The sequence below is a fragment of the Lactuca saligna genome, chromosome 4, assembly GCF_052625555.1.
Source record: "Lactuca saligna cultivar CGN05327 chromosome 4, ASM5262555v1, whole genome shotgun sequence".
In the NCBI taxonomy this organism is placed as follows: Eukaryota; Viridiplantae; Streptophyta; class Magnoliopsida; order Asterales; family Asteraceae; genus Lactuca; species Lactuca saligna.
In genome coordinates this window covers 58,175,033-58,317,977 of record NC_136420.1, presented here as the reverse complement: position 1 = coordinate 58,317,977, position 142,945 = coordinate 58,175,033, and the positions used below count along the sequence as shown (strand labels likewise).

General features: G+C 36.7%; 9 protein-coding genes, 1 long non-coding RNA gene and 1 other non-coding gene across 14 annotated transcripts; 6 read left to right on the top strand and 5 right to left on the bottom strand.

The window, feature by feature from the left end:
- Positions 1 to 337: 337 nt before the first annotated feature.
- On the bottom strand, positions 338 to 1,841 carry LOC145041952 (uncharacterized). Its single transcript, XM_078990207.1, has one exon. It carries the CDS (start codon positions 1,724 to 1,726, stop codon positions 629 to 631), a length of 1,098 nt encoding a protein of 365 aa, XP_078846333.1. The 5' UTR covers positions 1,727 to 1,841; the 3' UTR covers positions 338 to 628.
- A 10,598-nt stretch (positions 1,842 to 12,439) lies between these two features.
- Positions 12,440 to 12,901, top strand: LOC145039643 (S-protein homolog 29-like). Its single transcript, XM_078987673.1, has 2 exons — positions 12,440 to 12,840; positions 12,895 to 12,901. The coding sequence occupies exons 1-2, from the start codon at positions 12,440 to 12,442 to the stop codon at positions 12,899 to 12,901; spliced, it is 408 nt and encodes a 135-aa protein (XP_078843799.1).
- A 64-nt stretch (positions 12,902 to 12,965) lies between these two features.
- LOC145041951 (FACT complex subunit SSRP1-like) lies at positions 12,966 to 17,488 on the bottom strand. Of its 3 annotated transcripts, XM_078990205.1 has the most exons (17): positions 17,331 to 17,473; positions 16,891 to 17,132; positions 16,660 to 16,793; positions 16,248 to 16,433; positions 16,055 to 16,160; positions 15,774 to 15,910; positions 15,491 to 15,669; positions 15,269 to 15,377; positions 14,996 to 15,082; positions 14,801 to 14,893; positions 14,351 to 14,548; positions 14,129 to 14,274; positions 13,901 to 14,051; positions 13,687 to 13,791; positions 13,426 to 13,614; positions 13,269 to 13,347; positions 12,966 to 13,199 (listed from the first exon to the last, which is right to left on the bottom strand). In XM_078990205.1, exons 3-17 carry the CDS (start codon positions 16,711 to 16,713, stop codon positions 13,087 to 13,089), a joined length of 1,932 nt encoding a protein of 643 aa, XP_078846331.1. In that variant the 5' UTR covers positions 16,714 to 16,793; positions 16,891 to 17,132; positions 17,331 to 17,473; the 3' UTR covers positions 12,966 to 13,086. The 3 variants fall into 3 exon arrangements, with proteins under 3 accessions (XP_078846331.1, XP_078846332.1, XP_078846330.1); XM_078990206.1 differs by lacking the exon at positions 16,891 to 17,132 and having other exon boundaries at positions 13,426 to 13,602; positions 17,331 to 17,488; XM_078990204.1 differs by lacking the exon at positions 16,891 to 17,132 and having other exon boundaries at positions 17,331 to 17,487.
- Positions 17,489 to 45,263: 27,775 nt separating this feature from the next.
- HS1 (heat stable protein 1) lies at positions 45,264 to 46,241 on the top strand. Its single transcript, XM_078990203.1, has 2 exons — positions 45,264 to 45,458; positions 45,875 to 46,241. Exons 1-2 carry the CDS (start codon positions 45,331 to 45,333, stop codon positions 46,062 to 46,064), a joined length of 318 nt encoding a protein of 105 aa, XP_078846329.1. The 5' UTR covers positions 45,264 to 45,330; the 3' UTR covers positions 46,065 to 46,241.
- Positions 46,242 to 46,883: 642 nt separating this feature from the next.
- On the top strand, positions 46,884 to 46,986 carry LOC145044396 (U6 spliceosomal RNA). Its single transcript, XR_013681350.1, has one exon. It is a non-coding gene; the product is annotated as a U6 spliceosomal RNA (small nuclear RNA).
- Positions 46,987 to 66,825: 19,839 nt separating this feature from the next.
- On the top strand, positions 66,826 to 71,450 carry LOC145041949 (uncharacterized). The gene is made up of 3 exons (XR_013680492.1): positions 66,826 to 67,988; positions 70,112 to 70,604; positions 71,285 to 71,450. It is a non-coding gene; the product is annotated as an uncharacterized LOC145041949 (long non-coding RNA).
- A 3,339-nt stretch (positions 71,451 to 74,789) lies between these two features.
- On the top strand, positions 74,790 to 77,461 carry LOC145041948 (transcription factor bHLH130-like). The gene is made up of 6 exons (XM_078990202.1): positions 74,790 to 75,750; positions 76,017 to 76,213; positions 76,310 to 76,489; positions 76,581 to 76,646; positions 76,730 to 76,798; positions 77,171 to 77,461. Exons 1-6 carry the CDS (start codon positions 75,117 to 75,119, stop codon positions 77,237 to 77,239), a joined length of 1,215 nt encoding a protein of 404 aa, XP_078846328.1. The 5' UTR covers positions 74,790 to 75,116; the 3' UTR covers positions 77,240 to 77,461.
- A 17,072-nt stretch (positions 77,462 to 94,533) lies between these two features.
- Positions 94,534 to 95,235, bottom strand: LOC145041947 (uncharacterized). The gene is made up of 2 exons (XM_078990201.1): positions 94,882 to 95,235; positions 94,534 to 94,784 (listed from the first exon to the last, which is right to left on the bottom strand). The coding sequence occupies exons 1-2, from the start codon at positions 95,174 to 95,176 to the stop codon at positions 94,759 to 94,761; spliced, it is 321 nt and encodes a 106-aa protein (XP_078846327.1). The 5' UTR covers positions 95,177 to 95,235; the 3' UTR covers positions 94,534 to 94,758.
- Positions 95,236 to 96,251: 1,016 nt separating this feature from the next.
- Positions 96,252 to 101,030, bottom strand: LOC145041946 (chaperone protein dnaJ GFA2, mitochondrial-like). Of its 2 annotated transcripts, XM_078990198.1 has the most exons (19): positions 100,982 to 101,030; positions 100,798 to 100,870; positions 100,563 to 100,656; positions 100,359 to 100,436; positions 98,872 to 98,960; positions 98,660 to 98,743; positions 98,501 to 98,539; positions 98,326 to 98,415; positions 98,149 to 98,199; positions 97,960 to 98,047; positions 97,786 to 97,850; positions 97,627 to 97,701; positions 97,457 to 97,529; positions 97,263 to 97,354; positions 97,065 to 97,136; positions 96,889 to 96,945; positions 96,732 to 96,780; positions 96,573 to 96,639; positions 96,252 to 96,491 (listed from the first exon to the last, which is right to left on the bottom strand). In XM_078990198.1, the coding sequence occupies exons 2-19, from the start codon at positions 100,861 to 100,863 to the stop codon at positions 96,383 to 96,385; spliced, it is 1,338 nt and encodes a 445-aa protein (XP_078846324.1). In that variant the 5' UTR covers positions 100,864 to 100,870; positions 100,982 to 101,030; the 3' UTR covers positions 96,252 to 96,382. The 2 variants fall into 2 exon arrangements, with proteins under 2 accessions (XP_078846324.1, XP_078846325.1); XM_078990199.1 differs by lacking the exons at positions 100,563 to 100,656; positions 100,798 to 100,870; positions 100,982 to 101,030 and having other exon boundaries at positions 98,872 to 98,995; positions 100,359 to 100,437.
- Positions 101,031 to 116,898: 15,868 nt separating this feature from the next.
- LOC145041944 (multiple C2 domain and transmembrane region protein 2-like) lies at positions 116,899 to 119,393 on the top strand. Its single transcript, XM_078990196.1, has one exon. The coding sequence runs from the start codon at positions 116,964 to 116,966 to the stop codon at positions 119,271 to 119,273; it is 2,310 nt and encodes a 769-aa protein (XP_078846322.1). The 5' UTR covers positions 116,899 to 116,963; the 3' UTR covers positions 119,274 to 119,393.
- Positions 119,394 to 119,508: 115 nt separating this feature from the next.
- Positions 119,509 to 121,353, bottom strand: LOC145041945 (large ribosomal subunit protein eL6). Its single transcript, XM_078990197.1, has 5 exons — positions 121,231 to 121,353; positions 120,399 to 120,665; positions 120,169 to 120,275; positions 119,905 to 120,086; positions 119,509 to 119,802 (listed from the first exon to the last, which is right to left on the bottom strand). The coding sequence occupies exons 2-5, from the start codon at positions 120,653 to 120,655 to the stop codon at positions 119,647 to 119,649; spliced, it is 702 nt and encodes a 233-aa protein (XP_078846323.1). The 5' UTR covers positions 120,656 to 120,665; positions 121,231 to 121,353; the 3' UTR covers positions 119,509 to 119,646.
- Between the last annotated feature and the right edge of the window lie 21,592 nt (positions 121,354 to 142,945).

Genomic DNA, 142,945 nt, shown 5'->3' with positions numbered 1-142,945 from the left:
AAAATCTATACATATAAATAAAAAGGAAACCAATATTTAAATCTAAAAACTCTAAACAAAAAGAAAACAACTTAAACGCATGCATAACAAACACATGTTAATCAAAGTATCTTTTGACAATACTTTGGAGTTCCTTCGATACCTATCTGGCTAACTCCACTACATCGCCAAGTGGAATATCCTCTAGTTTTGTTATGGTAATCCGTATAGTCGTTAATAACACAATATCCTCGTTTAATTTTTGTTGTTTTGGGAACACAAACGAGAATTCGTTATCAAACGTGATCTGTAAACATTCGTTAATGATAAAGAGAAATGCAAGGGGAATTCCATTAATTAATCGATATCATATCATCTTTTATAAATCACAAGTTATTAAATACATGTCTACGCTGCTAAAAAAAACTATATATAAATTAGTATCAATATATTATTATGACTAAATAATTAAATAAATAGTATTGTTTAGTAATTTATTTGTTACTAACTAGTCTATACAAATCTATGAATATTCATGTAATTTTATGATTTTATGTGAATAACGCGTATCAGTGTATCACGCATTCGGAGTGTATCAAATACCAATACACAAACCGTGACCAACCAAACGGAGCCTGAAACGACGTCGTTAACAAACTCGTGTGAGAGGCGTCCCGCAGAGGCAATCATTGCCGGAGAACGACGACGCTTCCAATTGTTCGAACGGTGATCCCGCTGGAATTGCGCCACAGAAATGGTTGTTACTGAGGTCCAAATGTCCGATGTACTTAGCCGAAGTCAAAGATGCCGGTATAGATCCTTTTAATTCGTTGTGCGATAAATCTATCATAGAGAAGTACGTCGTCGGAGTAAAAACATCCGGCAAGTAGCCGACGAGACTGTTACTGCTCAGATTCACGATGTTTAAGCCAGTGTTTCTTAGTATACTCACCGGAATTTCGCCGTAGAGCTGGTTGTTATCCAAGTAGAGTGTAGAGAGGACCGGCATTGATCCGAGTTCAGCAGGAATCGTGCCAGAGATCTGATTCATTGACAGATCCAAATCGGCCAAACGGTAGATTTTGGTGATTGAAGTCGGAATTTTCCCGGTGAGTTGGTTTTGTTTCAGTAAAACTCTGCTCATCATCGAGAGCTTGCCTATATCCGCCGGAATTTCACCAGAGATTCGGTTGCTGCTGAGATCCAGATGCATGAGATTCCTAAGGTTTACAATAGACGGTGGAATGTTTCCGGTGATATTATTGTCAGCAATATTGAGAACCGCGAGTTTCCCGAGTTTTCCGATGTCAACGGGGATTTCGCCCGTGATCTGGTTACCGGTGAGATCCAGGATGCGGAGGTGAGAAAATGAAGTGATACACGCCGGAATTTCGCCGGATATACCCTTCCAGTCGGAAACGATTAGAGTAGTGAGCCGGTCCAGGGAACACAGAGAAGGTGAAAGTGAACCGGACATGAAACTTATTTGGCCGGTTTTATCGATCATGAGCTTGTCTTCCGATTCGCCGCGTAGGATAACGTGGATGACATGGCTGTCAGTTGGGTCGCAGCTGACGCCGTACCAGTTGGTGCAGCAGTCGGTGCCGGTCCATGTGTTAAAGATGCCCAAGTATGGTTCGGTGAGGGCGGACTTGAAGGCCAACAATGCTGACAAGTCCGCCGGGGGGCAGCAGTTGACGACGGCGGCGAATAGTGCCGTCGTCACCACCAGGTATGTAGTTTCCATTCTCTGATTCTCTCTCAAGTTAATTTGGGCGTTGGAAGTTTCAAATATGAGTGTTTTTGTTTAAGCAGTCGGGGTGCTATATATCCAACGGTTAATCATAAATGGGAAATGGTAAATTACCAAATAACCAGAGAAACTATATATAAAAAGAAAAAATTATGAATGGTTCTTGTTATGAAAATTGATTTTCTGAAAGCTATTTTAATTTACAAAATTATTTTATGAATGTTTCTTGTTATAACATTATTTTATTTTCTATTTATTTCTTTAAAAAATATATATTTCTCAAAATATGAATCATTTTGTAATCTGAAAAAAAGAGGTAGTTTCACAAACATTATTTATGAATAAATTGATATTTTGTGATTGATCGTAGGGGTGTGTATGGGGCGGTTTGGTTCGGTTATTGGTCAAAACCGAACCATAACCATTATGACTGGTTAATGTATTTTGGTAGCCATTGGGTATGTTTAATATTGGTTATCGTTAATGGTTTTTGTTGGTTAACGGTTTTGTTTAATGGTTAATAATGGTTAACCATAATGTTCAAAATAACATAAATGGCGAAAGTATAGTGGCATAAAAATGAAAAGAGAATATAAAAAATCCTCTGCACCAATGTTTGTAACCTAGCTTATAGTAATAGAATAAAATGTGTACATTTTATATTCAGAGTGAAATAACACATAGTCACATTCAATAAAAGTATAACAAATTAAAAAAACCTTGACATTAATAACTTTGTATATTGATAATTGATATTAACATTAAAATAAAGCCAAACGTTCATACATTTTCAATGCGATTAAATCAAAAAGTATAAATAAAATAGTTAAACATTTATATTACGTGTTATCTGTATAAAAAAAAAACCAATCATTCATATACATTCAATGTGATTAAGTAAAAACAGTAAATAAAAAGCAATTTTTTTAGAAAAAAATACATTCTTAATATATCATAAAGTGAAGAAGAACTAAAAACTTAACTTACCTAGAAGTTTTGATTATAAATTTAAAAAAATCCTTCAAATAGAACTATAAAGTTAAAACAATCTTTGATTAGGATTAACGGTGTGAGAAGCATCCGATTGGGATTATGAGTGTGAAGATAAAATTAATTGAGAATAATATTTACAAATTATAGAATTAGCCGATTATGAATCACAACATTAATCAATAATATAACTCAATGCATGATTGGAAAATTGTGTGTGTCTGCATATGTAACGCCTGTGTTTCCAGGCTTGCCATTTTTAGCAATATAATGATCTAGGTTAACCTTTGTAACCCGTTTTGAAATAATAAGATTGTATTATTTGAGTATTATGTGTTTTGTGATTAATTGCTTAATTATGTGGTTTGATTAATTAAGAATAAAAATAAGTGTCAAAATTTAAGTGTAAATTAAACTTGATATCTTTAGATAATGTTGTAGTAGTTGAAACAAGGTTTCCGGAGATATAAAGAATGCCGAAATCCGAGTTATAACGAGGAAGTTATGACCTGTCGAAGTTTCGCGACAGAACCGGCAACGCTGGATAACGTAAAAAGTGAAATTTAAGTTAAAGCGATATTTAGCCTTAGTGATCTAAACGAGAATCGAAGATCTCGTTGTTAGTATCAAAGCGATAAAAAGTTAGGCGAGAACGGACGTCGGACGAAGAAGTTATGAATTTATAACGAAATTTTCTGTCACAGCCTATTAAAAATAAATAATAAAAATAAAGTTAAAATTAGCCGACGGAGTCTACACGAAAGTTGTAGAGCGTAGTCTCACCTTTCCGTGGATATAAAGAACGTCGAAAACGGAGTTCGTATGAAGAAGATATGAATTTCCGAAGTTTATTAATTAGTTTGTATTTATTTTTAAATCAAAATTCGGAAGCATTATCCGAAGGCAAGTCACAGGTCTGATCCGACTTACGCGCCGCGTAAGTGAGTACGCCCCGCGTACTCCGAAAGTGTCGACATCGCAGCAAGTGGCTTCGGATACGTAAGCGATGACGTTTCTCGGACCAGTACGCCCCGCATACTGGCGTACACCCCGCGTACGAGGGGCTTCCAGCCTCCTATAAATAGGATGCGAGGGTTCCGGGTTCCATTGCTATTTTCCTCTCGTTTTTGTGCCGAAGCTCTGCGTTTTTACCCCCGAAGCCATCCCGAAGTCCCGGTAATATTCCCGAGTCCCGAAGCGAGTCCCGAGATCCCGAAGATCCTAAGAAGTGCGGTTTCCAAGCCGAAGCTCTGCCCGCGAGAAGTTCGATTTTCGTAGAGATCTTCCAGATCTGCTGAGGATTACGACTTCTGCAAGCCGTAGTCCTGTCCGATCATCTTCTAATCAAGTGAGTGTATACTACCTTTCATAAACGCAATAATAATACAAGTATGGTTTGAGTGTATTAAGTTTATTGTCGTTTATACGTGTGAATGCGTTGTTACTTTCTCCTAACGTATAACTATGAAGTATTTTATACGAGATACGTGTTATGTGTATATTTTGTTGTTATGTGTGTGAATGTATATTCACTTTCTTCTATCTTACAGATCTGATTATTTCTATATGAAATACGTGTTATGTGTGTGTGCCTCATCTGTTATATGGAAAATGTATTGATCAAGCATGCTATACAGGTTTTGAAAATATGTATAAAAATGTATGTTTTTATCTACTAATATGTTGGGTAGAACATGGGTAGATAGTTGGTGTTTAATAAACAGATGAGAGGCCGCGTTGTTGTTTTGATCCAGTCATCTAGCGGAATTTAGATGACGACCACGGACTTTCCTAGACAGTCCAGTGGAACGCTAGCAGGCTCATAACCTGTAGGTGTTAATGAACTTGGGTGTTCATTCGCTGTATTTCATCCCCCTCATGGTTGCCTTATTTGACTTATATTGCTGAGGAAACCCCGCAGCATGGGGTGACGTGTTGTCACCCCGATGAAAATATTCTTAGATTAGGTCCCTTGTGTTAGTTATTTTAGGGACATAAAGTGAGAATAACGGGAATGGGTAACTGGGTTATTATTGGTTGATAATAATTAATTTAATTATTTATTGTGGGTTGAAAACCCTATATGCTCAACAGGCTTCCAAGCCTGACCCACTCAGTTTTATTTGTATTACAGGAAGTGACGCAGGGGCGTAAGATGGATGAACCATCAAGTTGTTTTGTTTACAAGTCTGCATATGTTTATATTGTTATATGACTTGTAATGTATTCGTTTATGCTTATTGGTCTGTATCGGAACATGACACCCCGAGTTTTGATTATAATGAAAATACATTTCTTTTATGAAATGCTTCGGTAAACATTGTTTTATCGTGTTTTGTTTTTGGGAACAAATTCCGCAACTCTTTCAAATCAAAAGGATTTACTCTGAAAATATTTAAAAGCATAAATGAAAATCGGTCTTTTCTGGCCGAGATTTTGGGGATGTCACAGCATAATCTACGTGATCATCCTTTTATGGTTTGATTGCATGTTCATCTCCTAATAAATGAGGATTACTGAATTATATTTTGAAAATTTAATGGGTCTTAAATAAGTTTGACTATATTATTTTATATATAATCTATAATTTTTATGCATTAAAATATATAGTTAGCGGTTCGGTTAACCTATAAAACCATAACCGAACCGTTTGTTATCGGTTAACAAAAATTAGAAACTGAACCAACGGTTTTTAAAACGGTTCGGTTATTATGGTTCGGTTATATCGGTTAATTTGGTTATGGTTCGGTTTTTCGGTTATTATGCTCACCCCTAATTGATCGTATAGCGGAGTATTTTATAACAATTAGAAGCTGAAAAAGCTTTTGAAGGTTAAAGGGATGTTAGTTTAATGAAAGATTTTATTATTAAAAAGTAGAACACTTTTAACAAGATTCAGTGTTGTTCTCCTTCTTTGAAGTCGAGGATTCAAATCATGTTAGAGACATAGGTGGATTTAGAAGAATAGTTTTAGGAGTGGAGTAGATTTTTTGTTCTAAAAAAAAGGATGAACAAAAAAATACGAGAATACTAAAAGTAGAAAAAAAACACATTCTTTCTAGAATTATTGAAAAATTAAAGTGATTATTAAAACACACACAAGCGTTAATCATAAGTGCAAAACAGCTAATAAACGGATCTAGTCTTATATAATTTTATAAAAAATAAAAAATTCTTTTTAAAGGTATTTATCGATATATATATATATGATCTGAAGGTTTTTTTTTTTTTTTTTTATTGAGGTATAAGGCAAACATGCAATTAAATGCACTACTAATAATTTTTGGATAACCGTTAATTTTTTTAAAAACAACATATATAGATTTTAAAATTATAATAATATAGTTAATGATCCATTGAACAATGTTGATAAAGCTTCCAAACCTCTATTGCAAAAAACCAAAAGTATCAAAAACGAATAGCGTAAGCATGCATTAATTTTGCTATGCATATTTTCTTGCCTTATGTTGCTTTTCATGAGATAAGTTTTAAAATAGTTTGTTCCACAGTAAAAAACTAAAACCCCCACTCTTCAGGCTTACGAGGAAAGAAGCTCCTGTTAAATCCGAACATTCATGTTTCTTTTTTTTTATTCATCCAAAAACTAAAATGTTAGTTGGTGAATGTTGATCTTTTTTCCAACGCGTGAAGCAAAAAGTTTACTAATGTTTCTTTCTTGGCAGAAACCCCGACATAGCTAAAAACGTCAAAGAAAACATCCATAACCATATTATGTTGATACTTGAAACCTGGGTGTTCTCTACAATATACATCTTTCCCAAACGAGTCCAACCATGTTTGGAACAAACTAAACATATTTCATCAATCGAAGTTCTCTACAAATCTGGTATATTAACTTTGAGATGCTTTTTTGGAGAATATATTCTTGTTAATGTAACTAAAATCGACCTTGACCTAGATCAAATGACTTTAGGCAAAAGTAGAGCTCGATTGTAAAGTCATAAGTTTTCTTGAGAAAGGCTCCAACTCGAATAGGAAAAAAAAAATTCAATTCAATTCAAGCGTTTCAATAACTTGAGATATTTATTAAAAGTATGTTTAATAATACAAACTTGATTCAAATTTAATAAAAGTATACATACTTTCTTTACTTTCATATTAAGCATAGAGCTTTCCAAACATTCAAATCATGTTTTGTCAAACTTATTTGTTTAATGTTTGAAATATAGCTTTATATCCAAACTTAAACCTGAATCATTTCTCCAAATTTTATATAAAAGGTACGAACCTTATTGTTAGGTACTAGTCATGATACATGTTTTCTTCATCAGGTGTAGTGTTTTTAGATCTTAAAACATGAAAATTGTGGGTTGTCTTTACATTTACTTAAACAGATGCATATGAAGTAAAATAAACAAGCCACCCACGACGACGGTCTATGTAGAAACAAGCCAACACTCATGTGCCTTAAGCCACGATGATGGTTTCCTTTGGAAAAATTAGTGCACGTTTAAAATAATATATTCAACAAATTATATATATATATATATATATATATATATATATATATATATATATATATATATATATATATATATATATATATATACTAGCCGTTACCCGCGCACAGCGGCGGGGACAAATAGCTTCTTTCAACGATATTTTTTTAAAGAAAAATGTTATGTTCCAAAAGAAAGTTCATGTCGTGGGTGAGAGGAAGGGCGGTAGTCGTGATAGTGGTTGATTGAAGGCGAAAGGAGGCAGAGCGGCTGTGGTGGTGGTGGTTATACTGTCTTGGTTACTGGTTAGGGTTCTTCGAGAGAGTGTGCGTATATTTCTTACTTTGAAGGGATTACGAAGATAGATATTAGGAGATTGTTTGTTACCAATGTGAGAGAAGAGATCCTCCATAAATTGTTGACATTGACCGCTTCAAATGGTTGAAGTGTTGAGATTGACGGGTTCAATTTGCAAATGAATTCTTCTATTAATTTGATATGAGATTTTTAATGGATAAAGGATATGGTTAAAGTTTTAATATTATTATATTATAAATGGGTTGTACTTCAAGCTTAATAGTTTGGACGTCTTAAAAAAATAATATTATTATATTCAATCTATTTATAGAAATAGTTAGATTTCTTTCATAAGTAGTATATATATATATATATATATATATATATATATATATATATATATATATATATATATATATATATATATATATATATATATATATAGTTTGATATTAATGGAAACATGATAAAAAGTTATGAATTTTAGATATTTTTTTCGATAAAAAATAAATTCTAAAACTTGAAAATATAATGGTTCATTGGTTCTAAGGTTTAAAATGGTTCTTTGTTTCACACACACACACACACACACACACACACACACATATATATATATATATATATATATATATATATATATATATATATATATATATATATATATATATGGGGATAGAGAATATACATTACAGCCCCACCTAAGCTTAGGTACTAAACCTCTAAAATATGTCGTTTTAACATGCTAAATATATCCGGTTTGGTTTCCCTTGTTAAATATATCATTCTCCATAACATTTCTTCCTTTCATTATCGTTTTATCATCTCCGTTTTCTTTCCTCAATTATCGTTTATTACTTCATCCAAGTGAGCAATACTAAACCCTAAACCTAAACCTAAACCCTAAATTTAAACCCTAAACACTAAAGCTAAACCCTAAACCCTAAATCTAAACACTAAATCCTAAACCCTAAACCCTAACCCTAAACCCTAAACCCTAAACCTTAACCCTAAACCCTAAACATAAACCTAAACCCTAAACTCTAAATCCTAAACCCTATTGTGTTGATCTTGAATTTACATCTTGAAGTATTAATTGAATCCATTAACCGTAATCTTTATATAGTAAAACAATGTATTTTTAAGAGGTTTAGTACCTAAGCTTAGGTGGGGCTGTAATGTATATTTCCTTTTCCCTATATATATATATATATATATATATATATATATATATATATATATATATATATATATATATATATATATATATATATATAGAGAGAGAGAGAGAGAGAGAGAGAACGAACAACGGTTCAAATTAGAACATTTATCGGATTTAAGAATAAATTTTAACCACTAATTTTACAAGATAGCAAACTTGTATATACATGAAAGTTCAAATCCAAATATGAAAACAATAAAACTGACGGGAGTATTATTGTCAATTAATTCCATAACCACGATCAAATGTTTTAGTAATGATCATTCTCTCTCATTTTCTAATACATCTACTTCCCTCGATCACTTTTCTCTACCATGTCGTCACTAAAATCCTTGAAAACCCCTAACAAATTGTCTGCATTCCATCGTTCCTTACATATTTGAATACGAAATACTTCACATCATCACAAATGTTTGTGCAAACATGTTTGCGACAACGAATCCATTGTCAAAAGTAAATATTGACATACCAAATGATTTTTTTGAACTAAACACAATTGTATTTGGAATGTCTGCATCTATTTTAGAAAAACGAACTACTTGTTGAACGTTTTGAGTTCGATGATACTCGATTTTCATGATTATCAGAGTTTTTTTTTTTTTTTTTTTTTTTTTTTTTTTTTTTTTTTTTTTTTTTTCATTTAAGAGTATTTGTTTTACTTGATTTTATTCTTAACCTCCATTGTAAGTGTATTTGTTAGCATCTACTAACTATGAAACTAATATACGTGACTTATACTTGTGGAAAAGAGTAAAATGTTTGAACAAACATATTCTAGAAAACAATAATGAACAAAAAAAACAGGAAAGACTTTAAATAAATATGTTTTATACTTCATTCATTTAATAATTAGTTGTGATTCATCTATTTTATGATAAAAACAATAATAACTACAAGAGAAGTTAGTCTATTTAACAAAACATTGCTTTAAACATATGTGATTGTCTCAATGTATTGTAATCATACATTTTATAATACAACGTTTTAAATCATGTATTATTAACATAACACTATAATCATAAATCTTTTAGTCATATATGATTAGAATCATATTTGATTAGTAACACAAGTTATTAATCATAAAATTGTATAATTACTTATGTTTTAATCACATTTTTATATATCTAACACATATGACTAGACACATAAACAACCCACGCTTTGCTTTAATTGCATGCGATTACAATCTATTGTATACATAAAGAGATTTAATCGTGTGTGATTAGCATTTGTTATTTTCTAATTTTATATGATTATTTATCATGATTTTGTTCAATCACATGTGATTTTCTAATTATATATATACACATACACACATCTTAGTCAATCCTAAACCAAAAGCAAAAAATGTAAATGAAGAAGAAGCTATACCAACAAAAATGACAAAAGCAACAACAAAAAGGGTCCTTGAAAAAGATATACTTCAAATTTATATGATTAGCATTTGTTATGAACATTGTATGGTTATTTATTATAATAACATAACATTGTTTTAGTCATAAGAGAAATGTTTCTATTTAACAAAATATTATTTTAAACATATGTGATTGTCATCTGTTATAAACTCAAAATATTTTAATCATACATTTTATAATACAATGTTTCATATATGATTGTTATGTGTTATAATTATAAATGTTTTAGTCGTTGATTAGAATCATATGTTATTAGTAAGACAACTTATTAATCATAAAATTGTCTTTATAGTTACTAATGTTTTAATCACATCTTTATACATCAAACGCATGTATTTAGACACATAAACAACCCACACCTCTTTAACCATATATTGTTATTGTCTGTTATATATCCAAAAAAGATTTAATTATATGTGATTAACATATGTTATGAATATTATATGGTTATTTACCATGATTTGGTTTAATCATATCTGAGTCAAATTTATGAAAATATACTTATAAATATGAGGGTGTAACCTATATTAATTAGAAAACAAAACAAATATATTTGATATATTTGTAGGTGTTATGGATACATGTAAGTTGGAAATGAATTATTATTTAAGAAAAACAAAAGTTATGTTATTTTTATAGAAAAAAGGACATGCTAAGATAAGATAACGAAGTTTAAATTTCTATTAGAATTTCTAGAAATCTTATAAAATACTAGGCTTGATAATGTTAATAAGATTTTCGTAATTATTTATTTTGTTTTGTTTTATTTTTATTTTTGTTTTTGTTTTTGTTTTTTTATTTTTTTTATTGAATAATTAACCATATATCATTTATCTATCAAATTAAGTTTAGTGTTTGTGTAAAACATTTAATGCCAAATTCATCAACACCAACTAAAAAAGACAAAATTATATAAATGGTCTCGATAGTCTTTTACATCTCACAACTTTAGTCCTTGTTGCTAATAAATTTTACAACATAGTCCTTATGGTTTTGAAAACTTATATGATTGGTCCCTGAGCCATATGAAACAACTTCTTTGCCTTTTTATTCTTTATTTTTTTGACATCTTTTTTATTTAACTTTAGTTTTACAAAAATAAAGAAAATCTCTCTCTCTCTCTCCCTCTCTCTCTCTCTGTGTGTGTGTGGAAAGGTTTTACTTGAAAAAAAAATCACAATCCAAAACAAGCACATCACGGAAGCACAAAATCTAGTTGATTTACCTTTTTTATAGTTGGCACAAAATCTAAAGATTTCTCTCACTAGTATCTGACTAACATTAGTATCTGCTGAACTATACTCGATTTCAAGATCAATCAGAATCATTTATAATTTGCTCACAAGTATTGAACCTATTTCACATGATTGTCCATTCTTCTTGTATGAAATTAGTTGGTGATTGTCCATTCTTCTTGTATAAATTAGTTGGTGAGTGTAGATTCAGTTGCATCTCTCATGGACTCGGATTCATGTGCCATTTTAAAACACGATTTCCAGTGTACATCAACAACCATAACCACAACCTTGTTTTGTATTCATGGCTTTCTATCTCCTTCCAGAACTAGAATAAATGAAAATGAGAAATCTGAATTATAAGAAACCAACTTCTGGAAGTCTTAGAACTAATACAAATAGAGATTACTAGATGGAAGAGGTGGAGAACCCAATGAGGTTTCCAAAGTCGTAGTTGAGAGTTTGTTGGCATGGAAGGAGGAAAAGAGGAGTCCGGTAGGGTTTTATTTTGGAGGGGTGTGGGGGGAGGGGTTATGTTTTATTAAATTTTTTTTAGCAAATTAGATAAACAGTATAAAAGAAAAGATAAAAGAAATTAAAAATGACAAAGAAACCATTTCATATAGCTCACAAGACCAATCATGTAAGTATTAGAAACCACAAGGACCATGTATATAAAAAAAATTTAGTAGGGATTAAAGTTTTGATCTTTGGTAAACCATTAGGACCATTCATATAACTGTCTTAAAAAATGATGTACGTTTTTCAGTATGGTTAGATTTTGTTGTGGTGTATTGATTCATACGTGGTTTGCCAGCTTAAGAAATATATGATTTGTTACTCATTGCTTATGATTTCATCTTAATACGTTATGGAAAATGTAAAAATCGAACCACTGAAACCTATCCAAATTCCAATATGGTAAAACTTACAAAGGAATAATGATAAGAAATTTATGAAAACTAATGACAATTTAATTCCTCAAATCTCCATTAATGAAAATGGGAATATATAAAGTTATAAACCAAGAGACAAAGAGGGCAAACCTTAAAAGTTAAAACACATCCATTTCTTCCAAGATGAAGCTGACCATGGCGGCCGGTGGTGGTTCAATGGCGGTGGCTATGGCAGCAATGTTAATAATAAGCACCTCAATTTGTGTATCTAGTGGTAAAAAAATCACAGTACAGATTACAGATTTGATTAGATACGACAATGTAATGGTTATTGATTGTCGATCGTCAGATGATGATTTAGGACAACAGACACTGTTATATGGCCAATCTATGGAGTGGAGATTCAATCCCAATTTTTCAAAAACAACATTGTATTATTGCAATGCTATGTGGGAGGCGAAGCAAATTCATTTTCATGCATATGAATACATGAGGGATAATTATGGTTGTGGATTAGACTGTCGCTGGTTGTTTACTGTTGATGGTTTGTATGCATACAACTCCAAGAATGAGTCTTGGGATTTTCGGTTTTCTTGGTATGTATAACTTATAATATTTCTTTTCTCATCGTATCATGTTTCAAATTTTAGTTTGTGAATTTCAACTTCTTAGTTTGGTTTGGTGAGTCAACTAGTAAAAGTACAATGTAGAAAATCAAGAATTGGGAAACAAAATTTTTGATTACCTTTTTGGTTGTGGTTTCGTTATTTTGTCTTTTATTACAATACCTTTAATGGAAGCTTAAATTCAAAACAAAAATTCAAAAACGAGTTTAGGCAGTGTCACTCAGAATTGTTGGGTGAATTTGTTGGTTGTGGTTTGTAGCTGCTGAGTTCATCTAGGTATCGTTTTTTGTCTGCCAAAGCCTTTGCTTCATACGGTTCCTTCTCCTCAACTACAAAACAAAAGATACATACATCAGAAAAATATATAGTTATTATTTAAAAAAAAAAAAAAAAAAAACCTGTTAATTTGTTCCATCGTTCGCCGAGAACCCTTCCAATCTCTTGAAATGAGATACCAGGGATGTCCTTTTTGACATTCTGAAATTGGAGTTATGTGAGTTGAGTGAGTAATCATAAGGGGCGTTATGGTAAATTCATATAATCTATGGAACGGACCTCTCTTTCGATCTGTGAGAAGAACATGAAACCACTCATAGCTCTCTTGGGGGCATTTGGGTCTTTCTTCTTCTTTGGTTTTCTCTTCTTTGATCCGTCATCTTCATTGGCTTTAGGTCTCTTCTTACTTGAAGACGGCTTAGAAGAAGTAGGAGCAGCTTCTTTCTTGGTTTCCTTCTTCACAGGTTTCTGAAGATAAAACCAAAATTCAATTGCTTTTAAACAAAGTAATAGTAATAGTAGAAAGGAAGAAATTAAAACCTCCTTTTCCTTTTCTCCTCCACTTTGACTACCATCAGAATCATCTCCCCCAGAATCATCAGTAGGCGATCCTCCATCATCTTTGTCAACAACAAAATCTTCATCCTGCATAATTTACTAACCAAATTCAACTTTCATTTTCTTATTAGGACTTTAAAGTAAGATAAGATGGTATAAATAAAGAATTGTTGAATGAAAAAACTTGGGTTGTGACCTCCTCATCACTATCATCTACACCAGCTTCATTCTTGATGCGCTCAAGATGCGGGTCAACATTATCATCTTCCTCATCCTGCAGCACAGCAGCAACACCATCTTTTGTGGTTTTTGCAGCACCCAGATTCATGATTTTAAGACCTTTTGAACTGCAGTATTTATATCATCATCAGAATGCCACTCATGCTATGCTTAATTAAAATTTTAAAACAATAGTTATACTGACTTGATGAAATCAAAGAGATTGTGATATTCGTTTCTCTGAATGTTCCTGAAAAGATGTTCTTGTTCTGTCTTCAGTCTAATAAGGAGATCAAAATAATGCATATTTGATCCTCCCGCAGCATGTCTTTCAAATTCCACATAATCAATCTGAATTGAAATCAAAACTAAATCAAGTCAAGTCAAGGGAATATTTAATTAAAAGAATCAAATTGTTGTCTAATACCTCGTCATATAGGATAAGAGTAGGAGGTTTTGGTAGAAAAAAGAAGCTCTTTTCAAGTGGATAAAGAACACCATCTTCTGCTTTTAAAGATGACTTCACAGCATATCCATCTTGACAACTTCTGAATTTCCCTGGTCTTGTGAGTTTTGTGCCAGATAAGCCTCTTAATACCATTGTGAACACTTCATGAATCAGTCCCTGACAATTTAAAAGGTTAAATATGCAACAAATAGTAATGTACTTTCATTATATTTTCAGTTTTTCTTTTCTTATCAAGGCATTGTATACATTTTGAAAATTCTACTCAATAGCAGCATTCTGCTTTTGAATTTTCATTTAATTAAGATATGGTTGTTTGAAAAATCTACCAAATTATAGTAATGAAAATAGTTTTGTATTTGAATGACATTGCTATGTATTGCATTTAACACTATTTCAGAAGTAGTTTACCTTATAAGATGGTTCTAGTTTGTCCTTGTATTTAGTAGCAAATAGATCTTCATTTATTGACAAGGTGCTTTCCACCACATAATCCGTTTCAAACTTTGTCAACCAATAAACACATACAATAAATACATTTCTGATTTCTTCACAAAAGATTATATATATAAATATAATTATATATAAAGCACTACAACAACAAACCTGCAACACGATATGTGGATACATGGTTTGCCCTTTACGAATAGGTGGATCGAGAGTAACAACCACAAATGTATGTGGTTGGTTTGACTGCATTATAACAACAAAAATATGAATTATAAATGACAATGGCTGATATAGCAATGTACATTGTCTTTAGAAATTTGTGGGAAATACTAAAAGATATAGGCCACATGCTTTAGTTTTTACCCATGGGTAGCAATGTGGTTGCATTTTTCTAGCAATTAAGGTAACATGCAACCTAAATAGACAAACCTTGGGTAGTACAAACACGCGAACTACACTGCTGAACTGGATTTTGAAATCATTGGCTTGCCCTTGAAGTCTCAAAAAGGATAAGTGAAGTTCAACATTGTATCGACCCCTGCAAGGGAAAGAGACTTGAGTAATTTTAAGAAGGAGGAAATGCAAGGAATTCAATTCCATACTCAAGATTGGAATGGAATTGAATGCATGGAATCTGGAAAAAGAAGTAACCTTGGAGTAAGAATTGCAATGCCCTCAAATGTAACAACTGCTTCCTCACCTCCAGCACCAACATCTGCCATTGACATTATTTTCTCACGGAATACCTGTGCAGGTGGGCGGTTTTCATCACCAACAAACTGTGTGTTGTTGGTGGGAATATGAAAACTTATCTCCATCAAAGAATCTTTCTGTATCAAATTAAAAAGAAAAAAGATAGTTAAAGTCACAGACTTCAAGCATTGTATACCATATACCATAAGGAAGAAATGAAAATTGATTAACAAACAGGAACCTCATTTGCACCAGTTGTGTCATCCACATGGAATTCCAATATGACATCATTCTTTCCTTGTAGCTGTGTTTGGGAGACATCAGCTAAGGAGACTTCAAATGCTTGCTTTGAACCAACAAGAAAAGACAACATATTGCCTGAAAAGTTTCAGAAAGGAAGATACTGGTATGAATAACATGTTAACTAGTTTCATTGACATCTCAATATTACTAAATGTGTGTTGCTCCACAATATACTAATTTGGAGATGTTACAAAACAAGATAAGGATAAAGGTCTCAACCATTTAAATCAACTTCTCCCCAGTTTTTCCCACTAATAGAAAGCTGTTTCTCTTCTGTTGTTAACCCACAGGAGTTCTGGAAAAAGTTGGTCAGGCTAATAACATCCTGAAACATAAAATAGAACACTATGATAAGGACAAAGATGTTTGATATGTAATAAAGATACTTGCATGAATCACCATGAAAAGCTACCTGATCACGAAAACCAGTGAACTTGTACTTCAAACCATCTTTGATTCTAACAGCAAGCTGATTAGTCCGAGGAACTTTCATCCATGTAAGACCAGAAATATCAGACTTATCAACTTCAATAGCCTTACCACCTCCTTGTTTCTTCCATAATATACCACCCGGATGAACTTTAAGCTGACCTGGATTCTGGATTGTTCAGAAAGCATGTTAGAAAGTTGTAGGGAGATGGAGTAAAGGAATGAGAAGATTAGATTGGAAAATAAATTACCAGTTTCAATATGAATTGGTTATAAACATTTCAGTTTTCATAACATGGTATGTATCAATTTGCAAAGATTAGTTACAATCTGAACAGCAATAAAAGATAGATGAAAAGAAAAAACATAAGAAGGCTTGACTTGAGAAAACTCACGGCGCCCCCACGACCTCCGAGAGATATATTGTTGAATAAGTGGCCATCTGCCATTGTTTCAATTCAAGATGCGAAGAACTGCCTCAGCTGCGGATTGTTTGATAATCAACTGGTGCTTCGAGTCATCAAGATGCCTACAAATCACTCGATCAATCAATTAATGTTTATCTATAATGCCGTTGAAATGAAAAATAAACCTGATAAGCAATAACGCAGGAAAGAAATCATTACGGTTTAAATCTACGACCAATGTATTGATGACATACGTCCCTAGTGTATTCAACACAAACTCAAAATCCATTCTAATTTTCGGGCGAATACATCAGATTTCGGAAACTAGAGAACATCACAATTTCATTCAGAACGAAAACCAAAAACGAGGGGTTGTGTAAATCGTATCAGTAGCAAATGTAAGTCAAGCTAGGAATAGTATTAATGATATCAAAACATCATCCCTTCATTGAGCTACTTTCCTGTGAAAAAAACGAGTAGATTCGATGATCCTATATTAGTTTCTACGAGTTGCTTTCCTATATCGGATCAATTCGAAAACAGGTCAATAACAATAAACCAGATTTTTTGTTCAGTAAAAAACAGAGATTCACAGAATCTATAGACAAAAGTGACAGTCAAGTTAACAGATTGATTTAGATTGATAATACGTTACTTACTGGGATTCGAATTACACGATTAATTGTTATTGATTGAGAGGAGCCATGAATGGTATGATTTGATTTGATTTGATTTGATTTGATTTGATTTTGTGTGTGTGAGAGAGAGAAGGGGGGAGGCGGGGAGGGCAAAACTATGAACAAAGTTTACAAACAAGTCCCTGGTCAATTTTGTATGGGGTCAAGATTTGTTAGGTTTTCGCTCACAAAAGTTAAGGAATAACGTAAACTTCGTATATACTTTTAAATTTATAATATTTCATCATAAAAGCACAACTTTTTACGTCATACGAATTTTGAATTTGTGTTATTTCATACGGATCTTAAATGTGATAATAACCATGTATGTAGTGAAACAAATAATTATTGAAATCTTAAATGTGATAATAACCATGTATGTAATAAAACAAATAATTAGTTCAATCTTAAATGTGATAATAAATGTGATAATAGCCATGTATGTAATAAAACAAATAATTAGTTCTCGAAGCAAAGTCCTCGTGATATATAGAGAAACTTAGTCTAGCTTGATGGATAACTACTTCAATCTATGTTAATTTATGGGATACTACCTAGTCCTCGTGATATACCACCCAGGGTGCATGGTGGTGTGATGTGGCATTGGTGGTAGCGTGACAACACCTTCCCATTTGGTGCTCGGTGCATGGTGGTGTGATGTGGCATTGGTGGTAGCGTGACAACACCACCCCATTTGGTGCTCGGTGCTTACGCTTCAACACTTCACTATTAGAACTTGTTCAATTTGTATTAGAACTTCTAGTGAAAGGGTATGATGGTGTAGTGGTGCTATGTCCTATAAAATAAAAAGGTGTGGAAGATTGTGGGGTTGATGTGTAGTGTGGTGGTGGTATTGCCATATATATATATATATATATATATATATATATATATATATATATATATATATATATATATATATATATATATATATATATATATATATATATATATATATATATAAAGAGAGAGAGAACTAGTCCATATATAAATGCAAGAACTATATAGTATATCCATGGAATACTAATATAAAAGTCAAGATTAATATATCATTAAAAGGTTGTTTGGTTTAATGGTGTTGGTTTTCTTTTGAGAATTTTGGAATTAAAAATCTATCAAATTGGTTGTTGGTTAAAAATATAAAATTTTATAAATTCATCGATCTTTAGAATATCTTATAGGTTTTTATAATCCTTTCAATTATCCTAAGGATATTCCAAGCTTTTTTGAACCTTCCAAAAAACACTATAAAATTTATATTAATCGTATAATTATGTCCCAAACAATGCATGATTTTTAAGGAATAGAGAAAGACTATAATTATGTCTCAAACATGAATATAATGCATGATTTTTAAGAGAGAGAGAGAGAGAGAGAGAGAGAGAGAGAGAGAGAGAGAGAGAGAGAGAGAGAGAGAGAGAGAGAGAGAGAGATGGTTTTGTCTTGCATTCATAAGTGATATTGCATTACTCCGTTTAGGTCAACCCTTATTGAAACCCCCAAGATTTGTGCCTAGTTCCCGAGTCTAACAAAAAAATAAAAGGAGATAAAAGAAAGTCAGGAGAGAAAAAAAAGAGAGAAATGTAAGGAAAGCAAAAAAAATTCTTTTGTATTCCTGAGTTAGAGAGAAATGAAAGGAAAATTAATCATTTTGTTCTTTCTTTTAAAAGCCTCCCAATTCGGAAGAAAATATAGGAGGGAAAGTGATCATTCTATTTTCCCCAACTTCCTTCCTTTAATGAAACTTGGAAATACCAATTTCTTTTATTTTCTTCTCATTTCTACTAATTTCCTTTCTTTTCTCTCGTTAAGTTGAACTCGGGAATGGGGTATTGAACTTGAGACCTCCCTATGGAGATCCCAAGCCTTATCCGGTGAGCCATCAATGTGATGGTTCCATAAACTAAACATAAAATGCAATGTAAATCTATGAAATAAATGTGTCAAATGATGTATAAAATACATTCAACCTCTAACATCACATAATAACCTAAACGATGTTTGGGATTGCCTCTTTAAAAACTTGTTTATTATTATTATTGTTTATTAGCTTATCTGGTGTTAAAATCGAGTTTTAGAAAAAAAAAACGTTTTAATTAGCTTATCCGGTACCAAAATATTAGAAGTTGTTAAGTTGTTTTTTAGTGTTCGACAAATCTATGTATACATGTAAAATGAACGAAAATGACATCTTACATATTATTGTTTCTACAAATTAAAGGTAAACGTGTAATTTAGTTTCCACCCTTAATAAGAAGTTTCCAATAAGTTAAAACAAAACAACTTATCAACAAGGATTTATTACCGCTACCACACCATTTATTTTTCAAGCCAAATACTTAAAATGTTTATTACCGGTGCCAAACCGAAATAAGTTAATAAATATATTGAATAAGCAATCCCAAGCACCCCTAAAAATGGAAATTGTCTTTAAATGTCATGAACAATTAGTATGAATAATTTTCACGAGACGATCATGCCATCTTAATTTGAATCTTGTCTTTATATTTTATTGAGAAAGTGTTGATGAAATGTAAGTGCTATGTTAATGTGTACTAACTGAAGACTTGGTGTGTGAGACCTATAATGAATACCCTAAATTGGATGATGATGAATCGATTTGACAATTGTGAAGTTTAGGTTTAAAGTGTAGTGTTGTATGAATAATGAATACATGATGTGAGAAATGAAAATGTTTACAAAGGCCTTTATATTTTTTTAATATTAAAAAATGGAAATTTGGGTAGCCGTTGAATGAAACGATCAAGAAGTCATACGGGACACCATGTTGATCTAGCTTTTTTCAAGGTTTTAATAAAGAGATAAGTCAAATCTTGGAGATTGATTTTGAGTATTCGATGGGTGATATTTTCAGTACTGTTTTACATCTTTAAGAACGATAATAAAGTTAAGGGGATGTTTGGTTAAGTTTATTTAAGGAGCTTATTGGTTTATTAGCATTCCACGCCACTATAAACTAAAAATATGTTTGGATAAAAATAACTTATAGCGGTCGGAAACAACTAATAATCAATTTTTTCATAAGTCACTTCACTCTAAGTTATTAGTTTATAAGTCAATAAGACATAAGCTAGTATGTAACACCTGGATCATAGAGGTACTTAATTTCTTGAATTTTAGCTTTGGAATAAGGTCACAACGTGAGACATGGTGGTCACGTTGTGGGTGACCATTGACTAGTTGACCCGTGTTTTTAAGTCTCACAATGTGAGACTTTGAATGCTCACGATGTGAGAACGGCCTGATGACCAAAACCTTCTTATTTCGGGTATTTAATGGAATGAGAGGGCTAGGGTTGCCCATCCTTAGCATCCTTCACTCTCTTGCCTCCTGAAAACCCTAATCTCGACCTGCTTGAGGTCCTTAGCCATTTTGGTGACATTGAAGCACTAATTTGGTGGTCTTTGGCTCATTAAAGTGGAAGACAACTTTTGTGGAACATTCTCTTGGAAATCCAACTTCTACATCACCTTTTTGCAGAGCTTTTGGACCATTGCACATCATAATGCTCTAGCCTTTTTACCTCTTACATGCTAGATCTAGATTTTAAGCTCTTTATAGCATGGTTGTGTGGGATTGCATGCATGGGATCCATAAAGTTGGCAACTTTATGGATCATTGAGACATCTTCTGTATTATAATCCTTGGATCCGAGTTTTAGAGTAGTTTTAGACTCCAAGCATGAGTCTTGATCCTATTTTCCCTCTTTTGACCTAGTGAGTGTTTGAGTCATGCATTGGACATGCATGACTAAAAATATATGATTTTTATCATCCTTTGGGTGAGGGAAGACCCTCTGAAAAGTCCCAAATAGTGGCTAAAAGAAATAAGAGCTTAATGCTTAATGTTGGCCAAGGTAGTACTCACAACGTGAGGAATGAACCTGTCACGTCGTGAGAATGCATGCCATCCTGACTGTTTTTTCCAAGTTAGGTTACGACATGACCAAGAGTAACCACAATGTGATGATGACTAGAATTGAGATTGGGCGAGTTGATGGGCTGAGTTAACTCGCTCAGTTGGGACCAGGTCGAGTTGATACTCACAGCGTGACCATGAGCTAGTCATGATGTGAGGGTCAGCTGTTGGAGCTTAGACCGTTGACTTTGGGCCATTTTGGGCCTATGTTGGGCCTTAGGGTTCTCTAGTTTGGCATGGGCCATTAGTGGTCCTAGTTTGGGTTTGGGCATTATAAGGCCTTAAGACCTATGGGCTCAACCTTAGATAGTAACTAGGGTTGGTATTGATTATGTTCAGTGTGAGGAGCCGTTATGCAGCAAATTTGGGCGCGAGATTTGCTATCTTTTGATTGAGGTGAGTCTCCTCACTGTGCTTAGCGGGTCGAAGGCATGAATGCTGTCCCATGATTTATTATGGTTGGGATGCTAGTTGTCTGTGTGACTCTTTCATGTATAGTATGTGGTATGCATACTGAGCGGGGTTTGATGTTAGGCGGGGCCTGATAAGTGTATTGTATCCTATTGATCTTAGTGATTCTTGCACGTGATTCTATATGTCTGTATATATGTCGGGTGAGACACGATGCCAGGTGGGGCTTGACGAGTGTGATAGGGTGGGGCCCATTTCATGTTATTGACAAATATGCTCTAAGCAGGGCTCGATATCGGGCGGTGAATGATGGTTGTTGGGCATGACCCATTGTATGTTAATATGTATGGTATGAGATGTTTTGGGGAAATCACTAAGATTCATGCTTATAGTTTTAAATTTATGTTGCAGGTACTTCCAGATCGAAGGGAAAGAGCTCGGGATAATCGCTTCGCACACAACAAATTTCCACATTATTTAACCTTGTTGTATTGGGATGATTGATTGACATACTATGATTTTCGTTTATGGTTTTATGAACACGTTTGGTTGATGTTTTTATTATTATGAAAACGAAATTTTTTGTTTTAAATTTTGCAGTGTTGCAGAAATCGGCGATTAATCGTTTGGCGGCATTGAACTGATTACGATTAGGTTGCTTGGCGGAAATTGGTCAAAATCGGTCAAACTCGGGCTTGGTGGTCTTTCAGGGGGTCAGAACAATTCGATACTTCAGATTTCAGGTTGTGTAGATGTGGTTATCCAGCAGTGGATTGTTTTAGGCTGAGAAAGGATTCATTCATCTTTGGGTTTGGAGACCCCTGATAGGGTTGGTTTCAGTTGCCTTTGGGAAGGCCATTGTATGCTCGGGGTGGTGGCTGAGTTACTCATGTTTTCTGGCGTGTATGGGATGGTAAGGAATGATTTTTGAGGACAAAATCTAATTTAAGTGGGGGAAAGTTGTAACATTCGTTTCCTTGGATGAATCAAATTAGCGTTTCGGAGGGTCAAAAGGTTAGAATTTGGCTAAAAGGGGGTCCTCACGACATGGGGAGGGTTGCATGAAGATTTCATCCGGGACTAAGCTCACGACGTGAGCAATAAGAGCTTACGACGTGAGGAGCGCTGCAACCCAAGCCCACAAAGTTTTAAGGTTTCCCACGTATTTAAGCCCATTTATCTTAATTTTAGGGTTCACTTATAAGCCTCCACCTTCCCCTACATCAGAAAACCCTAACCCTAATCCACATGGTGATTTTGGATCCATTTTAGTGTTTTGATGGCTAGAAGAAAAAAGGAAGAGGTTCTAGAGTATTGGTTCAGCAATGAGGTTTCATTATCATCATCTTGTGTACATTTTAGACTATTGTAACTACATCCAAGATCCAATGTTTATGAGATCAAATTGCTAAGTCTAAGTTATAAGCTCCTTTTTGCATGTTTGGGTGGGATTGCTTGCTTAGGGTCGGTAAAGTTGGCAACTTTATGGACCATTGACTCATTCTCTTCATTATAGTCTTTGGATCTGAGTTTTGGTGAAGTTTGGGACTCCAAGTTTGAGTCTAGATCTTATTTTCCCCACTTTTGGTCTAGTAAGAGTTTGAGTCATGCATTGGATATGTATGATTGAAAAGCTTCGATTTTTATCATCTTTTGGGTAAAGGAAGACCCCATGGAAAGTCCCAAGTTATGGCTTAAAGGATTAAGAGCTTAATGTCTTAAGTTGGTCTATTCAGATCTCACGGCGTGAGGTTTAAGACCTTCGCCACATCGTAAGGATGTTGGTCACTCCGTCTGTTTTTTCGGGACTAGGTCACAACGTGACTCAAGGATGGGGCACGACGTGAAGGAGTTTGGAATCTTCTCGATAGGTTGAGTTGACTCAGGACTGGGTCAAGTTGACCCAAACGATGCGACCATGGTCTGGTCACGATGTGAGAACCGTTGTTGGAATTTTGGACCGAGGATTTGGGCCATGATTGGGCCTTGGTATTTTGATTTAGGCTTATTTTCTAGCATATTGGGTTTCTTTGGATTTAGGCCCATGATGGGTTTTGGGCGTAATTTGAAGAATTGGGCCATATTTGGGCTTTGGGTGATCATTTTGGAATTTAGGCCTTTGGATTGTTAGTTTAAGCCTAGGCTTTGGGCCAAGTTGGGTAAAGGGTATGTAACACCCTATTTATTTAATAAATAAATAGATAAAATTTATTAAAGAGTAGTATCCCTAAAATCCATAATATTCAGTAAGATGTTGGTTTTGGGAGCTAAATGTTATAATTTTAGAAGGCGAGCGTTAAAGTGTAAAGCTCGCTCTTAATTTCTAAGTATAATTGAAGGCAGGGGATGCTTGGTAACAGTTAGGACTCAATATGAAAGAAATTATGGAGGCAAGGGATAAAATGTAAATTATGGATTTATATTGTAAAGATTTATGGAATTAGGGATTAAAAAGGTAAAATGTGGACTGGATTTTTAAAGAAAAGGGAAAGGAGGGGCTGATCTTGGCATTATGGAAATAAGTTTGGGGGGTCGGGGTATATAAACCCGTCACCCCGGTGAAGCCCTAACCCTAACACCACTCTGTCCAGCCGCCACTTGCACCTCTCACTTCGAGCTGCCGCAACCTCCTAGCCACCGCTGAAGCCAATCGCCGAAGTCCATCCTCCCTACGTCAGAATGAGAGCACGTCTGTCGGAAGGTTAATTATTTCTGTGAGACACAGGACCTCAGCTACCCTTTTTGGCATTACCGAGTCCGACAGCCCAGTCCGCCTGCAGCCGCGTCGCCAATCGTCATCTTTCTGCCCATTCGCTGCCACTGTTTGGGGCCTTAAGATCAATGAGAATCATCGTTGCCGTCCCACCGTTTTATTGCCAGCTGACCACCGGAACCACCACCATTACGAGTCGACGTTGCTGCTATTACCTTGAAGACGAGTGTGGTTGGGTCGTCGAGTTTTCTGTTTGCTGGTGTCGTTGCTGCTTACCTGGGAAACAAAAGGAACCACCGCCACCACCATGAGGTGGGGCTGCCATCGTAAAATCACCACTGCTGCTGCCATACACCACAGGTGGGTGTTGGGTCTGCTTTCCAAGCAAAAAACACATGTGTGTGTTCCGGTTGTTTTGTGTGACCTTATTTGGCTGGAAATTGTGAGAAAGGCCACCACCACCATGTGCCGCCATGTGTATGTTTATGTAGTTAGTGTGTGTGTTTATTCTTGGTTAAGGAATTGTAACTTGTAATTAGCAAAAGTATAATGAAAAGAAACTCAAACCACCATCGTAGGGTGGTGGGTGCCGCCACTGGCCACCGTCTTGGGTGCCGGTGTGCCTTATTTGGATTGTGACTCGTTTGGATGTTTGGGCAAAGGGACTGAAATAATGGGTTTCCACACCAATATGATGGGAGTTATCACATATATATAATAACTAAAGATACATATAAGTCCCTCAAGTATACAACAATAAAGAAAAGTTCTATACAGATATAAAACTAGTCTAATATCCCCCCTCAAGCGAGAGGAGGTGGACCAAGATGAAGCATGTGACGGAACTGCTCAAACTGTGGCCGGGGTAGACTCTTAGTGAAGATATCAGCGACTTGAAGCTTGGTAGGAACAAACATAGTGACCAATTTTCCTGAAGCAACGAGCTCACAAACAAAATGATAGTCAAGATCAATATGCTTAGCACGCTTATGAGCCACCGGATTCTGGGTAAGAAATAACGCACTTTGATTGTCACAGAGAAGCGTGGGGCGATCGGTGGGCAAGGCATGCAGCTCCTGCAACAGATGAGTGATCCAGATGATCTCAGCAGCCGTATTAGCCATGGCTCGATATTCAGATTCACAACTGGAGCGAGAGATATTAGGCTGCTTCTTCGCACTCCAAGACACAAGATTACCCCCCAGGAATATCGAGTATCCATAGGTGGAGCGGCGAGTCTCAAGGCAACGAGCTTAGTCGGCATTAGAGTAGCCAACAAGCTTAATAGTCGGAGGCTGTGAGAAAGTGAGACCAAACGAGAGGGTTCCCTTGACATAGCGAATAAGTCGTTTAACAGCTTGAAAATGAGCAATCGTTGGGGCAGCAAGAAATTGGCTAACTTGATTAACAGCGTAAGAAATATCGGGTCTCGTAATCGTCAAATATTGAAGAGCACCAACCAAGGACCGATAGTGAGTCGGATCCTCCTAAAGAAGGCCACCACTAACAAGGGAGGCGTTGGTAGCAAGAGGAGTAGGCATAGGCTTGGCATTGAGAAGACCGGTGCGCATGACGATGTTGTGAGCATACTTAGATTGGCTGAGAAACAAGCCTGTAGGATGATGAGTGGCCTCAAGCCCAAGAAAATAGTTCAAACGCCCAAGATCCTTAATGCAAAACTCGTCGTGTAGTCGAGATATGAAAGATGACACAACAACATCATTCGAGCCAGGAACAATCAAATCATCAACATACACTAACAGATACATGATACACGAGTCCCGACGAAACACAAAAAGAGAGGGATCCGCACGACTGTAGGAAAAACCATGTTTCACTAAAAACGAGCTGAGGCGATGAAACCACGCACGGGGAGCCTGCTTAAGACCATAGATAGCTTTATTGAGCTTGCAAACATAATCAGGATGACGAGCATCCGCAAAGCCTGGAGGTTGATTCATAAAGACAGTGTCACCAAAATGGTCGTGCAGAAAAGCATTATTGACATCAAGTTGACACAAATTTCATCCGTTAATAGTCGCAAGAGTGAGAACAATACGAACGATAGTCGCCTTGACAATGGGACTGAAGGTGTGAGAATAATCAAGTCCCGGCACTTGACTACTTGACTGAACCCTTGAGCGACGAGACGAGCCTTGTGACGCTCTACAGTCCCATCAGCCCGATATTTAGTGCGAAACAACCACTTGCAACCCACAATATTAGTCTGGGGAGGCCGTGGAACAAGAGTCCATGTCTGATTATGATGAAGAGTCGCCATCTCGGAACACATTGCATCACGCCATTTAGGATCACGCAATGCAGTGGTATGAGACGAGGGAATGTCAGCAGAAAAAACCTGCGAAAACAAACCATGAGAGGTTAAATGTGCCAAATCAGTACGGTAGCGTGGCTTAAAAATCCCGGCTTTGGCACGCATGGTCATCGGGTGAGAAGGCAGGGGAGGACGAGGGGCCGAAGGTGAAGTAGTCCCGAAACCAGACAACGAGCCAGACTCGGAGATGGTTTCAGCAGCAGAATCAATGGTTGGTTCGGAGTCAGACCTGGAAGGTGACTCGAGTTCGGGACCCGGGGAAGCACCAGAAGGGGACTCATATGCAGGAGATGCAACTGAGGGAGCCAAAGAATCGGGCTCCATACACACAGCGCAAGGAGCAGGGGTGGCGGGTCCTGATGGAGCACATGGAGAAGCCGAGGTTGCATCATCGGGGGACGGGATCGGTGGGGAGCTGATCACCAAGGAATGTATGTAAGGGTAAAGACCCAATAGGAGCATTTGTGTGGGTGGCACGAAACGAGAAGCACTCTTCATCAAACCGGGCATGGCGGGTAACAAAAACCCGTGTCGAAACCGGATCGAGACACAAGTAGCCTTTATATTGAGCGTGATACCCCACAAAAACACAAGGGATGCTCCGCGGATAAAGTTTATGATCCGCATAGTCACGTAGATATGGATAGACGTGACACCCAAAAATGCGAAAATTCTCATAAGATGGCACCCGTCCGAACAAGACCTCAAATGGAGATTTCATGGACAACACCTTTGTGGGGAGACGATTAATAACATGCACGGCGGAGCTAACAACATGAGCCCAATAAGAAACCGGAATGTGAGCATGAATCATCATGGCGAGTCCCGTCTCCACAATGTGACGATGTTTGCGTTCAACCTACCCATTTTGTTGGGGGTATATGGGCATGAGATGCGGTGAAATATAACATGTTTATGCAATAACGCCTTTACTTTGTTATTTATAAATTCCGTACCCCCGTCACTTTGAAAATTTTTAATTTTGGTAAAGAATTGAGTCTCTACGAAGGCGATAAATAACTCGAAAATGCTAAAAAAAATCCGATTTAGACTTGAGCGGGTAAAGCCATGTAAAGCGAGAGAAATCGTCCATAAAGATGACATAATATCAGTATGAAGCAACCGAATCAATCGGGGAAGGACCCCAAAGATCATAATGGATCAAATCTAAAACATGGGCGGCTCGTTGGTCATTATTGTCAAAAGGCAATCGATGAGACTTAGCAAGTTGGCAAGGAGAAAAAGTAACTGGTTTTGGTAAAATAGAAGAAACAAACATATGACCAAGTTTATTTAATATAGAAATAACATCAAAAGACACATGCCCTAAACGGGAGTGCCATAATTCAAAAGACGCCTTGGGTCCCTTCTTAGCATAAAACGCACAAGCCACCGGCTTATTTGGTAGAACATAAAGCCCCCGATCATAGGTTCCTTGAGCCAAAATTTGTTTCGTTGCCCGATCCTGAATGTAAAACAAAGATTTGGAGAAAATCACATCCACGTTATTATCGTATGTTAACTTGCTAATAGATAATAAATTTTTAATAAGACGGGGAACCACCAAAACATCCCGCAACCGAATATCATTGGGAAGAGAGGAAGTCCCAATAGCAACAATGGGAAGAGTATTACCATTACCGAAGTGAACCGAGCCATCACCAACAAAAGGTTTGGGTTTAGCAACCGAGCCCGAAGAAGAAACCATGTGGTCCGAGGCACCGGAATCAACATACCAATCCGGGGCGGATGGGGTCACACAACAATTTGCAAGGAAAGCTTTTGCTAAATCGGCTTCACTAGGGGCAGACCGAGAGGCAAAGGTCGGAAGTTGTGGACAAGCATTAGCAAAATGACCATTTTTTCGGCATAGTTGACAGTGGGGTGAACGCCGGCCACGACCACGACCACCGGAGCCACCACCCCGACCCCGACTAGTAGAGGCAGTGGTAGCAGCCCCAATGGGCGCTGATTCAGCAGAGAAAACGACAACAGGTGTGGAGTTGGCATAGAGGGATTTCATGAAAAGCTCATGACTTTCGGCTTGAGCAAGGAGGTCCCGAAAAGTTGGAGAGAGATGATAGGTCCTAATCCTAATGGAGAAAGCTTCAAAATCGCTTCCAAGACCACAAAGGAACCAACGATTTTTATCAGATTCGGTAATAGCTTGGCCGATAGCTGCCAATTGATCATAAATCGCCTTAAATTTCCGTCCATATTCGGAGACGGTAGAGGTTCCTTTAGAGAGAAGCCGTAGTTGATCACGAAGATTTTGTACACGTTCCATGGAAGAGTTCCCGTAGGCGGATTCAAGAGCGGTCCATATAGCACGAGCGAAAGAAAGGCCCACGACCTCAGAAAATGCTTCTTTCGTGAGAGAGGCTTGAAGAATGATGACTGCCCGTTGATCTGCAACATGCCATTCTGAAAAATCAGGGTTCTCAACTTGCTTGTTGTCAACCAAAAGGTGCGAAGAAGGGGCTGCAGAGGAGCCATCAACGTGAGCAAGGAGTTGTTGATAGTTAAGGAGGGGAGTCATTTGGTTCACCCACAATAGATAATTATTAGAGGATAGGCGGATGGTAATGAGGTGAAGGAGAGTGTTCATGGATAGAGAAGAATCAGTGGAGGAGCCAACCATGGATGAAGCTGTAATGGAGACAAGAAAAGAAAAACTGAAAGATAGGAGAAGAAAGGAGGAGAATGATCGGCTAAGGGAGGGGTTTACTGCTCTAATACCATGAAATAATGGGTTTCCACACCAAGAGGCATGGGAGTTATCACATATATATAATAACTAAAGATACATATAAGTCCCTCAAGTATACAACAATAAAGAAAAGTTTTATACAGATATAAAACTAGTCTAATATGGACTAAAACCCTAATGGGCCCAATAAAGCCCTAATTGACTTAAAAGACCAAACATGTGATTAATGGGCCTAATGACCCTAATTGATCAAAAGATCTAGCTATTAGGCCTATTGGGCTAAGATGGTATTAGAAACCCTAATTAGGGTTTAGAAAAACCCTAATCTTGGATTTATGGGCTTCGACTTATCAGGACCCACATTTGGGCCATCGGAATGGAACTATGTATTAAGCCCAATCACACTATATGATTTAATTAAAAGAATGATGTACTTAATGAATTAAGTACTTAATAGGATAAGTGAGAAACACTTAACCCTAATCGTTATTTTATGAGAAACCTTAGTTTCACTTGGGTTTATTGTTGGGCCTTTCTATTGGGCCTTGATGATTGGATTATTAATGGGACATCCAAGATCAAGCAAATGGACTAGAATAATTAATAGGCTTTGAGGTAAGGCCCATATGAGGAGTTAGGCCTAATTTGGAAAATTAGGCCATAAATGGGCCATAGTTTGGGCCTTTATAATTATGTGATATTGGGCCATTAGAATGTTGAATGTTGTACTGGACTAAATGGTTAGGCCTTATGGTAAGACCTTGTAAAGGTTTGGGCCCAATTTGGAAAATTAGGCCATATGTTAGGCTTTGACTCATAGTTGACTTTTGGGCCTTTGGATTAGGCCTTGGGCTTGAATAAAGCTAAGTTAGGGGTAAAGTAGTATTTACCCCCAAGTATGTATTTATGGTTATGTGTTGGAACCTAATTATTAATTGGGTGATGTTTTGATATTGACAGTTCGGGAATCTGTCATCCAGCAGTTAGGGGTTATATCTATGGGACTTTAGCAGTGTGAGGTGAGTTACCATCCAGTAGAGGTGGGTCTAAGACACCAATATCGGCCCACTAGTAGGTAACTATGTATGGGATGATTATCTTTGTGATAATTTTCTGGTTTGCAACTATCTGATATGCTCTATGTGCTAGAATGATTTGTTATATGTGTTAGTAGTATTAGGGGTGAAATAGTCCCCGGATACCGATTGAAAGATACCGAAGGGGTCATCAGAACCCATGCATGCTTAGTATTATGTTATGTTATGTCATTATGTGGTAGTGGTAAGGGTGAAATAGTCACCGGTTACCGGTTGAAAGATACCGAAGGGGAGGTTAGCTCCCGGTTACTGGTTGAAAGATACCGAAGGGGTAGGTCGGGCACCCAGATATGCCTAACAGTATATTTATGTATGTTATGCTATGTTATATGTGGTAGTGATAGGGGTGAAACAGTCCCCAGATACCGGTTGAAAGATACTGAAGGGGTAGGCCAACACACGGATATGCTTGGCATCACGTGTGTTGTATGGTATGTGGTATGATGAGGGAACTCACTAAGCTTCATATTTAAGGTTTTCAGTTTTGGTTTCAGGTACTACGTTTTCAAAGGAAAGGAGTCGGCTCGAACGCAACGCATCACACTATGGTTTTCCGCACACAAGATCTTTGGGATTACACTCTGATATTGTTTATGATAACATGTTTTGATTATTTCTACTTTGGTTTGACATGACATGATATTATGGATGTTTTCTTATATTGTTGGTTTTATAATAACTTATTTTAAAATGAAATTTTTGACCTTGAATTTTGTGATGTTATAGGGTAAAAAGATCTTTTACCCTAGTTTGGACAGTTAGTGTGGGTCGGGATCCGATTATTGATGGATGATTATTTTAGTGATTGATAACATGGGGATTTTAGCAGGCCAGCAGCCAAAGATTCTTTCTGTGAGATTCAACAGTGCGAGGTGAGTTTCCTCACTATTTTTAATGGGTCGAATGCACCAATGTCAGCCCATGGTTTTATATGCACTTATGCTTAGTATGTTTGTTGTTTGTGTGACTCTTGCATGTGTTATGTGCTTTATGTTTACTGAGCGGGGCTCAATGCCGGGCCGGACCCAATGCCAGGCAGGGTTTGATGGGTATATTGTATGCTAGTTATCTGTATGTGTTTTTATGATTACCAGGTACGACCCGATGCCCGACGAGACCCTATGACCATTCTGTATGCTATGTATCTTTGTGATTATTGCATGTGTTATGTGTTTATATGTTTATATGTTTTATATGTATACTGGGCGGTGACCGATGATTAACAGATCTGTATACCGAGCGGGCCCCAATGATAGGGCGGGGCCCATTATGTATTTATTTGTGTATGTATGGAATGTGGTATTTTGGGGAACTCGCTAAGCTTTGTGCTTACGGTTTTCAGTTTATGTTTCAGGTACTTCGGTTTTCAAATAGAAGAGTTCGGGATGATTGCATGACACACACATCTCGATTCCGCATTCTGTGATTTACTATGATAATGATGATGTATTGATAAAACTTTGATTACCTTGGTTTTATGATGATGATATAACTTAATGTTTTATTAATTCAAAAACGAAATATTTTATGGTCTTATTTTTGGGATGTTACACTTGAAATTTTGGGACGTTACATAATAAGCAATAGACTTTTTTGCCAAACACTCGGTGACAGATCTAGAAAGAAAAATCATGGGTTGCACAAACGTTTTAGGGGTTGCACTACTAGAACAAAAACTCATTTCCGAATGCAGTTTTTGTCACAAAATCATCACTAAACGACAAATATACATTATATTCACAATTATCAGATTTTGTGATAGATTGCCAGTGGAATTGTAACGGATTTCCAACATATTTATGACGGATTTTTTGATGATTTTTTCTAAATTTACATTTAACGAGAAAATTTGAAGAGCAGCCTGTGCTACCCCGTACCACATACTAAATCTGCCCATGCAAACACCCCTAAGCATTCACAATCATTTGTATTAGTTTTTTGAGGTTTTGAGAAAATAGGAGAAATCTTCCATATTATGGGGATTTCATGATTCAAGATGTTTCTGTAGATGGAACAATTTTTCCAATACCCTATTCTGGTCCTTAGTCAATTTGAATAACCATCTTTGAGTGGAAATCGATTATTGGAATGCAAGAGGTCCAAAACACTTGAGAATGAGAGTCGTTTTTCTGGGTCTCATAACATCCGGTTGCTGGGCTTTATAAAACAGCATTTCGACCATGGTCACTATTGCTACTCTATGCATGAATTGGAGCATTATTACAATTCTTCCTTGATTCATTTATTTATTTATGGTTCTTAGGTTGGCTTGTGTGATATGATACTTACCATATTTTTGTATTATCATTGTTATTTTTTCTCGCACCCTATAAAATTGGTGGGTGTCATATCATAGCTTACCACACTTTATTTGTAGGGAATTAAAAATTATGAATTTTCATATATATTTTTTAATATATATAATTTAACTAGGTTATAACCCGTGGAAACCACGGACTACAAAGAAAAATATTATATAGGCTATAAAACTAATAATCATTATTCATTGATTTGCAAATCACTAATTTATTTACAAAAATTAATGTGTTAACAACGTGATACACGGGTTAATAACTTAAAATAACAAAAATATATGGGTTCATAACTTAAAGATAACAAAATTAATATGCTTTCATGTTTGATGATCCTAAAGAGTTATAGATTCTTCCCCTTAAAACCTCAAATTAAACATCTCTTCTTTTTTGAAAAGTGACTTTTGGAACTAAATTTGATCTTTCAAATGTAAATTTGTAAGATTTCGATAGAAATGTAGAGCTTCATTGTTCTATTAGTATAAGACGTTTTAGTTTATGCAGGAAATTGAGCTTGAAATTTTTGTTTTGTTTCATTGTTCTATTATTATAAGACGTTTTAGTTTATGCAGGAAATTGAGCTTGAAATTTTTGTTTTGTTTCAAGTTGTTTAACTATTTTGGTTTGATTTTAGGGAAGTCTTATACGTTACTCGATCACAATCAATAGAAAATATGATATTAGTGTTAGGTTAAAACTAAAAAAAATCATGGTCAAGATTTATGGACTTTTCAATATACAATGATGTAATAAAATTTAAATGAAAATACAATGCTATAATAAGAATAAACAAAAGTATATTCCAATACTAATAAAAAATTGAAAAGATGATTGGTAATTCTTGTATTTTGCCCTTATTTTTTTCTTGGTTTCCCTTATTAATAGATTCAGTCGTTTCTTCTTCTCCAACATCATCTTCTAACCACTAAAGAACAAAATCAGTTATGCCATGTACTTTTTGTATAATCAAAAATCAAAAGTTGGTAATCTAGGATATGACTGATAAGTAAGATGTTATTTAAAATGAAATTAGCCTGCTATTTTTTGAATTAAAAAGAAAGTAGCATGCTATGTTTAGCTCAATTCCTAAAAATTAGAACTATGAATGTAAATAAAGTTGAAAATTACTCACTAGGGGTTTTAAAAATCAAAATTGTACCTTTTTTGTAAACAGAGAAGTGAAACTTGTACTCGAAACCCATGTTGAGTAATCCTTCCAAAGATAGCCATATTTTATTGCATCTCTCTCTGGTCATTTAATTGAAACAATGAAATCTAGATGTTAGTCTTAAAACTTTATAAAAACCAATCTGCTTATACAATTATAGATCAGTTATATACAAAAAAATAATCTTCAAAATCAAATTCTTCACTAAGTAAGCTATTAATTTAACTATACTCTGAAATTGGTCCTTTAACTACACCTTTTGTTAACTATCATTCATGACTACCTATGTTTTGGTCTAGTTTTTAGTAAAGAAGTGAGCCAAAAGCCAAATCGGGTATTTTTTAATTCAAAAAATCAACTTACTGGAACCATTGTGGATTTGTTATGGCCTCTTTATACATGTCATGGTCTGCCCATGTTTTGCTTCAAATTTATGTTGATTCTTCTCCTTAGATATGATTCAAGGTAGGTGGAGGGTATTTTGGTCATAGTGGTGATTTAGAAAGGTTGTATGGCTTCTATATATATGTCATGGTCTGCTGCTGCTTTGGTTCATTTATATGTATTGCTATATCATCTTAGATCTGCATCAAGGTTCTCTACATACAACTTCTAGAGGCTATCTATTAATTGTTGCAGGTTTGGATTTTCTTGGATGGGTTTTTGGCCATTATGGTTTTTCTTTGTCTTTTTCCTTGGTGTTGTTGTATTTAATTCTTGTCTAACTTCGTTCTTTCTTTTCGGATACTCTGTTTTGTACAAACTCCGGCCGGTAGAAGTAGTAAGCAGGCGTGCAGAACGATGTAGGAGGGATCAAATTCATGCAACTCCAAAACAAAGGCAAAGACTCAAGGGTTTTAGCCAACTTCAAAATTCACTGTTCATAAGTGTTAGGTGCATTGATATATTATACGATTTTAAGATTTAATTATAAATAATAAAACTAGAATTGGACTGTTTTTTGATATTGTAAAAAATATAAACAACCAAAGTACATTGCTATTATAGTACATGTATGTTGACACAATAGTCAAAGAATACTACATTTTTTTCAACAAACAACAAAATATTGTAATTATTTTTTAGTTGGTTATTTGTTAAATTAAAAGATGATAGGTTGAGAAGTAAATGCTAATTTTGATTGAGATGTTCTTGGCTATGCCAAGAAAACATCACCATACTTTCTAATACATAAATCAATAAAGCTTCAATTTAGTGTTGTTGGCGGTCAAATAAGGTTCACATATTTAACCATTTATTTAACCTGTTATGTTTAGATTTTCACCTTAAAGGTATAACCTTTTTTTAGCCATTTAAGTTGAGATTTCCATATTCTGCCATGGTCATATATGGATCGCAACAATGAGAAACTTAATTCACAACATCATATAAGAAACCTATCCATCAGAAAATATTAAAAAAGATCAAAATTCAATATTAGCTACACCAATTAGAAAGAAAGGATGTTGCTCTCAGGCAAGGATGTTGTTTTATGAATGGTTATTATATTTATAAGAAAACTGCCTATTAGAAAACAAATTTCAGTAGAACCAAATGATTTTGATGCCAAAAGAAGCACAAATAATTATAAAATGAACCCATTATTAGATGTTTTTGATGGGTTTTATACAAACAATCCTATGTGTGCATGCAACCCTAGTATTGGATCTATGTTTTCACTATTAGTTATACAACTTTATGAACACAAAAAGAAACCTGGCATGCTACTATAATTTTCGAAATTCATATATAAAGCTAGAATACATACCTTTTGTTGTTATATAGCAATAACAACTAGTTCCTTGAATTTCCTTAGCTCTTGAAAGCAAGTACCACAAGTGTAGTACCTCTAATGGAGTCACAAACACCATATGCAACTTGGATGAAGAGGAGAAGAAAAGGAGGCACCAAAAACGGCTGGAAACCCTAATGGAAGTGTTGTCCACGTTTTTGGGGCTTAAGGGTCCCTTTTATACATGTAGGCTATTAGGGTTTACAACTAGGATACCCTAATCTGACTACTTAGGCCCTAAGCAACCCATGGAATCCTTAAACATATCCCTTGGACGATTTCTAATGGGCTTCCCATAGAATTCGTTCAACCTATATATTATTAGGTGATCCATAGCCCAATTATAATTATCTTATAATTACAACTTCAGTCCCCTAAGTTTAATTAATCTCTTTTAACCACAAAATTAATTCTTAATTAATTCTTGACCAATATTAATTAAACAATATGATTTCTCCTTTAATATATTATTCTCATAATATATTAATAAATCATATTTAAACCTTTCTCTCCTTAAATCATCCTACATATTGCTATGGTGAAGGCAACCCAAAAGGACCATGCTCATAATCGGGTCAAGTACATACCAAAATAGTTATGGACTTAGACACTAATCCAACAGTCTCCCACTTGGATAAGTCTAATAACTATTTTCCGTATGACTTCAGAACCTGATCAGCAATCATAGCTTTCAAAAGCCGCTGTCAACTCTGATCTTATCAGATAGCGTGTCCTCTAGATAAGGGATTATATATTCCTCCATTCTCAAGATATCGTATAGACAAAAGACATGAATTTCAATCATTCACTCTATACTGTTTCCCGACTTCCGATTCATGACGACTGATAATAGACTACAATTGAACACATCAACTTAGTCCCGGCTTGGCCAAGCGCTTAGGTGTCATCACTAAATCATCGAGAGGCCCACATATATCGCTTTTATCCCACTTTGGGTAAAAGGAATGGATAAACTTCGACTCAAATGCTCGCTTGCATTTACTGATCGAATCACACACAACAATAAGTTTTATAACACCAAGTTACTGGTGCGTTTACTTATTATCAATGTGCAACTGACCAACAAATAACAACTCACATGTCTCGGTTTCAAGAATATACAATATTATCGTCTCACTAATCACTCGTGATAAAACCATGAAGTGATCCAAGTGAGCGTGGGTTTAATCCAATACTCTAATCTTATCAAAGCACTCATGAACTCTGCAGCAAACTTGTGCCATGTCTAAACACTTCAGACAATCTACAGACACATTCATGACAGTCTTTCTTCATACCTACTCCCAACGTATAACCGACTGTGGATGTTTGAATAACCTAGTTATTCTGGAAGTCAAAACATCCAAATTGAAACATGACAACAATACTTAATCCTATATGGCCCCAAACTTGTGAGAGTAAATAAAACCCTTCTATTTATCCACCATATTGATTACTCATTATTTATCATTTAATGTTTCGGATAATCAACTCATTGCTTGAATTACAACAACAATTGTCCCATGCTCTAAGCATGCACACCGTGTTTCCTATGGTCCATGCTTTGTGAAATAGATCACCTGAAAACTTTTCCAATGATGCTCATTTCACAATTCCTTAATCCTAATTATTAGTGTAAGAACAGAAGGTTCTTGCCACTACTAGAATATGCTAGATTCTAACATTTTATGCAACGATCCCTTTGCAAAATCATAGCACAAAAGTCACCAAGACGTAGCTAATGAAATTACAAAGTACTTTCTTAGAAATTGTTACAAGACAATTCCATAGATGTGAAGTCTCACATTCAAAGTACATTCCTTTGAACATCCTTCTTGCATAAAAGTTTCTAATCTAGGCATAGACTCTCAATATCCAACTCCCAATATGGAAACATTTCCACATTTGCCATATGACAACTAATTCTTAATAGAATCTTATCTATTCATAATAATGTCGATATGGTCCATCCAATACCATACTTCCAACTACTTACAAGCGATTAATCCTCAGCGAACTTTGGATCGTCCTTTGATAGTTGTTAAATTCATTCAGTCAAAACCAATTCTATTCCTTTTTCCCTCTTAATGCGCTAGACATTTGGAAAATTTTAGAATGGTAAAATACTATAGGATTTACAATCGATCCTATACCCGAAGCGTATGGGACACGATGCATAATGTCTTACATAAAGATATGATACTTTACCAATCTTTTGCCATAATATTTTATGTGTCATGTTCTCACAATTCGAACTATGAAGAGGGATGTCGTAATCATAATCGAATTTTAAGAACACACAATGTATCCTTTGACTGAAAACGTTAAAATTTCTTAATCTAAGCTTTAGATTTTGAAACAGAGTATAATATTCTCTCCCTTAATTATAGCAAAACAACTTTTCAACCCATGCAACTTTGCAAATGGAATCTTTGTTTTTCTATAATTAATATTGCTAACTTGCAATACTCGCCATAAGCATAACACTTATGCTCCCACTATCATGATGATTATCATATAAGCATAACATTTATGCTCCCACTAGCTTTGACATGTATTCAAAAAACAAATGAACTTCCAGAAAACAATGCCTATTGAATTTCTGAAATTCATATTTCTAATACCAGATGCTTCGATAAGCCTTTATCTAAGCTTCTTAACCTTATACACCTTTGCCTTAGATAGCTCATATGTGTGTTTAAACAATTCATAACTTATGTTACTAAGTTCCAAATTTTGAAACTAATTGCCAAATCTCACAATTCGAACTATGGAAAGGGATGCCGTAACCATAATCGAATTTGAGAATACAATTTTCTCAATTGCTATCTTCTTAAAATCTCTCTTAGTGAAAGCATTTCCTCACAGTCATTTTCATGAAGGAGGGAATCTTATGACACTTAGATTTTATGGTGTATGAGTTCCTATCCATGTGAATTTGCTAAAACCAAGGTTTGCGACAAATCCAAACTCATATGGACTGAACTTTCTTAATCTTGATTTCTTGCCCTATGGTAACACGAGTGCCCACCATGTCTTCCAAGTAGTTTAGTAACTTGTCCTTACATATCAATTTACTTTCCATCGACTAAGGCTTTAGTGTGTATTCAAATGAGAACTCATAGAACTCATATACACAATTAACTCAATTGGAATGGCACAGAAACAAAACAATGTCAGCACGATAGGTTGTAAACCTCAAGTCGTGTGCTAGTGATGATCAATAAGGTTTATTCTTGATTTGTTCTTGAAACTTTTCAAGACCATTAAGACTCCCACTGACTTCTTGACATATAAGATTCTCTTGTCAAGAAACATTTCTTGACAAACAAATATTCAAGAGTTGGTGAAGCATTTATCAAGACAAAACACTTCACACAATTGGTCCTAGTTGGTCTTTGTCTTATCCAAGACAGCAGAACTTACCAATTTCAAATGTGCAAGAATAAGAAAACTTTTCCAAATTCCACATTTGATGAGTGTTATAAACCTACTTAAGACTTTTCACTCAATGTCACAATCTTGACTCTAAGACTTGATATTGGAACGAAGTATGATTGACTTATTGATATATCCATTTCTACAGTACTTGATACCTCTTCTTAGACATGCAAATGCACTAAGACTTACTTAGAGGATCGATTGAGATATGGTTCTTAATCATTAAGACTTATCATAAAACACAATAAAAGGTACTCTCCCTTCTTCTTAGAATTAAGAAACTTTTATCTTTCTGCCTACTTGATTCTTCTTTATTCGTTCTACTATTCATTGAAACTTTTTCAATCAACTCAGAATTATACTTAATCTTATAAGTATAATCATATTTACTAAGCTTTAGTAAATCATGACGAATATCTTTGTCACTCTTGTGGTGGACTTGATCAACACACAACCTTGTGTACTTGATCTCCTTGTCCTTTAATTGACACTTTGCCAAAGAATTAGTCTAAGTTTCCCAAATGTGAAAGTTTTCCATTCATCATACAATACACATTGCATGATTCCAAGTTTCTGTCCAATTGAAACTTGGGCAATGAGAAACTCTCCCTATTTGGTAAACGTTTGACATTTGCACAAATAACATAATTAAGAATCAAATCCATTATGCTAATAATAGAAGTACATGAACATCAATTTTTCATATATTTCATTGTAAGGATAAATAAATAAGACAAAATCAAAATTTATTTTATTGCGGAAAAACTTGTCCTTACAATGCAATTCAACTGAAAAACTATGTTAACAATCTATTCTAACTCCAAGTTGTAGCTCAATAATCCATTCTTCAAGTAATGCGATCGAAATCCATTTCTTCATGATCAGATTCAGCTCACTTCTTTTCTCAAGCTTCCTCTCTTTTCTTCGATCCTACAAAACATCAAAATGTAATCTTATCACATCATGTATTAAGAATCTAGAATAGGAACTCAAAAGAGTTAGATAATGGATTTTACCTGAAGCAGAGCCATACGTCTTGACTCTCCCATCTCTTAGATCTCTCAGGTAATTAGGGCAGCTTCGTCTCCAATGCCCCTTCTCTTGGCAATAAAAGCAAATAGACTCCTTTGGCACAACACATCGGACAATCACAGACTTAGTTCTTTCTGGACTTCCAATGTTGCCAGTGTCCATTGAAGTTTGGGAGTTTGATTCACTAGACAAATTTGCTTGACCAGCACGCCAAATCATTGCTGATTCAGCAGCTATAAGCAAATAGGTGAGATCAATTAGGGTCACGTCGTGGTCCATCATATAGTACTCTTTAACGAACTCACTATATGATTCAGGAAGTGACTGAAGAACCCAGTCAACAGCCAACTCACTTGAAATCTCGACACCCAACATGTTTAACCTATCAATGTATGACTTCATCTCTAAGACGTGCGCACACACAGGTTTCCCATCTTCGTGTTTACTTGCCAAAAGGGCTTGAGTGAGCTTGAACTTTTCAAGCCTTTGAACTTGTGGGTCAGGGAGAATAATTGGAGGAGGTGGAGGAAGTGAAGCATGACTCTCATTTCCTTGATCGTATCTCGGAACGTCATCTTCATTTGGAAAGCTTGTTCCAAAGGATTTGGGAAGACCATTGTAAGATTCAGACATCTACAAAACGGGAGAAAATTCAAGTTAAGTTGATTAGAATTCTTGATGCAACACCCAAATGAAACATCAAGCTAGGATCCAACACAATACTCTACAACCTAGAAGAGGGATGCCGTAATCTAGTTGCAGAATATTTGAAGGTAGGTAAATGACGATTTACCAATTTCCACCATGAAAAACGAAAAAGAAGTTTAAGTTTTAAATGAATTGAAACTCCTAGATCTTTTGAGATTCATTGAACTTTTCAATGGCATGTTTAATCTCGATTATGCCCTACTATTTGTGACTGGGATGCCGAGGATCACAAACAAGGTGTGAATAACCATACGAATCACGTGGTGCACCCAATGCTACTATCACCTAATCAATGTGCCGGTTAGCCACACACGCTCCATTGATCTATGATAAGCATCGATCCACCCTTTGCCACCAATGTCATCCCCAAATTAGTGTGCCGGTTAACCACACACGCTCCACTAACGTTTGACAAGGGTGCGAAGTGTAATTCCATGGGTTAGCATACAATTTCACATTTTGCCTAAAGTAACTATGATTTGGGAATTTGAAAAAGCATTTAGTTACTTTGTACTTCATTATACTTATAATGAAGGTTTATGTCCTATCCTACCCGTTCAGCTAACGACCCTCCACTAGTCAAGAGTGCGGTGGGTAAGAGTGGATACCCATTCAATCGCCATTTTATAGGCAATTTCCTTAAACACCCCTTATAGACTAGCTTCGTGAATGAGGCCTACTAACGGTAAGACTGAATTTTTAGTTATACATATATAATATTAAACTTTTAATGTTATATATAGTATAAGGGTGTATTTTACACTTTTAAAATACTAGGTGGTTTAAATTATACTTTTAATTAACCAAAATCATTATGGATTTATTAAATCTCTTTTAATTATACACTTAATTAATTTAATAAAACCATAAGGGTTTAATTTGAACTTTTCAAAATCAGGGTTTTTGGAATTTAGACTTTCAAAATTAACTTTTAATCAACAATTTAAATTCCAAAACTTGAGGGCAAGTTTTGAAACTCTTCAAAACAATTAGGTTTTAATCTCACTTAAAAAAATTTTGAATTTAAGACATTTAAATTAAAATTTTAAATATTAAAACTCTTGATTTAATAATTACCATAAATTAAACAATTAATTTAAATTATTAAATCACAAGGGATTATCTAGATCATGAGGATAATTACCAATTATACATCTAAGATATCCTAATCCCTTGAATCCCTCTCTAAATCTCAAAAATAAGGGATGGGATAATTCAAGATCTTTAATTACCATATTTAACAATTAAAAGATAATTACAAGATATGGGATTATCCAAATCCCTAAAATTTAGGATCTAACCTTGGGGAAGGAGGTAATTTCGAAATCCAAGGGTTGGATAACCCTAGATTTCAAAATCTTGGAGGCTAAGGAAAGGATTTGGGAGACCCTAGCAAAAATCGCCATCTAGGGTTTTGCAACCCTAATTGCGAAAATTACCTAGCCTTTAGGGTTTATTAGCCATAAACCCTAATATGTCAAGTTCACAAATTTGAATAAAAGCTAATTGAAAACAAAAACCAATGGCTCTGATACCACTGATGGGTTTTATACAAACAATCCTATGTGTGCATGCAACCCTAGTATTGGATCTATGTTTTCACTATTAGTTATACAACTTTATGAACACAAAAAGAAACCTGGCATGCTACTATAATTTTCGAAATTCATATATAAAGCTAGAATACATACCTTTTGTTGTTATATAGCAATAACAACTAGTTCCTTGAATTTCCTTAGCTCTTGAAAGCAAGTACCACAAGTGTAGTACCTCTAATGGAGTCACAAACACCATATGCAACTTGGATGAAGAGGAGAAGAAAAGGAGGCACCAAAAACGGCTGGAAACCCTAATGGAAGTGTTATCCACGTTTTTGGGGCTTAAGGGTCCCTTTTATACATGTAGGCTATTAGGGTTTACAACTAGGATACCCTAATCTGACTGCTTAGGCCCTAAGCAGCCCATGGACTCCTTAAACATATCCCTTGGACGATTTCTAATGGGCTTCCCATAGAATTCGTTCAACCTATATATTATTAGGTGATCCATAGCCCAATTATAATTATCTTATAATTACAACTTCAGTCCCCTAAGTTTAATTAATCTCTTTTAACCACAAAATTAATTCTTAATTAATTCTTGACCAATATTAATTAAACAATATGATTTCTCCTTTAATATATTATTCTCATAATATATTAATAAATCATATTTAAACCTTTCTCTCCTTAAATCATCCTACATATTGCTATGGTGAAGGCAACCCAAAAGGACCATGCTCATAATCGGGTCAAGTACATACCAAAATAGTTATGGACTTAGACACTAATCCAACAGTTTTCGTTGAAAATCTATTACATTTCAAAATCTGCTAGGAATGCATACAAAAATCCAAACTCAAGTTGAAAAAATTGAACTTGTTCGAAAATCAGCATCAACTTTAATCCCGTTATGAAATCAACCATGAAGAGATACGATTATGTTTCAAATCAGCATAGATTTGGCTTCAAGATCTCCCTCATAAATTTTAGGGTTTAAAATTGGTTTTTGTCTTCCCGTTGGCTGTTTACAACCAATTTTTAGAGAGAAAGACAAAGAATGGAAACTAATACAGATTGAAAGGCGTGGATGTAAGAACAAAAAAAACACAATTTCTCGATATTCGTCCATGAGTACCGCCACCGGAGAGAGAGAATTTATCAAATTTAATAGGGAAAATTGATTTATCAATCTTAAAGACATTATAGGCGTATATGAGTGCAAGTTAAATGAGATTTCCTTCATGGTTTTTTGAGATCAGGATGAATCCATCACCAATTTGATTAAAAAATAATATATTAAGTTTCTTGAACCTTACATGGAATTCCTAGAGTTCACAAAGGGACTGGAAGATAAAAAGAGGTTGATGGAACCCCGATCTCCATCATAAGAAAAAAACATTCATCATAAAAATCAAGATAAAAATCAAATATTATTGAGGTTAAAAGTCGTATATTTTTATAGGACTAACATGCATTCGTGAAGCACTCAGTTTCTTCACCTAAGTTTGGAATCGATTTTAGATATCTGTATGATTTTCCTGAAAGCATCACAAAATCAAAGGAAGAAAATACAGAGACATTCTATTAAACAAAATCAAGGAAGAAGACGTAAGAGAAATCATTTACCGTTGATTTTTAATTTTCTGTAGAGATTGTGGATAAATGATTGATTATGACTTAGGAGTTAAGAGAGTAATTGCAGTCACAAAAAAACCCTAGATCGCACATCGTCTCATATATAGGAAGACAACATAAGATTTCATTCAAAATTTTGCTCCTGATTTCTTGCTATTAGCTTGATTTGTGGAATATTTGTTGCTGATTGTATGAGATATTTTGTAATCAAAAACAAAAAATCGGATATAACTTTACATAGAAAAGTTTGAACGGGAAACCAAAATAGGAGTGAACAAAAGAACAACACGTGGCAGAAGGCTTGTGTAAAAGATGGACATATGGCGTTTAAAGAGGTTTTTATTAAGCATAGAGATAATAATTAAAAAAAATGTGCACTAAAAGTCTGACATGCAGCAACCATACTACACTTTTCTAAACGGGGTCGTTACGGTGCTTACCGCATACTACACTGTACCACAGTATGCGGTATGTAGTGTACGACATGGTCTTAACCAGAGAGCCAGGTAAAAATTGAAAAAGATTTTCATAAAGACTGTCATTACTTTAACTAAAGATTCAAAAGAATAAAAAAAATGTTTCTCTAATTGATTAATCTACAAGCTCCGAATATTTCCTTTTGCTCTCTTAGAGATCTGTGTATCAGCTCTCTGGTTCAACAAAGAGTGATAGTGGGCATATTACATTCTTTTATACAATTGATAAACCAAACGTTTTTATATTTAATTAATTAAGCCTAGGTTGAAAACTAATTTGCAAGAGTATGAGTGTAAGACAATTATAATGTTTGTAGACTTATTAATGTTGTATCAGATTAAAAGAATTTAAGACCTATGTCTAAATCCATAAAGTCTTGAAATGTTTATTATATTGGATTCATTAATTCTTTTTTGCTTTAACAAATGTTGGGAAGCTAATCTTTTTTTTTTTTTTTTTTTGATAAACTCTTCTATTACTACTGTGACATGCCATGAATTATATTTTAGTGATTAAAAAAGGATTAAAGATATGAAATCAAGTAATTTCAATTCAAATAAAACAAATGGACGTGTTTTGCACGAAGCTACTACTCTCTCCGTTCATCTTGGTATATATAGATTCACAATCTCATCCTCTCCCACAGGTCAAACAAACACAGATAAATAGAGATGGGAGAAGTGAAGCACATACTTCTGGCCAAGTTCAAGGATGATGTCTCGCAAGAACAGATCGATCTTCTCATCAAGGGTTATGCGAATCTCGTCAATCACGTAGAGCCCATGAAATCCTTTCGATGGTAACATAAACTTCTACATTTATCAAATACAATTTCCTATAACCATCTCACTCTCTATGTGTTAAACTGGTTTATCATCTTCAAACTTAGATCCGTTTGATTTTAATGTTATGATGTTTCCAGAAATGTAAGAAGGAATTAAAATGGTGATGTTTGTGAGTTGATTATACCCTCCGTCTGCTGTCCTATTCCTAATTTAACTCCTCTGCTTGAACCGATTTGTTTCCAAATCGGACTTTGGAGGTCACAAATTAGGTTTACATTTTACGTTTTAGTACCGATTTACATTGCTCTTGCTATATGCTTGCTTGATCCTTTTGAATTTGGATCTGGTTTGGATGTTGATTTTGTTGAATAATTTTCTTGATTTGTTCGAAATCTTCAAAATCTGAAAGACGAATTTGGATTTGCCACAGGGGAAAAGATGTGAGCGTTGAAAACCTGCATCAAGGCTTCACTCATGTATTTGAATCGAGTTTTGAAACCACCGAAGGGATTGCAGCTTATATATCTCATCCAGCCCATGTTGAGTTCGCTGATGGTTTCCTGGCTCAGCTTGATAAAGTCCTGGTTGTTGATTACAAACCTACAGTAGTTGAGCCATGATTATTATTATTTATTTATTTTTTAATTTTATTGTTGTTAAATGTAAGATTGGCTATGGATGCTATAAATTACCATGTTTGTTTGAAGGATATATTACTTAGGCTTGATAAATAAAAAGTAAAGAACATGTTGAAAAATCTCATGAAAGTCCAATCGAGTGCATGTTCATGATTTAAATTGTAGCAAATGTTGAATATTAGTAATTTTTATTCAGTTAAATTTTCTGACGTATTAATATAACATCCCGATTTCATTAAAAAAAAAGCTACGATAAATTGTGATGTAAAATCAACTATAAACATCCGAAATATAATTCAACAAGACATTATCTAATTTAAATGCGACAGAAGTAAGTTAGCTCAAGTGGTGGACATCAAAGCTGTAGGATTCTTCAAACTTATCATTTCATTTTTCATTCTAATAGGAAGTTATAACTGTATCCGGTATGTTAGGAATAATGACTTAGGAGGGTAATAAGGATTTCAGTTTGTTCGTATTAGGTCACTAAGGTTTTTTTTGTGCGTATTAGATCAATATGGTTGTTATTACCGTTTAGAAATAGTTGTTTTACCGGTTTTAACCGGTAAAAAAACTATTTCTAAACGGTAATAACAACCATATTGGTTTAATCCGCACAAAAAAACCTTAGTTGTCTAATACGGACAATCTGGAAACCTTATTACCCTCCTAAGTCATTAACCCTAATTTTAAAGACATTGAGAATATATGACTATCAACAGTAAACTACTTCGTTTAGAACTCGTGTCGTCCCATATAACATGTTACTCTTCTATATGGCGAAGCTCTTCATCTATAGTCGTTCCTTTGGGGACATCCGATAAAATTGGAACGATACAGAGAAGATTAGCATGGCCCCTGCGCAAGGATAACACATACAAATCGAGAAATGGTCCAAAATATTTTTTAACCCTTCGTCGTCTTCTCTGGAACCCTAATTCCCTTTTCAAATGCTAATAGAGTTCAATTGCAATTCTTACGTTTCAGTAGTTCATCTACTGAAGTCATGATCAGACATCATGTGGATTCTATGGTCAGATTGATCTTCTTGTTGATGTCTTCAACTATTTGTGGCAAGTAAGGGTGATATTTCTTTCTATAAAGTCTCATTTAAGTTTTTTACTTTTCCTGTCATTAAGTTTCATACTTTATAAACTTTCGTTTATGTGTTGTATATAATATGTATGTAGTTGTTTATGTGCTGATTTTTTTATTCATTTTGCAACTTCAGTTTCTTAATTCATGTTGTGGTTTTGCTTTTTATAAAATAATTGATAATATACATCCTATACAAGTCCCCGTTGGTTTTATATTTTCATTCGTTATGAAATGTAGATATTGATGGGAGGTATCAAAGTGAGATTTTGTTTTTGTACATATGGATGTGTTAATGTAAACATTTAAATGACAAAAAAGAAGTTATTGATAAAATGTTGCATATTTATGTAATGAAGATCATCAATCATATGAGTTTTTGGACTTAGAAGTTCTGGAAGGGTTGTGAGATAAGTTTAAATGGAAACAACTATTTTCAGTCAAACAAATCATTCACATTGATTAGTAAGCATGTTTTCTAAATAATTAGGGTTAATGACTTAGGAGGGTAATAAGGTTTCCAATTTGTCGGTATTAGGTCACTAAGGTTTTTTTGTGCGTATTAGACCAATATGGTTGTTATTACCGTTTAGAAATAGTCCTTGTTACCCGTTAAAACTGGTAAAATGACTATTTCTAAACGGTAATAACAACCATATTGGTCTAATACGCACAAAAAAAAACCTTAGTGACCTAATACGGATAAGCTGGAAACCTTATTACCCTCCTAAGTCATTATCCCATGTTATTAAAATGATATTTAAGGTCGCGCATGTGAATCTCTACAAAGAGGATTAAAGAAAACCATGTTATTTTGACCTAAAATATATTATTCGCAAATACGCTTATTGTGATGATCAGATGGAACCTAGGGGAGTGTTGAAATCGGGTAAAATCTAGTTAGTTTGAGTAAAGTTGGGTCAATTATTTTACATTGTAATAGTGCATATTAGGACCGGTCCCAAACCAGTAAAATTGCCTACGACCAAACGTGTCCCAAACCAATCTCAAACCACCAAATTCCAAAATGGCCTAGTGTAACACTTGGAAAATTAAAGTTTTATATTTAAGCCCTAATTGAAAAAGTTTTCAAAAATGGTCCTTGAGGCTAGTACGCGGGGCGTACAGGGTGGTACACTTAGTGTACTAGCCCGATGCATAATCGCGCCTTCGGACACGTACGCAGGGCATACGTGTGGATAAGTGAAACCCTAATTTTAGGGTGTTTCACCCTATCTAAACCTTGTGATAGCCTCACTAGGTCATGTTTACACAACATCCATCCCTTTTTGTCCAGAAAATCAAACCCTATGTAACACCGTAAATTTCAAAACAAAATTTTCAATTTCTATAAAACATAATTCCATCGATATTCATAAAAACAACCATTTAATTATCCAAACAAGACAATACAAAATCCCAAGATCATAATATCAAACTCCGAGCGTGTGTGTGTACGGATCAAGCCGGCGCCTTCCCGCGATCGTCACTAGTACCTGAAACAATAACATCAAACACTATAAGCACAAAGCTTAGTGAGTTCCCCAAAATACCACATATAACACATATTAGCCACTCGAGGCTATAAATCTGTGGGTCCGTACACCCAAACTCTGTGAACCCTCAGGTTCTAGCTCTGATAAATATGCACCACATAAATCACATAGAAATAATGCAGTACAACACGTAACATACATAGCATACCAATACTCTATCACATAACCCTGGTTACCTACTCAAGGTAAAGTATAATGAGAAGACTCACCTCGTGTGTCTCAGTAAGTCGTAAATCTGAAATCGCTAATCACTCGATCTGTCGAGCTATAGTCCCCCTATAGCACAATACATTTCTAATTAACACTTTCCCAACTAGGGTTGACCATACTATAACAAGTCAACTTAGGTCAACGCTGGTCAACGGTCAACGGTCAACTTTGACCGGACTCGGTGAGTACGCTATAGCGACTCGGCGAGTCTGAGTGTATACACCAATTTCCCTAGGATCCTCCCTTGACACGTTGAGCATTCTCCCAACTCGACGAGTTCCACCTGGCATGAGTTGTGGGGCCACCACGACTCAACTCGCCGAGTCTCAAGAACAACTCGGCGAGTCCAGTTTGGCTCAGTCCACCTGTCCACTCTGACTCCCCCCTGACCCACTGAGTCCACCCTTCCCAACTCGGCGAGACCACTCACTGTGTGGTCGGGCAACATTCATGCTACTCGTCGAGTCTGTTCTTCGGACTCGGCGAGTCCGTGCCATGCAATGACTCAAACTTGCTCATAAGGTCAGATCCAGTCCATTAACCCATAGATCCAGTCCTTCCAAGCTCATTTAGCACGTAAAGTTACAATCTTGATGCACATACAACCTCTACATGACCATATATGATGTTTTTGACTCAAATACTACAACACAAGGTCATGAACTCCATTGCCATACAAAAAGCTTGATGAGTGAGGCTCTCTGGACCTCTATGGATCCAGATCCAAAACCTCAGCACAAGGAGGGAACCATTGGGCATCAAATCATCCCATAAATGTCCACAATAAGCCCTAAATCGCATTATACTTCACCAAACAGAATATAAACCGAAATCATACCTCTAGATTGATGATCTAGGCTCCAAATCCACGAAATAGCAACCTCCTTTACTTCCTCTTGCCTAGGATCACCTCCTTCTTTGCTAAATGGCACCCACAAGGTCAAGATATGCTCCTTTCTCTCTCAAATCGACCAAGCACTCAAGGGTTTCTCTCTCAGGGTTGGGTGAGCACAAATGACGGCCATAAGGCCCTTTAAATAGGTCTCAAACCCGGAAATTTAGGGTTTCACTACACAGCGCAAACTCGCCGAGTCCATATCCTGGACTCGCCGAGTCCGGGCGCGATCCATCGTCCAATCCGCGTCTCTACTCGGCGAGTCTCAGCTCCAACTCGCCGAGTCCCCCTCACAATTTAACAAAATTCAATTTACATGATACCTGGCAAAAGTCCGGATGTTACAACTCTCCCCCACTAGAACTAGACTTCGCCCTCGAAGTCTCGCTCTAAAACAGCTCCGGGTGCTGCTCCCGCATCATATGCTCTGGCTCCCAGGTCATTTCTGATCCCTTCCGATATTGCCACTGAACCAAAACCAGAGGTACCTCCTTGTTTCTCAAAACCTTGATCTTCCGATCCCTGATGGCCACTGGTCTCTCAGCATAATTCAGGCTTGCATCAACCTGAATATCCTCTAATGGAACCACTGCCGACTCATCGGCTATACACTTCCTCAACTGCGATACGTGAAAAGTGTTGTGAATCTGCCCCAACTCTGCTGGTAACTCCAACCGATAGGCTACCCGGCCTACCCTTGCAATCACACGAAATGGACCTATAAACCGGGGCCCTAATTTGCCCCTCTTCCTGAACCGGATCACTCCTTTCCAAGGAGAAACCTTCAGGAGAACGAAGTCGCCGACCTGAAATTCCAGCTCGGACCGGCATCTATCCGCATAACTCTTTTGTCGGCTCTGGGCGGTCAATAACCTCTGTCTGACCTGCTGTATCTGCTCTGTCGTCTGAATCACGATCTCTGTACTGCCCATTACCCTCTGCCCAACCTCTCCCCAACAAATGGGAGTCCGACACCTTCTACCATACAACAACTCAAAGGGCGGCATACCGATGCTCGAATGATGGCTGTTATTGTAGGAAAACTCTGCCAAGGGCAAATACGTATCCCAACTACCCCCAAAATCCAATACACATGCTCGAAGCATGTCCTCAAGTGTCTGAATCGTCCGCTCACTCTGGCCGTCGGTCTGGGGGTGATATGCGGTACTAAAATGCAGCTTAGTACCCAACTCCTCATGAAATTTCTTCCAGAACCGGGAAGTGAAACGCACATCGCGGTCTGAAACAATCGAGATCGGCACCCCATGCCGAGATACAACTTCTCTCACATAAATCTCCGCCAACTTTTCCGCCGAAGAACTCTCACTGATGGCAAGAAAGTGAGCGCTCTTTGTCAACCTATCCACAATCACCCAAATTGCATCGACTCCTCTGGCAGTCCTCGGCAATTTGGTGATGAAATCCATAGTGATTTGTTCCCACTTCCACTCGGGAACCTCCAATGGCTGCAACTTGCCATGCGGTCTCTGGTGTTCGGCCTTTACCCTTCGACAGGTCAAACACCTCTCGACAAACCATGCGACATCCCTCTTCATACAAGGCCACCAATACTCTTTCCTCAAGTCCAAATACATCTTCGTAGCCCCGGGATGGATCGAAAATTTCGATCTATGAGCCTCCTCCATCAATGTAGTACGCGTACCGCCCACATACGGTACCCAGATCCGGCCCTGATAAGTCATAAGCCCTCGACTATCCGATACAAACTCAGAAACCAACCCAACGACCCGTTCTCTCTTCTGCATCTCCGGTTGCACAGCCTCGGTATGTGCCCCACGAATGGCATCCAGAACTGGAGCTATCACTGTCAATCTCAAACATACCTCTCGCAGTGGAGTATTCTCCGCCCTGCGACTCAACGCGTCGGCTACCACATTAGCCTTGCCCGGGTGGTACAAGATCTCGCAATCATAATCCTTGACCACATCTAACCACCTCCTTTGCCGCATATTCAGGTTAGGCTGATCCATCAAGTACTTCAAGCTCTTATGGTCCGTGTATATCGTACAACGAACCCCATACAAGTAGTGCCGCCAAATCTTGAGGGCGAACACCACTGCCCCCAACTCCAAATCATGTGTGGGGTACCTCGTCTCGTGAGGCTTCAACTGCCTCGATGCATATGCTATCAAATGTCCCTTCTGCATCAGTACCGCTCCCAGTCCTAATATTGATGCATCACAGAATATCACAAAACCTTCCATCCCTTCCGGAAGAGCTAATACCGGAGCTTCACACAGCCTCTGGCGAAGCGTCTCAAAGGAGATCTGCTGCTCGGGACCCCATAAAAATGTAACGCCCTTCCGGGTCAATCTGGTGAGTGGCACTGCAATCTTGGAGAAATCCTTATTAAACCTCCGATAATACCCTGCCAACCCAAGGAAGCTCCGGATCTCCAAAGGTGACCTTGGCACCTCGCACCTCATCACTGCGTCAACCTTGGCCGAATCGACCAATATCCCTTTCTGATTAACGAGGTGCCCCAAAAACTGGACCTCCCGCAACCAGAAATCGCACTTGGAAAACTTTGCATAAAGTTTCTCCGATCTCAAAACTCCAAGAACCTCCCTCAAATGCTCCTCGTGTTGCTCTCTAGATCTCGAATATACCAAAATATCATCAGTGAACACAATCACCGACCGATCCAACATCGGCCGACATACCCTGTTCATGAGGTCCATGAACACAGCCGGGGCATTGGTGAGCCCAAAAGGCATCACCACAAACTCATAATGCCCATAACGCGTCCTGAATGCTATCTTCTGGACGTCCTCATCCCGCACTCTCACCTGATGATAGCCTGACCTCAAATCGATCTTGGAGAACCAAGATGCTCCCTGTAATTGATCGAATAAATCGTCGATCCTCGGAAACGGGTAACGGTTCTTGACCGTCAGCTTATTCAATTCTCGGTAGTCAATACACATGCGATGCGAGCCATCTTTCTTCTTCACAAACAGAATGGGTGCTCCCCACGGCGAGCTACTCGGCCGAATAAACCCCTTCCCCAACAACTCCTGAAGCTGCGAGGATAACTCTTGCATCTCTGGAGGCGCAAGGCGATAAGGCACCTTAGTGATAGGCGCGGCTCCCGGAACCAAATCGATACCGAACTCCACTTGCCTCACGGGAGGCACACCTGGTAACTCTTCGGGAAAAAAATCTGGAAACTCGCGCACCACCGGAACTTCATCCACTGAACTCGGTCTCTCGGAGATCACTCGCGTATCCATCACGTACACCACGAAACCCTTACAGCCCTGCTGTAAACACTGCCTCGCCCTAGCGGCCAAACAAAAGGCTGATCCCGAACGTGTACCCTCGCCGTAAACCGAAAGAACTCCCCCACTAGGATCTCGTATGGTCACCAGCTGACGCTCGCAATCGATAACCGCGCCGAAACGGCTCAACCAGTCCATGCCCACTATAACACAGACATCACCCATCGCAATAGGAATCAGGTCGATCGGGAACTCAACCCCAAAAATCTCCAATACGCATCCCCGGAGGACCTCCGTGGCACAAATCACTTTGTCGGCGGCTATGGAAACCCGCAGGGGCCGACTCAGTGCCCCACGACTAACACTGATATGCTGACTAAATGTCAAAGATACAAAAGATCGACTCGCACCCGAGTCAAATAACACTAAAGCAGGTACAGAATTCACGAGGAAGGTACCTATGCATAGCATAATATAAGCATAATATCTCAATACCAAAAATAAATAATAAAAAGGGAACGTACCGGCCACAACATCGGGTGCAGCGCGGACCTCTTCCGCAGTCAGCTGAAAGGCTCTCCCTCGAGCTCTCGGTGCCTCGGCCTTCACGGGCCGACTCTCTGTAGCTCTGATGGCGGCGGGAGCAGATCCCTGAGATGCTCCGCGCAGCAGCGGACACTCTGCCTTCCGGTGTCCGGTCTGGTTGCAGTGGAAGCACACTGCAAACCCCTTGGGGCAGTCCTTGGCCATATGCCCCTCCTTGCCACATTTGTAGCAAGACCCTGCTCGACAGACTCCATCGTGACCCTTGCTGCACTTCCCACAAGTGCGGCCCCTCTGGCTCCCGGGTTTGGGATCAGCGGGCTTGGCCCGCTTGGCTGCCGGCTGGAACTGTGCCGGCCGCCGATCCCTCCCTAGAGACTCCGCCTCCTCCCTGGCCTGAGTCTCAAGCTCAATCTCCCTCTTCCGGGCATTTGCCTGAAGCTCAGCAAATGTCCGATACGAGGAGTTCGCAGCGAACTCCCGAATATCCCGTCTCAGAATGCTCAGGTAACGGCTCATACGTGCCTGCTCGGTGGACACGTGCTCAGGGCAGAACATCGCCCTCTCATGAAACATCCTCGTAATCGCTGTAACTGACTCGGTACCCTGCTTGAGGGTCAGAAACTCCTGTGCCAGACGCTCCCTCTCCACCTGAGGAACGTACTCATCTCGGAACATGGTAGTGAACCTCTCCCAGGTCACTGCCGAAAGCTCAGTAGGCGTGAAGTGTGCCGTCACAAACTTCCACCAGTCCTTCGCTCCCAAGCGAAGCTGGTTCAGTGCGAACCGAACCTTCAAATGCTCAGGGGACGAGCAAGTGAAGAAGCATCCCTCCATGTCAGATATCCACCTCATAGCTGCCACCGGATCCTGCGTACCATCAAACTCTGGTGGTTTGGTGTTGCTAAACTCCCTAAACAGTGACGCATCACCTCCCTGGGGCCTCACCGCAGCGATCGCTGCGGTAGCCGCTGCGACAGCAGCCTCAGAAAGAGCGGCATAGCGCTCGTCAAATGTCTCAATCAACGCAGTCTTAATAGACCCAAACATCTCTGGTATCTCAGCTCTGATGACCGTAGCCACCTCCTCATGAATGATCTGTCGAATCTCCTCATCACTAGCTCCGACATCCTCTGGCATGTGATGTGTCCTCACCATGATCAACCTCTGAAATACAACATGCGATAATTAGAATTCACTCGAACACTCTTACATTCGACAATCCACCCCTCCTTGATTCTTGGTATCCCAAGATTCTTATTTGGGCCGTGTACCGCACCGGTACTTTCAGTAGTACGGGCCCAATACTACTGTCCGCACCGTCTCAGTACACACCCCAAATCTTCCTCTTCGGATCCCAATCCCCAAGTACTCTATTATGCTTAAATCACTTTCTAACAGATCTCTCACAAACCCCTAGCTGCTATCTACTCACTCTCAGCATCTCATAGCAGCTCACCCCTCCTTAGGCTAAGGCATCACAAATCAGGCCACTCTAGTCCTATTAGCAATACCTAGCCTACTCTAGCATGCAAACACATCATATTAATATTAATTATCACATAATATAAAGGTATTTTGGGAATTCACCGTTCGGGCGCTGACTGATCGTACACACGTTTCTTCCTGGAATCTGTTTCCTTTTCAAGAAAATCTTTTACTCTTAGAAAATTTTGGTTTTATTTTGAAAATCTTTTACTCTTAGAAAAAGTTTGAGTTCAAATACCCCCAATTGTAACACCGTAAATTTCAAAACAAATTTTTCAATTTCTATAAAACATAATTCCATCGATATTCATAAAAACAACCATTTAATTATCCAAACAAGACAATACAAAATCCCAAGATCATAATATCAAACTCCGAGCGTGTGTGTGTACGGATCAAGCCGGCGCCTTCCCGCGATCGTCACTAGTACCTGAAACAATAACATCAAACACTGTAAGCACAAAGCTTAGTGAGTTCCCCAAAATACCACATATAACACATATTAGCCACTCGAGGCTATAACTCTGTGGGTCCGTGCACCCAAACTCTGTGAACCCTCAGGTTCTAGCTTTGATAAATATGCACCACATAAATCACATAGAAATAATGCAGTACAACACGTAACATACATAGCATACCAATACTCTATCACATAACTCTGGTTACCTACTCAAGGTAAAGTATAATGAGAAGACTCACCTCGTGTGTCTCGGTAAGTCGTAAATCTGAAATCGCTAATCACTCGATCTACCGAGCTATAGTCCCCCTATAGCACAATACATCTCTAATTAACACTTTCCCAACTAGGGTTGACCATACTATAACAAGTCAACTTAGGTCAACGCTGGTCAACGGTCAACGGTCAACTTTGACCGGACTCGGCGAGTACGCTATAGCGACTCGGCGAGTCTGAGTGTATACACCAATTTCCCTGGGATCCTCCCTTGATACGTCGAGCATTCTCCCAACTCGACGAGTTCCACCTGGCATGAGTTGTGGGGCCACCACGACTCAACTCGCCGAGTCTCAAGAACAACTCGGCGAGTCCAGTTTGGCTCAGTCCACCTGTCCACTCTAACTCCCCCCTGACCCACTGAGTCCACCCTTCCCAACTCGGTGAGACCACTCACTGTGTGGTCGGGCAACATTCATGCTACTCGCCGAGTCTGTTCTTCGGACTCGGCGAGTCCGTGCCATGCAATGACTCAAACTTGCTCATAAGGTTAGATCCAGTCCATTAACCCATAGATCCAGTCCTTCCAAGCTCATTTAGCACGTAAAGTTACAATCTTGATGCACATACAACCTCTACATGACCATATATGATGTTTTTGACTCAAATACTACAACACAAGGTCATGAACTCCATTGCCATACAAAAATCTTGATGAGTGAGGCTCTCTGGACCTCTATGGATTCAGATCCAAAACCTCAGCACAAGGAGGGAACCATTGGGCATCAAATCATCCCATAAATGTCCACAACAAGCCCTAAATCGCATAATACTTCACCAAACAGAATATAAACAGAAATCATACCTCTAGATTGATGATCTAGGCTCCAAATCCACGAAATAGCAACCTCCTTTACTTCCTCTTGCCTAGGATCACCTCCTTCTTTGCTAAATGGCACCCACAAGGTCAAGATATGCTCCTTTCTCTCTCAAATCGACCAAGCACTCAAGGGTTTCTCTCTCAGGGTTGGGTGAGCACAAATGACGGCCATAAGGCCCTTTAAATAGGTCTCAAACCCGGAAATTTAGGGTTTCACTACACAGCGCAGACTCGCCGAGTCCATATCCTGGACTCGCCGAGTCCAGGCGCGATCCATCGTCCAATCCGCGTCTCTACTCGGCGAGTCTGAGCTCCAACTCACCGAGTCCCCCTCACAGTTTAACAAAATTCAATTTACATGATACCTGGAAAAAGTCCGGATGTTACACCCTAAGTGAGATCTTGAGAGTTTGAGCCTTAAAGTGTGATTTTTGGTGCGTTGTGAAGGAGAAGAAGAAGTGAATCATTTGGAGTTGTGATTAGAGCTTGAAGATCTGAGATTAGCTCTCTTTTGCTTTCCTTGTGAGGTAAAAAGCTTCCATCTTGTTAATCCATAATGCTAGATCTAGTTTGATGCCATTTTATGCTCTTTAAGTCCATGGTTTGATTGTTGATCCTTTTGCTTCACTCTAGAAGTGATTGTTGATAGATCTAGGACCTTTTTGGTCCCTTTGTCTATAAAAGTGCAAGCTTTAGAGCATTTGTAGTCTCATGTGTCACACCCCCGAACCAGGACGGCGTAAACGTCTCGAGGCGGATGACGTCATTGTGTAATATCATAGCAGTTGAATATAAATGATACATAGCAACCAAACGTCATACATTACAATATATCAACATTCATTGTTTACAAATTGTACTTGTTCTTCCATTACACAACAATAACATAAAGTATGATGTCTCAAAAAGATAGCAAAACATCTAGATCACAGACTCGAGTACCTGTTCACCGAGTCCCTAAGAATACAAGTCGTTTTGAAAAATGTGATATGAGAAAATTTGGGATTTCTCAGTAAGTGAATATGAGAAATGTGATATAGAAGAAGGGGATTTCGCCAATATAAGAGAAGGAAATATGACTTGATGCTTGCTTAGATTACTGGAGGATAAAGCCTTGTTATTTGATAGTTAATACGTGTTCAACTGCGATTGCCTTGGAAATGGGTGAAATGTCCCACCCTAAAGTCAAATATACTAGCTTTTTCTCTATCCTAATCCGTAAACACCTCAAAACATTCAAGCATGGACGTAAACACATGTGTTTACGCCCTAGGATGGGTTTCCCTTTGAGTTTTCGTCTAATATGTGGTCCACCAAGGGTGTTTATGATCCTATAGTGGGTTTCCTTTTGGGTTTACGGCTAAAGGTGGCCCAAGTAAGGGTGTTTTCGGCCCATTATGGCCCAATAGAGGTGTTTATGGTTAAGGTTGATTTCCATAAATGTGTTTATGTTTTGGATGATTTTTTATAAATGTATATGTGCTTCTAGTGACTAGGAAACTCTAAATGATAGCCTTAAAGTTCAAGCATTCAAGGTTGCAACATAAACACAAGTCCTTATGTCTATATCATGTGATTCTTATTTGATTTGCAATAATCATTAGGGCTTAGGGTAACATGAACTCCAATTATATATCATAATCGTATCATAGCTAAAACATTTGCGTATACAAGAACCTTGGACTTGGTTTTGACTTCAAATTTCTAGTTGTGACATCATCCCCCCGTTAGAGGGAATTTCGTCCCGAAATTCGTTCTAAGGTAGCTTTCAAGAACTAGAGAAAGATGGGGGTACTTCTGCATCATTTGGTCTTCGTGTTCCCACGTAAATTCAAGTACGCGCTTGGCACTCCATCAAACCTTCACAATGGGAATACGACTTTGCTTTGTTCGCTTTACTTTCGCGTCCATTATCTCGACGGGTTCCTCAACGAAATGGAGGTCTTTGTTCACCTTAATCTCATTAAGCGGAACAACGAGAGTTTCGTCAAATAAGCATTTCTTTAGGTTTGACACATGAAAGACGGGGTGTACATTACTTAGTTCTGGTGATAATTGCAGCTTGTAAGCCACCGGGTCAATCCTGGCGAGGATCTCGAAGGGTCTGATGTATCTTGGAATCAATTTTCCCAGCTTTCCAAAGCGTATCATCCTTTTCCAAGGAAAGACCTTTAGTAATACGCAATCGCCGACTTGAAATTCCAAAGGTTTCTGTAGTCTGTCAGCGTAACTTTTCTGTCGATCTTGATATGCCTGGAGTCGTTCCCTGATCCGAACGATTTTCTCAGTCGTTTCCCAGAGAATCTCGATGCTCCAATATGAACCTAATACTTGAAAATCCACTTAATTTTGAACCTACGGTCTTAAATCCTCACTAATTGCTAGAAATCACCCTATGGGTCTTTTTGTAGACTTTTGAACCGTGAATGATGAAGAATAAGAGAGACAGTTAGATTGTGGCCTTTTAAGTTCCATACATTCAAATTTGACCACCAATGTTTCTAACTTTGCAAACTTACACCATCTTCTCCCAACTTTCACTTAACTTGTAGATATCCCACAATTGATCTCTCCCCATCATAATTTATGACAAGATTGGTCCTACGTGGTTAATTCGTCAAACCACCTAATTAGTTTTATTTTTCTTAAATTCATCAAATCTGACACTTCCTCATTAATTTTCTTTTTAAGTCCAAATAGTTTATTTTCCTTAAATATTTAATATAAACCTTTTATTAACTCATATACTTAGTCTTTCTTTTTATTTTATTATTTTATTAATTAATTATTAATTTTTTTTATTTATTTTCAATTTTTTGTTTTCACTAAAAACGACCAAAATTTATGAGTATAAAATGAGAATGTTATTGGTTTCTAATGCTTTGACCACATAATGCTTTGCATACGATATTTTAGGCATTATGATTATTTTTGTGAGGTTTTTGTAAGAGAATCTCCAACTTATTCTCATTTTCTATTTTTTCTTCCATTTCTTTCCTTATTCTTGTTCAACTCTCACCATTTATTCCCTCATTTTTGAGGATATGAATAGTATTACACCAAATATGGTGTTATACTATTTATTTCATCAAAAATGGGGATAAACTTTGCATTGTCGGTTTTAGTATCTTTGTTATATATTTATACATTTCTAGTTCTTTTTTATCTATTAATTATAATTTAAATATAATATTTAATACTTATAATATTTGTTAGATATTAAATTATATTAATTAATTATAAATATAAAGTTTGTTTTTTGTTCATCAAATTCATATAAAAATTTAAATACATATTGAAATTTTAAAAAACGATAAAATATTTTACAAAAACTTAGAATTAAAATATATATTACAAACACGATAACATATGCTATTAAACATGTAGTTAACCTATATATTATAATAATAATAATTTAATAAAAATCAACAAGTGACAATACTATTATTTATTTATTTAATATTTATTTAAAAGTGTGTATGTGTAATATTTTTATAATTGCATTATAATATTTATTTATAAGTTTATTATAAATATAATCTTTTGTATTTAATATTAATGTAATGAAAAAAATCCTCCCTAATAAATAACGGACTTTTTTGCCACATGTCTTCTTGTCATTCATTTGGACACATAACATTTTCTAGAATTTTTGAATTTTCTATTTTCCACTTGTCATTTTATTGTATTTTTCATTCTATTAAATTAAAATTTCATATTTAATATGTAAGGTAATATATATGTAAAGTATTTATTAGAAAAGGTTTATATATGTAATGTATTCAATACATTAAAACCTCATTAATTTTAATAATTAAAAAAATTTCTCATTTTTCTTATAAATTCAAACATTTTTCAAATTATTAAAATTTCATATTTAATTTTTTTTAAATGAACCCATGTAATACATTGGTATCACACCTACTATAGATTATATATTTGTTAAAACTAAATTAGTAAAGAGATGTGTTTGACAATCTATGTAAGTTATAATAATGGAATATACTTTTTGGGGTAAAAATAGGATAAAAAATAGAGTATGATTGAAGATAAAACCCTATTTCTCTTTTTTTTTTACTCAATTTTTAAGGGAAAAAATGGAGATGAATTAAAGATGATCTAAATGACAATGGTCTAAAAACAAGTGGTTTTTAAAAAGGTTATGAATAGTAAAAAAAAGTTACAAAATAATAAATTAATGATATAACGTGACATGGTATATCTAATATCATATATCCATAAACATTGTCCTATTATGTTACATTTAAAAATAAATTTTAAAAGTTTTGGTGCATAGGAGGAGGGGTAAATGTTTGGGATAATGACTTAAAATGATAATATATTTTTTGATTTGTACACATTTAGTCACTGAGTTTTTTTTTCCGTCCACATTTACCCTTTCAATTTGTTAAACTAGTTCTTATGACCGGCTACTCCAGGTTAGCCGGTAAAAATGACTTAATAGAGTAATATATTTATCACTTTGTATACATTTAGTCCTTAATATTTTTGTGCACATTTAATATTTAATATTTTTTTTATCGCAAAATAAGTCATTTTGTTTTTTTATTCATTTGGTACTTATAAATGATTTTCTTTAGGTTTTTCTCACGATATCTTATGTGGATAGCCATATGGTGGTGGGATAGTTTCAAGCGGTCCTGCTATATGTTGTAGGTCAAGATACCTGGTGCGTGCCGACTATAATCCCTAGACACGAAGACTCGAGAAGAGTAGTTGGATGAAGGCGTCATGCCAACAAACCTTGGGTATTCTAGTTCGATGAGTGATTGGACCTGTTGCGTGTTGGCATTCCAGTCTGATGACTGATTGAGCCAAGGTATACCAATTTAATGAGTGTGGGTCCGTTATGCATGATAATATGTTTGTTGTGTTGGTTATTTGGGGGAAACTCACTAAACTTTGTGTTTACCCAGTTGTTTATGTTTTCAGGTTCTATTGTTGGTCGTGGGAAGATGAATGCATGATTGTACATACTCATCAACATTATTGAGGATTACGCATTTCTTATACTACTCTGATTTTTTATAAATGTATTTTGGAATAAACATTCTTTTCTTAATAATAGATTTATAATTAGGGAGTTTTGCCTTATTTAAAAATGAAATTTTTGGTTGTGAAAATGAAACATTACACATAAAATCAACAGCTTCACATACTTCATCAATGATTGTCTCACGTAATATGTCGTGAGAAAACCTAAATGAGTACAAAAATGACTTATTTTGAAACAAAAAAAAATATTAAAGGCTAAATAAGTACAAAATGAAAAAAAATATATTATCGTATTAAATCGTTTTCCTGACTAACCTAAAAGAACCGATCATAACAAATGAATATGTACAATTCAATAAATTAAAGGAAAAAAAAAAAAAAACCTCAATGATCAAACATATAAATAAATCGAAAAATATATTACCCTTTCAAATTATTAATTATTATCCCTTAATATTTTAGTTGAAACCACCGATACGAAAAGGGTACAAAAACTTGGGGCCGCCGCAATTGAAAGTTGAAACCATCCCACTATTTCCACGTTGGATTTTAGCACTTACTGCTAGGTTCTTTGTATCCACCACCCATGGGCATTCTTGGAATTCTTGTATCTTCGTTTTCAATAAAAATAAAATAAACAGGATATTTTGGTAGCGTCATCTCAAGACATCACACCAACAGGTTTCTGACGAAAAATTCAATTTATGATTTATGAGGATCTATAAATATGAAACAAGATTTCAACTCTCATCATCTTGTAGAAAAAGGGTTAAAGAAAACATTCATCAATTTATAAAGCAAAATACGAACCAAAAAGAATATGACCCGAAAAGAAAAAAATCCAATTATGATGACAAAAAAATTGTAAATTATGTGATTATAGATTTATAGAAACAATAAAATAAAACCTAATATTATAAATATGAATGTTATTGTTAGAAATATTATTGTATAATGAAAAAGTTTTAATTTTTTTTATGTTTTTACAAAAAAATAACATGATATCGACTAAAATCTTAGAAAAATACTTTTGACAAGATTCACAGATTTTGCAGGTATCATTTATTTTTCCGTTGATTTTATTAAATATTAATATTTTTCTGAACATTACCTTAATAACCAAAATATTATGATTTTTTTGAAGATTACTCATGAATTAATGTATATTATTACTAACAAATCATTTAAAAATGTACCACATCTTTTTTATTACTAACAAAGAAAATACAGTTGTTAATTTGTAGAAATGAAAAGGTGGAGTAAATATTTCTCTATTGTTTGCTGACCACTTCAAACTTTGTACATCCTCTTATACATCATTATAGATGTCGTAGTGCGATTCACTCTATGCGTGTTCATCTGATCTTGATGTTCCTCATGTTCTTTAACCTATATGTCACCCAACATTCATACCTTATCTAGTAACAATCACCCGCTAATACACATTCATCGAAAGTGAAAAAAAACCTTGAATGACAGTTTAAATGAAAACGTGTGAAGAGTAATTATAAAGCTTCAAAAAAAATATAACACTGTGAAAGGTAAACTCACACACTTGTTGATCAAATCAACTTACAAAATAATAACCATTAACCATTCTAAAAAATCCTCATAAAAATAAGTTGCATTCTCAAGCTAAGATCAAGCAACGACCATACAATTTCTAAAACTATATAGAATGATGCCCTAACATACATGTTGATAGAAAATATTTTAGTTTTTCTGCGAAGAAAGTCAGTAGCAAAAACTAATAGTCAATGCACAAACTTTATCTGATATAGGTCGTACTTAAGTCTCAATATACATATGTATGCTTACTTATATTCAATCAGAACCTATGAGGGGATCAATATTCTATGATGCACCACTTAAAGTGGTACCTTTCCAAGAAAGAATCAAAACTAATTATTATAAATCTTGTAGTATGATGTGAATGATGATATGAGGCCATAAGGATTCCAAATACAAGAAGAGTTGTATATATATATATATATATATATATATATATATATATATATATATATGTGTGTGTGTGTGTGTGTGTGTGTTAATAGTTATGGTTAGTAAGAAAGTAAAGGACTTGTGCTGATGTTAATCACATATGAATGTAAGAAAGATACTAGAAATACTTGCCAAAGTAAGTAATTATATAGATGTTTAATAAATGACATGTTTTTATTTTAATTGAATGTATAGGTCCCAAATTGATGATATATTCATATTGGTTCTATCTTGGGATGTATTCTTATTGGTCCCATATTTGGAATGCATTCATACCGGTCCCGTGGTAGGGATGTATTCTTATTGGCCCAAAATGGAGTGTATTCATATTGGATCCAAATTAGGGATGTGTTTAGATAGGTAATATATTATGTATGTATTCGTAATGATCTCAAATATCGAATGTATTTATATTGGTCCCATACTGGGAATATATTCTTATCGGTCCCAAATTAAGGATGTATTCAGATAGTAACATGTTGGAATGTAATCTTATCGGTCTCGAATTAGGAATGAAATAGCATTGATCCTTTTAATGGGGATGTATTCTTATCGGCCCCAAATTTGGGATGTATTTCTATGGGTCCCAAATGGAGATGTACTTGTAATAGTGGGTTGTATCTCAATATATCATTAAATGGGGATGTATATTTAGGTTGGTCCAAATAGGAATGTACTTATGTCAGTCCTGGTTAGAAGTGTTTGTACTAATTCATTTGAATACAATTGTGTACAACTTACTATAAATACAACCAAAGGGAAGCTACTAATAGTCGCTAAGGACATGATATAGGGTATGAAGATGATACATTAAGATGTTAGAAGTTGTATATATAAGTGTATACTCGTTACTCCCTAAACTCTTTGTTTCTTTCTGTGTTGTTAGGTTTGATGATTTCAAATACATATACTACTGGCATGAATAAGAGTTAGTTGACTTTCAAATATAAATATTTTAGTTATCCAACACCTATTGGGGAAACAATACAATTTTCTATCTTAAGTATGGTTATGGATATTGTTTGTATCCTTTTAGTAGTTTAATGTTGTAACGCCCGTGTTTCTAGGCTAGACATTAATATTGAGGTAATAGTCTAGGTTAACCTTTGTAACTCGATTTGAAGTAATAGAAATGTATTATTTGAGTATTATGTGTTTATTGCTTAATTGTGTGGCTTAAATGAATTAAGAATTAAAAAATAAGCGTAATAATAAAATATTAGATAAGCCCAATATCTATGAAGGAAGTTGTAGTGGTCGTGACAAGGGTTCTGGATATATAAAGAATATCGCAATCCGAGTTATAACGAAGAAGTTATGATCTGAAGTTTCACGACAGAACCGGTACGACACTTAAGTACCGGTACGACAGAACGTGCAAGAAAGAGGAGATTGCCACTTGAGTGGACAAAGTTCAGACTTGTACCAAATGCAGAATGTCAGAAACACTCAGGACTAGAGTAATGGTAGAGAAATACCCAAGTACAAATGGGAACCAACGTTAATGGACTTTATATCAAAACTACCCAAGAAACCTAATAGTTTCTGTTTCTATTCGGGTAGTGGTCTAAAGATTGACTAAGTACGCCTACTTCCTGCTGATCTAAGAACCATGTTAAATGGAAAAGCTAACCAGAACTTGCCCAAGGAATCGTCAGACTGCACGAGGTGCCGATCTCTATCATCCCCTACTAAGATAGTAGATTCACCTATTAGTTTTGACAACCATTGAAATCCTTGAGCACGGTCAGACCGAATGAACCATCTAGACATGATTAATATGCTCTGAACCTATATGATAGGCTTGTATATTGCATGGAATACTAATTTTGTTAATTGAGTTCCCTACAATGATAGTTGTCGCACTAGCATAAAGACCTCACCGCTTGAGGCTTTGTACAATGAAAGTGTTGATCGCCGATAAGTTGAGCAATTATTGAAGATGTGAAATTGAGCAAAGAGCATACAAGTAATACGCTGCATTCCGACCGAAGAATCACCTATAAGATCACATAAAAGATTGTGTGAACCAGAGAAAGATTTTAGATTGGTCATGAACGACAAGAGAGTTATGTTAACGAAAAATGTAAGTCTCTCGACTTCCAAGTCAGAGACTGTGTAGATTTTAAATGCCTACTCTTTTAGAGAAATGATTCGGCTTAGAGAACTAGGCAGGTTAAACTTGCAACTCAATGGAGCTTAGAATTTCTTAACATAATTTGGCCCTGATATTAGTATTAAGTTATCTTGATAACTAAACGATGTATACAACGTCTTTCATATGCCAAATGTCCAGGAGTGTCGATCTGATGGCACACTTGTTATCTATGTTTCAATGAAGTGAGTTAGGAAACCGTGAGAATATTTCATAATTGGGAAAGTACACCCGATAGAATTGTATATGAGATTCGATAACCTTAAAATACTTGATTTGATCTTATTCCCGATTCTTTTCTTTTTGTGCGATTAGAATAGAGCCATCTATTCGACCAACTACTTAATCTTAAGTTATGCAACTTAGCATGTGTGAATCAAGCAAAAAGAAAATGTCACCAATTGTTTTATAATGTTTTATCTACACGTTGAATTTTGGGATGAAATTCCTTTCAACGGGCGGATAATGTAACAACTGATAAAAATTGGTCAGGGTTAGGCGGTCAAACCACCGCGAACCGTTATGCAATAAAGACAAATTGCATGAAAAATTTATGCTTATAATATATATTAAATATGTTATATTCATACTTTCTTTTAGAACATCTCAAAACGGCTCAAAACCCTTATCGTTGAGATTGAATCGGATCCTATAAATCGCGAAACTTTAAACAGATTTTCCCGTAGGTCTACTTATCGGGTTTAAGACCCGTCTGATATTTTAGAAACCTTATAACCAAGATTATCAGTTGTCATTTTCAGAAAAATTATTTCATATCCGGATCAAAGACACACAAATCGAGAAAGTTAAGAAAATATTATCATTTTTAAGATATTCAAATATGACATTGTACTTTTGACACTTTGAGTCATGCATAGTTGAATTTATACTTTCAACAATACAACCATAGCGTCTATATTTATATTTTGTACCACATCCCTCAATAGTACACAAAATACATGTTTATATGTATATACAAAAATGCATGTTCTTACATACACAAATACATGGTTATACATATACAAATACATGTAATATATACACAAATACATAGAATGATTGAAGCAATACATTGCTTCTAATTTTACCTCAAAGTACAACAATAAATGGGATTGAAAAGTATGTTACTTCCACACTTTAACTTACCTAAATCAACACTCTAAAGGATCCTCAAGGGCAACCAAATTATAGAGAAAGTTGAGAAGTTTTTACCCTTGGGACTATCTTATATCATTCATAGCTTCTCCTTATCTCCTTTCTTTCTTCTTTCTTCTTCATAATTGACTGCTCAAAGAAACACAATCAGAGTGATTGGAAATTCTGGAGAGATCAAAGAGGCGGCAACCTCCCTTTCCCTCATTCTTCCCTGTTGACCGGAGCTACCAAACATCCCTGTGATTATCGACCAACAACAAGCCAAACATCCCTTTTGATTCGCTGCTACTTCTGTTTTGCTTCCCTGTAATTGTGACTACCTCAGACGAGAAGGAACACCCACAAGAGTCGACGGAGAAAAGGCAAACACCCCTCCTTCTTCCCGTTCTGATGATGAGAAACACCACCGATGACCCCCTCTCGTTGTGTTGCCCTCTTCATTCTTGATAAAACACCTATGGTTCTCTCTATCGGTCGAGTACCACTACCGTATCCTTCGATACAATTGCTGCTGGAGGCGAAGATGAAGAGGTCGTCGAAGATCAATTGCACTCACCTCTCATCGTGTTCTATGAACCATCGGTGCCTCTTGGTTTCCTGAGTTCGATTGAGTTCATCTTCTCCGATCTGCCTTCGATCTGCTCTTCTTCCCCTTGGTTGTTGTCGTCGGCGATGAGAGAAGGATTGGACTAGGGCGCCGGAGTTGGGTGGCTAACCCTGGTCGTTGTTGCGTTCCGTTCGTTCCAATCAGACACCCAAAAGAAATAAGACGCGCCCATTTGTTATATTTGGAGAATATGGCAAAACAAGTCCCTATGTTTAATACCTTAAATTAAACTAACCCTTTGACCTAAATATTTTCAAGGCAAATCCTATTGTTTGATATTTTACAAAACAAACCCAAAAATGTTTTAAAGTCCAAAAGTGGTTAATTTGCGCTTTCTCACGACAAGCTTCATGAACCGAACCGAGCGTAGATCGAGATCACGCATCGAATGTGAGTTTCTACGGCCCCTCTTTTACAATTTTAATTTTGGGGGAGAATACATGAGTGTCTATTTAAAGTTTTGATGATTTTCAAGTTTTTTTTACATAAAATAACATCATACTTTATTATTGGTTAAGGTTTTATGAGGATAACAATCTAAAATGTATAAAGCGTTAATAAATTATATAAGTAATAGTAGAATGCTATAAATGATATATTTATACCTTGTAGTGATATATTAATTAATATTAATAAAAATCACACGATTATAAGTAGATTGATATGAAGATATAAGTTATTCGATGAATTATAATTATAATACTCGTCGTATATATGTACACAAGAATATTGAGAAAGCATAAAAAGATATTATATACATAACAAAATATGCTATTCAACAAAATTGTGTACAAAAGAAATGTACATTGTCTTAAACGACTATAAATAAAGATTTGACGAATATATAATAATTAATTGAAAATAAACTAAAAATCAATTATTATTATTATCCTCTTGATTATTATGTGTGAATGATTTCTAAGTAAATGATATAATTTATTTTATAAGTATTATAAAAATATAAAACACTTTAGTTGTGATACTAAATGCGTCACATACAACGATATAATTGATTCTCAAATCTTTAGGGGTTATTACCTAATAAATTATATGACATATTATGCAATTTATCGAGTATTTGAATAAATGAGTATTCGGCTACGCGAACGAACATCCTCATTATCGGCTGAAGTAAGGAACTATACAAATTATTATCGCCAAGGAACTATACAAATTATTATCGCCACAATAGTCGAACACTACGTTAATTTCACTATTTAACTAATTTCACTAAGCTTCAAAAATCTTAATAATCTAAAATTCGCGTTAGTGACCCTAGTGAACGACGAATTTTATGAGTTGAAGAATTATTGTGTATCCCGTATGTGTTTGTGGGAGGAATATATCGAAAGGGGTGAAAGAGAGAGTTTTATGATGGTGTATTTTTCCTTTGTAGGGATCAAATCCTAGAATCGACACCTAGCTCTATAACCGTTAATCCATGAGGAATCATATACTGTAGGTCTATGTACACGGCATAGATTTATAATAAAGAACTTTGGTGTAGATCTATTTCTTATGGAAAGATTTATGTGAATGGTTATTTTCCGTCTGTGGTTGCTAGCTACAACTTCATCTGAGGAGGCAACAGGCATCAAGTGTTTCTTTCTTCGTTACTATACGACTGCTTTTAAACGTTAGTAATGATCTCGATTCCTCCATTTATATTTATATTGTGCCTGTGTGGCTTGTTTCTTGTGCCTTTTTGGATTGTGGAGGAGCGACGAATAGTGTCGGTCATAGACAAATTGATATATTGAAGATTTTATTCGAAGAAGTATAGATCTAGATTGAGTCAATCCTTCCAATTTGGGCTGAGTGTGTAAGAGTGTTTAGGTATTTAACTACCTCTCCCTACGACACAATTCTCCGTAAGCAGAGACGTTTGAAAGAATAGAATTGTAAAGATAATGGTTAATAATTGTTGTTGAAATTATACAAGTGGTAAAAATATGCATTTATAATTTACCGGTTATTGAAAAGTATTTTGGGATGAGTTTGCCCCACTGGTTAAGTGTTGATTTCCAAATTAAGTAAGATAATGCTTAATTAATAATATGACACGGATTTACAAAGTTTATAAAATTCAGAATTTTGAGTTTTACATATAAACTATACGAACGTTTGTACAAAGTTTTAAGAGTAAACTTGGCTATTTTATGTTTACACAAAGTGTGATATGACTTTATTTATATAAATTGGTTTTCAAAATCTTTATATAAAGAGCATTTCGGTCATGAGAACCGTAAGAATTCGTTATAAGTTTGGTTTACTTATATATATTTTACAAATGGTGTATTTTTGGATTTGAGCAAATGACATTTCTAAATGAGTTTAAATATACTTTTATGACTCAATTATTTTATACTTATAATAGAAAAATATGTGTTTATAAAAGCTGGTGAACCATATAAATTTTATAAAAACATTTTTGGATGTAAAAATACTTTGTGTCAAAACCTGTAGAACTCACCAACAATTTTGTTGACGTATCTTAATGCATGTATTCTCAGGTTATTTATAAGGTTAGAAGAGTTTGTACAGAAGATTCTCCGATATTCTTATCATACAAATGCGAACACCGGATTGTTAAATGTATGTAGTGATTCAACAATAGTCATTATCAATGTAATTTCTATTTCGGTAATAATAAAATATTATATTTGTACTGTTCAATGTATGTTCAATAACTGTGATTACTTGAATACGTCGCTCACCTCGGCGTTTCCGCCGTCGGCCGAGGGTGTGACAGAGGCCAGCCGTTTAGGGTTGCTAATTTATTTCCTCTCACTCCATATTACCTCAATTTACATGCAAGTTATACCCTCGAAGCCCCGATATCATCCTGACACCCGAAGCAAGTCCCGAAGCACCGAAGATCCCAAGAAGAAAAGAGTTTCGAGCCGAAGCTCTGCCCGCGAGAAGCCCGGTGTATGAAGATATCACAGTTTCACCGAAGAATACTGCTTTAAAAGCCTTAGTGTTGTCCGAGCATCGTCTTATCAAGTGAGTGCATAGTCCCTTTCATATACACGATTTTAATACAAGTATTGATGAATGTATTAGATATATGATATGAGTAAGTGTGTGGTTGCTTTCTGATAATACACATATATGAATTGTACTCTATGAAATACGTGCTATGTGATTATATACTATTTATTATGTGGTATGAGTATTGAATGAATATGTTATGCAGGTTTTAAGCTGTATATAAACAAATATATTTTATCTACAAATATGTTGGGTAGAACATGGGTAGATAGTGATGTGTGATGAAATAAAAATGATGAGGGCCTCGATGTAATTGTGATCTAGTCGTCCAACAGAATATGGATGGCGACCACAGACTTTTCTAGACAGTTTAGTGGAACGCTGGCAGGCTCATAACCTGTAGGTGTAGTGAAATTGGGTGTTCATTTGATGTATTCTATCCCCCTCATGGTTGCCTTAGGACATTTATTGTTGAGGAAACCCCTTTGCAGTAGTTTCCGTCCCGATGAAAATCCTATATTAGGTCCCTTGTAATAGTTGTTGTGATAGGGACGTAAAGTGAGGATAATGGGAATGCATAATCGGGTTATTGTTGGTTGGTGAAATTAAATATAATTATTTGTTGTGGGTTGAAAACCCTATATGCTCATTAGATTCCCAAGTGTGACCTACTCAGTTTCTTTGTATTACAGGTAGTGGCGCGCGAGCATAAGTTGGAGAACTTGTGAATATGTTTTTGTTTATAGACCAGTAGTTGTATGTAACTATGTAAGGTCTATGTTTTATTGTTTATGCTTTTGTGTCTATATCGGAACATAACATCCCGAGCTTTGATAAATCTTATTTTATCATGTATTGTTTTGGGGACAAATTCCGCAACTCTTTTAAATCAATGGATTTACTTTGAAATTATTTTAAAAACATAAATGAAACCGGTTTTTTCTGCCCGTGAATTTTGAGATGTCACAAATGTACATTGCTTATTTGTGTTAAAAGTCTCTTAAAGAATATTTCTTTTTGGATGTACTTAAGACTATAATTTTGGTGTTACATTGTGTGTGATATATATGTAGTCTACAAATCTAATAATATCTATCTGTTGTTACCACCAGTCGATTAACATGATCATTTTAATCATGTGAACCACTTTAAATCTTTTTTTTTTCTTTTTTTTTGAATTTCTACTGTGTGTTTATCATATCTTTAACCATAAAATAAATTTTGATTAGTACTTGTTATACAAAATCATTTATATTATATAAGTCGTTTCTTTTATAATAATTTCGATCATCTCTAAATATTATTAAAAGAGAACCTTTAATTTAAACTGAAGAAATCAGAGCCATTGATTGCATTTCAATAATATATTTTTCACCATTGGATTATTTGCTGACATCATTTTTTTCAATCATTTTATTTTTGTCCACCAAATTTATAAAACGTATATTACATTTTAAATTAGGAAGTTTATTAATGACACTTAAACCTCATCAAAAGTAAAATTAATTAAATTATGGATTCTATTAATGATAGTTAAATCTCATCAAAAATAAAATGAATTAAATTAGGAATTCTATTAATAACAATTAAATCTCACCAAAAATAAAATGAAAAAAATATCCCACCGCACCCCTTATTACCAGTATCTTTACACTTTCTCCTCATTTCTTTACATAATCTATCTAACCTAAATTTTGTACTGGAGAAGGAAATATAAGAAAGAAGAAATAGAGTACTTGTGGGCTTCGATCTGTATGGATTAATCTTGTGTTCGATCATCATGGAAGAATTATGAATGATATAGAGATAAATTTTATTTGAATTCTACTTTAATTTGATCATAGTTTAGATCGATTTTGGTTAAGTTTTAGATTATGTTTATTTTATTCTGTTTCAACTATGAAGTTACATGTCATTTTGTTTTAAGCCTTTTATTTTAAATACTAACAATGTCTCTTCCGATGCGATCATCTATATAAATATGAGTAGATGGGTGTGTGTTTTAAGGTTATCGTTATTATGTGTTTTGGATATGTGTCATTCCCCAAATGTTTGAGGGTTCAAGTCACATAGTGGACAAAATGTATAAATTTCAGAATATGATTAGATGTGTGTGTGTATGTGTTAGCTGCTAAAAAAAATACTCATAATGACTAAAATACTCATTGGCATTATGGTAAGTGTTGTGCTGTTATTTCTATAGATGATCACATTGGAAGAGAGCAAAACATCATTACCAAAGACTTCATGTTTCTCCATAAGTTATTCTTGCTTATTTTATGATTTTTTAAAAAGTTTTTTGCTTGGCTTCTCAATATCACTAAATAATAAATAATGCAAAATAAGCATATTGAGAATTTGATATACTCATATAATTGGAGTATCATTATCATTGGCTATGTATAGTGTCATATTCGAAAAACCAAAGATATGAGAGTATTATATCCCAAAAAAATTTACATTCATGTTTGTATATCATAAAATTAACATAGTAATAAATTAGCAATAATAGTTAGCGGGTAGCTCTGTAGAAATCCCCTAATCTAATAAATAGGAGCATTTCTGCCACATGACAATCTCTTCCCCCCCCCCCCCCCCCCTCGATTGATTTTTCCCGCTCATATCATCTAACAGAATTCCCTATATTGCCCTTCCACTATCTATTCTCAGCAAATACGTTAGTCAAATCACGTCTCCCCTAATCACGCCTCCATCGGCTCCAAATTCGTCTGCTTCATTTTGGAAACCAGATGCCTATTCCAATCTCTATACTAATAAAAGAGTACCTCTTTTGCCATGTGTCACCATATTAGACATTTTAATTAATGTGTTGACACTTGTCAATCTATTAGTTTTCCATTTTAAATTTATTAGACTTTCTCATTAATGTGATTCTATTTTAAATTTTAAATTTTAAATTATTGTTTTCATTAATTCACAAATAAAAAATATCTAATATATATTAAAAATTAATTTTATATATTTATTTGAATTAATGATTATAATTTCACATAACTAATAAAAAATATCTGTTAAATTAATAATTTATTTAAAATAACTAATAAATAATTTTTAGTTTTTACTATAAAAGTTTGATTAATTTTATAACCGTGGTTCTCATGGGTTATAAACTAGTTAGTTATTAGAGCATCTCCATCCCACTTTTATTCTCCATTTTTTCCCCCATTTTCTCCCTCATTCTTCTCCAACTTTCCCCCATTTATTCCCCCGTTTTGGGGGATATGAATAGTATTACACCAAATATGGTGGTATACTATTCATTTCTCCCAAAATGGGGATGAACTTTGCGTTGTCGGTTTTAGTCTCTTTGTTTATATATTTATACATTTCTAGTTCGTTTTTACCTACTAATTATAATTTAAATATAATATTTAATAATTATAATATTTTGTTATATATTAAATTAAATTAATAAATTATAAATATAAAATTTGTTTTTTTCATCAAATTCATATAAAAAAATTAAATACATATTGAAATTTTAAAAAATAATGATGTATTTTACAAAAACTTATAATTAAAATATATATTACAAATACGATAGAGGTTGAATTGACGACAGACAAAGACAGTCAATTCCAATAATTTCTTGCTCGATATAAACGTATTAAAGATAAAGAAGCACAGTTCAGTCTACGAAATGCGTTAGTTGATCATTTGTGGGAAATTTATTCCAACGCATAAATATGTTATCTATGCATGTATAATATTTATTTAAAAATGTGTATGTCTAATATTTATATAAATGTATGTATAATATTTATTTAAAAGTGTGTATGTGTAATACTTTTATAAATTCGTGTATAATATTTATTTATAAGTGTATTATAAATATAATATTGTTTATTTAATATTAATGTAATGAAAAAAATATAAATTATATATTTGGTAAAAATTAAATTAATAGAGGGGTGTGTTTGTAAATATATATAAGTTGGAATAATAGAATATACTCGGAATATACTTTTTGGGGTAAAAAATGAAAGGAAAATAGAGTAGGGTTGAAGATAAAATATTATTTACTCTATTTTTTATTTGTTTTTTAGAAAAAAATAAAAATGGATCGGAGATGATCATATATCAGCTTCGGTCTATTTTAGCGACCATATATTCCCTAAAAAATGTTGTACATCTAAAAATCAATTTATTTGTTTAAAGTGGAAATAGAAGGAAAGAATAAAGGAAAGGATGATGTTGCCAAAAGGAGTATTAGTTTTTACACGAAGACCTGGTTGTTTCGCTAAAATAGGAAGAAAAAGAAAAAAAGGAAAAACCGCAGCTTTCTATTTGTGTCTGCGCGATGGTCAGACTCAGCCTCAGCAGCAGCCTCTGATTTCCACCGTTGAGATTCATCTCTAATTTGATTCCATTTCATTTTTCATTCATTGCCTCAAAGCCATTCAAACCACCTCCACAATCTGATCCTTGTTTATCCAATATTCAGTTTTTCGATTCTTCTGTGTGTGTAAGTGTAGGTACTAGGTAGGTCTTTGCATATTGAATATGTATGGTGTTAATGGTACTTCTTCGGATGCGATTTCCAGAGATATGAATTCTTTGTTGCATTCGTCTACCTTCAAGCATCCGGCCGACGGCGAGTTTGCTAAGATCAAACAGTTGATTTCATTGGATCCTTATCCAGATTACGATCAACAAACTCAAAGTCAAAATCAACAAGATGAGAATCAGAGCTCCTTATTGCGTTATCGCTCTTCTCCGAGCTCCTTCTTTTCGAATCTACTCAACGAGAACGGAGACGAGGAGTTTGCGGATCCTGTCAACGCCGCCTCGAATCACGAGCCGGAGGAAAGGTTCTTCAAGCAACAAAAGAAATCTGAATATGATTCACGTGAGTTCCTTGACTTTCTAGACTATGCGTCGCCCTCGTCAACACCTATGAAGCAGGAAAGGAGAGAAACGTCGATTCAGAACCAGGATCTTCCACATCCGTCATCAACGGCTGTGATGCACGGTAGCACTTCACGGCGACTGCCGGATTCCGGTAGTTATGACTACACAAATCAAAGAAATTTGGATTGTGCATCGACTTTCAGAGCTACGGATTCAACTAGTCCAAATCTCATCAGGCAGAATAGCACTCCAGCTGGATTTTTGTCCTCCTTGAATGTTGAAAATGGTAAACAATTGTTAATTTCATTCTTTATTTCAACTTGCAGTTGATTTATTATCTTAAAAAGTTCATATCAGTTTTAGCAATTGACATTTATTGGTAGTTGACTTTTTACTAATGGTTGATAGACCCCAAATTTGTCATGATGTATGTATGATGATCTAACGAAGACTTCATCTTATTTCTTGTTTAGAGCATTGATTTGTTGTAAGATCAACTAATATCCAGAGTAAGAAGGTTAAGACTCTAATGCTTTCGATCTTGAAACTCAGGTTTTGCCGGCGTGAAAGATGTGAGAAAAGGCAGTTCATCAAGTGCTTCCAATAACCACATCAGTTTCTCATTAGGTCCATCTTCTTCATCAAGATTCTTGCCCCAAATAGCTGAAAACGAGAATGAATTGCATGATTCCACATTCAATGGCTTGAAGAGGAGCAGAGATGGTGGTTTGAAGATATCACATTCACAGGTACATCTTGATTCTAATACGTTTATTCTTATTATTATTTTCTTTCTTATTTTTTGGAATTTTCATCACTCTGCTAACGCTTTAATTTATTTATAGAATGGAGAGTCTGGAAACCATACTCCTAGTTTGCTTCACCATATGAGCTTACCAAAAACTTCCTCTGAGATGGCAGCTGCTGCTGAAAACTTCGTGCATTTCCAACAAGAATCATCGGTTCCATGGAAAACACGAGCAAAAAGAGGATTTGCTACACACCCAAGAAGCATTGCAGAAAGGGTATGAAGATCTTTGTACTCTTGATGTTATCTTATTTTTTTATAATCTAACATCTATATTGATTTATCATGATTTGGGGATCAAATTTCAGATGAGAAGAACCCGAATAAGCGAAAGAATCAAAAGGTTACAAGAGCTTTTCCCTGATATGGACAAGGTAAAAAAAATGAACCTAAAATGTAAATTGACTAAATTCATATTTTAAAAGTGAAATATCTTTTGTTTTAAACTGTTTTGCAGCAAACTAATACAGCAGATATGTTAGATATGGCTGTTGAGTACATTAAAGACCTTCAAAAAGAACTACAGGTATACTTTATACCAAGTTCACAGTTTGTTAGACCTCTCCAACTCATTACACCATTTTTTGCACCAAATTGACAAAAACACCAATTCTTCTCCAACTCATTACACCATTTGTACAAATTAAACTATAACACCTTATTTGATGTTAATGAATACATCAACATATAGTTGGTGTTGTATCATTCATGAACACCACATTTGGCGTTTGACTTTGACATTATGACACTGAGTCAATTACACAAAATTTGCAATTGTTGTCCCACCCAAAAGGTGAGACAAACACTCACTATTGAGTGAAAAAACGTGAATGTTCTCCTCATTAATGTTTTTACATTTTTCTTGTTCTCATGATTTTTCTTGTTTTGGGATTTGTAGATTTTGAACGATGCTCGAGCAAGGTGCAAGTGTTCAAGTAAACAATTACAGTCAGGTTCGACCATGTAACTTGCTTTCGTGTATCAATGGGTACCCATGAAAAGTCCTCACGTACCTGTATGATCGATCACTAATTATGTTGTACATGATTTAGTTTATGTGAATTAGGTAAAGACAGACAGTGTGATTTAAATTTGAGGAATATTAGATCCAATATTTGGATGACCCTAAATGGATCAACATCTTTGTGAGAAAGTTGCTTTGATCAAAATTGTGGTCTTACTTTTGTTTTGTTGTTTTCTTTCTTCAGTTCTCTTATTAGTTATTTATCTTATTTTGTAAATTATATGAAAAAGTGTTAAAAAAGAACCATGATATTGGTGGGTACAATAGTTGTTGGGAAAATTGCCTTAAGGATCCCTAATTGTAACGACCCAAATTATTTCATCTAAATATTCTGGGATTTATGGGAGTTTTCAATAAAAATGCGGAATTCTAAACTCAAAAACATTTACATCACATGCTATAATCGGGTTTACAATAATTCATAATCATAGTTTAACGCTGTAAGGAATTATCAAAATAAAATCTACTTCTAGTCTAAGTTTTTGGTGCTCTTATCTCCTTATGTACAACTACGACTACCTTAACCTCTCGTTTACTGTATTCTTCACATACTCTTCTCATCTCATACTTTCTCCCACTTTATCCTTACATCTTCTCATGCTCTTACTTTGTCTTCATCTCATCTCATGTTTTTCTCTTACTCTATCTACACATCTTCTCGTCTCGCCTCATGCTCTTCTCATACTCTATCTTCACCTCTACTCATACTCTTCTCATATTTTATCTTCACCTCTACTCATACTCTTCTCTTTCACCTCATGCTCTTTTCTCATCACTTCTTATACTCTTACTCTATATCATCTCATGCCTTCTCATCTTATCACATTTCATCTCTCTACTCTCATCTCCTCTTGCTTTAACATTTTACTCTTATTTAGACTCAAACGGTCTAATCACATATGACAACTTCACCAATCATATAGGAGGACAATATACTTATGCATTGCCGATGTAAAATCATTCGGACTTAGTCCCCTTACTTTGATCCATCACAGATCCTTTGTCAACTCTTCTTTTCTCGAATCCCTCTTGGATTACGATGACCCCTTACAGATCTTATGTTGGGTTTTGAGCATTTAAACACTCCTAAGTGTACATGCAACCCTAAATACTTTGTATCTATGTTTTCTCTATTATACATGCAAATATGAATATCCAATGTATTATCCTAACTAGCATACCAAAACATTGATACATAGTAATATAACAAGTTGGAATACATACCTCTTTGTTGTAACTTGTCTTCATGAAGCTTGAGTGCCTAGTGCCCCAAGTGTGACACCTCAAATGGTTCACACAACATCAAATACACATGGAATGACTTGAAAGAAATGGATCACTTCATGAAAATCGGCTAGCCCTTACACTCACACATAGTAACCGATTTTTCCCAAGAATAAGATCTTTATGTAGTGTCACAATTAGGGTAAACCCTAATTGACGTGACTTTTCATTTCCTTGGATCCATGAGTTCAAATACACCATGGAGCATCTATGGAGTATCCTATGGGTTTTAGCCTAACTTGATAATCCATGGAGTCTTAGCCCACTATAAAAGTATGGATGATTTACACAATCAACCCATATATTTAATTAGTCTTTTTTTGATCACTTAATTAATTCTTGATCAATACTAATTAAATAACCTTATTAATATATTAGAACTTATAATATATTACCAAACCTTAAGTGTTATTTCTCTCATTTTAGTCAATCCAAATGCATGATGCCATGCAACCCAAATGGACCATGCCGGGTCGGGTCAAGTCTTACCAATTATAGTTATGGACTTAGACATTAATCCAACATCTTCTACACCTAATCTGTCACGATTTATATCAAGGTTCTCTAAAGAAATCTCTTACCTTGTTCTACTCATGGAAACCTTTCTCAATCGTCTCTAACCACACATAATCTTATTTCCGCAGGAATCTTCAATCTACATTCCCGAAGGTATCATAATCTCATTCTCGAAGGAATCATAATCGCATTCTCATAGGAATCATACTCTTATTCCCATAGGAATCATAATCTTATTCCTAAAGGAATCATAATCCCATTCTCGAAGAAATCATAATATATTGACGATAACGAAAATATATCAAAGATATCTTGATGATTTATTTATTAGTTAGGATTCCTTGTAATTTTGGTATTTATCCTATATCCTTATATTATATTATTTTTACTATATATATATATATATATATATATATATATGTATATATATGTATGTATGTATGTATGTATATGTATATAATGAATAACACTCCACATATTTGTGTGGTGAATTTTATCAGATCATATATGGTATCAGCCTAACATATCGATCATCTCTCGATTCTATCTTGACATCACCAATATTCTTCTTTCTCTATGGCTGTCGGTGATGAAACTCCCTTGTCTACTCTTCTTCATATGCTCACTAGTAAGCTATCATCTCCAAATTATCCTATAATGACCCAAAAATACAGATAAAATTTTGTTTTTAATTTCATTCAAATCACACGACATTAATATCAAAATAGTGAAAAGAGTATCATAGTAACATGCCATCAGAGTACAAATTCCCAAAACGTTAAGTGCGGAAAACATAGGGTGATGCGGTGCGATCAGGTTGGGCCCTTCCCCTTCGAATTCGAAGTATCTGAAATATAAACTGAAAATTTTAAGCACAAAGTTTAATGAGTTCCCCTAAAATACCACATACTAAAAAAACATACTGCCAAACATATCTGGGTGATTGCCTACCCCATGGGTCTATTTCAACTGGATACTATCAAGCATATATGAGTGCTTGCAATCCCCTCCGGTTTATTTCAACCGGATATTGGGTCTATTTCACCCCTAATACTACCACCTAATATCATAATAGAAATCATAGAGTCATCAAGCAAATACAGGCATAAGTGACAATTGTGACAAAGACAATCATCGCACTACATCATAAACTAGTGGGCCAACATTGATGCCTTCGACTTACGGATACTACAAAGGAAGACTCACCTCAGATTGTGGATATCAAATCTCACTTAGCAGATGACTCGCGGAATCCTCTCCCTATCATACAAGCATAAAACCCTAATTGGAAATTAGGTCACACTCTATCTCGAAAGCCCAAAACCCTAATTCTTGACCTAAGGAAAAAAGAGTTCATTTACCCTTCCCTTACTAGGCCTCCCTCCACCTAAGGCCTAAATCCATAAAAACTCCAAATAGGCATCCAAGCCTAACTACAAAGCCTTTAAGGTCCAATATGGCCCAAGAACACCTAACATGGCCTTAGGTCTAAAAATGCCCAGTTACAACAGGTGGGCCTGAGGCCCAACCTAAACAAGTCCAAAATCCCAACAATAAATGAGCCCAAAAATCATCTAAGCCCACAGATTACGTATGCGTGGCATACACAGATCGTACGCCCAACGTATGTTGATGACCATCCGGAGTCAGGGCACTAACCCAGTACGTGCAGCGTACTCTAGAGTACACCCAACGTACTATCCAGTTGGGCCATTCTCAATCCTAAGTCTTAATCCATTCAGCCTTTATGTCCAAAACTTATATCCAAGCTCAAAATAATGCCTTAAGTCATAAAGTTGCAAACTTTATGGGTTTAAACCATGAATTAAGTCCATTAACTCATGGTTGAGTCTTAACTTCCAAGATACAATTTTTATGACTCCAAGCACTTCCAGAAGTCCAAAAGGATAGCTCAAATGGCCTGGATTTGCTCATACTCCAAGAAACCAAGCTATGAGACCAAAAGATGCCATAATCTACCCTAAACTTAGATCTAAGATTGTAATGATCAAGGTTCAAACTTTATAGCTTTAATGGGCTAGAAATAGAGCACAAGTTCTAGATCTACAAGCTCCTTCTGCTTCTTTGCTTCTTCCCAACATTCTTTCTTCTTCCAAACCACCAAAGAATACCCAAACACACAAGGTAAACTAAAAAATGCACTGAAGAAGAATAAGGTTCGAGATTTGCACTAAAAGGGCAATGGAGGCTGAAAGGGTAATGATCTTGAGGGACTTAAGGACTTTAAATAGGGTGCAAGCCCTAAAAATTAGGGCTTGTTCTTGGCTTGAATATGCCCAGCGTACGTATAGGTACACTCAGCATAAGTCAGAGATCCCCTGATGATGCGCATGAAAGGAGTACGCCGTTCGTAACTAGTATACGCCCAACGTACTCACAATCCTCCATCACATTTTTATTGAATTGCACATAGATTAAATCACAAACTTTATACATGGCTACTCGGGTGCTACATATCTTCTATGGAGGAAACAAATCCTTCTTCTCTTGACTTAATAGAAACTTCTTGGTTACATTGATGACACTCTTCCAGCACCACCTCCCACCATTACAGTCGAGAATGTTGTTGTCCCTAATCTGGTGCTTGCTACCTGGCAAGAAGGTGATCAATGAGCCATAATTCTTATGCAGTTTTCTCTATCTGAAGAATCCATGGTTGTCACACCCCCAAACCAAGGATGGCGGAAACGTCCGGGGGTGGAGGACTTCATGTAAAGTATCATAACAACGAGTATAATAGTGCTCAAAGTACACACAACCAACATAAATATAATTGAAAAAGTTACATCATAGTATAAGTTTACATGTTTCTAAATCAATTACATTATGTTGACAAAAATACAATGTTTAACGCCTTAGCGTTCCATCCTCAAAAGCGGCCGATTACCTGTTTTACTGATTCCCTGAGAATACAAGTAGTTTTGAAAAAGTGTCAACAATTAAGTTGGTGAGTTCATAAGCTTTTTGAATGAAATGTTGAAAACCTTCCTTGGAAAAGTAATCTTTGCTCCAGAAAATCCGATATTTTCCCTTTTAAAATGTATTGTAGTCTTAAATGCCAAGACTAATAGTGTACTAGTATTTTTCCATATAAAATTGTAAATCGTGCAAGTTTAAATCGACATAAACTTGTTACTTTAAATGGAAATCCCGTAAATCTTATGTTTGTTAATACCCCATGTGAGTTATTATAACCATACTATGACTTAGTTGGCTTTGTATACGACGTTCTTCAGGTATCGGAATGTTAATGACATTTGTCACCCCAGACCTGCCGATCTAGCTGTTGCATGCAGCTAAGGTGTGGGTTTGTCAAACCCAATATAGATCTATACACAACTATCATGTTCTCCCTACAAGAAATTTTGGTTATAATTACAGGACTTTTGTTGCACTACTTTGGAAGTAACGTGAAGCGAATGTCTCACAAATTTATTCATTAACAGATTTACGTAGTGTGAAATTGAAGAATCCCTTTTTGTAGAAATGTACTCTTTCGTAATGTATATGTAACATAAACTATGCCTATTATAGTTTATCAAAATGTTTGTAATGTGTAGTAATCTTTTTCCTTGTAAGTAGCATATGTAGTAAAACATAACTATGTTTACTAATGCCTCATCATGCATTAATTGTAATAATAAACAGTTCTTACAATTTAATGAACATTTTTTTGTAATATAATTATATCCCAACAGAAAACACATGCAAAATATGAAGTCATCAAAGATTTACACTTTGCTCAACATGTTACAAAGTGTTAATAAAGTTGCAATCTGTAAATTCATTTTTACCATTTCTGCACTGATTTAGAAAAATCACTGAAACTTCATACGAAATCAAAAACTAGATCCGTAAACTCTGAGAGTTTAGTAAAATGTGTCGAGTTTGTTCGCAATTTTTATTATGATTTTTAGAAACCCCTAACTGGTTTGAAAATGCTCATATTCACAGACAGGTCCGAATTCGTAGCTACAGTGATAGGCAGTTTTGTAAAAATCACTATAAAATGTGGACAAAATCGTATGGATATGTGCAAGTAGTCATTTTAAAGGTATAAACCTGAATTATTTTCAACTCATACAGTTTTGAAAACTAAAATGTTTAAGATGTTCAAAACAGTTCGTGTATGAACATTAACTTTTCTGTTGAAAGCTGATGTTTGGGTTTAGTTATGTTGTAGTTGTATTAACTTGTATTCTCCCCCGAAAACTTAAATAAAACATGAAAATTTAGGGGTATGAACTCACCTTGAGTGATCTCAGTAGATGGATGATGAAGAAAAGGAGTTTCCAAGTCAAGAACACTTGGGAGATACTTAAAGATTCGAAGATCTAGTAACAAATATGATGATGCTTGTGTAATGAATCCATGATTTGAGTGAGAGGATGAAAGATAATTGAATGTAGGATGAAGTTAATTACCAAAATTGGAGGGAAATGCTCAAGAATAGCCTTCAATTTTGAGTTTTAGAGAGAGAAAGTAAGAGAGAAATGAGTTTGATTCTTCTTGAAAAAGAAGGAATATTGTGGGAGGAGGAGTGAAGGTTTCCAGCCCTTTGATCTGATTATAGGTTGGTGAAAGAGTGTAAAAGGACAACTAATTGACTAAGTATGGAGGAATAGTGACTGAGTATAGCCCTGGAGTGGGTGTGGTGGGTTGCATGTGTCATAACTCAATGGTAAAGTCAACACTCCACCTCAATAACTTACCCACTAGATGTTATTCTTAGGCAAAGATTCCCTTAAAATGTGCTTAAATTATGAATATTTAGGGTCTTGTATGTCAAAATATGAGTTTGAGTGAAAATCCCGCATCAAAATCACGAAAAACGGACTTAAAACGCAGAAGTGGTCAAACACCAGGAAAAGAAGCGAAATCTACGAAGTTCGAAATTGGGAGCCGAGGGTACGGTCTTCATGGGGTGGGAACCGAAGGTAGGTTCGGTTGGGGGTGAGAGCCAAGAGGAGTTTCGGTTCTGGTAAATCTCGCAGGCGAGAAGGGAAGGGGCGAAGGCGAAGGCGAAGGTGAAGTTCGGTCCTTCGGGTTTCAGGTTCGGTTCCTCTCGCAGGTTCGGTTCCGGCAGGAGGGTTTCGGTTCATGCAAGGTTCAGTCCTTCAGCCTTCGGCTTCGTTAATATTAATTTCGATTCCTTGTCTCGCCTCTTAGGGGTTTCGCTTCTTAGGTTTTCAGCCCTAAGAAGGTTCAGCCCTATAGAGTTGTTTTTCGCAAAATCTGCCCGTTTTGCGCGGTTTTTGGCTAAGTTAAAGGTCGGGATGCCCCCAAATCATTATAAAAAGTTGAGGGAGGTTATGAGAGATATTTTGGAGAGATTTGGGAGAGAGAGAGAGAGAGATAGAGAGAGAGATTGAGAGAGACTTCATTTGTGACCTTTTTGGATGTTTAGCTTCGCAACACAAGGTTCGTACACCCCGTTAAGCTTCGTTATGATGGTTATATGCTTCGAGGGGTATGGCATAATGTTTTATCGAATAGTTTCATCACTTACCCCGATTAGGGTTTAGAATTTCTGAATGTACAAACTTTCCAATTGATAACTTCTTATTAAAATAGCGAGTTGTACAATAGTAACATAATGTAAACCCTAATATACAAGGGTTGGATGAGTTAACCGGTTTGACTTGTTAAGTTTATTTAACTTTGAATTGACCAGAAGTTGACGATTGTCACAATGGTTGTTACTCTTGAACACTCCACTACCCAATCTGTATGGACCTCTCTTGAAGCCGCCTATGTCCATGAATCAGTGGAGCGTATGCAGAACCTCTATGATTCTCTCCATCAACTTACAAAAGGTACTTCCAGTATTGCTGAATATGGTCATCAATTTAAGTCTCATTGTGATCAACTATCTGCAATCGGTCATCCCGTTGATCATGCCAATAAATCTCATTGGTTTTATGTGCTCTTGGAGCTTCCTTTGAGACTTTCTCTACTGCCTAATGTGCAATGAAACCGCTGCCCTCTTTCTGGATCTCCTTGCATAAGCAGACGGGAAAGAACTCTTCTTAAAATCACTTTACGGCTCCACTGTCCCGCAAGTTACATTCACTGCCAATACCGCCAGATCCTCGGGGCAACCTTCTACTCATGGCTCTTTTTTTTTGGAGGAAGTGGGCGTAGTTCTAATAGTCATTGTAGTTACTTTGGTTGCCGAGGTCGGCAGTTGGCGGCCTCCACACTATCAGTTGTGTTATATAAATGGCCATTATGCAAATCAATGCCCACAATTATCCTCATTTTCTTCTCAGACGTCCTCCTCTCCACTACTTGATGCAAATATAGCCTCTACATTTCAAGCTCAATGTCATGTTACAAATAACTCACCAGACTGGTATGTTGATTTCGGAGCTACTGCCCACATGACCCCGCATGCTATAAACCTTGACTCAACCAAGCCCTATCAAGGCAAACAACATGTTTCGTTTGTCAATGGTAATACTCTTCCAATTTCTCATATTGGTCAGTCTTCTATTCCTAATAATATTCACCTTCTAGGTGTTGTTGCCCTTGATTTCACAAATAATCTATTATCTATTAGTAAACTTACTAATGATCAACCAATTGATTTCTTACTTTCTAATTTTTTTTGCCATTCAGCATCGAATTACCAAGGACATTCTATCTTGGGGTCGGGTTGATCGTGGTTCTACATTCTTAAGCAAGGTGATGAGGTTTTTTTGGTGTATTTGTCTAAGTCTAGTGTCTCTTTTGAACATTGGCATGCTTGTCTTGGTCACATTTCTTTTGATGTTATTACTTCTCTATCAAAATTAGGTTGTTTGTCTGTGACTTCTTTATCACCAAATCTTCATATTTTCACTTCTAGTCAGCTTTCTAAAAGCAAACGTTTATCCTTTCCATTTAATTTAAATCGTCCTTTACATGTCTTGGATCTTGTTAATTGTGATTTGTGGGGCCCCGCTCCCGTTATGTTTGTTGATGGCTATCTTTACTATATATTTTTTGTGGATAATTTTTCTCGCTTCACATGGTTCTACCCATTAAAAACAAAATTACAAGTTCACACCATTATATCTTCCTTTTTTAGTTTTTTTTAAACTCAAATTTCCACAAAACTTAAAACCTTGCAAAGTGACGGGGGGACCAAGTTCCTAAACTCTCTTGTCTATCAGTTATTTATCAATAACGGGACACATCACCGTATGAAACGTCTCAAAAATATTATCCAAAATTTTCATTTTTAATTGATGTAAAAACAATATTCCAAACATAATCCATACATCCCGAATAAAATAAGTGTATCAAACATAAAAAAAAAATCAGAGTGAAGTCTCAAATGCGGAATCTATATGGTGTGTGCAATGCAGTCAACCCGAGCTCTTCCCTTTGGAGTCGGAAGTACCTGAAACATAAACTAAAAACCATAAGAACTAAGCTTAGTAAGTTTCCCAAAATAACACATACCATACATACAAATAAACACATAATGGGCCCCTCCCTATGATCGGACCCCACCCGACATCGAGCCCCGCTTGGTAAATAGATTGGGCCCCGCCCAGCATACATATAACATATATCAAGTAGACACATACACATGCAATCATCACAAAGATACATAGCATACAAAATGGTCATCATGCCTTGCCTGGTAAGCATATAGACACATAACACATGCAAGAGTCACACAAATAGCAAGCATACTAACATAACATATACATGGCCTAGCATTGGTGCCTTCGACCTGCTAAACCCAGTGAGTAGATGTGACAACCGTCAATTTCCAGTCAAGTCAAAGTCAACTGAAGTCAGCAAGTCAAACCGTTCGACTCAATTTTCCCTTGTGTACTAGGGATTAAGTTATGTAATTACTAAACAAATCGCTATTCTGATGAGAGATCATAAATCGAAAAGTACGTACATCCAGATCTCCTTAACCAAAAACTGTGGTAAGTGGCGAGCCAAACCGATAAAACAATGTTGCATACTCATCGGGAGTGTGTAAGATCCTTAAACAAGGCTTAACAGGGTTTACGGACCTTGCATTGCGAAGCCGGACACTCACATTTGTCACACACGAAACCTCTCTCAATTGTTTTCACTTTATCTCTCTTTATCGAGAATCTCTCTCAAATCTCCCCACGTATGTCAAATCTCTCCCAAATCTCTCTAAGTATGTGAAATCTCTCCCAAAACTCTCTTTGTATGAGAAATCTCTCCAAGAATGTGAAATCTCTCCCAAAACTCTCTTTGTATGAGAAATCTCTCCAAGAATGTGAAATTTCTCCCAAATCTCTCCTTGTATGAGAAATCTCTCCAAGAATATAAAATCTCTCCCAAATCTCTCTCAAAAGTTCTCGTAACTTTTTGAAGTCATTCTGGTCATTCCGACCCTTAACCGGGTCAAAAACGGCTTAAAACGGGGTAAAAACGAGTAAAATAGGCTTAAGGACCCGAAACCCTCTTATTAGGGCCGAAGCCTCTTAGGACCCGAAAGTCCTCTTAGGGACCGAAACCAAGAGGACTGAACATCTGCTGAACCGAAAGTCTTCTCAGAACCGAACCCAAAGGGTCCTCTCAAGACCGAACCTCACACACACGCCCGAAACCGAAGGCTCCTGGAACCGAACCCGAAGGTACTGTTCGCTTCGGTCCATTTCGGTTCTGATGCCTTTGGACCGAGCCCTTCGCTTCCTGCTTACATTCGCTTCCTTTCGTTTTCAGCTCAGCATCAGAGGGGACCGAACCTCATCCAGGACCGAGAGGTCTCGCTGGGAAGCTTCTTTTCTCCCGGTTTTCGTCTAGTTTTGCATTTTAGGCCCGTTTTTAATTGTTTTAACACGGGATTTTCACCCAAAACTTTATTTTAACATATAAGACCCCTAAATTAATGATTAATCACGTTTTTAAGGATAAACCTTATCCAAGAAGAGTGGGTGAGGTACAAAGGTTGAGTGTTGACTTTGCTTTACCTTATGACACAAGCAACCACCCCCACACCCACTCTATGACCAGCCACACCTCCCCACCTTACCTAGATCACTTCAATGTCCTTTCCACTCAATTATCAGCCTTCCCCACGTTCTTAGAGCTGGAACAACCCATCCTCTCTCATCACTTCTCTCATTTGCTCTCATTTCACCAAGGATCCAACTCCACTTTTCTCTCAAACTTTCTCTATCAAATTCGAGATTCAAGGTTGATTAGATTTATCACACTCTTGGTAAGTATAATTCATCCTCTCTATTATTATTTCACTTCCTTCTACTCAAATCGTAGATTGCTTAGACAAATATCGTCATATTTGTTGTTAGCTCCTCAAATCTTCAAGCATCTCCCAAGTGTTCTTGAGTTGAACACTTCTTTTCTCCATCATCCATCTACTGAAATCACTCAAGGTGAGTTCATACCCCTACATTTTAATGTTTTCTCAAGTTTTAGGGGGGGGGATACAAGTTAAAACACCAATAACATAACTAAACTTTTCTAACAGTCTTCATCAGAAAAGTTCAACTCCATTCACGGACTGTTTTGGACAGCTTAAACATTTTAGTTTTCAAAACTGTATTAGCTTCAAATAGTTCAAATTATTATCTTTAAAATGACTACTTGCACATCTCCATACGATTTTTCTACCATTTATGGTGATTTTTACAAAACTGCCTATCATTTCAAACATCAATCCGGACCAGTCTGTGATTATGAACTTTTTCACCCAAGTTGGAGGTCATTAAAAATCGTGATAAAAATTATGAGTAAACTAGATACATTTTGGGAACTCTCAGAATTTACGAAGTTAGTTTTCGACTTCGTATGATTTTTCTATGACATTTCTAAAACAGCGCAGAAAGGTTAGAGTTAGTTAACAGCTTATAACTTTCAAAACACTTTGTAACATGTTGAGCAAAGTGTTAAATCTTTGATAACTTCATTTATTACAAGTATTTCTTGTAGTAGTACAATTATATAATAGAAAAACACTCACTGAAATCATAAGAATCCTCCATCATAACCATTAGTACCAAACAAAGCAAGATAAACATAGTTATATTGTACTATACATTTGACTTACATAGAAAGGGTTCTTAAACACCACAAATAAACATACTAAACTATAATAAGTATATTTAGGTTGCATATACATTTCAAACATTTTGATAAACTATAATAGGTATAGTTTATGATCATTTATGTTACAAAGTATCGGGTTTATATACAAAAAGGGGTACAAATTCAAAGTACCAGGTTCACATAAAATAGTTATTATAATATTAAAATTATATTTCATCTAGAATTGTTAGACTTCAACTATAATTGTTGAGTGTATATGTTTAAGTCATATAAGAATTCAGTCTCGATTGGCTTAGAATTGGTGGGGCCCGCCTCATCTCTTGTTCCTCGTTGGGTTGTGGACCTAGGGCAGACCCACTATATTCAACGTTTTATCTAACTTAAATCTTATATAACTTATATACGCTGGACGATTATAGGAGAAATCTACGGTTCATTCTCGGGTTCATTAACACATCATATAGGAATATTCTGTTCACACTTAAATAAGAAAATATTGGATTTTCTGGAAATCAAACTCTATCGATTTTACAAGGAAAAGTTTTCTACTTCCAACAAAACTCTTATGAACTCACCAACTTAATTGTTGACACTTTTTTCAAAACTACTTGTATTCTCAGGAAATCAGTGAAACAGGAAAACTTCAGCGCTTTGAGGATGGGACGTTAAACCGTCAACAATTTATTTTTGTCATCATAATGTAATTGATTTTGAAACATGTAAACATATACTTTAGTGTAACTTTTTCAATTATATTTATGATGGTTTTATTTACTTTGAGCACTATTATACTCGTTGTTGTGATACTGTACATGAAGTCCTCCACCCCCGGACGTTTCCGTCGTCCTTGGTTTGGGGGTGTGACAGTAAAACTCACCTCACAATGCAGAATCAAACGGATAATCCCTGGCAGTTGATCCAATAAATCCTCGAGCTATCAATACAAATAACACCCAATTAACACTTGGGATCCAAACTATATTCAATCATTCCTACTTGGGGTAAAATGACCATTTTACCTCTGGCCTAGTTTGAATCAAGACTAAGGCCCTAATTCACAAACAAAAGGTCCCAAAATCAAATAATCAACAAGGTCCACTTATGGCCTAATTTTCCAAATTGAGCCCACACCCCCTTCATGGACCTTACCCTAAAGCCCAACTATTTTCCTAGTCCAACTCTTAGCCCAAAGGCTTGATTTCAAATGGCCCTAGAACGTCCAAAGCAACAAGGTCCAAAGGAATGACCCAACCGAAGCCAAAAAAACAGCAAATCCCAACAGACTGAATACGTGGGGCGTAGTCAACTGTATGCTAAGTGTACATGCTGCTTGGCTTGTACATTTCACGTACAGACTTGTACACCCAGTGTACTCATCTATTAAGCCAAATTTTCCATTAAGCTCTTAATGCTTAAGTCCAAATGTCCAAAACCACAAATCTGAGTCCCAAAGAGTGCCTAGAACCGTAAAGTCATTGACTTGGTGACTTTACATGCGCCAAAAGGTTCCAACTTCGAAATTTGGCATTCTACTTCCATTAAATAAACTCAAACTCATGCTTGGGCAATTCTAATCCCTAAAGGTGTCAACTTTATGAATCTAGGACCATAGAAACACCAAGAGGGGCAACTCAAAACTTCTGGAGTGATATCAAACCATAAGATCTCATCCATGGGACAAAGAAGGGTCTAAAACTTAAAAAAGAAAGATCTTAGCTTCTAAAGAACAAGAATCAAAGCTTTATACCTTAACCAAGCTAGAAATAGAGCAGATAACCTAGATTCACTAGCTCTTCCTTGATCCACCACCTAGCACTAATCTTCTCCTTCTTGAAAATGGGACAAAATATACCAAAATGGACACTATAAGCTAAAAATGCAAGAAAGAGGCTTAGGGTTTCAAGTATGATACTTAAGGGTCTGAGGAGGCTAGGAAATGAGGGTTTCTTAGGCCATAATTATGAATATATAGTGTCCAACCCCGAAATTAGGGTTTCCAAATTATGCCATGTACACCCCGCGTACCTATACGTATGCCCCGCATACATGTCTGGATGCTCGACTAACCATCGCATGAGTACGTTAAGCGTACCATGTGGTACGCCCTGCGTACTCGCTTTGCAGCTTGTATACCTAGCGTACCATATGGTACGCCCCGCGTACAACATAAGGACCAATTTGCAATTTATTAAATTTAAATTAAAAATATTATGTAAATTAAACTTTGAAAAAAAACACTAACCTTCATATCTAAAAGTATAAATGTAAGTTTTAAATTAAGAATATGACATTTCAGTGTATTAAATTGTTAATTTATTATATTAAGATGTGAATTTTATGTATTAAACGGTAACTGACTATATTAAGTTGTGAACTGACTACAATTTACTGTGATTTTTTTGTAAATTTTGTATTAATGTTCTTGTGAATATATATTTATTTTTTGTGTTATATAAGTACGTAAGAATGGATTAGTTTTTTAATTGTTTAGTGTTAAATTCAAAATGATTGAATTAATAGGTTTATTAAATTATGAATTTAATATTTACCCTCTCATTACATGACTTTATATACATATATGATTTGCAATAAAAGATGGTTGCAACGTTGGCATACGTGGTTGGTGGCAACGTGTGGTGGTGGTGGTAATGGTAGACTGTGGGTTTGACTTTTTTAAATTTGTGAATTAGTATAAAATAAATTGTATTAAGTTGTTAATTTTGTATATTAAACTGTAAATGGATTGTATAAAATTGCATTTTACATAATTTTGGTGTTAAAAATATAAAATGATTGTATGAATGAAAATATTTGATTAAAAATATAATTTTGCCCTTTTCTTAACAAAAAGACAAAAATTAAGATTTTAACTTGTCTAGTAATATGCACAATACATATTACTTATTAATTGTGGTTTCTTAGGATTCTTAATCTTTTGTGGTTCTCATTTGAACCACTCCATATATATATATATATATATATATATATATATATATATATATATATATATATATATATATATATATATATATATATATATATATATATATATATATGTACTAGGAAACTTATTCGCACCGTGATAATCACGACCCTAATGAACTAATCAACAAGCTACTTTTACATGATTTTAGGTAAAAATAAATTAATATTACGTTGTGAAGTTAAGTGAATGAGGAGTTTTTGTTGGTTTGTAATAATTTTTAGTATATTATCATATGTGCTATTTATGTTTTCATTATTGTAGAAGTAAAGTGTTGCTATTTTTCGGAAAGATTAGGAAATGGTGTACGGTATTATTGTTAAGAGAATGTTTAACATACTTAGTTTTGCTGAAAATATGAGTAATATAGCACTGTAAGTTAAATGTACAATGCTTTAATGAGAATATATATATATATATATATATATATATATATATATATATATATATATATATATATATATATATATATATATATATATATATATATATATAATTTAAGTATATTGCTATTTCTTGGATATAAGAATACAAAATTACAAAGGCTGTTGTTGTAGATATGTATTGGAATTAACATCGACATCCTCTAGTATACCTATATAAACTTTACCTCCATTAGAAGACTCGAAACCCACCCTAGATAATATATAATCATACATTTTCATCTTGTCTTGTGCATTTCATTTTCTTTCAAAATTAAAAACCTCTTTGATGTTTTCTTGAGTGCAACTTGTACAGACGTTTTATGTTTATTTTTAAAAATTGTAATCTTAGTTCATATACATTTTGATAACCCATGAAAGCGGTCCAACACAAGTTAGATATTGTCAACTGTTGATTTACTTACTAACTGAAGCTATGTGATGGTGTCTCCTATGTATTATGTTATCAATAATTTTTTCTTACTAAAACATTGTGCTTTTAAGAAGGCAATGATTAAATGTATATTGCTTGAACTTAAGACGCAAGGATCGAAAGTATAATTAAATATCTATCCATTAGAAAGCAAATGCACATGTTTCTTCCTTTTTAATGAACCAAATTGTCGAACAATTCCATTCATATTGAGCCACTTTCTTCTCATTTGCATGTCCTTTTCATATTTTAGAAAATTATTCCTCAAATGCCCTTTTAACTAAATCAGTACTCCACATCTTGCTATAGAACACTTCCTCGTTACTTTTATTCATCTATGCTTTATAACCATGGAATTTTCGGCAAATTACCATGGATGCCCTTAAATATACGCATTGTTTTTTTTTTTATCAATTTTTAGTATGTGAAAAACGTTCTCTATATTTCATTTTTTACATGAAAGAAAGGCCAATTACCATGGATGCCCTTAACTAAACAAGTTTATGAAATCACAATAAAAAAAAATTATATATGATCAACCTTGTTTTGAAATCTCATAAATCCAACGAAAAAGCTTACTAAACTATCATGAAACCAATATTCAAAAGGTATTTATAAATTATAATGCATTAATAAAACTATTTTAATTTTTTATTATTTACAATTATGTATTAGTTGGAAATTCTTATCAAACACATGTTGCGCATCTCCCGCGTCATTGTATGACTCAGCTTTCAGCTAAGAAAACATCCACCAAGTTTGCTTATCATAATTCATAAATATTTGTCATTTTGCTATGGAAAAAAAGGTCTCAAGTACTTATAAAGAGAAAAGGAAAACAAAGTATAACCAAATTTGATTATTTCTCTTGAACATTTCATCAAACACCATTAGATCAGTCCCTTAATCATCAACTTTTAGCAAAAGTCACACACAAATCAACCCACAAAAGGTTCGACACTGAACAAGAAAGCGACCCACAGATAGAGTCAACATAGCTGAAGACCATGTGATAGATAGCGCGACTATAGATCAGTGCCGGCGACTTGTAGTTGGAGATGGAAATCACAACTCGATTTAGGGACTCAATATACATGCAGACGCATAATTTAAGGCTTCACAAATCGATTTAGGGCTTCACAAATTGATGGTGAAAATAAAACCCAGGGCTTCAAATTAAGCAACTTCTTTGGTGGAACTTAACAATTTATATTTAGTAAAATAGAGGCGTGTAAAGTCAGGTAGTAGGGAAGCAATTATGGGAAGAGATAGAGGAATAAGAGATACAGACATGTTTCATCCAGGAAAGGAAGAGTTGGCAGATGACGTCGATGAAGCATCTCGGTGTCGAGAAGCTTACGTCCCATATGAATAAACGTGACTCATTTATTCAGGCATTCTCAAAAAAAAAAAAAAAAAATCATTTTCAAATGAACGTACAGCTACCTGATTTTGGAATTTTTAAAAAATACTTTCCTATTTTTGCACCTCTACCCATGCCATTTTTCATAGACTTGTAACTTGAAACACTAAAAAACTTCATTAGAATCTATAATAATATAACATTAATGTGTGAAATCTATTACAGAAGCATTAAAAAAACTACGATCAACCGACAAAACATGAAAACCAACGATTAATATAACACCTTAAATTTGAACTCATGGAATTATTTCACACATTCCGACACTATTTTATTCTCTTGGATTTTCTTGAATCGAATGATAGCTCCCACTCTATGCTCGTTAAGTCACTCTTTCTTTTTCGCAAGTTCACCTGCACCACACAAAGCAATATCAAATTATTAACAACAAATTTCACATCTAATGTAGTATAAAAACATATAAAATGTCCATATATGAATGTTGTATACATGGTTCAAAGTTGACACTGCATTTTTCGGGAAGTTGCATGGCCATGCTACGATCAACACCGGAAATAGGAGGACCATTGACAAGAACACACAAACAAGGTTGTCCAAGAACTTTGACTGCGGTACAACAAGCCTCATTTGGTGGGATGGGACTGAATGGTGCAACTGATGCACGACACGGTATCAGTTGCACCAAAGCTGAGAAAAACGTGCTCCCACATGGGTGTGCGACTGTTCCTTGAACCAACAATCCTAGCACCACAAGGGCCACCATCATCTTTCCTTTATCTCCCATGGAATTTTATGAGGTATTCTTTTTAAGACTTGTAATGTATGGTATATTTGTGTTAAAAGTAACTTAATTTTTTTTATGGAATCCGGTTGTATATATAGGATATAGTTGTATGATGAATGTCATTGTGTGGGTAGATGAGATCACAGTTGGTTCATGCGATTCCTAAGTCTTAAGACAGCATTATTGGCATGCTTAAGGAAACAGTTGTTAAGTTGATATGTCATGATCAAATACGTGCCCCAGTGCTTATTTCATCTTTTATTATTATTATTATTTTGTGAAACTATAAATTATACAAGTCTTGAAAGTATTCTTTCTTAATTAATTTTGAAGGGATATTATGAACATAAAACTCAGGTAACCGAATACAATAGGAAAAGCAGTGTGACAAGATTATAACAATCATTGAAGATTAAAAAGCATATTTTGAGTACCTTAGATTTGATATCATATCATAAATATTTTGTTATCTTGAGTGATAAACAAAATATGATTGTTTGATACACATCACATTTACTTTGTCTTACACGTTAGATATATAAGAGAGCTTAAAACAACATTATAAATCATGAAATAGTCTCTGAACATACTCACTATAAGATTTCTAATATACTAATTTTAAGCATAAATATATGATACTAAAAACCATTCGTTGATTTAACATAACACAAACGACAAATTGTTAGGGCATTTTATGAATAAGTGCTAACCATACATCGATCATCCTAATTTATCACATACTTGTTTGTGTTAAGCACAAGTTAAGCATATAAATACAGATGTCTCTTTCACCTATTCCATTCGCCCTCTTCTCATAAATTTATCCCACATGATCAATCCCATAAATGGTTTTGAGACTAGGTATTTTCGTGAAGCAAATTTTATTGGGTCGTTTGAAGTTTGATCTTTCTACTTTCTAGAAAAGAGTAAAATCATCACTTGCTCTCATTAAGACTGTTTTTTTAGGCATGCATTAACACAAAACTTGCTCCATAGTCTATAGTACAGACAAATTGAGTCATAATCCAGGACCACAACAGTCGCAGGTTGATTTATGATTCAAATGCTAAAAAGATTAGCTTATAATAATAATAATTATAATAATAAATATATACAACAATATATTTTCCCATCAAAACTTTGTAGGAGGCAGTAGGCTTCAGAGAAAGATAATTTAAAAAAAAAAACTCTGGGGAATGAATGAATCTATCGAGAGGCTCCAGCAGCTCCAGCTGCAGCCCCTTTCTCATATTCAGCAGCTTGCTCTTCTTTTGCAAACTCCTCAATCAGTTCACGCTGTCTTTCACTCAAGTTCCTGCAACCAACAATAATTATTAACCTTTTCTTTTTTCCTTTTTCAATACAATCTACAATCTACAATCTACAATATACATACGTTGGGATGCTGATGTTGAAGTGTACATATTGATCTCCATATGAGTAAGAATTTCTTGTTTTAATTCCTGACAACATTTCATACACAATCAATATCAAAACAAAACATAAATATTTTCTTAATAATACCTTTGATAAACATGACACTGAGAATGTATACCTTTTCCTTTTAAAACTACTTTTTGACCAGGTTGAGTTCCTGCACGAACCTGCATGCATATAAGAAAATCAAATTTTATTTCATAATTTATAATAAATAAAGTATGTCGTTATGAAAATATTAACTAATGATTTAAAAAAAAAATCATAGAAATAACCTTAAGAACAACATCTCCTGTTAATGTTGGCACCTGAATCGTCCCTCCCAAAACAGCCTGCAAAACAATTTAATTTTTTTTTTAAAAACACTCATCATGGAATAGAGTTAATTAATAGCATAAGTTGGTGATTTTTACAAAAAAAATAATAATAATAATATAAAGAAATAAATTACCTGGGTGATATTCAGGAGAGCATCTACATGAATGTTTGGCCCTTCTCGTCGAAATACAGGATCTTCTCGCACCTAAAAAGTTATCATATTACAGTAATTCATAAAATAAAATACTATTTCAAGTTTAAGCCATTCTAGTTTGTATTTGTATTATTCATATTATACACACAAATAATAATAAATGAAAAAAAAAAATACCTTGATAACAACGTAAAGATCGCCAGGCTGGTTGCCATCTGGATCTGCTCCACCACTTCTGGACATCCTTAATTCTTCATTTGTATCGACTCCTAAAAATATAAATATTCCAACCAAACATATATTATAACACATTCATCCTTTTTAGTAGCAGAATTATTTTATTATAATTTATTATATAAACCACAAAAAACCTGGCATTATGTTTAACTTCACAGACTTGGGTCCTCTCACCACCCTCTGCCCATTGCATGACTTGCATAAGTTCTGTCACTCAACAAAACAAAAAGAATCATAATTCAGAAATGAAATAGAGTTAGAGCGTAGAGCAAAATGACAAATTTACCCACATCACATCACATACCTTGACATATTTACCACTTCCGCCACACTGAGTGCAAGTCACCTGGATTCTAAATGGACCAGTTTGACTGATTGTCTGCAAAACCACATGACATGTCAGCCACCTAGATATTTATTTTATTAGAATTAATAAAGAAAAATATTTATATTTTATACCCACCATGCCTGCTCCTTTACACCTCCGACATGTCTCTGGCTTTGTTCCAGGAGGAACACCACTTCCACCTGCCAATCACCATTCACCATTCACCAAACCAAAACAATATATAAAAAGACAATTAATTCATATATTAAAAAAAAAAAAAAAAAAAGTGTATGATATTCTTAGTCATACCACAAGTTTCACAAGGCAGCTCGGTCTGAAAGACTACATTTTTGGTGCATCCTTGAACAGCTTCCATGAATGAAAGCTCAAGGGATACCTGTACATGTCATGACATGATCAAACAAAATTTAAGACATCACATCATATGTTTTTATTTTTCTTAAAAAAAAAAAAAAAAAAAAAAAAAACAGAAAAGACCTTAACGTCCTTGCCAGTGAAGTTGCGAGCAAATGGGCCAAACCCAAAAATCTGAATCCACCAACATCAACACGCAAAGAGAAGAATTAAAAGTTAAAAGTTATATTATATTATATAAACGAAGAAGAAGGGTAGAAAAGTCATTTGACAGAAATTAGGTATAAAATAAAAACTGACATCGCCGAGGTCTTGAAATGGATTGCGCCAATGGCCAGCATCAGGACCAGCTCCACCACTAGCACTTGCTTCAAAAGTCTCGTGTCCAAGCTAATAATATTATATATACATGAATCCATCCAATTAGAAATTAGAAAAACATAATAGATAAACAAATTATTTAACAATATAATACCTGATCATATTGTGCTCGTTTCTCCTCATCTTTCAGGACCTGTTTGTTTAAGAATTAAGATAGTGAAACAGTTTGTTCAACCAATATTATTATATAGCAATAACCTAAAACAACAGTTGAAATAGACATGACATGCATCTTAGTAGTTAGTTAGTGTACCTCATATGCCTTTGATACTTCTTGAAACCTTGTTTCTGCTTCTGGATCATCTTTATTTGCATCTGGATGCCACTTCTTGGCAAGCTACAAGTTCCAAATACCACAGGATAATAAGTTAATGCTACAAAGTAACACAAGGACAATGTCCATTCATGTAAAAAAGATTTGTATTTGTATAAATAAGAATTAAAAAGAAGAGAAAAGATAGGAACCCCATAATAGGCTTTCTTGATTTCTGATGCGGTTGCATTCTTATTGACTCCAAGTGTATCATAATAATCTTTTGAAGCCATGCGTGCTGCTGCTCAACATAACAACCTCCAAAGGTCAAGCAAGCTACAAAATGTTCAAAATCTTGCACAGAGTGTATAAAATGTTTGTGACATGATAGCTGAATATGATATGAGATAATGAGATCACAATTGAATATGCCTTCTCTGAATCAATTTCTGTTTTCCTTTTTCCAGAGTTATTCTTTTCCAGATTATTGAGATAATCACTCAGCCATTAATTAAATCTTCAATCCTGAGTAATTGTTTAGTTGTGAATTGATCCTCATACAAGGGTTAATTTGCATCAGAAGGTTTTAATTAAATGATGACAAGTGGCAAGTGCAATGGGGACCCAGTGAGTCTTTAAACCAGAAAAACAAGTTAATTTTGAATTTTGAGACATTTAGTTGTGGCTTAGCCAATCTTTAACATCTTTTCAGATAAGGGGGATTTTCTCAGTTGTTTTTAATAAATTGAGAATATTTTCATTACACTTAAATAGGTATCCAGTTTGGTGTTGATTGATTGTAAAGTTGTAATTAATCGAATCATTGTTTTAATTTTCTCAAATTTGATTCATGTTTCATCTACTTCTTGGCATTTGTATTGCTTTAAATGTTCCTTTTGTCTAATTCGGGGATTTGTTTTTTGCTTGTGAAATATTTTGAACCAATTTGAGGATTGTGACTTTCTTTGTTCTTTAATGCTTATGGTCTTGCATTGATCTACCCTTTAAATTCCATTAGTTTTGTGACTTTCATGCATCTACCTAGGATAAAACTGGCCTCTAATTGAATGATTTTACATTTAGTAAAGTTAAAAAAAGTTGTTTGGGACAAAACAAAAAACTTTCTACTATAAAAAGTTTTGGGGTGATATCATATTTCTTTCTAAGGACCTGACCTCATATAGGAAGGAGTCCAGGCTTAAAACTAGGGTAATGGAGTAGTAAGGTTCTTAGTTACTAAGTTTATCTCAGAATTGTTAGAAAAAATTGAATTTTCCAAAAGAGCTGTTGTATCCTGTTTTTTGGCATGAATATACAGTTTCCTTCTGTCTCTAAACTCTCACCTCTCTCTTCCTCATATTTTCATGTTTTCTATCTCATTTCTCTACTTAGTACTGAAAAGACAGCCAGAGCAAACTTAACCTATATACCCCTTATTACAATCATTTATTGGGCCATACTATAAGTCTATGTCTACTGAACTCCCTCATGTCACTACCAGCAAAAAAGGTTCATAATTTGATACATAGCCAGAATTTGACACAAACTAAAAGAAAGCTATCCACTGCTTTCATCATCAAATAAGAACAGTTTGTATGGGATTTTAAATTCAAGATAAAAAAAATTGAACAGCTATGGTGAATAGAAAGAAATTATCTAACTTCAAACACTAACAAAAAGTAGAGGAATTGGGACATACAAGTGCCATGAATCGATCTGATGTTGCCATAGTGTGCGTTAATCGTCCCAAGACCTGACCAATATCTCGAATTGACAACTGCGAGAAAAAACCGGCCCTCCATCAGTGATATATACAACACACAAGCTCCAAAAAGAAAATTTTGCAGAAGAAAAAAAAAAAAAAAAAAAAAAAGAAAGAAACTTGTTTTATCGTGAGATTTACCGTTTTTGTTATTGTAACAGTTAGAAATCTTGTAATGGCCATGAATTGATGAGCCAAACTTCCTATAACCTCTTCTAGCCAGCGACTCATACAACTGCACCACAATCACATAACACCCATGATTAAAAATATTTACAAACAAATACACAGACGACCAAATTAACATATTAAATAAATATATACGCCGAAAATGATTGTCATGCATAATCATCTGATAGAGAAACAGAGTTCATACGGGATCGTTGGAGAGGGAGCGGCGAGCAAGCCATGACAAAAGTTTAATGCCGTTGGAACGAACCATTTGTTGTCTGTAAATTTGTGGAAACCAGATTGAAATTCGAAGTATTTTCGTGTACGAAGGGGAACTATGGTAAACCCTAAAAAAACCCTAATTGCAGGAATCAAATTGATTTGCAAACCTGGAAGCTTCTAGGGCCAGTTTCAGTAGCCTTCTGTTTTCCCCCAATATTTAAGGAGGGTCCGTTTAGTAAATAAGCGAAACTAATAGTACATTCTTATGTTATTTTAAAAGACGACCCTTCATTTTTCACAATTATTTAAAATAAGCCCTCACATTTTCTTGCTCTCTATATCTTATAATTTCCGTGGCTTCTTCGTAGCCACCTCTCTTGTGAAGTTGTGACTTGTGATTTGGAATGCATTGTGTTTCTCTCTCGTAGAACTATGCATGACTATTTACATAAGAAACACATCCAAAGTTACCATTTTTTTCATTTTTTTATAATTTTTTAAAATAGACCATCACTTTGATAATGTTTTTTTCAATATCGACCATTTTGCTAGTTGTCCAACCCTCCGAGTTGGATGTGTTTCGTAAATCCACACATGCTCCATTAAAGGCTCATAAATAAATGATCTGTGTTTCTATGAGTTAGCATACAAGTTCATATTTTTCCTAAATAACTATAGTGGGGTTTTTTTATGTTCTTGTGCTTTATGTTATACTTTTAACGAGATTTATGTCCTGGTAGAACCCTTTCAACTAACGACAATCCACCACATAAAAAGGTGTGAGTGAAAAATGGAGAGAAGTGGTCGTTAGAGGAGCATTATGATCTGTTAGCAGAGGAGAAAGTGTCTTTGGATGACCAAGTGGCTACTTTGGATGGGTCGGTGGAACGTTTTTTTCAACGGATCGAGGTGTTAATGGAGGAGAAGAGGAGAGTGCTAGAGAGCCAAGCGGATTGCACTAACAAGAGGTTGGAAGAGGAGATTGCAAGGAGGAAGGTTGCGGAGGAGGAACTGGGATGGTTGCTTCAGAAAGGCATTGTTCGAGTGGTAGATAAGGTTGTTGAGAGTATTAAGTTTGTGTTGGGGGGTTAAGTGGATGAAGATGGCATGTGTGGCTGCCGGTGTGGAGAATGGTAAACAAGTGATCCGGGAGCAGATTGTCGTCAGAAAGTTTGTCTCCGAGGAACCGGACGTTACTACGGAGCATGCTTAGGCAATGCTTGCTGGTATAAAATCTTTCATGGAGCCGGACTTTGCCTCCTACCTTCGCCTAGGTGAGTTGGACATATGGGGCCTTCGTCAGATGTGTGATGATCTAGACTCCGAAGAAGGTCATCTTGAAGGTAGTGCTTCTCATGTTGGACCTTCTTCCACCCCTCAGTAAGTGATGGCTTTTACCCTTTGTTGATGTTTAATGTTTAAGATAATATTTTCGTCTTCATGGTGTTTATCGAACAATTTTTGGGACAATGTCTGTTTTTCTTCTTTGACCCTGCATAGTCATTATCAAATCGGGGGAGGGGTGTTCGGTTTAAACAATATGTGTTTTTGTTTATTGTATGTTAAGTTTGCTTTGAGTTCATCGTGTTCTCTCCCCCCCCCTTTTGTCGTCTTAGGTGGTTTGTGTTGGCCAGCCTGGGTTTGGAGTCTCCCCAGATGTTAGTGTTGGCCTTTGGGGGTCTTGGTCATGATTATTGTTTGTTTAACAAGTTTGGGGGTGTCTATTTTTTTTTTTTTGCACTTGATCGTGTGGATGTTAGTTATTGTTGTGTGTCGTTTTCTTAGGATGTGCGTAGTAGCCCAAGCGACAATTACCCAAAGTGGTTTTGCATGTGTGTTTAGGGGTGTTACTGTCGCTAAGCCATCCTTTGTTCTGAACTTTACTATACCATGTATTGTTGACGACATGGCTTGTAGCCGGAAGAGGGCAGGTCGCCCCAGGATCATATCGTCTTCTGACTTATGTTTAACTACTAAGAACTCGATTATTCTTGTTACCCTTTCCTTTCCATCATGGCTGAGTAATGTCAACGGGAGGTTTATGGTCCTGAGTGGCCATAGTTTGTGTCCCGTGAAGCCAACGAGTGGGGCTCGGGTTGGTGGTCTTAGGCTTCTCTTCCAGGATGACAGGAGTCGCTCGAGGCAGTACTCGTATAGGATGTCGGTGCTGCTACCTCCGTCGGCCAGGACTCACCAGATCTAATGTTGTTGTACGAGGGCGGGGATTATGATTGGATCTGTGGGGTCTCAGTTGGGCGCTCGTGAGTCTTTCGATGAGAAACTTATGTTGAGACTATCATCGGGTAAGCCGTTGACTTCATTGGCGGACAGTCAACGCCTGGCTCTGTTCCTGGGGCTTGCGATTGTGAAGATTTCTTCCTTTTTGATTGGTTGTTTATCCGTCTCCTTCTGGGTTCTCCTGTCTTTCCTTTCGGCTTCGAACTTTAACCGTAGAGCCTTCGCGATTTCGGTTAAGTCTCCACTCAGTCACTTGTCTTCTACTTCTTTTTTTAGGATTTTGCACTTTTCGGTGTCGTGAGTTTTGCTCTTGTAGTATTCGCAATATTTGCTTTTCTCTTTTTCTGTCCGTTGAGGGGTTTTTTCCACCGCGTGCACTTCCATCTTGTGGCTCTTGGGCTCATCCTTGACAAACTGGTAGAATCTACAAGATTAGTGTCTCGAATGTATGTTACGCTTATCATGGCTTCCATCGTTTCGCTCCTTATGGATATGGCGGTAGTGGGAGCTAGCTGCTATAGCTTTTAGATTGGTATGTTTGCATTCTTCTCCCTCGATCCGCCTGAGGTATTTTCCGACCCTGTATTTGAGCTCATCCTAGATTTTGGCACTGTTCCCTGTAGTTTCCTTGACAATGGGCCTGGGAGTAGCCCTTGGGCGAAGGCGCCCGTGACTAAAAATTCCTTGTGGTCGGGGACGCTCAAGGGTCGCGAGGGTAAACCGAACATAATATGCGTGGATTGTGTAATACCCTGTTTATTTATTTGATAAATAAATAAATTAATGAACGAATAGTAGCTTTAAAATAAATAATTATATAGCAAGGTGTTGGTCTCGGTGAGCTGTTGGTCACAATTTTAGAAGTCGGGGATTAAAAGTGTAAGTTCCAGACTAAGTTTATAATTATTTATGAAGATAGGGAACACTTGGTAAATTATTGGGACTTCATTTGAAAATAATTGTAGAGGAGGGACTGTTTTAGTAAAATTCGGACCTACTTTGTAATGTATTTAGATGGTAGGGGTTAAAAAGGTAAAATGTGGATTACATTTGAAAAAGGGGCATGGAGGGACCAGAGTTGCCAAATTCGTTAAAAGTTTGAATGGGGTCACTGGACTTAAACTCGTGCCTTCCATTCCCGTTGGAGACTATTTCATTGAGCAACCCTAAATCTAATACACTTCTATAGTCGCCACCACGATATGAGAGTTCCCCCAGCCGCCGTTGCATCCCAGGATCCGATCGCCACCTGTTGCCGTCCGCTACTCCGCTGTCGAGGTCGCAAATCGCCGGAGGAGCACCAGAATAGTCCAGCGTCGTGTTGCTCCAAGCCGCCAGCGAAGCTGTGAACCGCAAGATCCGACGGCCGTCTGCGGCCTTGCCCTTGAAGCGCCATCGTAGCCCTAGCTGTCAGAGTTGATGTGGTAGGACGGAAGAAAGACCATGGCAAACACCAAGGTGGTTGAAGACGACATCAAGCCCGTGTGCCGCCACTCTTGGCGTGCCTACGCATTTTTTTGCCGCTACAATGTCACCACCATCTCCTTTCCGGGTGGCTGTAGCTGGTGACATCCTCCTCCGATCGCCTTATGCCACCACGAAGTGCCTGTTTGCGCAACCACCACCTACCGTGACAAGATTTCCGTTGGGGGTGTGTTTCTTTCGTGTTTCAGCCCATATGGTTGTGTGTTTTGTGTTGTTGATCAGGTGGGGGTGCGTTTTTTTGGATGGAACCATGGAAAAACCACCATGGCTGCCAACCATGGTGGCTGCCACCCTTTACCACCACCGGCCACCATAAGGTGGTTGTGTATGTGTTTATTTGGTTTAGTGTGTGTGTTTATTTTGAGATTTATCATTGTAAAGTGTAAGTTACAAATTGGAATAACGAAAGGAAAAATCAAACCACCACCGGCCGCCTTGTCGGGTGGCGGTGTGCTTGCCTCGTTGAGTTCAATTCGTTTAGGGTGTTTGAAACCCTAATGGGCCCAATAAAACCTTAATGGGCTTAATAATATTCTAGTGGGCTTAATAGGCCCAATAAAGCCCTAATTGATCTAAAAGCCCAACAAATTAATTAATGGGCTAGTATTGGGTTAGAAACCTTAATTAGGGTTTGGAAAACCCTAATGCCAATGAAACGCTAACTTTAAGAATTAATCGGGTCACACACACAAGAATTATTTAATAACTTGAGATATTAAGTAATAAACTTTGGCAAATATTAATCTAGGCGATAATGGACTTAATGGATTAAGTCCTTAATAGATTAAGTCCTTAATGGGTTAAGTAGGAAACTTAACCCTAATCATCATTTTATGTGAAACCCTAATTTTACTTGGGTTTATTGTTGGGCCTTGATGATTGGGTTATTAAATGGACTATCCAAGATCAAGCAAATGGTCTAGAGTAACTTAATGGGCCTAGGGTAAGGCCCATGTGAGGGGCTTGGGCCTAATTTGGAAAATTAGGCCATAGATGGGCCATAGTTTGGGCCTTAATGATTATATGATGTTGGGCCTCAGAATGAGACCATGTATAGGCCTAGGCCCAATTTGGAAAATTGGGCCATGTGTTGGGCTTTGATTCCTAATTGGCCTTGGGCTTACGGATTGGGCCTTGGGCTTGAATAAGCCAAGCGAGGGGTAATGTAGTAATTACCCAAAGAATGTACGTATGATTATGTGTTGGGACCCAATTATTAATTGGGTGTTATTTTTGTGTTGATAATTCGAGAATCTGTCATCTAGCAGCTGGGGTGAAGTCTGCGGGACTTCAGCAATGTGGGGTTATGTCTGCGGGACTTCAACAGTATGAGGTGAGTTACCTTCCAGTAGCGGTGGGTCTAAGGTCACAATGCCGGCCCACCAGTAGGAGATGTATGATAGATGATTGTCTTTGTGGTATTATCTAGGTTTGCTACTACATGATATGTTATATGCTAGCATGATATGTTGTATGTGATAGTAGTAGAGTTCGGTTGTTAGGACCGAAGGGTAGTCAGACACTCCAGATACGTCTGACAATATGTGATGATATGTTTGCATGCTAGTTTGTTATGTTATATGCGATAGAGGTAGTAGGAGGGGACCAGTCCCCGAGTTCGGTTGTTAGGACCGAAGGGTAGTTCAGGCACCCCATATATGTCTGATATTATGTTTGTGTTATGTTATATGTGATAGTTGTAGTAGGGGGTGAAATAGTCCCCGAGGTTCGGTTGTTAGGACCGAAGGGTAGTCAGCACCCCAGAATAGCTCGACATGGGTAGGTCAGCGCCCCATAATGGCTTGACACGGGAAGGACGGCACCCCAAAATGGCCGCATGGGTAGGTCGGCACCCCATAATGGCCGTATTGGGTAGGTCGGGAACCCCAGAAATGCCTGACAATATGTATGTGATATGATTGTATGGTATGTGGTATGATGGGGGAACTCACTGAGCTTTATGCTTACGGTTTTCAGTTTTGGTTTCAGGTACTTCGTGTCTAAAGGAAAGGAGTCGGCTTGATCGCAGCGCATCACACTATGGTTTTCCGCACATGAAATCTTTGGGATTACACTCTGATATTGTTTTATGATAACTTGTTTAATTATTTCTACTTTGGTTCTGACATGACATGACATTACAAATGTTTTATTACATTGTTGGTTTTATAATGACGTATTTAAAAGTGAAATTTTTGTCCTGTATTTTTGGGATGTTACGTATTGATTCTCCCTCTTTTTGCTTGCATGCCATGATAGAGTTGGCATCTCCTTTGACTTTCCTCAATTGCATGAAATTGTGGAGGAAAAGGTACATCAATTGTTCAAAGCTGGAGATACTTCCCGGACATAGTGCCTTGAACCATTTGCTAGCATTTCTCGGTAGTGTGATCGGGAAGTAGGTGCAGGTAAATCTCTTGTCCATCCGAATGGATGTCATTATTCACTCGTAGGTGTCTATGTGTTCATCAGGATCCATCGTAATGTCATACTTTGGGATGGTTGGTATCATGGCGGAATGCGGTATTTCATATTGTAATAGTTATTGGCAGAACGTCGATCTAATACTTGTTACGGGGGTGTTCGTATGTGGGTAGTTGAGTGCTCCATTGTCCATCGCTTGTTGCACGTGATATGGGTTGTTGTACCCTTGGTCGTACTCGTAATGGTACTCGCGGTTGTACATGGTCGCTTGAGGCATATACAATGCCTATGTGGGGTATGTGTGCATTAGCTTATTCGGTTGCGAACTTGACTCTGTTAGCCCCGCAGTGTGTGCGTTTATCCTCTGTGTTGGCGTGCTTTGAATGTTGTGGGTTTGTGTCTGTGTTGAGGGTACACACCTTGGTAATGGTATGAATATGGGTTGAACGGTGGTTGCTAGGAGAATAGTGGGATATGCAACATGGCGGCCATTGGGGAAGACCGGTGGCCTGCAAGTGGTGTGGATGATAGAATGGTGTCGGGGGACCGAACGCTGGTCCCAGCCTGCCGTGTCGATGGTTGTAGTCGACTTGTTGTTTGTTGTTATAGGATAGTCGGTGCTCTTTGAGTCGTTCTAGTGGTAGTCGTGGCCAGATGTTCCGTTGCGACGGGCGACGGTCACCATAGACTAGCAATGAACACCACTGTGGAGCCGACTGGCGGCGATGTCGGTGCCTATGTGAGTAGTTGCCCCTCTTGTGTTGACGGACCGCTTCCGTTAAGGGATTGCATTGGTCTAACTGGGATGTTTTCGTCACCTTCCTGCCATATCGGTCCTTTATCCGTCATTTTTGGCGCCTGATGTTGCAAAATGGGTTGTGTCGTACTGGGTGCACGTCCGAATGACGCCAACTGTTGTGATATGTCACGGGCTTGATTTCGTCTCTTTGGAGAATAGAATGAAAACATGAGAATCACAACAAAGAAAACAAGATCGTCAGTCGTCATCTGGGAGGCAGTCCCGGAACGAGGCTCCGACGATCAAGTCAGGTGGTTTCTTAGAGAGAAGGTTAAGAGAGTTTGGGTAAAAATGAAAGGGGCGAGAATTTTTGATCCCTTCTTTTGGAGGATAAGGGACCCTTTTATACGTTTGTTCGAGGGGACAAATCCCCAACAGTACCTTCTACTTTTTTTAGGTTTGGCTGGGACAGGTGGCTTTCGATTGGTAGATTGTGCTCCATGAGTGGTTGTTTGTTATTGGTGTAGTTTTGCCAGGAGTGGCGCCCTAAGCGCTACACCTGTCGCTCTAGGAGGCAATTAGTACTATTTTTTCATGACATTGACCTTGGCGCTTGGGCACCACTGAATGAATATAGGATTGCGAGGACGAGGGCGAGGATGCGGTGTTAGACATACACTGTCCTTTTCCCAATCCGTCTATCAGACTGACGTTTTTGTCATGTCTGACGTATTCCTAGTGGGATACATTATCATTTCCACATTTGTGGCATCCAGAAGTAGATCGAAAAGGACCCTCATGAGCCTTGTCGCACTTACCACAAATGCGGATCTTCTGACTCCCATATCTCACATCAGCGGACTTGAACCTCTTTGCCTCAGGTTGCAAATGCATAGGGGCCTACCTCAGCTCCCTCGTCTAGAGCTCCATCTTAATATCACGCCGCCTCGTGGCCTCCTGCAACTCAATGAGTGAATCATATCGTTGATTGGACACAAACTGGTAGATATTTGTCTTGATCAAGCTCAAGTATTGGGTCATACGAGCTTGCTCAGAAGTAGCAAACTTAGTGTAGAACAACACTCCATCAGTGAACATCTTGGTGATTTCAATCACCGACTCCGTCCCCTACCTCAGGTCTAGATACTCTTGGGTTAATCTATTTCTCCCTCTCTCTCCACCAAAGGGACGTATCTTGAACGAAACATCTCAGAGAACTGCTCCCAAGATACAACAACCCTCTGCTCTAGAGTGTATGAACCAGTAACTAGCCTCCATCAATCCTTCGCTCCTGACCGAAGAAGGTTTAGAGCGCACTTGACCTTCTCATCAGTTGGGCAGGAGCACGTAAAGAAACATCCCTCAACGTCAGATAGCCACCTCATGGAAATGATTGGATCCTAAACCCCATCAAACACAGGGGGGTTCGTATTGTCGAAGTCCTGGTACCAGAATGCTTTCCCCCCACCAATCCCTACAATAGCAGAAACCTCAGAAAGTGCAACATATCGATCATCAAAGAACTCCATCATAGCGGTCTTGATAGACCCAAATAACTCCGGTATCTACACCCAGACAATAGAAACAACCTCAGCAAGAATCATCTCCCTAACCTGGTCCTCAGTCAACCCTGGCCTATCCTGGCCACCCATTCCGGTTCGTACTCTATATCCCCTCATGAACACCATACTGAAAATAAACCAGAAAGATATCAGAAGAAACGCATATCACACCATAGGAGCCAATTCACAACAAGACCCTAAGGGTTGTGACTTCCTTGCTATGCATATGGGAAGGTAGTATGGCTTCCAGTTGTACGGGCCTATACTACCTTCCGTACTTACCCGTATTTATCTCAAAAGATCATCACAACAACCCTAATAGCACATACTAGATCCCCTCATGAACACCATACTGAAAATAATATGAAACACATATCACACCATAGGAACCAATTCACAACAAGACCCTAGGGGTTGCGACTTCTTTGCTACGCATACGGGTCATGTGTTGAAGGTAGTATGACTTCCAGTTGTACGAGCCAATACTACCTTCCGCACTTTCCCGTATTTATCTCAGAAGATCATCACAACAACCCTAATAGCACACACTAGAATACACATACACCCTATTCTCACTTCCTAAAGAAAGGCTAGACATTCCTCAACTGGCCGGCTGACCCCACATAACTCATCCATGAAACTTCTGTTGGATTAGTGTCTAAGCCCGTAACTATATTTGGTATGTACTTGACCCGGTTATGCGTGGTCCTTTTGGGTTGTCTTCACCAAAGCAACTTGACAACGTTATTTAAGAGAGAGGGAGAAGATATTATGATTTATTAATATATTATAAAAATTATATATTAAAGGAGAAATCATATTATTTAATTAATATTGGTCATAAATTAATTAAGAATTAATTCGGTGACTAAAAGAGATTAATTGAATAAAGGGGTTTAAACTGTCAAATGTGTGATAGCTGAGTTTTGGGCTGGGAAACTGTGACATCCCCAAACTTCACTGTCAAAAAAGACCGATTTCATTTATGCTTTTTTAAAATAATTTCAGAGTAAATCCTTTTGATTTAAAAGTGTTGCGGAATTTGTTCCCAAAACAAAACATGATAAAATAATATTTATCAAAGCATTTCATCAAGAGATGCATTTTCATTATATAATCAAAACTCGGGATGTCATGTTCCGATACAGACCATAAAGCATAAACGATAACATTACAAGTCATTCAACAAATATATACATATACAGACTTGTAAACAAAACAACTCGATGATTCATCCATCTTACGCCCTTGCGCCACTTCCTGTAATACAAATAAAACTGAGTGGGTCAGGCTTGGGAGCCTGGTGAGCATATAGGGTTTTCAACCCACAATAAATAAATTATATTTAATTTCACCAACCAATCACTATCCCTATTACCCATTCCCGTTATCCTCACCTTACGTCCCTAAAACAACATCTATCTCAAGGGACCTAATCTAGGATTTTCATCGGGACGGATATTACTGCTAAGGGGTTTCCTCAACAATAGATATCATAAAGGCAACCATGAGGGGGATAGAGTACACCGGTGAACACATCGTTTACAACACCTACAGGTTATGAACCTGCTAGCGTTTCACGAGACTGTCTAGAAGGAGTCTGTGGTCGTTATCCATACTCCGCTGAATAACTAAGTCAACAACAACAACATCGAGGCCTCTCATCTGTTTATTACACACCAACTATCTACCCATGTTCTACCCAACATATTAGTAGATAAAAATATATATTTTGATACATAGTTTAAAACCTGTATAGCATTTTCATTCAATACATATTTCACATAACAGATGAGGCATACCCACATAACATGTATTTCATAGAAAACAAATCAGATCTATAATATTGAAGAGAGTGAATATACATTCACGCACATAACAACAAAATTATACACATAACATGTATTTTGTATAAAATACTCCATAATTATGCGTTAGAAGAAAGTAACTACACACTCACTTGATCAGAATATGATCGGACAGCACTACGGCTTGTAGAAGTAGTAATCCTCAGCAGATCTGGAAGATCTCTACAAAAATCGAACTTCTCTCAGGCAAAGCTTCGGCTCGGGAACCGCACTTCTCGGGATCTTCGGGGTCTCGGGACTTGCTTCGGGGGTCGAGAATAATACCGGGGCTGTGGGGTATTTCTGGCACGCAAATCGATGCAAAATGGGAGAGAAGGGAGAGAAAAATAGCAAAGGAGTTGGCTGCCCTCGCATCCTATTTATAGGAGGCTGGAGCCTCGGAGTACGCGGGGCGTACTGATCCAAAACGTCATTGTTTACGTACCGAAGAAATCGAGTGCGAATGTCGACATACCTCGGTGTACGCGGGGCGTACTTCGGATGAGTCCGATGACTCGCCTTCGGATAATACCGAGATTTAATAATTAAATTTAATTATTATTTATTTAATAAATTTCGAAAATTCATATCTTCCTCATACGAACTCTGTTTTCGACGTTCCTTATATCCACGCGAAGGTGAGACTACGCTCTACAACTTTCGTTTAGACTCCGTCGGCTAATTTTGACTTTATTTTTATTATTTATTTTTAATAGGCCGGGACAGAAAATTTCGTTATAAATTCATAACTTCTTCGTTTGACGTCCGTTCTCGCCTAACTTTTTATCGCTTCGATACTAACAACGAGATCTTCGACTCTCGTTCAGATCACTAAGGTTAAATATCGCTCTGACGTAAATTTCACTTTTTACGTTATTCAGCGTTGCCGGTTCGGTCGCGAAACTTCGACAGGTCATAACTTCTTCGTTATAACTCGGATTTCGGCATTCTTTATATCTTCGGAAACCTTGCTTCAACTACTACAACATTATCCAAACATATCAAGTTTATTTTATACTTAAATTTTGACGCTTATTTTTATTCTTAATTAATCAAACCACATAATTAAGCAATTAAGCACAAAACACATAATACTCAAATAATACACTTATATTATTTCACAACGGGTTACAAAGGTTAACCTAGACTATTATATCAACATTAATGACAGGCCCAGAAACACAGGCATTACAGAAACCTAATGGCCTAAGGGGGAACAAAATTATGATGGAGATCCATCATATTTTCGTCCATAGGCCCTATTCCAGAAAGTTCCATGGGTTGCTTGGTGACTAAGTTGACCATTAGGGTTTAGAGTGAAACCTTAGCAGCCTACAGTATAAATAAAGGCCCTTGCTTGCAATTTTCGGTACTTTGACTCGAAGAGAAACCCTAGGGCCGATTTTAGCATCCTTCCTCCTCTCTCATAATAGCCTTCTTGCTTGTGTGGTGTTTATAAGCCATTAGAGGAGTTACAATTGTGACTCTAAGCTCAAGACCAAGAAGAATCAAAGGATTTCAAGCCAATTGAAAGAGGTAATCACTTAGATATGTTCTTATAGTGTTAATTTCAAAGTATGCATGCTAGATCTAAGGTTACAAGTCTTGGATGAATTACATGTACAATAGAGAAGCCTAGATCCAAGCTTTAGGGTTTTGCATGAGCACATAGGATGTTCTTTTGCATTAAAACCATCAACTCCCACCAACCCCGCAACACTCGTGTATGTTAATCATACATAACGTTGAATCATATAGACAATCAAATACTTGATTCTACCCTAAGCCCACAACCAAACAAGGAATAGGAAATAAGGCCAAATCAAACATTCTAAGACTATAAAATCTTAGTTATATACAATTTTAATGCATACACTAAGAAACTACAGTAATGATGTCAATTTCATTCAAGAATAACCATAGGCCACCAGGCATCATACAATCAGACAATTATATCATACAATTCATGAAGATCCCTAGCAACTACAGTAATGATGTTAACACAGTTAAGTCGACTTAGGCTTCGTACGCGGGGGGTACTAATTGTTCGAGGCATCAGGGCCAGATCTACGTATGCGCAGTGTACCCTTCTGTACGACCAGCGTACGCAACAATCCCCTACTTAACCGATTAAGTGCTTATTTCTCTGACTTAACACGTCCAATTGCAAATCCAAGGGTAAAACACCATCAAGAGTCATAAAGTTTCCAACTTTATGACTTTGCATGTCTATTAAGTGTTTAATACACAAAGTATCAACATCTAAATGCCTTAAGACCTTCTGTAGCATGCATGGAGTAAAACTAACCATCAAGACCACATTTTTATGACTCAAGACCCCTCATAAGGTCTGAAAGGACGACTTGTTGGGTTAAGAGCATGCCATGCTCAAGAATCACCATATTTGGGACCAAAAACGCCCTAAATGAAGAAATAACTAGATCTAAAAGATAGAATGATCAAGTTATGAACTTTTTACCTCTAGGAGGTTGCTAGCAAGTGGGGAATCCCATATCTAAGTTGCTTGCAGGCTTCAAGGTCCTTGCACCAACTTCTCCTGCTTCAAGAACACCAAAAAGGCACACAAATGAGCTCAAAACACCCTTCTCACTTAGGGTTTGCCAGAGGGTCGAATTCTCAGATGGGAGCTGATGAGGGAATGATAAATGAGGCTATAATGATGCTTATATATGGACCAAACCCTAAAAATTAGGGTTTGGAGTTTCTCCACGTACGCCCTGCGTACGAGGTGTACGCCCAGCGTACTCGGGTCCGCCTCAGTACGCTCCGCGTACAAAACGTACACCCAGCATACTACCCTATTGCCTAAAATCACCAAAATGCCACTATGGGCCATTTTGCATTCTTTCTTATACTTAAGGGACTAAAATGTAATATTTGTTCATATATAGGGTTAAAATTGAAAACACATCAACATCGGGATGGTTATTGAAATTCGGATTCCTTTTAATATTTAGGGTTTAGAAACCCAAAACACTACCAAATGGTGAATCAAATTCATAGATGCAAAGTTTGATGTTAGTTACATAATCTAAGCTTGATTTAACACTGAAAATCTAGTAAAACTACATTACATGATTATAATTCTCATAATCAACTTTAAAAATGAAAACCCTAAAAATCACCATGGCATAAGTTCCTTTATCTCAAATCTTGATTATTATCTAAAGCTTGTTTTTATTTATGATCAGTATGCAAGAATGACCCTTCTATTTTTTTTTCCAAGTTATGACACCATTTTCCATATTCTTTTAAGTAAACTATGTTAACTTAAACTTAAACCCCAACATCACAAATCTAACAAAGTAAATCAAGGCTAACAGAGACAAGTTTGCTCAATTTGTCACTTCTAGTCCTTACTCATATTTTTTCTATTTAAAGACTATAAATACTCAAATTCATGTGTCTTCCTTATTTTTCTAGTAATTATTTATTTACAAGAAAAAATCAAATATGAGGATGTTACGTTAAATGGTCGTATTCTACTAGTGATTGTTACAACAGAGTAATTTTGAGACGATACGTGTTGAGCTTGTAGTATAAAGTCGATTAAAACTTTAGACGATTTCACTTTTTTGAAATCCTCCATGTCCACTTTTAATCTTTAGTCAATTTAGTTCCAAACTCATTTTCTTAACTAAAGATTGTAGGTGTGAAAACATAAGTGAATGAGAAAAGTGAGGAAGAAAGAACCATGAGATTAAAAAGAAACTTTACATAAGTACATAACGAAGAAATAACAAAAATTTAGATGAATAAATTGGATTAAGTGTTTTATTCTCTAGCCGCTAATTGTAATAATTTGATAATGTTTATATAGTTCAAATTTTAATTTTTTTTTTTTGAATAAAATTAAAAATATCATATATAAAAATAATATCTAAAGATTATAACTATTTTAAAGTTTCTAGAAGTACTTTTATAACTTTTTTGTAAAATACAAAATAAAAGAATGTAATTTTGTCATTTTAACATAAATATCTAAATTCTTTGCAAACCAAACAAGATTGCATTTCAATTCTATTCCAAATTTTACCAACCAACCAAACACACAACATATCTTTTATCATTCCAATTCTAAATCCAAATCATTTGATATATTCAAAATGACACAAAAACATTCATGCAATGATTGCAATCAAAACTCGATCTTTGAGCAATGCGAAGAAGGAGGGTTGTTCTAGTGCATGGGTGCTTAAATCCAGCGTTGGTGTTAAAATGTCCTACTGCTGAAATTGGGCATTGTTGAATACAAACTGATCCTGAACGTTGCAATTGTTAAAATGGCAGTAATTGGTCCTTAAACAGTTAGATCTTCCAGTGGTATTTTGCAAAGTTGTGAAATTTGTGATTAGTTTATTATAAAGGTTAAAAAGTATATGTTTATTGAGTAGAAGTTGTCATCTTGATAGTTTAAAATCCCTTTAAAGTGTCTTTAGATGCTTGTAACCTCCTAATTCCCAAACCACTTTATTCGTAATAGTTGGGTCTTTATTTTAATAATTATTTTGAGATCATAGATGATATATTAGTTATCACAAAATAAAAAAAATAGGGAGAAGTTATAATCCATGGTGACATCCAATCGAATTTAACTTGTATATGTTTAAACATATTATCTAATTAATATGTTTGATTATTTATTTTGTCGGTTGTAAGTACAATATTTTAATAAGAAGATTTATTTTAAGGCTCTTGAAAATATCTACATGTAAGTAGGTAGCACTGCAGTGGGTGCAGAGAACACCACACCGTGTGGGTGTTTTGGTACGGTACCCACCCTGTGAGACACCATTCCACCACATTTTTATTTTTTTATATTTTTTTAACTTCGTATTATTATACAGTACATCTCATTGTCGGATATTTTGAAGAGAGGGATATGTGATCATTTTCTAGCCACAAGAGGGTGATGAGAAAAAAGAAAAATGACATGTTAGACAAAAACTAAAATAAGGGGAGGATGATAGCTCACATTCACACCCTTGGCCTAAAAACCAAAAAGCAATTGCATAAACCATAAAACCATCACAATCAAGTTTAAGATTTATATCAATTGTTTATAAAAGTTTATAAACTAAATTTCGTTTTTTTACAAAAATACAACAGTTGCCGAGCATAGTCTTTATACAAAATGTAATCTTAAGATATATATAAACACAAAATTGAATACGAAAAAGTTGGTAAAAAGAATTCATCATCTCCAGAATTGAGTCCTTTTGCTTTGTCCTTTTAACTTGTTGTATAATCTTTTTCCAAAGTTTTTTTACATTCATTCCTGTGTAAGCAAGAATAGAATGTCCTCTAAAAGCACTTCGTGATGAAGCAAAGCATATCAACATTGCTTCTCTGGCTAAGGTTGTACTTTGTGCCTGGATAAAAGTGCCATAGTTAGAAAGACTGTTTTAGCCTTTACTAGAATAGAATCATCAAGTTTGGAAATGATAGTGTTTCGTTTCCTCTCATTTTCGTTTTCTAGACCCAACAGAGATTATATTTTAACATATATTAATATAATAGCAAGTAGGAACATATATTTTAATTTTCTCGTTTAATTGTCATTTCTTTTGTTTTCTACACACCTAGTTGCTGCAAAGGTATATGTTATGCCTTGCCCCCACAGAACCCGAGGTTACTTGCTGCAAAAGGTAGTAGTAATCAACACATCATGCATGCATGCATGGTGTCACTTCACTAACAAGCAAAGAATGAACAAAAGGAACATTAACCACGATGCGGCTGGCCCTTCTCATGGCCTTAATTAAGAGTTTAAGACCAACCATCGTATCATCGTACCTCACAAGTCACAACACAAACACTTAGAATCCCCAAAATGATCCGATTAAGAAATCGTCAAATGAACCATGAACCCGTTCCCGGAGTTCCCCCTCTCCAACAAGATGACTACAAGCTCAAAGACACAAGCCCACAATTGGGTGAGCGATTGGCAACCACATATGATCTCGTGGAACAAACGTACCATCTTTATGTTCGTGTCGTGAAGGCCAAAGACCTTCCTGTTGGGTCAGATCCGTATGTCGAGGTCAAGCTCGGGAATTATCGAGGCCGAACAAGGCATTTCGAGAAGAGACCAAACCCCGAATGGAACCAAGTCTTTGCCTTCTCGAAAGACCGTGTTCAATCATCAACTTTAGAAGTTTATGTAAAAGATAAAGAGATGTTCGGGCGAGACGATTATATTGGAAAAGTGGTTTTCGATTTGAACGAGATTCCAACACGAGTGCCGCCGGACAGCCCGTTGGCTGCGCAGTGGTACCGACTGACGGACCGACGGGGCCAAGGGGAGATCATGGTTGCAGTCTGGATGGGAACACAAGCAGACGAAGCATTTCCTGAAGCTTGGCATTCAGACGCTTCGTCTGCTCATGGAGAGGGTGTTTTTAATGTCAGATCGAAAGTTTATGTGTCACCGAAACTTTGGTATTTGCGGGTGAACGTGATAGAAGCTCAAGATGTTATCTCGAACGATAGGTCGCGTGTTCCGGATGTTTCCGTGAAGGCGCAAGTGGGAAACCAAACATTGAGAACAAAGATAAGTTCCGTACGTACAATGAATCCTCTATGGAATGAAGATTTTGTGTTTGTTGCAGCCGAGCCATTTGAGGAACATTTGGTTCTCACTGTTGAGGATCGGGTTCATCCTTCGAGAGATGAGGTTCTCGGGGCATTGAGTCTACCGTTGACAATGTTCGAGAAGCGACTTGATCATCGGCCGGTTCATTCTCGATGGTTCAATCTTGAGAAGTATGGACTCGGTGAAACTAGGTTTTCTAGTAGATTGCATATTAGGGTTTGCTTAGAAGGGGGATACCATGTTTTAGATGAATCGACGTTGTATATAAGCGATCAGCGACCGACCGCTAAACAACTATGGAAGCAGCCGTGTGGTGTTCTCGAAGTTGGAATTTTGGGCGCAGAAGGTTTGCTTCCGATGAAGATGCATGATGGGCGAGGTTCCACTGATGCTTATTGTGTGGCGAAGTATGGACAAAAATGGGTACGGACACGAACGTTTCTCGACACGTTGAACCCTAAATGGAATGAGCAATATACGTGGGAAGTTTACGATCCGTGTACGGTCATCACACTTGGTGTTTTTGACAACTGTCATTTGGGAGCCGAGAAATCAGATACTGGACGAGATTCAAGAATCGGGAAGGTCAGGATTCGGATATCAACTCTCGAAACTCATCGAATATACACACATTCATACCCACTTCTCGTACTTCACCCCTCTGGGGTGAAAAAGATGGGTGAGCTCCAACTTGCGGTTCGGTTCACCACGTTATCACTAGCCAACATGGTGTACATCTATGCACACCCTTTATTGCCCAAGATGCATTACTTGAACCCGTTAACAGTTAACCAAGTCGAAACTTTAAGATACCAAGCCATGAACATAGTGGCGGCACGTCTAGGTCGAGCCGAACCACCCCTTCGGAAAGAGGTAGTTGAGTACATGTTAGATGTTGATTCTCACATGTGGAGCATGAGAAGAAGCAAAGCGAACTTCTTTAGGATCATGTCGTTGCTTTCAGGATTATTTTCTGTTAGTCGGTGGTTCAACAATGTCCGAGAATGGAAAAACCCGATCACGACAGTCCTCGTTCATATCTTGTTTTTGATATTGTTGTGGTATCCCGAGCTGATACTTCCGACTATCTGTCTCTACATGTTCTTGATCGGACTATGGAACTATAGGTTCCGAGCCCGACACCCGCCTCATATGGACCCAAAACTTTCATGGGCCGAGGCAGTGCACCCTGACGAACTCGACGAAGAGTTTGACACTTTTCCAACATCAAGACCGCCAGATGTTATCCGAATGAGGTACGACCGGATTCGAAGCATTGCTGGGAGGATTCAAACAGTGGTAGGAGATTTGGCTACACAGGGAGAGCGGATAGGGTCTTTACTTAGTTGGAGAGACCCTCGAGCCACAAGTCTCTTTGTCGTATTTTGCCTTTGTTTAGCTGTTGTTCTTTACGTGACTCCTGTTAGGGTGGTGGCTTTAGGTGGGGGATTATACATGTTAAGACACCCTAAGTTTAGAAGCAAGTTGCCTTCGGTTCCTGGAAACTTCTTTAAGAGACTTCCAGCTCAAACAGATAGCTTACTCTAACTGGCATCAAATCATCAAAGCATAAGCAAGAATCTTTCCTCGTTTTGGTTTTTTTAACATGTTTGACTTCAGTTTCTATGTAATGTTTAATTAATTACAATAATAAATGTTTTTCCCTTCTATGAACATGCCTAAAGCAACATTGTAGTCCTAGTCTGGAAATCTTCAAACTACAGCAAATGTGATTCAAATACAAAACGATTTCAGAATCATAATGTTTCAAAGAGGATGCAGATTATAGATACCAAAATTCAATAGCAAAAAAGGTAATTTCATCGTTGACAACCATCAAAAACTGACAGAATGCAGCCTCAAAATCTAGAGCTTACACAAACATAATCAAGAAAACAAAATTAACTCAAAGACACTTCATCTAAAAGACAAGCTCATGTGGTTTCATGCCTGCCTTGAGTGAAAATCTTGCACCCAAATAGCTTTTCAAGTCAGGAACAGCCTCAATGGTCTTTATCAAAGCTGCATCAACTGATTTCTGGTCATCCTTTTTCTCCTGTGGAAGCAAGCTCTTTTCCTATACACACATAAAAAAAAAAAAAAAAAAAAAGTCAAAACATGCATAAACAGATGTCAATGGGACAAAAGCTACAATCTTGCGTAGTCAAAGTAAAGTTACCTCTTTCTCTGCTTCAAAAAACTCGCCTTCTCCTTTGGTCTTCTTCTTTTCAGTTTTCTTTCCAAAGTACTTGTCATCAAACTTCTCCACATTCACCCCCGAGATGTCGACCTTGGTTGATGTAGCAATCACATATGACTGATTTACCCTCCTCAAAGGAACACCATTGATCTTAAAAGGACCTAAAAAAAGAAAGGTAGAGTACAAGTTCAGATAACCATTGCAAAAAAGAATCTGAAACTCAATAAGAAGACTTATTTTTACCTGTAACCAATAGCAGTCCAGATGTAAGTTGTTTCAAGAAAACAACTCTTTTCCCCTTGAATCTCCCAGCCAATATGATCAGCACAGTTCCAGGAGTAATACTGGATCTGAACACATACATATAACAAACATATTCAATACACATAATACATATAATCTATACATGTAAATAAATAGCACTGCAGTATATCTATTTATAGTATATACTATAAAGTACATAGATTATGGACCTGAGCTTGGTGGGTCTGGCTTTGCGTTTGTTGACAAGGGGTTTCTTCACATCATCAGCTGGATAGAACTTTGGTGGCTTCTCAGTTGGTGCAGCAGCAATGGCTTTTTTCTCATGCTTAGGGAAAGCTCCACCATTTTTGGCCTTGATGGCCCATAGACCCCTCTTGTGGTACATTTGTGAGCGTGAATACTTGCCCACACCTCTGATTAGATCAGGGTTCCTGCTGACATGGGGTTTCCTCTGCTGTGGTGCCATTGATTCTTACCTGAAAATCAGCATACAAACGAAAATTCGTTTACACCATGGAATGATGGAAGACTTAAATGCACACTATTCAATTTGACTATTAAATTTTCTTTCTTTGGGCTCCTTTCCAATGGTTATTGTGGGTGTCGATAGTTATCAACGAGGAATGAAGATGAAGCCACAAAGCAGTGAACCTTTGATGGTATAAACAAATGAAACCTCAACTGTTTGATCCAAACAGATTGGTCCTACTACTAATCAAGTACAAAATCACTCATTTCGTACAAAACCTTCAAGTCGATAATTCCCGAGCTAACAAAACCCTTAGATTAAATTCAATGGCAACTCATATCAAAGAAATCCAGTAGCATAAGGCACCCCTAATTAAACAGAGCATAATGTAACAAATTAAAATTTATCGGGCACCGAAAATACATACGAACCAAGGTACACACTACTCTTCAATGGACGTTATTCGTTTGTAAGACATTCAAACAGAATCAAAATAACAAAAAGGAACAAAGTAAATGTGCTTGGGTTCTAAGCGATGAAACAGATGAAGCAAGCGAAAGGCATCGCATTACCTGTAATGTGGTCTCTGTAACGAAGGGCAGCGGCGCTCTCCTGCAGTCGGCTGAACAAATGGAAGAAACCCTAATACACAGGTTTATAAGTAAAACGCATAAAGGGCAAAACTGTCATTACACACCCCCTCTTTTGTTTTTCTCGATTTTAGCCTTGGTCCCTTTTTTTTCTTTCAAAACCCTAGATAATGCATCAATAGACCCACTCTTTGATGTGCGAAAATTAAATGACCTAATTTAAACCGATTAATGCTATAAATGTTTTGTTTGGCATGCTTCTAAAGGTTGTTTATTTGGTTGATAAGTTAAAAAATAAAAAATAAATAAATAAATAAATAAGGTATAGAATAAAGTTTAAACAAGTTTATGATCTTTTTCCTATTTTTTTTTTTTTGTTAATATACCCTTACTCGGTTTAATTATTTGTTAGAAAAATCATTAAATTATATGATAAGTGGAATATTTATTTTCTTTTTAAAAGCAACTAGGATGATCCCATTATGAACCGCGAGACGGTATTTCTGTAAATTTGTCTCACGTATAGGGACCATTTGTGTAACTTTGTTACAAATAGATCATTTATGTAATGTACCTTAATTGATTTTTATTATAGCATCATATTTTTATTTTTTTCTATTATAGCATCGAACTTTGACAAATATACCAAATTATAGCAATATCATACATATATAAAGCAATTTTCACAAAGTATGATATCGTAATAAGAAAAAAATTTCATTGATGTAATTATGTGGTAAAAAATAGTTATCATATAATAATAATAATATAAACAATTTAAATCTTACAATACTATATTCTATAGATTTGTTTTCTGTCTCATTATTAGAAATTGAACCCCTTCGAGAGACGCGGAGAGGGTGATTTTCCGATGCATGCATATCATTCTTTTCCATTCCTATGTAAAATGATCTGATTTGTGGATGGCAATTTTGTAAAAATGAAAACAAACAAATCAAAATTTGAGATTAGATTTTACCAATAGAATGAAACATGAATATTCAGTGGTTACTTGATCCAGTATAACAACCTGCTCAAACAAAAAAAAACACACTTATTAAAAAAAAAATGAAACGTCCTAAAAATAAGACCAAAAATTTCATTTTTAGATTAATAAAACTAATATCCCAAAAACATCATCATAAAAATCCAAATAAAACAAGTGTATCCATCGTCATCTCATATCAGAGTAAATCGCAAAATATGGAACGAGGTGTATGTGCTATGCAATCATCGCAAACTCTTCCCTTTGGAACTAGAAGTACCTGAAACATAAACTGAAACCGTAAACACAAAGCTTAGTGAGTTATCCAACATACCACATACCATATACAAATAAACACATAACGGACCCCGCCCAATAAGACTAGCGGACCTCGCATACACTCGAATAACGGGGTCTGCCCACTGAGTATAATGACCCCACTCAAACTCGCATATCGGACCCCGCCCAATGAGTATAATGCCCCCCCAACCTCGCATAACGGGCCCCGTCCAACCTACAAATCATATTAGCACATACATATACAAGAGTCACATAGACATCTAGTATCCTAGCATCACTGATCATGGGTCGGCATTGGTGTCTTAGACCTGTTAAACATGGTGAGGAAACTCACTTCGTACTGTCGAATCTCACTGAAAGAATCCTTGGTTGTTGGCCCGCTAAAATCATCGCGCTAACAATCACAAAATAATCATCCAATCAATAATTGAATCCCGACCCACACTAAGAGTCCAAACTAGGGTAAAAGACCTTTTTACCCTTTCCCTAACTTGGCCTCAAGGCCATAGCCCAATCCAGATGTCCAAATGCCAAATTTCCAAAATAATCACTCGAAATCCAATATGGCCCATTTTTAGCCTAAAATAGCATTCTGATGGCTCAATAATACCCTAATCATCCATAGTACAAACATGGCCCAACACTGTGAGCCCAAACCTTTCGAAGCCCAACTGTTAAGTACGCGGGGCGTACTCAGTTCGTACGCTAAGTGTACTCGCATTGAGGCTTGTACACGCGGCGTACCAGCTTATACGCCCAACGTACTCCTCGACTTTGCTAACCTTCCTTATTCAGTACTTATTTGATTAAGACTTCTACCTAAAACCTAGATCTGGCTTCTCTAAGGTGGTTTATCACATAAAGTTGCCAAATTTATGTGCATGCATGGCTTAATGGACCTTTAGAGCTCAAAATAACTTAACAAAGGGTCTTAACACATGCATGAGTCCATAAACACCTCCAAGCTTGCATTTTTATGAACAAGGGGACCCTAAAATGCTCAGATCTACAAGGTTAGGCTCCTGAAACGACCTTAGCTCATAAGAACCAACCAAAATGCACTAAAATGGCCATAAACAAGTTCAAAAGAAGATCCATACAAAGAGTTGTCAAGGTAAGATCTTTTTACCTCAAATGAATCGCAAAAGGAATGATGATTCTGGATCTCTAAGCTTCACACCAAGCAATGCACCTTCATTCTTCTTCTATCCCTTCAAAATGAGTAATAAAACACCAACTTTTCTTCTCAGGAGATCAAAGACACAAAATGATGGCTAAGGATCAATATTTAGGGTTTAGGGCATATGAAGGCTGGTAAAAGGCCAAGATCATGGGACTTGATGAGCTTATATAGGGGTTAACCCCTAAAATTTAGGGTTTCAAGTTAGCCAGATTACGCCCAACGTACGAGGCTCGAACTCGCGATCACACGCTCGGTAGTACGTTAAGCATATATTATGGTATGCCCCACGTACTAACCACAATGACCAAAAATGCAATACTTTAAATACGAAGGGTTAAAAGGAAACATACCTAATCCAAGTGTTACAATTCTCCCCCGCTTGAATCAAACTTCTTCCTCGAAGTCTGTTGCTCCAAATAATTCCGGGTAGTGCTCCCTCATCTCATCCTTCAGCTCCTAAGTCCACTTTAAACCCTTGTGGTGCTTCCATTGCACCTTTACCAACTCAACAAGCTTGTTCCGCAAGGATTTCGTCTTCCAGTCAAGAATCATCACCGGTCTCTTAATATAGTTTAGACGGTCATCCACCTAAATATCCTCCAACGGTACCACTGCGGAATCATCCACTAAGCACTTCCGCAACTGAGAGACATGAAACGTGCTATGAATATGAATGAGTTTATTTGGAAGATCCAAGCAATATGCAACCCCACCCACCCGAGCCAAAACCCAGAAAGGACCAATATACTTGGGGACCAGCTTGACCCTCGTCCTGAATCAAATGACACCTTTCCAAGGTGACACCTTCAGGAGAACCATATCCCCCAATTAGAACTCTAAATATGATCGGCGCCCGTCGACATAACTCTTTTGTCGACTATAAGCTGTCTGGAGCCTACTCCAAACCTGTTAAATCAGCTCAGTGGTCTTGAGTACCACCTTAATACTCCCCATAACCCGCTGTCCGACCTCACTCCAACAAATTTGGTACCTACGTTTCCTCTCGCAGAGTATCTCTGTAACAACCCATTATTCTCAATTTAATAAGAGCCAAAATCCCATTTCGATCCTTATGTTTATTCATACCCTCTATTACTTCAAGGGCATATCTATAAGCTAATAATTACATTATAGCTTGAGTGTTAAGTGAACCATGATATTATAACTTAATATAAGTGAATATATTAATGTTTAAATCAATCAAATAAACCCCAAAAGGGTTCACGGTCAAGGAGTGAACTCCAAATGGAGTTCACGACCAATAAATCACTCCAACATGGATTTCACAATCCAAGGGATTCAAGAAAGGGTGTAACACCATTAATTTTCAAACAAAAGATTTCATTTAGAAAGACAATTATCTCATTTACAAAATCCCACACATGTCCCAAAAATGTTTATAACACAAATCTAGGTTCCTCCAAAAACATATCTCCAACTCAAGTGTGTGTACAATCAATTTGACACCTTCACGTGATCCTAAGAGGTACATGAAACACATAACATATAACACGGTAAGCACGCAGCTTAGTGAGTTCCCAAAAATACCACATGTAACATCCCAAAATTTCAGGCCAAAATTTTCATTTTTAAATAAGTTATCACATAAAACCATCAGTATAAAAACATTCATTATAATATCTCGTGACAAACCAAAGTGTCGGTAATCAAAACATATTATCATAAAACCATATCAAAATGTAATCCCAAAGATCTCGTGTGCAGAAAACATAGTGTGATGCGCTGCTATCGAGCCAACTCCCTTCCTTGAAAACAAAATACCTGAAACCAAAACTGAAAACCGTAAGCACGAAGCTTAGTGAGTTCCCCAGATACCACATACCATACAACCCAACTGATCCATACATGCCATACATAGCCAAGAGCCATACGTAACCAACATATCCATAATCAAGTAAGGTGCTATGTGCTAAACATAGTCTTGCTAAGGTGCTATGTGCCAAACATAGTCTTACCAAGGTGCTATGTGCCAAACATAGTCTTGTGGTTATGCCACGGGTCGCACGTGGGCTTCCTGGTCAAGCCTGGGGCCACTCCTTGGGTCTTACAGACAGGTGCCAAGGGCTACCCCCTGGTCTTTCATGCAAGTATCACAAAGTCAACTATACATACTACTCTATTAGGCTACTCCGCATATAGTGTGCCAAGAGCCACCTCCTGGTCTTTCATACACAATGGCATACAGTGCGCCAGGAGCCACCTCCTGGTCTTTCATACATATTTACTAGGGCTAACCCCCGGGTCTTCCTATCATACATAATAACATACTGTGTACCAGGAGCCGCCTCCTACTCTTTCATGCATAATGCCTAGGGTTAACCCCGGGGTCTTCTTATCATACATAATAACATACATTGTGCCAAGAGCCGCCTCCTGGTCTTTCATGCATAATGCATAGGGCTAACCCCCGGGTCTTCCTATCATACATAATAACATACAGTATGCTAGGAGCCGCCTCCTGGTCTTTCATGCATAATGCCTAGGGCTGACCCCCTGGTCTTCCTATCATACATAAACTAAATGGGCTGCCATTGGTGCCTTAGACCCATACAAACAGTGAGGAGACTCACCTCGCACTGTCGAACTTTGTTGATGATCCTCTGGCTGCTGATTGACAACTCTCTGGGCCGCTGCTCCACTAGCTCCACCAGCTACTAATATCAACATACACTTAGTTCCAAACTGAACCTTAGAAGCCAAACTAAGTCAACTCTGGTCAAAGTCAATGTCGTGGTCAAACTCAACCTTCCCGATCAACCCTACTCATCGAGTCTGCCTACTGACTCGTCGAGTTCATACGCTCATAATCCTTTCATTCACGACTCGACTCACCGACTCAGCCCCTGACTCGCCGAGTCTACCGATTTGCGAGTCATGCACTGTCCAACTCACTGAGTCCCCACTCAACTCACTGATCCGAGTCTTAACTCGAAGAGTTTGGGGTTTCGCAACTTAACTCGCCGAGTCCAAGAACAAACTCGCCGAGTCCAAGGCCATCTTCAACAGACTCGCCGAGTTGTTCATCTAACTCGTCGAGTTCATCCCCATCTTCATACTACTCGCCGAGTCCACTCAAAGGACTCACCGAGTCGCTTCAGTTCTTAATCCATACAGTGGCTTTTCGAGCCATCCTGGGGCTCCAAACTGTAGATCCACTCTTCCCAAGCCTATTCCTCACGTAAAGTTGCAAACTTTATGTGAAACCAAAGAGATATGGGCTTAAAACACTCTAGGGCTAGGGCTTGGGGCAAAGTTGCTTTATCAACACACCAAAAACTGATACTTTATGGGTCTCTAGGCCAAGACACACCTAGAGCTGAAGGGATCCATCTTGAGGACGTCCAAATCCCGAAATGCATCATACTTGGTCCAAAATCTCATAAAGAGGGACATGAAGAGATCTAACAATAACAAGACAAAGAGGAAACTTGGTTACCAAAATGAGCAGCAAAAAAGATGAATCTTCTGTATCCACAACCTTCCTCTCTAACCCTCAACTCTTTATTCTCCTTCTAGGCTTCAAGAACACTCAAAATCCTTTAATATTGGCTCACACACACTCAAAGAGAGCACTAGGGTTTCATGGGATAACTTCTGTCAATGGGTGATACAAATGAGGCTGATATAAGAGGAATGAGATGCTTAAATAGGGTACATGTCTCGGAACTAGGGTTTCCCAACCCAGACCAGACTCGCCGAGTCGGTCACTTAAGTCGCGACACGGATCACGCTTCGACTCGTTGAGTTCCTCCTTGGACTCGACGAGTTACCCCCCTTGACTTAGGGTTTTCCTTTCCTTTCTTGACCTTTCTTATTTCGGGTGTTACAACTCTCCCCCACTTAAACTAAACTTTGTCCTCGAAGTTCGCCATGGTCAACTACCTTACCATCTGGTCACCATTTAACTGCTAGGTACACCCTCCGCCCATCAGATCCAAAACTTGAAGATGTCATCTTTAGAATAACTCGTGTCCTTACTACCCTTGAGTACAACACCTTTATCCAACCTATAAAGATATTGATACTCCTGTTACACTTACCCTTGATTCGCAAGGCGTTTACCCTTCTAAGGTATTTTCCACAAGCAACAACCTTCCCAATTTCCTCCGAGGACCGATCTTTTGTCGAAACCGCAATTCCAGCCACTCTCAGTGTCGGCCATCATACCAATACTCACAGAATAACCCCAATACTGAAGGCTCCACCCTATCGTGAGAATTCAGACAATCCTTCGGGTAGCAGATCCCTCTATGCTATGCATAAGGCTCAGACGAGAACGGCGCCACCAAGCCAAATCATGTACTCTGAGATCATTTGATCCCGCGATGAGCAGCTTAGCATCATCCGATCAGTTCACGGCTTTTCACACCAAATCCTTACCATCATTACCGCCTAAAGTCCTGTTGACTCCTATCCGCCTACCAGATGAACCGAGGCCGCCCCAATCCCGACTGATCTACCATTACCCGGAATAACGGTTTCTCCCATGTTACCTCAAAGATACGGGCCCCTCACCCACTCTCTGCGAACCAAGCTAGCAATGAAAGCTACGACTACCCGCAATCTTACGTCACTCCTGGTCTTCAATGACCTACCGTCTCCCGAACCCGAACATAATGGTGGCCCACTAACATCCAGGCGGCTGCCCCGCCCTGAACTTAACTATCTGAGAAACCCGACTAATGAATCACACACCTGATATATTCGCACCAGCGTAGAGGGACCGAGGAATGCTACGGGCCACCCTGTAGTCTCACTATACCCGCTCTGCCAACTAGGGAATTCTACGGGCCACCCACATAGTCTTACAAAACTTCGGCGATGCCAGCCATCTAAAGCTATGGGCCACCCCGCAGTCTTGTTATACTAGTGTTACGGGCCACACCTCAGTCTTACTAAACTAGTGCTACGGGCCACACCGCAGTCTTACTAAACTAGTGCTACGAGCCACACCGCAGTCTTACTATACCAGTGCTACGGGCCACACCGTAGTCTTACTAAACTAGTGCTACGGGTCACATTGTAGTCTTACTAAAATAGTGCTACGGGCCACACCGCAGTCTTACTATACCAGTGCTACGGGCCACACCGCAGTCTTACTAAACTAGTGCTACGGGTCACACCGCAGTCTTACTACACTCCTCTTACTATCTAACCACTGGTGAATGCTACGGCCATCCAGTAGTCTGACAACACCTTTCCACACCGACTGGCTTCCAGTGGATGCTACGACTAACCCATAGTCGAGCATATCAGCACAATCTAGTACCACCGATCTGTACGCATGTCCTATCTGAAACTCCTAACCGATTCTTCTGCAATCAGTTATCGGGAAACCCGAGAATGCAATCTCACAATTGGCAGGTTTTCCAAACTTCCAGTTCACACTTTCCTTAATTCACACAGCCACCTGGGCCGTCTTCCTTCCCGATAGGAGAGCAAAACTTATCCCGGTTCTAAAACCGTTATCGCTCCCATAACATGATTGCTTCTCCCCCACTTAGTTTCGGCTAAGTCTTAATGCACGTGAAAAGCCCGAGGATTTCCATTCTTTCCTCCTTTGCATAAAGCCCAAGGTGTTTACGGCCAAGACAAGTTCTTGGGCCGTAAACACCTATTAATGGGGCAAATTGCACCCTAACTCTTTCCTTAAGCCTAGAACCCAGCTTAGATCATACCCTTGAAGTGTTAAGGACCTTAAGCATCCAAGAAACCATGTTCCCATAGAGTTTACGACCGTAAGCTCATAAGGATTGGTCCTTAGGCCGTAAACTCTATAAAGGGGTGATATTGTGCCCCTAATGCTTCCACATAGCTATAACTTATCATAGAACCAATCCACAATGAGCTAGGAACCTCAAAACATCAAATGATACTCCTTACCATGAGTTTACGGCCGTAAACTCATGGGAGAATGGTCCCAGGGCCGTGAACATTAAGCAAGGCCATTTTAAGGCCTTAAACCCACCCAAACACTTGTTTAAGCCTAGAAGCACTTCACCACTTAAGTTGTAATAGCTTTGAGCTTCATTTAGAGCCCCAATGGAGAGTTTACGGCCAGGAGTTTACTCCCCTGGGCCGTAAACTCCAACACACATGGTCTTTAGACCATAAACTTCCGTATGAGGTCTTGCACTCCATTGTTGCAAACCATTAGCCTCCTAGCACTTGACCAAAGTGTTTTCCTCGCATTAGGATGTTTATACATGTTTAATTAGTGTTATAATCACTAATTGTTTATATACATATGTCTTCATATGTAATTAGGACCATTGTGTGTGTCTAAAGTCTTCACTTGACACCTAGCAGTCCTACCTCTTCAGTTTATCCGTGGCACTCACAACAGGTGAGTTCATACCCCTTAATCAATGTTTTAAATGTTTTTAAATGTTTTATGGGGGGGGGGGGATACAAGTAGAATTATGCTAATTATTATATCAAGCACATGTGATTAATAAGCAGCATTCAAATGATTGGCTACTCATTAGCCGTTTTACCAAACAGTTTCCTTCAAATGTTTTTCATAAACACTTTATGTGTTTAAAACTCCTTATTACACTGTACATATTACTTTGTATATTACATTTCAAAGTTATTTACAATTGTCTTTCAAACAAATGTTTCTTTATACTAAACTGTTTTATCAAACCCATGCCTTCAATCCGTTTTATAGATTGACATCAAGTCGATCTCTATGCTTTTATAGTATCAATTGCATGCCTATATATGTATAGATATATAAGAAATGTTTAAAAGACTTAGGAAGGCTATCCACCCTAATTCTTTTTCCTCGATTTGGATGTGGTCTGGTGGGATATCAGGTATCCGTCTGAAGCTCGTTTAAATATTAGTTATATATCATATGTACATATATATAGGCATAAAGGTCCTTCCAGTTCATCCAATTCCTGTGGGTAGCAAGGGTATACATCCATGTCCATACGTACCAGTTAGATTACTAGTAAACTACCATATGGGTAGTTTAGGAAGACACTAGAACTATTACTAGAACACAATACCATACAATGAGTCAGTTCATTCATGAGTCAATACTTGCTAGATAGAGAGAACATACATTACAACTAGAACATTTTAGTACATTACTATTCTTGCTAGATATAGAGAGAACACACATTACCGCTAGCACATGTAGAACATTTCAGTACATTACATATAAATGAATACGTTGACATAATTGTGATCCACTGTATTGGAGCATGCCTTCAATGGCATGGCCCGAGTTGTAGCCAGAGTCTCTTGGAGGGAGAGCATGAGTTTGCGTATATATCTATATTGGATTGACTATCCTACACCTTGTTGCTAGCTACAGCCGGACCTGCAGGTCTGCGGGTGCCAAACGTCATACCTTTTTACGACCTACATTTGTTGTTGTTACCCAATCGATAGTATGGTACAATTAATCACATGATACCTTAATATAAATCCGGTTTAAGGTAGTTAGTACAGCAGTAGTCCTTATAGCACTACATTACAGTACTACATTAATTTTCCTTTTACATATACTTAGTGATCTTTTCACTTAAACATTAAATGTAAAAGTTATATTTTGTTAATTATAGTTACACTTGGGAAAATTACACACTTTTACAAGAAACGAACATTTAGAACAGATAAGTCTTGGTAGAAGGCTACATTCAGAGCAGTTAGGTCTTGGTAGAAGATACCCTTATATACTAGTAGGAATCATGGGGAGTTCTAGGGTTTTTCAAACATTTACAGTTGTTTTACAAAACATTTTCATACTTACAGTTCATATACCTTTTCAATACTTAAAGTTCATATACATTTTCAATACTTACAGTTCATATACATACAAATACTTACATACAAATTAAGACACTAAAATACTTATGATCTCACCAGCTTTAAAGCTGATACTCTCTTTCAAAATAACTTGTATCCTCAGGTCAACCATAAACAGGTACCGATGCAAGGTTTAGAGAAGATGGAGCTCGTTCAAGACTCATCTTTCATTTTGTTTATACTTTAGAGTCTATTATAATTTGACAGAACACACTTGTATTAAAATTATATTATTAATGCAATGGATGATGTTGTTGCTTGTTTACTACTATTCATTGTTGTGATACGGTACATGACATCCTCCACCCCAGAACGTTTCCGACATTCATGGTTTTGGGGTGTGACACTCTCCATGGTCCCCATAACCCCTTCCTTTACCAAACCCTAAAGTCAACATAAGTCAACACTCGAGTCAACTTTCCATGTTGATCTGAATCACCGAGTGCATCTATGTGACTCGCCGAGTCCCCCTAGTTCCTTTAGAACCTCGCAAAAACCCTACTTAACTCGTCGAGTTGTCCCGTCAACTCGCCGAGTTACCCATGTCCAGAATCATCGACGAAGACCCTAGCCGACTCGTCGAGTCAGCTCTTTGACTCAGCGAATCCCTCAAGTCAAAAACTAATCCAGACGTTTTAAGGTAGATCTATCACTCCAAACTCTAGATCTTGCCTTCCAAGGTTGAATGTCACGTAAATCTTCGATCTTTACGGTCATGCATGAAATGCTTGCTCCATAATGCCAAATAATAGCTCTAACCAAGGTGTTTAAGCACAATAACTCTTTATGGTTGGATAAAGTTGGGACCTTTGGACTCTATAGACCTCACAAGGTCCAAATCTGATGTCTCAATGCTTGGCAATCACAAGTCATACCAAATCTTAAGGAAATATGGAAAAATCCCCAAAAGTTTCTCATTAATAAGATCTAAACAACATAATGAGCAAGGTGACGATTTTTACCTTCCAAAAGAAGCTCAAAGCTAATGATTACTAGATCTCACAGCCTTTCCTCGTTCATTACTTGAATCTCCCTTCTTCTTCTTCCAATGCTTCACCAAAACACACAAATATAAGCTCTAACACTCTCTCTTAGCTCAAAGGCCTATTAGGGTTTCACTCAGGGGAGTAGGGTAGCTGGTGAGGCGAAAATAAGGACATAAGTTTCCTTAAATAGGCCCCAAACCCGGGGATTTAGGGTTTCACCTCACAACGCCTACGCGGTAAGTCAACTCTCTGACTCGTCGAGTCGATCATTAAATCCACGTGGTCTAATCAGACTCTATTCGACAAGTTAGGCTCACAACTCGTTGAGTCACACATGTAGTCTCAATAATATATAATAATAAATAAATACCTGGGAGTCAAGATGTTACAAAGGGGAGTTCACAGTTTGGGATTTGGAACCAAAGGGTGTTCATTGTTGCTTTATGACCGTGAACCCCTCTTATTGGGCTGAAAACCCCATTTCATGTCCATTTGTGGACAATAAACACTAAAGCCCAATGCAACTTTAACCGTAAACACCCATATATATATATATATATATATATATATATATAAAAGTAAGTTCAAATAAAAACAGTAAATTGTGTGAGAACTAAAAACATTATATTTATGTTATTATTCTGTAATGAATGGTATATATGCATATTGTTGAAGTAATTCTAATATGAATATTAACTTTTGATTACTCATATATTCATTAGAATGTTATTATTCTATTATAAATTTATATGTGTATTTTTATAGTAAATTCTAATTTTAGTTTTAACATGTGACTATCCATTTATTCGTTGTTGAATAATGATATAAAGCTGTGGATACAAAATTCATTGCAGAATATTAACATAAAAATAATGTTTTTACGTTCTCACACTATTTGCTGTTTTTATTTGAACTATATATATATATATATATATATATATATATATTGTGTGTGTGTGTTTGCACACTAAATTAATTCATTTCCCTATTTCTCAACCGTGAACCACTCCAAAATCTTCTCAATCTTCATCTGTGAACAACCTCATTTTCTCTCAATCTTCAAAGGGTTACACTGAGAATCTTCAAACCTTCAACCAGTTCACCAAGAACATTCATACCCACATTCAAATCTTCAAGTAATCTTCAAATCTTCATAGTAATCCAAGATCCATCATTGAACACCATAACCTTCAACGTTGAACCATGTTTTCCAACCAAAAACTCATTTCCAACATTTCCAATTAATTTCAATTTAATTATAAGTCCTTACATAATTAATTTATTATCTAACTCATTCTTTAAATTAATATATTATTAATTTAAATACGACGTCGAATATAATTATTTTAAATAACGTTATTCGCTCGTACAACAACCCGAGGATCGTCTTTACCGCTTCGCTATCCCAAACTCAAGCGCACATAAGAGGTGAGTTCATACCCCTACATTTTCAATATTTTAAATATTTTTAGGGGGGGGGGGGGGGGGGGGAATACAGGTAAAACACAAGGACTTTTGTGTTTATTCGTACATTTTTAAATAGTTTTAAAAACATTTGCAATTATTTCAAATTGAGCATTCACTATACTTCCTAAAAATACTTTATATATTTTTAACCCTTTTGTAATATGTCGAGCATAAGGGTATTTTACTTTCATATGATTAAATTCCAAATGTTTTCATGTACATTACAGAACTTTATAAATAAACTACAATTGGTATAGTTTGGAAATCTCTAACTATACCACAAATAATCAAAACATTCATTCAAATTATAATAGGTATAGTTTGGAAAACACTAATCTAATACATTGGTACAAATATACACTACTAAATAATTATTTAAATATAAATATTCTACATTACAATTACATTACTACAAGGATATTCATACATATTCAAATACAATAAAACACTACTACACTACACTACACGTAAACTAGTTAATACAAGGTTATGTGGTACTACTTCAATTATATCCACCAGGGTACGGAACTAAATCCTATACAATATAACCAGAGTCTCCTAGAGGGAGAGCGTGATATTTGTGTAAAGATTTATAGGGGACTAACACTCCCACACCTCGACTGTTAGCTACAGTCAGACTGGCAAGCTTGGGGTGACAAATGTCATAACTTTCAGACGCCTGAAGAACGACTTAGAGGTCACTAGGTCATTGTAACATTCCGTTTAAAAAAATAAAATAAGTAATAAAATAAATAAAGATAATAATAATGATAAATAATATAAGTATATAAATAAATAAATAATAAGCCTAAAGTCTTGAGATATATTTTATATTTTATTCTGTTTTAGCCCTAAGTCCGTATTAATTGATCAGTGTTAGCGGGGGAGTTAAATGTTATAATTTCATGAAAATGGGGGTTATATTGTAACATTGGGACTTGAATTGTGATGAAATCTAGAAGAAAGGGTTGTTTGGTAATTAATGGGCTTAATTTGAAGAGAAAAGGGGGTGGAGGGACTAAACTTGTTAAAAGGGGAAAAAGTTTGAATTTGAGGAGGCAGGGCTGAAACCCGTCACCCCTCCCTTGTGCCTTCTTATTTGAATGGTTACCCCTAAAAGCCCTAACCCTAATCTTATGCTTTATCCGTCACCCTTATACCCCCAACATTCCGTCCACCGCCACCTCCATTGTTGAGGTCGAAAACCACCAAGCCACAATAATCGTTGCCAACATTGCGTCCATCGGAGACCGCTGAATCCAGCCGCCGGAGCAAATCTTTTCTATGTCGGATGAGACCACAAAATTCGGGGATTAGTTGCTGTTGTGAACCATCGAAACCCTAGCTGCCGGTGACGACGTGAGCGACCCCTACCTTCTCCGCTCGTTCTCCTTTTTCGTCGCCATCCTAAGCCGTACGACACGGCAGTCATCGACGCTGCGTGGAACTTGTGTTTGTGTATGTGTGTTTTGCTGCTGCGATTTCCCTTACACCTCTCCATCACTTCTGAAGCTTGTCTGGGCATTGCAGTCGCTGCCACACAACTGTCACCATTTTGCACTCCGACCACCGCCTAGTTGCTGCCGCTCGCCGCCGATGTTGAGTGTTTGTGTGTGTATTGTATGAGGCTTCATTTGACTGAAACTCACGAGAATAGCCACCACCACCGTGAGGTGGTGGCTGCCGCCATGTGCCACCGTCAGCCGCCACAAGGTGGTTGTGTGTGTGTTTTATTTAGATGTGTTATTTTTGGGTTAAGTATTGTAAAATGTAATCAGAGACTAGCATAATAAGGAAACTTAAAACCACCATCGTGAGGTGGTGGCTGCCGCTTCCTATCGCCACCAGTCGCCGTGTTGGGTGGTGGTGTGCTTGTTGTGTTTGGATTCGTTTAGGATGCTTGGATATTTTCTAGTCAAAAATCATAACCACCACAACGAGATGGTGGCCACCACCGTGAGCCGCCATTGACCACCACTACCCGAGGTGGTATTGGGTGGTGCCCAACTAACAAAACCCTAATGGGCCTAGTGAAACCCTACTGGGCCCAATGAAGCCGTAATTAACCTGAAAGCCCAACCATTTTATTAATAGGCTAGTATGTAGGTTGGAAACCCTAATTAAGGTTTAGAAAACCCTAATGTCATGAAACCCTAGTTTTGGGGATTTATCAGGACACGCATGAGAATAATTTAATAAACTCTATATTAATTATTAATCATTGAAAAATTACCCTAAGTCAATATTGGACTTAACTGATTAAGTCCTTAATGGGTTAAGTAAGAAACACTTAACCCTAATCGTCATTTCATGTGAAAACCCTAATTTCACTTGGGCCTTGAGTTGGGCCTTTCTATTGGACTTTGGAGATTGGGCTACTGATAGGATACCCAAGAACAAATAAACGGACTAAAATATTTGGATGGGCTTTAAGGTAAGGCCCATGTGTGGGTTTGGTCCCAGTTTGGAAAATTGGGCCATATGATGAGCTTTGGTCCATTGGTTGACTATTGGGTCTATGGAGTGTGAGTTGGACCTCAGGCTTGGAACCCAATTATTAATTAGGTGTTATTTTGATGTTGACAGCTCAGGAATTTGTCAACCAGCAACTGGAGTTTTATCCGCGGGACATCAGCAGTGTGAGGTGAGTTTCGCCTCATTGTACCCGTGTGTCTAAGGCACCACGGTCGACCCACTAGTATTGATTATTTGCTAGTAGAGGGATGCCCTAGGGACCGTATATAGTCATGTAGGATAGACTGATGAGTCTTAATCTAAGATCTTCTACCTGTTCCTTGTTTGGTTATGGTTTTAGAGTAGGGTTACCTGTCCGGGTGACTATCTCACCTCTAAGTATATACGGTTATGCATTCTTTGGATTGTTGATATTTAGTATGTTGGTAAGCTATAGTGATCTAGTAGATTTATGTTCTAGTATTGAGTATACTGTTATGCTGTAGTGATCTGTTAGATCTGTGTTATAGTATTGAGTATGTTGATATGTTGTAGTGATCAGTTAGATCTGTCTCATGGTATTGAGTATGTTGCTTTTTGGTAATAACTTGTAGAACTGTATGTTATATAGACTTGTTGGTTATCATTTATGGAGTGCCCTTAGGGACTGTCGGTGGTTATGTAGGATAGCCTAAGAACACTTGGCCTAGGCTCTCTTGCATGTTCCTTGTTTGGTTGTGGCTCTAGAGTAGGACTATCTGTTCGGGTGGCTATCTCACCTCTTGTTACTTATGGTTATGCATTCTGTAGGGGTAGTTGGTGGCGGGAATGTATGTGGTGAGAGGGTTAGTAGACAGTGGTGAGTTGTGTGATTATTGTTGCATGTATTATGTGCCTACTTGATCATGATTGTTTATATGTCGACATATTGTGTTTGGTTGCGTTGAGGCGCCGGTCCTGCTTTGTGCGGTAGGCCAAGATACCCGGTGTGGGTCGGTTGTAAGTCGAAGGTACGGAGGCTCGGGAGGAGCGATAGGATTGAGGCGGTAGGCCAAAAAACCCTGGGTATTCCAACCCGATGGTCGATTGGACCAGGCATACTTGTATTCCAGCCCGAGGCTGATTGGGCCATGCATGAGTATGTGTGTTTATGCTTGTTTTGTGTGGGGGTAATTTGGGAGAAACTCACTAAACTTTGCGCTTACGGTTTTAGTTTATTGTTTCAAGTACTTCTGATGATTAGCGCAAGGCGAAGGCGTGACCATACACATCCTCATGATTTGGACTTATGGTTTCTGGGATACTCTGATATTCAACTATTTTAAAAATCTTTTGTAATAACTAATGGCTTTGGATGTTTGAAAAAGTTTTAAATTGGCTTGACTTTTTTATGGGTGTTACAAGTTAGTATCAGAGCCTTGGTTTGAGTGAATTGGATGAACACTCGTGTGAATCCAGTCTCAAACTAAGAAAAAGATTTTCAAATGATTTCCAAATGGTTTTCAAAATACTGAAGGAGGATGCGATATGTACGATCAGCCAGAGCCAATAAGTAGACCCCAAAATAGCACACTACTATTTTATATTGTAATATGATAGAACAACATGCTAATAATATGCTAGAGATATTCAGGACTTGTATGATAGAATTGTCTGATTGTATGATGCCTGATAGCCTAAGGTTTTTCTTTATATGGAATTGACATCATTATTGTATTTGTATATTGCATGCATCATAGTTGGACATAATTAAGATTCTATAGCTTGAGGATATTTAGTTTGGCTTTATTTCATGTTCCTTGTCTGGTTGTAGGCTTAGAGTAGGGCCGAGTATTTGACTGTCTATAGGATCCAACGTTATGTATGACTAGCATACACGAGTGCTACAGGATTGGTGGAAGTTTCATGGATGAGTCGTGTGGGGTCAGTCGGCTAATGTGAGATGTTTAGCCTTCCTCTAGAGTAAGGATTGAGTGCTCGCCTATGCTTATATGTATTGTTAGGGCGTTGTGATGATCATTGAGACAAATATGGGTAGGTGTGGAAGGTCGTATGGGTCCGTACTACTCAAAGCATAGGACCTATATGCGTATCAAGGAAGTCACAACCCCTAGGGTTTAGTCGGGATTTGGTTCCCTATTATTTATGTGGATTATCTGATATCTTCCTGGTGTATTTTCAGTATGGTGGTTACGAGGCGTTTTGTAATTGGATCTGGATCGAGATTAGGACAGGGCAGTCAGGGTACCCCGATAGTACCCGATACTATCAGCCAAGATAGGCCACCATTGACAGAGGATCATGTTAGGGAGATCATCCGTGAGGAGGTGGTCGAGATTGTATGTGGTTAGATTTCAGAGATGTTTGGGTCTATTAAGAACGCCATGATGAAGTATTTTGATGACATATATGCAACCCTTGCGGAGACACATGCCGCATCAACTACAACAACTGTAACAGCAGCAGGAAGAGGAGCCAATCGGGCTTTTCAGTACCATGACTTCGATATCACGAAGCCCTCAACTTTTGATGGGAATCAGGATCTGATCATAACCACGAGGTGGCTATCTGACGTGGAAGGATGTTTCTTCACGTGCTCATGTCTTGCTGACCAGAAGGTCAGATGTGCCCTGAACTTGCTAAGGTCTGGGGCAAAGGACTAGTGAAGGTTGATGACCGTGTCATATATGGATGATCAGAGAGCTGCAGTTACTTGGGAGCAGTTCAGGGAGATGTTCCGCGCTCACTACATTCCTCGGGTCGAGCGCGAGCGGCTGTCATAGGAGTTTTTGGATCTGAGATAGGGTACAAAGTCGGTGATGGATAGCACCCGCATGTTCAATGAGAGGAAAATGTTTTGCCCGAAGTTTGCGTCCGAGCCAGCTCAGATGACTCGTTATCTATGCATGCTCAAGTCTGACATCAAACAGTTTGTTGCTACTCAGCGGTGTGATACCTTACTAGAGTTACAGGAGGCCGCGAGGAGGCGAGAGATTGAGATAGAGACCCAGGTGAAGGAATAGTGTCATGCTCCGGATCAGTCCCAACCTACAACAAAGCGGTTCAAGTCTGCCGGCCAGAGTTCAGGACCTGTTGTAGGGAGGCACAGAGCTATTACATGTTGTCGGTGTGGCGAGGAGGGTCATTTTGTAAGAGATTGCAGGCAGAGTGTACAGTCTTGTTTTCATTGCGGTCAGGAAGGCCACATCAGGGCTCATTGCCTGCTTCTCAGTGAGGTGTTGGATCCTACACCCTTAGCTTTGGCAGTTACCCGATGGTCGTCAGGGGACTGACGAGGTTCTGAGGACCTAGATTTGAGATTGGGAGTTCTTCTATTTAGCAATTGTGATAGTATTGGTAATTATCTGTAGTTTTGTTTATGTGTCAAGGTTCAGTTGTAATTTTGGGTGACCAGTTAAATGGAATTATCTTATCTAGCTTTGTTTCAATTGATCTCTTGTTATGCGTGGATCTACCATTATAAATCTTATTTCCCTAATAGGCAAGACTACCAGGCTTATGAAATTTCCTTGAAATGCCAATTCTATTTTTAGACAATCTTATCCCAATATTAACATAGAGTATTAGTTAATAACATTTCCTTTATATTTCTCACTAATAATACTTCTATTACTCGTTATCATGTAGTAATAAATCTTATCTATATATTATAACAACCATAATTGGTTCGCATTTTGTATATAAACACACACATACACACACACACATATATATATATATATATGTATATGTGTGTGTGTGTGTGTGTTTATATACAAAATGCGAACCAATTACGGTTCAGGAAATTGCACATATTTCAGGAAATAACATATAGCTCACAAATATTTAATACATTCAATAAATATTCGTATAAAAATTATGTTCATGAAAGGGACTATGCACTCATTTGATAAAATGGGTGACCGACGATTTTAGCAGCACTTCGCTTCGCACTTCCAAAGAGACCTAGATGAATAAAGCATTAAGCCCTAGTATAGTTATATAATATTGACAACTATTTAATGATAGTCTAGATTCTTCAATAACTCCAATGTCTATATTAAGATTTATCAAGTAAGGAATAACCAAGTATGATCATATCGGAGGTAGGGTCCGTTCGGTATACATAATATACTGTTTGAAAATCCCACTTTAAACAACTCACTAAATCCAGCCTAGACATTACCCTCTAAGTAGATCAATCAGTATAATGTTTTGGAATTACCGATAAATCTTAATTATAGGTTCTTGATAACGACTATAACGATAATTAAAAGTTACACTTGAATAAACTAAGTGCATCTTAACATACAAAGTAATCTAAAAAAACATGGGAATTACGCGGGTAGAACTATGATTTGGGAGCTTCTATTCACTGGCTGTCTGACACCACAAGGCTTTACTAAAGGGGTCGGGAACTTGGGAGAAAAAGGGTGTAAGGATATGAGAGGAAATCCAAAGAGAATTCACATAAAGGTGTGAGAAATTATGTTGAAAACCGGAGTTTCTATAGTTGAAAAAGGCAAGGCACGTCGCGTTGTATGTCGCAAGAAGATGACGTGGCTTAATTCTGGTATGACACGTTTCGGTTGCTCATGGGTTGTTAGGTGCGTGTCGGCCCTATTGCCGGGGCGCGTGGTTGCGCGCAAAAAATTTTGAATTCTTAAGAATTTGATATCTTTCTCATACGAGCTCCGTTTTTTATGGGTCTTTTTATTCACGCGTAGCTATCAGCGATATCTACAATTTTCATATAGACTCTGTCGGTTAATTTTGACCTTATATTTTAAGTTATATTTTTAACAAACTTATATTGTTAAAGTCCATTAAAAATTCATAACTCTCTCGTATGACATCTGTTCCCGACTGTCTTTATGTCGACAGACTCCTTATCACGGGATCTTCAATTTGCGTTTAAATCGTTTCGGCTAACGATCAATCGATCTAAAATTTGATTTTTGCGCTAACATTGTTATGCCGAAATATTAGAAAAATCATAACATCATCTTATGAAGTCAGATTTGAGTGTTCTCTATATGCACGCTCTTGGTTTACAACTACTACAACTTTTGTTTAGATTACTTAAACTAATAAGGAATCTATCTCTAATTCACTATTTACAATATACTGTGTGATAGTGAAACATTAGACGTCCATAACTTCTGCATGAGTTGAATTTGAGTGGGTTTTATGTGTATGAGATTCATATTGCAACTGCTACATTTTCCTTCAAGACTATTTGTCCTAAATAATTTTCTATTAAGATCAGGGGCGGCTCAACGAGGTTGGGGGCTCTAAGCCAACCAAAAATTTGGGGCCCTTTTGTCTATACTGTACTTCAATTCTATAATAAAAACAAATATAAAAGTGAAGGTTATTTTTTCTGTTTAAACTTCCATTCTTGCAGAGTTTTAATTAAATAGAGAACTCAAACTTGTAGGATTATTTTAACTCAAATATATACAACTCTAACATAGAAATCAAATGAACAAGCCACATGCATAGAAAACGATCAATAACCAACATTCTTTAGCTTCAAGTTACATAAACAAAAGAACAAAGAAATCGAAAATCACAAAATCAAACTTCCAGTGTTATAATTATAAGGACAACATTCCTTAGTTTCAAGCAGCAAGCCAACAACTCAAAATATGAGTGGAAACACTAACACAAAAATCAAAAATCAATGAGAAACAAAGAAACCGAGCATTAATCAATAAACAAAAAAACAATGGAAAATTAGATAATGGGAAAATTAACCCTAATCCGCTTTTAATCCTAATAGATAATCAGATGAAAAAAAATCAAGTGAAAACATTGCACATACCTTGAATCAATGAATCATCAGAAATTTTTGAACAATGAAGAATCAGAGAAGCGGAGACTGGAGAAGGAAAAAATTGCAACAGTTCAGGAAGCCTTTTAGTGTTCAAGAATCGAGATTGTAGAAGCCCAAAATCGATAATCAATATTTAAAGTGCGAGAATGGAGAAGGATGGAAGAAGAATAGAAGTGTGATTATCGCTTTTGATTTGAGTCGCCAGGCGTGCATATCAGTGAATGGAGGCATACATATCAGCGAATGGAGAAGAAGGAATCAAAAATCGGATATTAAATGATTTGGATAAGTAGGGGGCCCTTTACAAAATGGGGCCCTAAGCCCTAACTTAACTTTCTAATACATTAAGCCGGCCCTGATTAAGATTGTCATTTTGTCGCTTATTGATAAATTACTAAAATGACTTTATAATACATATTTTGGAATACTTTTGACTAATTATAATCCTAAGCGATGATTTATATTATTATTATATCTTAAATGTCTAACCTACAGTTATCAGAGTGTTACGGTAGGTGAATGGTTGGTGGTGATGTGATGCAATTTGTATTGGTGATATAGTTTGAAAAGTTTTTTTTAAACATAATCGGTGCATGTACTTTTTTTTTTATTTATATTTTTTTAAATTTATTTTTATT

Bases quoted from the DNA above. Each gene is read 5' to 3' on its own strand.
- LOC145041946 (XM_078990198.1), bottom strand. From the start codon at position 100,863: ATGGTTCGTTCCAACGGCATTAAACTTTTGTCATGGCTTGCTCGCCGC. The intron at 98,416-98,500 runs GTATTATATTGT...TAATATTATTAG, and splicing joins AACGAGCACAATATGATCAG to CTTGGACACGAGACTTTTGA. The intron at 98,200-98,325 runs GTCAGTTTTTAT...TGGTGGATTCAG, and splicing joins CATTTCAAGACCTCGGCGAT to ATTTTTGGGTTTGGCCCATT.
- LOC145041952 (XM_078990207.1), bottom strand. From the start codon at position 1,726: ATGGAAACTACATACCTGGTGGTGACGACGGCACTATTCGCCGCCGTC.
- LOC145041947 (XM_078990201.1), bottom strand. From the start codon at position 95,176: ATGGGAGATAAAGGAAAGATGATGGTGGCCCTTGTGGTGCTAGGATTG. The intron at 94,785-94,881 runs GTATACAACATT...TGTGTGGTGCAG, and splicing joins CAGTGTCAACTTTGAACCAT to GTGAACTTGCGAAAAAGAAA.
- LOC145041945 (XM_078990197.1), bottom strand. From the start codon at position 120,655: ATGGCACCACAGCAGAGGAAACCCCATGTCAGCAGGAACCCTGATCTA. The intron at 120,087-120,168 runs GTAAAAATAAGT...TTCTTTTTTTAG, and splicing joins TGGACTGCTATTGGTTACAG to GTCCTTTTAAGATCAATGGT. The intron at 119,803-119,904 runs GTAACTTTACTT...ATGTGTGTATAG, and splicing joins TTTTTGAAGCAGAGAAAGAG to GAAAAGAGCTTGCTTCCACA.
- LOC145041951 (XM_078990204.1), bottom strand. From the start codon at position 16,713: ATGGCAGATGGCCACTTATTCAACAATATATCTCTCGGAGGTCGTGGG. The intron at 14,549-14,800 runs GTAAACTACTTC...TTAAATTGTCAG, and splicing joins AACTAGAACCATCTTATAAG to GGACTGATTCATGAAGTGTT. The intron at 14,052-14,128 runs GTCAGTATAACT...TAAATACTGCAG, and splicing joins AATCTCTTTGATTTCATCAA to TTCAAAAGGTCTTAAAATCA.
- LOC145041944 (XM_078990196.1), top strand. From the start codon at position 116,964: ATGATCCGATTAAGAAATCGTCAAATGAACCATGAACCCGTTCCCGGA.
- HS1 (XM_078990203.1), top strand. From the start codon at position 45,331: ATGGGAGAAGTGAAGCACATACTTCTGGCCAAGTTCAAGGATGATGTC. The intron at 45,459-45,874 runs GTAACATAAACT...GATTTGCCACAG, and splicing joins CCCATGAAATCCTTTCGATG to GGGAAAAGATGTGAGCGTTG.
- LOC145041948 (XM_078990202.1), top strand. From the start codon at position 75,117: ATGTATGGTGTTAATGGTACTTCTTCGGATGCGATTTCCAGAGATATG. The intron at 76,647-76,729 runs GTAAAAAAAATG...ACTGTTTTGCAG, and splicing joins TTTTCCCTGATATGGACAAG to CAAACTAATACAGCAGATAT. The intron at 76,799-77,170 runs GTATACTTTATA...TGGGATTTGTAG, and splicing joins ACCTTCAAAAAGAACTACAG to ATTTTGAACGATGCTCGAGC.
- LOC145039643 (XM_078987673.1), top strand. From the start codon at position 12,440: ATGGCGGCCGGTGGTGGTTCAATGGCGGTGGCTATGGCAGCAATGTTA.